Source organism: Brugia malayi, assembly GCF_000002995.4.
Source record: "Brugia malayi strain FR3 genome assembly, contig: Bm_v4_Chr4_scaffold_001, whole genome shotgun sequence".
NCBI lineage: Eukaryota > Metazoa > Nematoda > Chromadorea > Rhabditida > Onchocercidae > Brugia > Brugia malayi.
Genome location: NW_025062478.1, coordinates 9,989,577 through 10,105,830, shown reverse-complemented (window position 1 = coordinate 10,105,830; position 116,254 = coordinate 9,989,577). Strand labels below are relative to the sequence as shown.

At 22.2% G+C, this 116,254-nt stretch overlaps 14 protein-coding genes across 15 annotated transcripts; 10 read left to right on the top strand and 4 right to left on the bottom strand.

The window, feature by feature from the left end:
- Nucleotides 1–3,926: 3,926 nt before the first annotated feature.
- Bm7810 (Uncharacterized protein) lies at nucleotides 3,927–5,952 on the top strand (the record flags this gene model as incomplete). The annotated part of the gene is made up of 4 exons (XM_043082311.1): nucleotides 3,927–3,963; nucleotides 4,262–4,372; nucleotides 4,680–5,438; nucleotides 5,825–5,952. 4 exons carry the CDS (start codon nucleotides 3,927–3,929, stop codon nucleotides 5,950–5,952), a joined length of 1,035 nt encoding a protein of 344 aa, XP_042938245.1.
- Nucleotides 5,953–9,103: 3,151 nt separating this feature from the next.
- On the bottom strand, nucleotides 9,104–13,450 carry Bma-acr-15 (Uncharacterized protein; the record flags this gene model as incomplete). The annotated part of the gene is made up of 10 exons (XM_043082310.1): nucleotides 9,104–9,268; nucleotides 9,738–9,896; nucleotides 10,277–10,417; nucleotides 10,576–10,688; nucleotides 10,993–11,180; nucleotides 11,860–11,953; nucleotides 12,129–12,225; nucleotides 12,511–12,661; nucleotides 12,933–13,087; nucleotides 13,280–13,450. The coding sequence occupies 10 exons, from the start codon at nucleotides 13,448–13,450 to the stop codon at nucleotides 9,104–9,106; spliced, it is 1,434 nt and encodes a 477-aa protein (XP_042938244.1).
- Nucleotides 13,451–23,505: 10,055 nt separating this feature from the next.
- Bma-cka-1.1 (Uncharacterized protein) lies at nucleotides 23,506–26,251 on the top strand (the record flags this gene model as incomplete). Its single annotated transcript, XM_043082309.1, has 5 exons — nucleotides 23,506–23,657; nucleotides 24,673–24,771; nucleotides 25,004–25,184; nucleotides 25,734–25,841; nucleotides 26,201–26,251. 5 exons carry the CDS (start codon nucleotides 23,506–23,508, stop codon nucleotides 26,249–26,251), a joined length of 591 nt encoding a protein of 196 aa, XP_042938243.1.
- A 14,253-nt stretch (nucleotides 26,252–40,504) lies between these two features.
- Nucleotides 40,505–42,900, top strand: Bm17797 (Uncharacterized protein; the record flags this gene model as incomplete). The annotated part of the gene is made up of 2 exons (XM_043082308.1): nucleotides 40,505–40,719; nucleotides 42,780–42,900. The coding sequence occupies 2 exons, from the start codon at nucleotides 40,505–40,507 to the stop codon at nucleotides 42,898–42,900; spliced, it is 336 nt and encodes a 111-aa protein (XP_042938242.1).
- A 6,042-nt stretch (nucleotides 42,901–48,942) lies between these two features.
- Nucleotides 48,943–51,965, top strand: Bm1552 (Uncharacterized protein; the record flags this gene model as incomplete). Its single annotated transcript, XM_043082307.1, has 6 exons — nucleotides 48,943–49,035; nucleotides 49,595–49,837; nucleotides 50,299–50,484; nucleotides 50,549–50,639; nucleotides 51,154–51,329; nucleotides 51,789–51,965. The coding sequence occupies 6 exons, from the start codon at nucleotides 48,943–48,945 to the stop codon at nucleotides 51,963–51,965; spliced, it is 966 nt and encodes a 321-aa protein (XP_042938241.1).
- Nucleotides 51,966–52,432: 467 nt separating this feature from the next.
- Nucleotides 52,433–55,349, top strand: Bm842 (Uncharacterized protein; the record flags this gene model as incomplete). Its single annotated transcript, XM_043082306.1, has 5 exons — nucleotides 52,433–52,571; nucleotides 52,962–53,056; nucleotides 53,424–53,631; nucleotides 54,877–54,950; nucleotides 55,143–55,349. The coding sequence occupies 5 exons, from the start codon at nucleotides 52,433–52,435 to the stop codon at nucleotides 55,347–55,349; spliced, it is 723 nt and encodes a 240-aa protein (XP_042938240.1).
- Nucleotides 55,350–57,362: 2,013 nt separating this feature from the next.
- Bm1147 (Uncharacterized protein) lies at nucleotides 57,363–61,148 on the top strand (the record flags this gene model as incomplete). The annotated part of the gene is made up of 4 exons (XM_043082305.1): nucleotides 57,363–57,497; nucleotides 59,788–59,887; nucleotides 60,223–60,291; nucleotides 60,964–61,148. 4 exons carry the CDS (start codon nucleotides 57,363–57,365, stop codon nucleotides 61,146–61,148), a joined length of 489 nt encoding a protein of 162 aa, XP_042938239.1.
- A 390-nt stretch (nucleotides 61,149–61,538) lies between these two features.
- Nucleotides 61,539–63,892, top strand: Bm3219 (UBASH3A protein homolog, putative; the record flags this gene model as incomplete). The annotated part of the gene is made up of 7 exons (XM_043082304.1): nucleotides 61,539–61,551; nucleotides 61,660–61,711; nucleotides 62,033–62,171; nucleotides 62,294–62,420; nucleotides 62,828–63,051; nucleotides 63,346–63,459; nucleotides 63,647–63,892. 7 exons carry the CDS (start codon nucleotides 61,539–61,541, stop codon nucleotides 63,890–63,892), a joined length of 915 nt encoding a protein of 304 aa, XP_042938238.1.
- A 376-nt stretch (nucleotides 63,893–64,268) lies between these two features.
- Bma-rpl-2 (60S ribosomal protein L8, putative) lies at nucleotides 64,269–65,584 on the bottom strand (the record flags this gene model as incomplete). Of its 2 annotated transcripts, none has more annotated exons than XM_001893251.2 (4): nucleotides 64,269–64,552; nucleotides 64,756–64,863; nucleotides 65,020–65,130; nucleotides 65,305–65,584. In XM_001893251.2, 4 exons carry the CDS (start codon nucleotides 65,582–65,584, stop codon nucleotides 64,269–64,271), a joined length of 783 nt encoding a protein of 260 aa, XP_001893286.1. The 2 variants fall into 2 exon arrangements, with proteins under 2 accessions (XP_001893286.1, XP_042938237.1); XM_043082303.1 differs by having other exon boundaries at nucleotides 65,305–65,359.
- A 2,094-nt stretch (nucleotides 65,585–67,678) lies between these two features.
- Nucleotides 67,679–69,191, top strand: Bma-calf-1 (Uncharacterized protein; the record flags this gene model as incomplete). Its single annotated transcript, XM_043082302.1, has 2 exons — nucleotides 67,679–67,946; nucleotides 68,986–69,191. 2 exons carry the CDS (start codon nucleotides 67,679–67,681, stop codon nucleotides 69,189–69,191), a joined length of 474 nt encoding a protein of 157 aa, XP_042938236.1.
- A 428-nt stretch (nucleotides 69,192–69,619) lies between these two features.
- Bma-dhcr-7 (Uncharacterized protein) lies at nucleotides 69,620–76,264 on the bottom strand (the record flags this gene model as incomplete). The annotated part of the gene is made up of 9 exons (XM_043082301.1): nucleotides 69,620–69,698; nucleotides 70,077–70,239; nucleotides 70,836–71,114; nucleotides 72,983–73,087; nucleotides 73,463–73,624; nucleotides 74,074–74,277; nucleotides 74,473–74,632; nucleotides 74,744–74,854; nucleotides 76,151–76,264. The coding sequence occupies 9 exons, from the start codon at nucleotides 76,262–76,264 to the stop codon at nucleotides 69,620–69,622; spliced, it is 1,377 nt and encodes a 458-aa protein (XP_042938235.1).
- A 1,240-nt stretch (nucleotides 76,265–77,504) lies between these two features.
- Nucleotides 77,505–81,462, top strand: Bma-rpoa-49 (Uncharacterized protein; the record flags this gene model as incomplete). Its single annotated transcript, XM_043082300.1, has 11 exons — nucleotides 77,505–77,594; nucleotides 78,028–78,147; nucleotides 78,475–78,653; nucleotides 78,747–78,891; nucleotides 79,001–79,096; nucleotides 79,295–79,451; nucleotides 79,938–80,038; nucleotides 80,154–80,247; nucleotides 80,654–80,764; nucleotides 81,138–81,231; nucleotides 81,336–81,462. 11 exons carry the CDS (start codon nucleotides 77,505–77,507, stop codon nucleotides 81,460–81,462), a joined length of 1,314 nt encoding a protein of 437 aa, XP_042938234.1.
- Nucleotides 81,463–87,604: 6,142 nt separating this feature from the next.
- On the top strand, nucleotides 87,605–103,256 carry Bma-ape-1 (Uncharacterized protein; the record flags this gene model as incomplete). The annotated part of the gene is made up of 14 exons (XM_043082299.1): nucleotides 87,605–87,760; nucleotides 96,081–96,163; nucleotides 96,752–96,902; nucleotides 97,457–97,633; nucleotides 97,956–98,048; nucleotides 98,420–98,674; nucleotides 99,104–99,210; nucleotides 99,575–99,916; nucleotides 100,260–100,398; nucleotides 100,817–101,080; nucleotides 101,403–101,525; nucleotides 101,840–101,959; nucleotides 102,342–102,560; nucleotides 102,867–103,256. 14 exons carry the CDS (start codon nucleotides 87,605–87,607, stop codon nucleotides 103,254–103,256), a joined length of 2,619 nt encoding a protein of 872 aa, XP_042938233.1.
- Nucleotides 103,257–105,205: 1,949 nt separating this feature from the next.
- Bm13332 (Uncharacterized protein) lies at nucleotides 105,206–105,331 on the bottom strand (the record flags this gene model as incomplete). Its single annotated transcript, XM_043082298.1, has 1 exon — nucleotides 105,206–105,331. The coding sequence occupies one exon, from the start codon at nucleotides 105,329–105,331 to the stop codon at nucleotides 105,206–105,208; it is 126 nt and encodes a 41-aa protein (XP_042938232.1).
- Between the last annotated feature and the right edge of the window lie 10,923 nt (nucleotides 105,332–116,254).

The following is a 116,254-nucleotide window of genomic DNA, read 5'->3' as shown; positions in this document are numbered from 1 at the left end:
AATAAATGCAATATTTGTAAGTTAAGCTTAAATATGCTGTGCAAATTTTTTTTGTCAAAGTATTCATTCATTTAAACGACAAATTTTGTGTTTAAGTAAAAAAATTTTTTCGCAAGATATAATAGAACTAAATTTGATTCATTTAAGAAATTTTTGTAAATTATCCATGAAAAAAAATGAATATAGAAAAGGGAAACTTTTAAAGATTTTAGGTTTTCTTAAAAATATTTTTACTTATTTACGCGTGGAAGTTAGGATGAAAATGAAAAGAAAATATTTAAGATAAGCTATAAACTATTTATTGCTTAATGTTTAGGTAATCAATAATATTGTCCAGGTAATAAACAATATTCAGGTATATGATTTATTTTTTATCTTTTCAAATGTCAATTTTCTTGGTCATATTTCATTAAAATTATAAATTTTCGATATGCTAATAATTTAAGCATATGAATAAAATTCATTTTAAACTAACTTTTCATTGTTGCACAATATAATTCGTAAAATTTGAATCCTTTTTTGTATTTTGTAAATGTTTTGTAATTAAACAAAAAAAAAAAAAAAAAAAAAGAAAATAGAATTTTGCAAGTAATTATTAAATTATCACATTTGCTGACAGCTGTTGTTTCTGAAATTTTAAATAAATTATGCAAAAATGTTTCATTTTTAATTTAGAAATGAAATAAAATGGAAATGCTTTGCAAGTAATTATTAAATTATCAAATTTGTTACAAAAGTTCAAATTGATTAGATGAAATCAATAAGTTATCATTTTATCACTTGTGAAATGCTACACAACCACAATGAATCATAACTGTTATTTACTTTTTTTTAAGGAAAAAAAAAAAACTTACTTAAAGAAAATGAATTACAGATAATTACTTTACATATTTTGGTGATTAACTTTCAAATGTTTTAATATTCATTATTGTTTATCTCCGTAATTTCTAAATTTTGCCACAAAAAAATAAGAAACGAATATTATAAAAGAAAGTCTTAACTAAATCATCGAAACAAATTCTAAATGATATGAAAAAAGAAAATTTCAAATTGATTTTTCAAGTTGTCTTCAAATTAAAATTTTTAAGTTAAAATCTCAAGTTGTTATAAAAATACACACAATTCAAATGATAAAATGATGATAAAATGATAATACAATTCGAATGATAAAATGACAATTCAATAACATACAATTCAAGTGAAAAAATGATAATTTATTGATTTCATCTAATCAATTAAAACTTTTGCAACAAATATTATCCATCAAATATTATCTTAAATCTTGCAAGCAATATTTTTTTTAGCTTCATAAAAATGCTTACAAGTTTAGGTTTAGGTTTGAGCTTAAGCTTATAGTTCAAGTTTGGCTGATTCTTTACTGACTTTTTTCACAACTTTTAAATTAAAAATTTAAGTTAAACTATATTATATGTAATAAATAACTTTCATTCAAGCATTTTAAAAATGCTTCAAATAATTTTCTTTTTTTTTTAGAATTCAAAAAATAACGCATAGATAGATTTCTTTTTTCGATACTTATAAAATTAATTGTTTTTGTTATTATCACATTTTTTCTCTTTCACTAGAAAGTTTACCTGTTATTGTCTTACCTGTCATAAATAAATTAAACTTTAAAATTTTAAATGATAACGAAAATTTGAAATTGTTTCATTTATATATGCTCTGAAATTATCAGTGCTACATGTAATTAAGCTAAATTTATAAGATTAAGCTATAGCTAACATTTATTTTTTCACATTTATTCGAATTAAATTTGATAGAAATATTTTTTGCTTTATATTTCTGCGCTTTTTTGACAACAATCTTTTTTTGATTTCCAATGATGGTGACAATTTGATTTTGAAAGATCAAAAAAAATTTTTTTTTCTTTTGCTTTTTGATGTCCAAAGACTGAGACACATTTATTTTGTCGTTCAATTTTTAGAATTTATAAATTTAGAGATTGTGTAATTTTACAAATGAAATATCAATTGATTTTCAGATGTGAGATGCAATAGATCATTGATAATATTCGTATGCAATAATCCGTTCTTAATATTATTTCGCTGTTAATAAGGTTGAAAATAGTTGATCGGATTATGTTATCATTTTAGTGATAAGATTTTAAGCTGAAAAAAGCTTGGATTTTAAATGTTTGATTATTTTATTTTATTTTTTTTGTTTTCAAACCCATAATTTGTATGATATTGTCTGCTGATAAAATCCCGAGAATTTCATATGATATTGTCTGCTGATAAAATCCCGAGAATTTCATATGATATTGTCTGCTGATAAAATCCCGAGAATTTCATATGATATTGTCTGCTGATAAAATCCCGAGAATTTCATATGATATTGTCTGCTGATAAAATCCCGAGAATTTCATATGATATTGTCTGCTGATAAAATCCCGAGAATTTCCATCATTCATTGCTTCGTACTTTCAACTTTTAAAAAGTTTATTCCGACTATCACTTCATGAATCTCAAACTAACTTTTCAAATAATTTTTACACAAATTTATACTCACTCAAAATTAGCAGAATTATAATTCAACAATATTTTATTATTGCCAAAATAAGTTTCGCTTTTTCATCAATTATTTATCTCATTAAATGTTAATTACATTGATAAATAGAAAAGATAATTGATAATGATAAGATTTTCCTAACATTTATAGTTTCAACTTTCCGTTTTGCAATTTATTCAACTTAACTTGATAAGCAAATCTTTCATTGGTTCAAAAAACAGTTTATTTATTTATTTTTTTAGCACAGTTTAATGATTGTATTAAGGAATTATCCTTATAAACTGTTAAAAGCTTTGCTCTCGAATGCATCTATGACCTGAAATTACCAGAAATTACAGTAACTTTTATCAGTCAGAAGGGTAAATCAGTAATAATCGTTCATGAAATAAAAAATATTTTCCTCTTTTTCAAATGCTTACAGTGAAATTTGTCAAATTTAGGCTAAAATTAATTCATCGAAAAATTTGTCTAATAAAGAATTTTGACTTCTACATGAAAGAAAGAAGTCTAAGTTTTCTTTAAAGTAATAAAAATTACTTTAATTAAATAAATTGGATATTATCATTTCTTATGCTAAAATCTCAAAGCATTTAGCAATAAATTATTAAATACTGAAATTTTTATAAAGTACTCATAAATTTGTGCGGAAAATTTCAATGTCCCATTATGTCACAACAACAAAAAAAAAAAAAAAAAAGGTCACAGCTGAATAGTAAATATTCCATAATTTTAGGGTTAATTTTTATATTTAAATTATAAAACTAAAAATAAACAAATAAAAGATAAAACATCAAATAAGGAATAAAATATGCGGAAAAGATAATATTTTGTCAAAAAATTATCAAGAATGTTCAACAATATAGTAATTATTTTGGGAATTCTTTTTCCCATTTTTTTTGTGATAAGAAAATATTTTACAAAAAATAAAAACAAACAATTTTGATTTAAATTATAGCAAACATTTTTACAACTCTTTTTTTTCTTTTTGTTATCAATGGTTTTTATTTTTTGACAAAGCAAAATTAATGCATAGGAAAGCATTTTTTTTTATTTAATCACAGCTTATCACTGTTCAAAATGACAAATGAAAAAAAAAAAAAAAGAAAAAAGCGAAAGATATTAAATTGCTATCACAATTTAAACCATTCAAAAAGTTTGCTAAATTCTGGATGCAACACTCTTTGTTGACTCTTTGATTTTTTTTTTTTTTTTTTTGTCTTATCAGTAAAAGCTTAGAATTTAAAATTTTTTGGAAGTAAAAGACGATGAAATAGAAAGTTAAGCACCTCCTTCTTATCATTCTTCTTCTAATCACTATTTTCAAATGTGAAAGAAAAACTGATATCATTGCTTCATAATCAGATCATCTCTGTGGTTATCAATTTAGTCTTTTCAAAATGTCATCGTATCTTCGTCATATCATATTGCTTGCAGGTATTCATTTTAATTTCTCAAATTAATTGCTATTTGATGTTTTTTATTTTTATTTTTATTTTTTTTTTTTTTAATAAATAAATTAGATCAAATAGATTTATTAACCATTATTGTTAAAGCTAAACTAATAGACAGGAAAAGTTAAGTATATTAATTATTTTAAGTATTTTCAAGCTTTTTACTTTTATTAATTGATTAAATTTAAAATTATTCCAATAGCAATAATGTGAAAATAAAAGTTAAAATAAATATACACGCAATTATTGACGTATTTCTTACGCTTATATTGTTATTTCAGTTTTTATATTTGTTAATAGCATTGCCATACGTAACAATGAAATAACAATGAATAGCAATCAACGTGCCGTGATACGTGCTAATCGACACGGCAAAACAGCAATAAAAAATGGTTAAAAATGACGCCTTTTTTTTTAAAATTTAATTTAATTATTTAAAATTAATTAATCTATTCGATGTAAAAAATCTTTTGATACAATTGAAGGAAAGACAGCAATAATAGTTAATTAAATGAATGACAAGTGAATATGTCACATTAATTAATAGAAATTTTAATTGTAAACCATTTTATTACAGTATAATTCTTAAATTATTTGAAGAAAACAAAATAAAAAAATTTTTGACGACAATGCCAGAGGGAATAATGACTGTGTCACCATTAATAGAAGAAACGGTGCGACTATTAACAGTGTCTTCAGAAATAGATGAAACAACGATGTCACCAACATACCAAACAACGGTACCTTCGGTAACACAGGGAACAGAGGAAACAACAGTGACACCAGTAACAGAAGAAACAGACGAAACAACGGTGTTTCCGATATCACATGGAATAACGGTATCGCCAGTAATAGAGGTAACATTAGTGTCACCAACAGCAGACGAAACAACGGTGTCTGCAACGTATCAAACAGTGATACCTCCGGTAACACAGGGAATGGAGGAAACGACAGTGTCATCAATAACAGAGGAAACAACGCTGTCACCAAAATACCAAGCTATGATACTTCTGGTAGCACAAGAAACAACGGTATCTCCAGTAACAGAGGAAACAACCGTGTCACCAACATACCAAACGACGATATCTCCGGTAACACAGGGAATAGAGGAAACGACTGTGTCACCAAGAACAGACGAAACAACGCTGTCACCAACATACCAAACAATGATGCCTTCAGTGTCACAGGAAGCAACAGTAATATCATTAACAGACGAAACAACAGTGTCACCAAAATACCAAACGACGATGGCTTCAGTGTCACAAGAAACAACGATGTCACCAGTAACAGAGGTAACAATAGTGTCACCAATAACAGACGAAACAATAATGTCACCAACATACCAAATAACAATACCTACGGTAACAGAGGAAACAGAGGAATTGCCAGCAACAAAGGAAACGACTGTGTCACCAACAACTGAAAAAATTCCAACCACCAATGAGATAACAACAGAAGGTAATAACTTTGCTTAATTTTTGAGTTTTTTTTTTTTCAAAATTAAAAAAGAACTTTTTTTTTTCACTTTAAATTAAGAAAGCATTTGGTTTTCATTTCTAATCAATTTTCATTGCTATTTTAGAAGTTTTCTACATTTTTCAACAATTTTTGTAAACAATAATTGTAATTCTCTATGAATTCTTTTGTTAAATTTTAATTGAAAATAACAAAAATAATATTAGACTTATTAGCTGCTAATTTGAAATAAAAAAGAAAGTAAATTTTACAGTAATTTTAATGTTTACTTTCATCAAACAAATAATATATATACATTAAAATAAATTCTTATCATTTCCATTTCCATTTTCTTTTTTTCTAATTTAGTCTTTTTAATATCATTTTAGTACCAACAGCGATAATCATCACTCAAAGTACTTCCGATTTCTACCACAATAATTCATTGACAACAACGGTACCATATTTGGTAACAAAAATGAGCGCTTTATTTTCTCTTTTATTATATCAGTATTAAATAAATTAATAATATAAAAAATGCATTATTTGTGTTAATTATGCATAAAATTTAATTAATTCTTCTTTTTAAATTTTTAGAAATTAATAAATACTGGAAAAAAAAAAAGAAAAAATATAATAATTAAACATTATAATTCTAAAAATAAAACATAACCTAAAGATAAATTGATGAATAATTTTACTAAATGTTTTTTCTTTTTTCATTAAAACGTTAAATTTATCTAAAAAAAAAAAAAAAAATTAAATTTAATTAAAATTATCAACAAATAGAATATAACATTAATTTGTAATAAAGTAAATCTAATTAATTTGTGAAATACAGAGAAAACGAAAATAAATACAACGTACTAATTATTTGAATTATAGTTGATGTAGAACATAATTTAAATATTTTCTAAATAAATTAATTTCAAAATTAATTTTAATGTGGAAAATTTGAGAGAAAAAAAAAAGGAAAACAAGGTAATTTCTGGAAATTTTAGCTAAATTAAATGAATTTAAGAAAAAAATTAAGAAAGATTTAGTCTTTTTTTTTCACTGATAAATTAAATATTATTAATATTAATTATTATTATTTTTTTTTAAAAGAAAAAAAAACTTTACAAACATTTGATAGTATTTCTTGGATATTTTTAGTATTTTTTACTATTATTCTTATGTTTTACATTATTAGCGATTATTTTATGTTAATTTTAATTTTAATGCTATGTGCATATTTTATTCAAATTTTTCATTTAAATAATTTAAATTCAATAATTCTATTTCAATTTAGCATAAAAAATTTTTGTATGTAACACAATTTATTTATTATTTGCAATAAAAAATTGCTTCAATTTATTCTTTTTAATTTATTAAACCCAAATATGATTAATTATTTAGATTTAATTATTTTTATTATTTTAATAACATTCAACAAGTAGCACATCATCATAAAATAAATAATTAATTTGCAACACTTGTAGTCATAATTTTAATTTCTTTAATTTTAATTTTTTAATTTCAAATTTAATTTCTAATCATATCATTCTAATCATATCACTAACAAATAATGAATTGAGGAACAGAAAATTTTTTTTTTTTTTGAATGATTAATCATTTTACTTTGTCAAAAATTTTATGTTCAAAAGAATGTGCTCAAATTATTTTTGTGACATTTGGTGACATTTTAATACTAACAGAATATATACTTTTTTTTTAAAAAATTTCCATCTTATGCAATCAAATATTGAAAAAGTTTTTTTTTTTTCTTACTATAAAAATTTTTAATATTTAATTTCTTAGTATAAAAATTCTTTGTTAAATTCTTTGTCACATTGATTCATACAGCAAATGTCATATTATTATTATTCAATAGCTATCAAACATTAAGTAAACAGCTATTAAATTATTTACAGTATACGACCACGTATCATACGTATTACACGTATCACACGTGCAATCTTTTTCAAAAATTATTCCACTAAATGCAATAAATAATTAATATTTCAATAGCTGATCAACAAATTGTTGACTTTCTTCTCTCTTTTTTTTGGTAACTTTTTAGCTCAGCGATATTTTTTTTTAAAGTTTTATTTTATCCAAACATTGAATAAAGTTACTATCAAATATGATTAATGCAATCATATAAGTTAGTAACAAATTAAAAAACAAAATAAAAATTGAATTTATTGATTGATTGAATAGAATTTATTTACACCTATTTTGGTGTAAATAATTTTTTTTTTAATTGAATTAAATAATTCTTTCAAATTTTATTGATTATATTCAGGTATAGATCTTTTTGTCAACGAAACTTTAACTTTTTACATTTGAATAAATTTTTAATTTAAAATTAATTCCAAGTTAAATCCAAGTAATTAAATCTAAATTATAATTAATAGATAATAAATCATTAAACTTTTTTTTCTCCTAACTTCTAGTAATCATATTTTATAGTTAAATTTTTGTATTGAAATATAATATTAATGAAATATTTGTTCTAAAATTCGTTTTCAAATTTGAACAATTAATTTGCATTTCGTTTGTTTAATGAAATGAAATGTTTATTTAGTAAATTTCATTTCTATGATTTAAATTTGCAATTTAACTCAAATTTTATCAATGATAATATAATTTCATTTCTTCTAACCAAAAATAGTGAAGAAAAAAAAAATTTGTGACAATTAATATTTATTCTACATTTGATGCAAAATTTTACAAAATTCTTTTAAAGCAATTTATAATAATCGAGCAAAAATTAAGTAAAAATTTAAATGAATGCAAAATTTTTAGCTAATATTTCATAAAATTCATAATTGATTTATAATTTTTTTCAAATATATTTAATTTATAATTTTTTCAAATTATAAAAAACGAAAAATGGTAAAAAAAATTTGAAAAAGTGATTGTATCCATAGATATTCATAATATAAATACGAACTGCAATTAATTAATTAATTAATTGCAATTAACCAATTTATTAACTTATTAACTGATAGAAATAGAAAGTAAATATAATTAAACAATAAATTTGATACAATTATACAATTATTTTGTTAAGAAAAAATATAGTACAGAATTGGTTTCCTATTTTCCTACCCGATATTCGCTATAATACCCAGAAGGGTAAATTTTATAAACAAGTACAGATACCTTTAATTTTTGAGATTTCATCAAAACAAAAATGATCACAAAATTATCATAAATGTGAGAAAACAGAAAAATATCAATGATTCAGGTAAAATTATAACAGTGTGATGACTAAATGCGCTGACAATTGCGCCACCTTTGATGGCAATATTTCTTACAAACTTTTTTGCTCTTTTTTGAACTCTTGTGACTGAATTCATTACTTATCATTGTTTGTTATCAATGTAATTTCTAGTTTATACCCGTTTTTTCTTTGTGATATGATAATAATAACAACAATACAATTATTATCAATAACTTATCAATAATAAATAAATTGTACGATCATTGATAATTTTTTTTTTTGTTTTGCAAGATCAAATTAATTATTTTTACATCTCGCAAATACAATATTCTAATTAATTATTATTAAATTAACTACGACAATAAAATTACAAATAATTTTGTTAGCATTGCAATGATATAAAAAAAAGAAGGAAAGAAAGCATATATAAGTGATAAATGATAAATTAGATTAGCAATTAAGCGACAAGATAAGGTGCTCGAATAGCAATCGTTAACGAAGTGATAGCAATTACAATTGTAAATAAAATTAAACCAATTCGATCGACGACAATTGCTGCAAATCGCCATTCATTGGCAATTCGTTTCTCTTCGATCATATCATCTGTTTTCTCACGAATATCCTTAAATTTATCTAATTTTGATAATAAATTAATTTTCTTAAAAATTTGTTTAATTTTTTTTTTTGTTTATTTAATATAAAAATAAAACAATGAAGTGGCGCAAAAAAGGATAAAAGAAAAGAAAAGTAATTTTAATCATTGAAGAATTGTCATCTATTTTCTCATGAATATCTTTAAATTAATTTATTTTTAACATAAATTAATAGGAATAAATTAATTTTATTTTAAAATAAAATTTTGTTTTATTTTTATTTAATGGAAGAAATAAAACAATGAATTAATGTATAAAGTATATAAAAGAAAAAAAAATTAATTTTAATCACTGAAATAGTTTAATGAATTTAATTAAGTAATTTTAGTTATTAGAGAAAAAATATAAAATAATTTCAAATATATTAAAAAAAAAAGGAGGGAGAGAGAGAAAGAGGAAGAGAGAGAGGTTTGGGGAAAAAAAAAAATTTATGCAAACCTTAACATGTTTATAAATACGATCAAGTATTTTTAAGCGTTGTAATAAATTTTGATCATGTTTTTCATATTGAGTTACTTTCAATTGAAAAATTAAACTTTGGAAATTTTCTCGCAATACATCACCAATTTTTTCAATTACTAACATATGTCCATCATTCTGAAAATGCAATATTTTATGATTAATTTTAAAATATAAACGAAATTAAAGCAAAAACAAAAATTCAAAACAAAACAATGCAAAAAATTCAATAAATATTATTATTACAAATATTATTTTAAAAAAAATTTTTTTTTTCATATGAATTTAAAAAATAACACAAATTATTTAATAACGAAAAATTTCCTACAAAATTTAAATTTTTTAATATATGTTAAAAAAAAAAATTCAGAAAAAATATAATACTAAAAGATTAAAAATAATTAATTACTGAATCTATAGTTAAATAATTACTATGTTATGCTTTTCAATGATTATTTATAAAAATATTTAAAAGTTTTTTTTTTTTTTTTTTAAAAAAAATAAACAAACAAACAAACATAAGTAAAGGCAGTTCGATCATCATCATTTCTATTCTTTCGATTTTTCCAGCCTTGTTTAATTGTTTCCAACGTATTTTCACGTTTTGGTTGTTTGATACGTAAAATAAACGGTGCCCATTCCAATAATATATATCGCATCTTTTTGTTATTAAAAAAAGAAAAAATGTAAAATTATTAAATTTTAAATTTAAATAAGATTTTACATTAAAATTATAGCATTTAATTTAAATTAATTTGATAGTATAACAATTTATAGAATGAAAAATTTTGAAAATTTAAATATATTAAATTAGTACCCAAAAATTCATTCTCATTTGTGTATCCGGATTCCGGAAATGAACAGCTTGCACATAAACGGTAAAAGATGTAGCTGCTACCGATATAACCATACAACTTAGAAAAAATATTCCTAAGGAAAAAAAGAAACATATAATTGAAATAATTTTTGTCATATTTTTTCTCATTTTTTTCCGTTCTTTGCACTAATATAAATAAACCTTCTACCATAATTAATTTAAAAATTTAATTTTAATTATTTATTTCTTCTAAATTATATATGTCTACATATTTATTGATCATTACTACCTTTTTAGTAACTAATTAATTAATTAATTTTGATCAAAAAGTGATGAAAAAGGAAAAAGGAAAGAAAAAAGAAAGGATAAAAACAAAAATTAAATTTAAATAAAAAATTATATTTAATAAATATTAACCTAGTAATGGTACTGCTTCAGAGGTAAGTGGTGTCATTTCATTCATCAATGTTAGAAATATGCAAATGGCAAGTGATACCGAAATTTGTAAGCCAACTTTTTCACAGGTATCAGGACTGAGTGTAAAACCAAGGACAATTAATATTAGTGTCATCATACATGGCATTATTAAATTGAATGCATAGTAACTGAAAATTAATTAGAAATAAAATATTGAACAAAATTATAGCGATGATAGAACGAGAATATTGTTAAAAAATATTTTCAAACATAAAAAAAATGATATTTAAATTTAATATCAATTTCTTAATAGAATTTATTCGTATAAACTGTCGGTTATCAAAATTAAATTAAATTTATTTAAATGCATAACAATCAAAAATTAATTACAAATAAAATATTGAACAAAATTATATCGATGACAGAACGAAGATATTGTTAAATAATATTTGTAAACATAAAAAAAAAGTTACTTAAATTTAATATATCAATTTCTTAATAGAACTTGTTTGTTAAACAGTAAAATTAAATAAACTTCTTACAACATAAACTAATAAGATAATTAAAAGTATTAAAAATAAAATAAAAAATTCTACAGTATTTCTGTTAATTTAGTTAGCTATTGAATAATTTGCAAATTCAAAATGAAATTTTTTAATTGAAATAAATAGAAAAAAGTGTTAAAGAAAAGCATTATTAATTGATTTTTAATAGAAAAAAGAAATGAAATAATAGGAAAAATCGAATGATAATTACGTAATTTATTTTAAAAAAAGTAGTAAAAATGAATTTAATAATGTAAAAAAAAATTTCATTTTTTTTTCTTTTTGAATTTAATAATATAAAAAAAGGATTATTTAAACATACAGTGTTCTTCTCTTAAGATGAATGAAAAAACGTACATCCGGATATGGTTCCGGACAACATTCATAAAATTTTTCATTTCTTTGTTCCCAAGTTTCTAAAAATTGAAATCATTTTGATGATGAAAATAAATAATTCATGTTTGTATCTTTTTTTTTGTTATAAATATTGCTGAATTCCGGTTGCAATTTTATTTCGGATAAATTGTTAATTCAAATTAACAATTCTTAGTATAAAAGTTTAAGAAAGGAAAAATCAATACTAATACTAACTGATAATAATCCATTCTCCGTTTTCAATAAAATCGGACATATCAAAATCACCCGGTTGAAGATCAATTTCACGACCACTAAATGACCAGGAACCAAACTATAGACAAATAATTTCTTGTTTTTTAAATTTCAATTTTAAATTAATTTTTACAAAAAGAAAATGTATGCTTCGATTGACATATCTCAAATTAATAATTGAAATAGAAGGAATAATTCAATGTTAACTAATTAATTATAATAAGTAAATGAGTATGAAGTAAATAAGTAAGTATTTTAATTGAAGAATATAAAAAAACCTTTGATATCAAGTAATGAATGAAAAGAAAAAATCCTCGCCTAATTAGTGAATTAAAAGTAATTAAATAATAATTTAAATAAAAACCTTTAAAAAGCAAATTTGTTCATCGAATGGAAACCAATAAATATCAATTTTGCATGAAATTTTAAAAATTCCAGGTGGTATCCATGTTATTGAACCATCGTTACTACTAATTGCATTCACTTTAAATGTACTATCAAAAGCTGAATCAACACTAAAACATTTCAAATATTATTGAAATCAACAAATAGAAATTGAAAAAAAATTGAAAAAATTGAAATAAAAAATTTTTTTTTGAATACAAAATTTAAGAGTATTACATTGAAAAATTGTATTCAAAAAACTATCATAAAAAAAAAAAAAAAAACCAATTTCAATAAGGTTTAATTGTAAAAGTTACAAGTAAAACAAAGTTCACTTCAAATAAAAAATTTACATTTAATAAATAAAAATTACAGAGTAATTAGTACAATAGGATAATTTACCTGTTATAGAGTAAAATATCAGGTTGCCAGATGGTACCAGCCGGATGTCTTAAATCGGTTACATTTTCATATTCTAATGGATCCCAACGTAATTTCATATCTATCCAATTATATTTTAACCATGCATTTACCTCTAATTTCTCTTGTCGTTCATTCTATAAATTTCAAACAAATATTTTTGATAAATTCTAAAATTTACTAAAATTATTTCATTCTTATTCTTTTATTGAAATAATACAAGTTATTAATTGAATGGAAAAGATCAAAAATAAATAATGTATGTATGTGAAATGTTTGATAATAATTAAGTTTAAAATGAAATTAAAATTAAAAAATTGAAATTATACCAAATCAATAATTTGCTGAAAAACAACACCAAGTGTCACAACAACCGGATCCTCACTTCTTTCAACCGGTCGTTCCAGTGGATTATAATCATGCATTAAATCATTTCGTAGTCTTAGTTCAGGTGGTGATGACATAACAGATGTCAAATATATTAATAACAACAATAGCATGTTTATAAATTTAAATTTTCATCAAAATTAGAGCTAAGAGTTTTGTTTGTTTACAAATAATTTCTTATCATCAACCATTATTCTGAAATGAATGACATTTATTGTTAATCACTTTATAATATCAGTAAACTTACCTTTTAGCTTCTCTTGTATAGGATTCTTTTATTTTTTATTTTCTTGAGCAGCCGAATAATTCCTAATATTTGCAATGAAATTTAGTAATTAAAGTATAATCTGCCATATCATCAATTTATTCGTTAAAATTTTTTTTCAAATAATATTATAAAACAACAAAAAAACTTATATTTAAAAAGAATGACAAAAAAAAAAAAAAACACTATTATTTTTTAAATTAATTATGAATTTAGGGTGAATTAGCAAAGAGAGCTATTGATTTGATTAAATTTGATTCGATTTAATAAATGAAAATATTTCAAGTTTTCTGTCAATGAAGTGACAATAACAGCTGACAGAAGCATTTGTTCATTCAATTTATACTCAGATTTTTTACACATTAATTTTGCAGATGAAACAAAATTTTACAAACTGAGAAAAGCATTTAAATGCTTTTCAAAAATTTCATCATTTCTTCATATATTCCTTCACTTTTTTAAAGATGAAAAATTTTGTCGGACCGAGTAAAAAAGAAATGAATGACAGGAAATGACGAGTAAAATGAAATGGTATTGATGAAAATAGTGAAGGAATATGTGAAGAAATGATGAAAATAGTGAAGGAATGATGAAAATAGTGAAGGAATATGTGAAGGAATGATGAAAATAGTGAAGGAATATGTGAAGAAATGATGAAAATAGTGAAGGAATATGTGAAGGAATGATGAAAATAGTGAAGGAATATGTGAAGAAATGATGAAAAAAAGTGAAGGAATATGTGAAGGAATGATGAAAATAGTGAAGGAATATGTGAAGAAATGATGAAAAAAAGTGAAGGAATATGTGAAGAAATGATGAAAATAGTGAAGGAATATGTGAAGAAATGATGAAAAAAAGTGAAGGAATATGTGAAGAAATGATGAAAATAGTGAAGGAATATGTGAAGGAATGATGAAAATAGTGAAGGAATATGTGAAGAAATGATGAAAATAGTGAAGGAATGATGAAAAATGAAGAAATGATGAAAATAGTGAAGGAATATGTGAAGAAATGATGAAAATAGTGAAGGAATATGTGAAGAAATGATGAAAATAGTGAAGGAATATGTGAAGAAATGATGAAAATAGTGAAGGAATATGTGAAGGAATGATGAAAAATAGTGAAGGAATATGTGAAGAAATGATGAAAATAGTGAAGGAATATGTGAAGGAAATGATGAAAATAGTGAAGGAATATGTGAAGAAATGATGAAAATAGTGAAGGAATATGTGAAGAAATGATGAAAATAGTGAAGGAATATGTGAAGGAATGATGAAAATAGTGAAGGAATATGTGAAGAAATGATGAAAATAGTGAAGGAATATGTGAAGAAATGATGAAAAAAAGTGAAGGAATATGTGAAGAAATGATGAAAATAGTGAAGGAATATGTGAAGGAATGATGAAAAATAGTGAAGGAATATGTGAAGAAATGATGAAAATAGTGAAGGAATATGTGAAGAAATGATGAAAATAGTGAAGGAATATGTGAAGAAATGATGAAAATAGTGAAGGAATATGTGAAGAAATGATGAAAATAGTGAAGGAATATGTGAAGAAATGATGAAAAAAGTGAAGGAATATGTGAAGAAATGATGAAAAAAAGTGAAGGAATATGTGAAGGAAATGATGAAAATAGTGAAGGAATATGTGAAGGAATGATGAAAAATAGTGAAGGAATATGTGAAGAAATGATGAAAATAGTGAAGGAATATGTGAAGAAATGATGAAAAAAGTGAAGGAATATGTGAAGAAATGATGAGAAAAAAAGTGAAGGAATATGTGAAGGAATGATGAAAATAGTGAAGGAATATGTGAAGAAATGATGAAAAAAAGTGAAGGAATATGTGAAGAAATGATGAAAAAAAGTGAAGGAATATGTGAAGAAATGATGAAAATAGTGAAGGAATATGTGAAGAAATGATGAAAATAGTGAAGGAATATGTGAAGAAATGATGAAAAAAAGTGAAGGAATATGTGAAGGAATGATGAAAATAGTGAAGGAATATGTGAAGAAATGATGAAAATAGTGAAGGAATATGTGAAGAAATGATGAAAAAAAGTGAAGGAATATGTGAAGAAATGATGAAAAAAAGTGAAGGAATATGTGAAGGAATGATGAAAAAAAGTGAAGGAATATGTGAAGAAATGATGAAAAAAAGTGAAGGAATATGTGAAGAAATGATGAAAAAAAGTGAAGGAATATGTGAAGGAATGATGAAAAAAAGTGAAGGAATATGTGAAGAAATGATGAAAAAAAGTGAAGGAATATGTGAAGGAAATGATGAAAAAAAGTGAAGGAATATGTGAAGAAATGATGAAAATAGTGAAGGAATATGTGAAGAAATGATGAAAAAAAGTGAAGGAATATGTGAAGAAATGATGAAAAAAGTGAAGGAATATGTGAAGAAATGATGAAAAAAAGTGAAGGAATATGTGAAGGAATGATGAAAATAGTGAAGGAATATGTGAAGAAATGATGAAAAAAAGTGAAGGAATATGTGAAGGAAATGATGAAAATAGTGAAGGAATATGTGAAGAAATGATGAAAAAAGTGAAGGAATATGTGAAGAAATGATGAAAATAGTGAAGGAATGAAGAAATGATGAAAAAAAGTGAAGGAATATGTGAAGGAATGATGAAAATAGTGAAGGAATATGTGAAGAAATGATGAAAAAAAGTGAAGGAATATGTGAAGGAATGATGAAAATAGTGAAGGAATATGTGAAGAAATGATGAAAATAGTGAAGGAATGATGAAAATAGTGAAGGAATATGTGAATGATGAAAATAGTGAAGGAATATGTGAAGGAATGATGAAAATAGTGAAGGAATATGTGAAGAAATGATGAAAAAAAGTGAAGGAATATGTGAAGGAATGATGAAAAAAAGTGAAGGAATATGTGAAGGAATGATGAAAAAAAGTGAAGGAATATGTGAAGAAATGATGAAAATAGTGAAGGAATATGTGAAGAAATGATGAAAAAAAGTGAAGGAATATGTGAAGAAATGATGAAAATAGTGAAGGAATATGTGAAGAAATGATGAAAAAAAGTGAAGGAATATGTGAAGAAATGATGAAAAAAAGAATATGTGAAGGAATGATGAAAAGTGAAGGAATGATGAAAATGAAAATAGTGAAGGAATATGTGAAGAAATGATGAAAAAAAGTGAAGGAATATGTGAAGAAATGATGAAAATAGTGAAGGAATATGTGAAGGAATGATGAAAATAGTGAAGGAATATGTGAAGAAATGATGAAAATAGTGAAGGAATATGTGAAGGAATGATGAAAATAGTGAAGGAATATGTGAAGAAATGATGAAAATAGTGAAGGAATGATGAAAATAGTGAAGGAATATGTGAAGAAATGATGAAAATAGTGAAGGAATATGTGAAGGAATGATGAAAATAGTGAAGGAATATGTGAAGAAATGATGAAAAAAGTGAAGGAATATGTGAAGGAATGATGAAAAAAAGTGAAGGAATATGTGAAGAAATGATGAAAAAAAGTGAAGGAATATGTGAAGGAATGATGAAAATAGTGAAGGAATATGTGAAGAAATGATGAAAATAGTGAAGGAATATGTGAAGAAATGATGAAAAAAAGTGAAGGAATATGTGAAGAATGATGAAAAAAAGTGAAGGAATATGTGAAGAAATGATGAAAGATGAAAATAGTGAAGGAATATGTGAAGAAATGATGAAAAATAGTGGAAGGAATATGTGAAGAAATGATGAAAATAGTGAAGGAATGTGAAGGAATATGTGAAGGAATGATGAAAAAAAGTGAAGGAATATGTGAAGAAATGATGAAAATAGTGAAGGAATATGTGAAGGAATGATGAAAATAGTGAAGGAATATGTGAAGAAATGATGAAAAAAAGTGAAGGAATATGTGAAGAAATGATGAAAATAGTGAAGGAATATGTGAAGGAAATGATGAAAAAAGTGAAGGAATATGTGAAGAAGAAATGATGAAAAAAAGTGAAGGAATATGTGAAGAAATGATGAAAATAGTGAAGGAATATGTGAAGGAATGATGAAAATAGTGAAGGAATATGTGAAGGAATGATGAAAAAAAGTGAAGGAATATGTGAAGAAATGATGAAAATAGTGAAGGAATATGTGAAGAAATGATGAAAGAAAGTGAAGGAATATGTGAAGAATGATGAAAAAAAGTGAAGGAATATGTGAAGAAATGATGAAAAAAAGTGAAGGAATATGTGAAGAAATGATGAAAAAAGTGAAGGAATATGTGAAGGAATAAGTGAAGGAATATGTGAAGGAATATGTGAAGAAATGATGAAAAAAAGTGAAGGAATATGTGAAGAAATGATGAAAAAAAGTGAAGGAATATGTGAAGAAATGATGAAAAAAAGTGAAGGAATATGTGAAGGAATGATGAAAATAGTGAAGGAATATGTGAAGAAATGATGAAAAAAAGTGAAGGAATATGTGAAGGAATGATGAAAATAGTGAAGGAATATGTGAAGGAATGATGAAAATAGTGAAGGAATATGTGAGGATGATGAAAATAGTGAAGGAATATGTGAAGAAATGATGAAAAAAGTGAAGGAATATGTGAAGGAATGATGAAAATAGTGAAGGAATATGTGAAGAAATGATGAAAAAAATGAAGGAATATGTGAAGGAATGATGAAAATAGTGAAGGAATATGTGAAGAAATGATGAAAAAAGTGAAGGAATATGTGAAGGAATGATGAAAATAGTGAAGGAATATGTGAAGAAATGATGAAAAAAAGTGAAGGAATATGTGAAGAATGATAAAATAGTGAAGGAATATGTGAAGGAAATGAAAAAAAGTGAAGGAATATGTGAAGGAATGATGAAAAAAGTGAAGGAATATGTGAAGAAATGATGAAAATAGTGAAGGAATATGTGAAGAAATGATGAAAAAAAGTGAAGGAATATGTGAAGAAATGATGAAAAAAGTGAAGGAATATGTGAAGGAATGATGAAAATAGTGAAGAATATGTGAAGAAATGATGAAAAAAAGTGAAGGAATATGTGAAGGAATGATGAAAATAAGTGAAGGAATATGTGAAGAAATGATGAAAAAAGTGAAGGAATATGTGAAGAATGATGAAAAAAGTGAAGGAATATGTGAAGAGAATGATGAAAAAGTGAAGGAATATGTGAAGAAATGATGAAAATAGTGAAGGAATATGTGAAGAAATGATGAAAAAAGTGAAGGAATATGTGAAGAAATGATGAAAATAGTGAAGGAATATGTGAAGGAAGAATGATGAAAGAAAATAGTGAAGGAATATGTGAAGGAATGATGAAAAAAAGTGAAGGAATATGTGAAGAGAATGATGAAAATAGTGAAGGAATATGTGAAGGAATGATGAAAAAAAGTGAAGGAATATGTGAAGAAATGGAAGAAAAAAGTGAAGGAATATGTGAAGAAATGATGAAAAAAAGTGAAGGAATATGTGAAGAAATGATGAAAAAAAGTGAAGGAATATGTGAAGGAATGATGAAAAAAGTGAAGGAATATGTGAAGAAATGATGAAAAAAAGTGAAGGAAGGAAAATGATGAAAATAGTGAAGGAATATGTGAAGAAATGATGAAAATAGTGAAGGATATGTGAAGAAATGATGAAAAAGTGAAGGAATATGTGAAGAAATGATGAAAAAAAGTGAAGGAATATGTGAAGAAATGATGAAAAAAGTGAAGGAATATGTGAAGGAATGATGAAAATAGTGAAGGAATATGTGAAGAAATGATGAAAAAAAGTGAAGGAATATGTGAAGAATGATGAAAATAGTGAAGGAATATGTGAAGAAATGATGAAAAAAGTGAAGGAATATGTGAAGAAATGATGAAAATAGTGAAGGAATATGTGAAGAAATGATGAAAAAAAGTGAAGAATATGTGAAGAAATGATGAAAATAGTGAAGGAATATGTGAAGAAATGATGAAAAAAGTGAAGGAATATGGAACAAATGATGAAAATAGTGAAGGAATATGGGAATATGTGAAGAAATGATGAAAATGTGAAGAAATGATGAAAAAAGTGAAAGAAATAATGTGAATGAAATGATGAAAAAAAGTGAAGGAATATGTGAAGAAATGATGAAAAAAAGTGAAGGAATATGTGAAGGAATAATGAAAAATAGTGAAGAAAAAGGTGAAGAAATGATGAAAAAAGTGAAGGAATATGTGAAGGAATGATGAAAAATAGTGAAGGAATATGTGAAGAAATGATGAAAAAAGTGAAGGAATATGTGAAGGAATGATGAAAAAAAGTGAAGGAATATGTGAAGAAATGATGAAAAAAGTGAAGGATATAGTGAAGAAATGATGAAAAAAGTGAAGGAATATGTGAAGAAAATGATGAAAAAAAGTGAAGGAATATGTGAAGAAATGATGAAAAAAGTGAAGGAATATGTGTAAGAAATGATGAAAAAAGTGAAGGAATATGTGAAGAAATGATGAAAAAAGTGAAGGAATATGTGAAGAAATGATGAAAATAGTGAAGGAATATGTGAAGAAATGATGAAAAAAGTGAAAGAATATGTGAAGAAATGATGAAAAAAAGTGAAGGAATATGTGAAGGAATGATGAAAAAAAGGAAGGAATATGTGAAGAAATGATGAAAAAAAGTGAAGAATATGTGAAGGAATGATGAAAAAAGTGAAGGAATATGTGAAGAAATGATGAAAAAAAGTGAAAGAATATGTGAAGGAATGATGAAAATAGTGAAGGAATATGTGAAGAAATGATGGAAAAAAAGTGAAGGAATATGTGAAGGAATGATGAAAATAGTGAAGGAATATGTGAAGAAAGGAAAAAAGTGAAGGAATATGTGAAGAAATGATGAAAATAGTGAAGGAATATGTGAAGGAAATGATGAAAAAAGTGAAGGAATATGTGAAGAATGATGAAAATAAGTGAAGGAATATGTGAAGAAATGATGAAAAATAGTGAAGGAATATGTGAAGAAATGATGAAAAAAGTGAAGGAATATGTGAAGAAATGATGAAAAAAAGTGAAGGAATATGTGAAGGAATGATGAAAATAGTGAAGGAATATGTGAAGAAATGATGAAAAAAGGTGAAGGAATATGTGAAGAATGATGAAAAAAAGTGAAGGAATATGTGAAGAAATGATGAAAAAAGTGAAGGAATATGTGGAAGGAATGATGAAAAAAGAAGTGAAGGAATATGTGAAGGAATGATGAAAATAAGTGAAGGAATATGTGAAGGAAATGATGAAATAGTGAAGGAATATGTGAAGAAATGATGAAAAAAGTGAAGGAATATGTGAAGGAATGATGAAAAAAGTGAAGGAATATGTGAAGGAATGATGAAAAAAGTGAAGGATATGTGAAGAATGATGAAAAAGTGAAGGAATATGTGAAGAATGATGAAAATAGTGAAGGAATATGTGAAGAAATGATGAAAAAAAGTGAAGGAATATGTGAGGAATGATGAAAATAGTGAAGGAATATGTGAAGAAATGATGAAAATAGTGAAGGAATATGTGAAGAAATGATGAAAAAAAGTGAAGGAATATGTGAGGAAATGATGAAAAAAGTGAAGAATATGTGAAGGAATGATGAAAATAGTGAAGGAATATGTGAAGAAATTGATGAAAATAGTGAAGGAATATGTGAAGAAAGATGAAAAAAGTGAAGGAATATGTGAAGGAATGATGAAAAAGTGAAGGAATATGTGAAGAAATGATGAAAATAGTGAAGGAATATGTGAAAAATGATGAATATGTGAAGAATATGTGAAGAAATGATGAAAATAGTGAAGGAATATGTGAAGAATGATGAAAAAAAAAGTGAAGGAATATGTGAAGAAATGATGAAAAAAAGTGAAGGAATATGTGAAAATGATGAAAATAGTGAAGGAATATGTGAAGAAATGATGAAAAAAAGTGAAGAATGAAGGAATATGTGAAGAAATGATGAAAATAGTGAAGGAATATGTGAAGGATGATGAAAATAGTGAAGGAATATGTGAAGAAATGATGAAAAAAAGTGAAGGAATATGTGAAGGGAAAAAAAGTGAAGGAATATGTGAAGAAATGATGAAAAAAGTGAAGGAATATGTGAAGGAATTGATGAAAAAAAGTGAAGGAATATGGATGAAAGAAAGTGAAGGAATATGTGAAGAAATGATGAAAAAAAGTGAAGGAATGTGAAGAAATGATGAAAAAAAGTGAAGGAGAAGGAATGATGAAAAAAAGTGAAGGAATATGTGAAGAAATGATGAAAATAGTGAAGAATATGTGAAGAAATGATGAAAAAAAGTGAAGGAAATATGTGAAGGAATGATGAAAAAAAGTGAAGGAATATGTGAAGGAATGATGAAAATAGTGAAGGAATATGTGAAGAAATGATGAAAAAAATGTGAAGAAATATGTGAAGAAATGATGAAAAAAAGTGAAGGAATATGTGAAGAATGATGAAAATAGTGAAGGAATATGTGAAGAAATGATGAAAGAAAGTGAAGGAATATGTGAAGAAATGATTGAAAATAGTGAAGGATATGTGAAGAAATGATGAAAAAAAGTGAAGGAATATGTGAAGAAATGATGAAAAAAGTGAAGGAATATGTGAAGGAATGATGAAAATAGTGAAGGAATATGTGAAGAAATGATGAAAAAAGTGAAGGAATATGTGAAGGAATGATGAAAATAGTGAAGGAATATGTGAAGGAATTATGAAAATAGTGAAGGAATATGTGAAAGATTTATAAAAATGAAAGATTGAAAAGAATTTGGAGGATTTTTGTGATAATTTGAATGAAATTTCAAAAAATAACTTTTAAGGATTACTTAAGTAAGCTATTGGATTAAGAAATAAAAAAAGGAAAAAAGTTTAAAAAAGTGAAAAAATGAAGAGGAAAGGATTTATTTTGGACAGAGAAGTTGCTAGATAAAAAGAGAAGAGAGAAAGAGAAAAAGTGAAATGAAGGTGGAAGGAATGAAGTGGGAAGTGTAGTTTAATTGAGGAATAAAATGATATGCACAAATCGATGAGACTTAGAGACGGAGTGAGAGAGGGACAGAGAGATGAAATGATAAAGGAATGAAAGGAAGAGAAGAAGCAGTTGAACTTTATGTCAAATAATAAAGCTATTTAGATATTTGCATTTATTAAGCCTAAAAATTGAAAAAAAAAATAACTTTTTTTAAAGGGAATAATGAGTTTTTATTGATTAGTTTGCTAATTAATTAATTAATATTATTAATATTATAAGATTAATTTATTTAATAGCATTATTTATAATTAAATACCAAGATTCATTGCTGTCATTCATTTCTTCTTTTTATTTTCTTATTTATATCTCTATTAATTTTTCAACAAATAAATCATATGGAACCAATTAGCATAACAATTGTTTATTTTATTAAATAATATTAAGTTTATCGAACAAATAAAAAAATTCACATAAAGTAAATAATAATTTTATATCACAGAATATTTTATTGTGTTCATAAATTTCAAAAAAAAGAAAAAAAGTTTTTTTTGTTTTTGTTTTTTTGTTGTTGTTGTCATTGCTATTGTTATTGTTAATAAATGAAAATTATTTGTAAATCATAGGGAAAATATTTGTCACAATTTTAAGTTTTATTATGACAAGACGGATAAGTCCAAAGATTACAGTGTCATTTTAGAGTTCTTCCCAATGACTAATAGTCGCCGTCAGTGTCATTCCACTGTTATTATTTGCACATATTTGTTTGATTATCGATTTTTAATTTTACATTTTGGCATGGGAATTGTTATTTGTTATCAATTGTAATAATAAAATATATATTTTTAATAGTAATAATTTTTAGTTTGAAAAGTTCTAATTTTAATAGCTTTAATAGTTAAAAATTATATATTTTAATGCGTTAATTAAATTCTAATAGCAAAATGACTGATGAACGAAATACTTTAAAATGTATATTTGGTCGATCATTTGATGATTTACAACTTCGAAATAAGCTCAGTCAATTATGCGCAACATATCTTGGCGGTATTTGGACAACAGTACCATCTGAGCAAATTCGCATTGCAACACAAAGGTTAATTTTATTTTGTTTATCTTATTTTTTCATAAATAAATGAAATTTTTTCAATAATAAAAATATTTTTCACTTTATTATTTATTAGCTATAAATTTATGTTTAAAAAAAATTTTTTTTTTTTTTTATTTAATTCATTTATAATAATTATTTGCAAATTTTTTGCACTTTTTTTTTTTTAAATGAATGATTATTTTTTGCAACGAATTTCATTAAAATATAAAAAATGTTTAATTTGTTTGATATGTTAAAGTTAAATTTTCATTTGTAGTTTAAATTGAAATTATTGTTTGAATTTTTCAAATTTTAAAAAATTTGAAATTATTATTTGAAAATTTGATTTAGTTAATGAGTGAAAAGTCTTTCATTTATCTTTTTCATTAAAAAATATCATCAAAAAAAAAAAAAGGAAATTATTTTCTAAAATAATTTTTTAGAATTTAAAGCATTCAAATGTTTGAGTAAAAATTGGATTTTAGTTACTCTCACTTAAATTAATTTCTTACTTTTGTTGTAAAGTTAATTAAAATTGTAAATTTTTCATTAAATATAACTGGAAAAGCATATAGAGGTGGATCAAATAATAAAATTTTTAATGGTGGAATTACCAGATGAAATGAAATTTGAATATAACAAATCATTGCATAAAGTAATTCTTCGTATCTATGAAAATCCTCAATGAAAATAACGAATTACCTGAAGGTATTATCACGGCGGTATTATCAGAAAGGTTTTTCATTTTGTTTATTATTTATTACACAAACTTATTTATTACTTATATTTTGCAGTAAGTAACTTAAGTATTTTGTAAAATCATAAGTCAGTTTTTTTTTTTTTTTTTTTTTTTTTTTTAAATAAGTTAGCTTTTTTTCTCAATTATATTGCATATTATATTAGTAATTTTGCATCAAATAATCCAAAATAAATTCTAAAATTTTTTTATGTTAAAAATGATAATTAATTTAATGATAATTTGATAATTGATATATTCCTCTGCTAATTTACTTTTTTATAGACGTTTGAGTCCACGTTTATTGGGAATATTTCCTGGTGGACGTTTTGAAGAATATATTCCATCACGTCCGCTTACCAATGATGAATATTGCAAAGCATGGTTAAATATTTTGTATTTTGCTAATTTAATTTTTTTTTTTTTTTTTGAAAGCGTATTTCACGTAGAAATATTTTTCTTTCCTTTTTGGGAAAGCGTATTTCACGTTAGTCCTCGAGAAATACTCATATATTTTTAATAATAATTAGATTAAAGAATCTAATAATATTTATTTTAATTGTAATGTTTTTTTTTTTTTTCAATTTTAATTATTTAGTTAAAATATTTATTTTAGTGTTGCACAAGAAGTTGGTCGAATTCTTGCAAGAATACATTCATTAGATATGCCAATTAGCAAAGAATGTCGTTTGGCGCAATTTGTTGATGATATGATCGAAAGGTTGAGAAGTTCAGATCGATGGAAAACACAAAATTATCCGATGCATACTACTTTAGCAAAAGTTGATAAAGCACTCGTAAGTTATACTATCATCTAATCTCTATTTCTTGTTCTCTTTTATTATCATTATTATCATAATTAGCGCAAAAGTTGATAAAGTACTCGTAAGTTATACTATCATCTAATCTCTATTTCTTGTTCTCTTTTATTATCATTATTATCATAATTAGCGCAAAAGTTGATAAAGTACTCGTAAGTTATACTATCATCTAATCTCTATTTCTTGTTCTCTTTATTATCATTATTATCATAATTTAGCGCAAAAGTTGATAAAGTACTCGTAAGTTATACTATCATCTAATCTCTATTTCTTGTTCTCTTTTATTATCATTATTATCATAATTAGCGCAAAAGTTGATAAAGTACTCGTAAGTTATACTATCATCTAATCTCTATTTCTTGTCTCTTTTATTATCATTATTATCATAATTAGCGCAAAAGTTGATAAAGTACTCGTAAGTTATACTATCATCTAATCTCTATTTCTTGTTCTCTTTTATTATCATTATTATCATAATTAGCTTTCTCCTAATTTTTCATTTCATTTATATTTTTTTCATTACAGTATCCTGATCTTATCACTATTGATCTATTAGCAGAGGAATTGGAGATATGCAAGAAATGCTTGGCGCAAAGTGGTAGTCCACTTGTTTTTAGTAACAATGATTTACATGTGTGTTTATTCATTTTTTTGAACTTCAATTTGTAAAAATTAAAATATTTCAAATTTTAATTAAATTAAAATATTTCAAATTTTGATCTTTTTGAATACTATCAATTTTTATTTTTATTTTTTTAAACAATGAAAATATTCGAAACAATTTAAACATATTTTAATATCTTATAATGATATTACCTTCTTTTTGTTAAATTAAAAAAGAAGTTCAAACGTTTTTTTCATTTTTTGTTTTCTTAGATTAATTTGAACAAATGAAAAATTTAACTTTTAATTATTTGTAAGACAATTTTTTTTTTCTTTCTTTTTTTTTAAGTATTAAACTTTAAATATTTATGTGATAAGTAATTTTGCAGGAAGGAAATTTACTTTACGTGATGGTATCAAAATTACTGATCAGGGTTTGATCGGTCGAAAAGATGATGAAGATCCGATTATTCTGATTGATTATGAATATGGCTGTTATTATTATCGGTTTTTTATTCATCTTTTTTTTTTCCTTTTTCTTTCAAATAATTTTTAATTTAATTAAAATTAAGGTAATAAGTAAGGTATATAAATGTATTAAGATTATTTGACATTTAATTAATTATTCTTTCACTTTTTTTTCAAAAATTTTCAATTTTTTAGATATTTTAGATAAAAAAATCTTTTGTGTATAATTTTGATAAGATAAAATAGGAAAGTGAAATTAAAATTTGAAATAACATAACTTTTGTATGGTTAGTAAATATATCTAAAAGTAGAAAGCAAATTGAATCAAAATAATATTTAGCAATGTTTGAAATTAAAATTAAATTTTTTTTGCTAAACTAAAATGAAATGAAGTAAATAATTCTAAACGTATTTTTTTCTTTAAATACAACTTTGCATTAATTCATAAAAGTTTTGGAAGGAAATTTTTACCTATTAGTTTATTTTTACAAAATTATTCATAAATAGTAATTAAATAAAAAGAAAACACTATTTTTTTAAAAGGATAATTTTAATAGTTAACAATAAAAATACATAATTATTTACCTTTAAAATAATTAATAAATAATAATTAACAAACTTTTTACCTATTAATAATTAACGTTTATTTTTTGAAAGAATCAACAGTTAATTTTACCTATTTTAAAAGTTTTTTTTTTAAATAATTTATAAATAATCAAAAATATTTTTTTTTTTTTTTTTTTTAGTGGTTTGATTTATGTCATTACTGTGTCGAATGTTGTTTACATAACGAAGTAACATATGGCCTTACTATGAAGTGAAACAAAATCAATGGCCAAATGAAGCAATTCAACGTTTATATATTAGTGCCTATATTGATGAGGCAATGAAAGTTAGTTGTCATTTAATTGTCACCAAAAATATTTACTGTTTAATTTTAAGTATAATATTATTTTCAATAAAAATAATACAATCATCAAAAATAGATTTAAAATGTTAAATAAAAGAAAACGTTTACAAATTATCGTAATAAATTGTGGTACTAAAATTTAAATTAATAATATTAGAAATGAATGAGAATTTTATTAATAAATATCAATTTAAATGATTAATAAATTTAAACGATTAATAAATTTAGATGGTTAATAATTTAAATGATTAATAAATTTAAATGACTAATAAATATAGATAGTTAATAAATTAAATGTTTATAATAACCAATTGGAATGTATCAATATGATTTGTAAAGGATAAATATGCAAAAAATTATTTTTATAAGTATTTGTTATTTTTAAATGATATAATTAATTATGTATACATTAAGACAATTAAAAAAAAAATTTTTTTTTTAAATTTTAATTTAATAAAATTTCATTTGTTAAATATTTTAGATTTGCGTTGATAATAATGGAAAGAGAATTCAATGCATCCGTGATTTATCGATTGATCGTGAAATTTCAATCAATCATTTATTAATGAAATACGTCAATTTGCAGCATTTCCTCATTTATTTTGGGCAATTTGGTCATTTGAACATGCTGAAATTACTCAAACAAATTTTGATCATTTTGATATGCATTTGATCGCTTAGCATTGTATTATTATTGGAAATCAGAAATGTAAAGTATTTGAATTAGTAAAAAAGTAAAAAAAAAAGGAACGAATTGCAATTTAAAACAATTTCAATTCATTTTTATGCATTTTAAAATAATTTCAATTCATTTTTATGCATTTTAAAATAATTTCAATTCATTTTTATGCAATTTAAAATAATTTCAATTCATTGTTATGCATTTTAAAATAATTTTAATGCATTTTTATGCAATTTAAAATAATTTCAATTCATTGTTATCTTCATTTATTTTTAAGAAAATATAAATGTAGCCTACTGCCTTATAGCTATTATTAATGTATTATTTATAAAATAGAGGACAAAATAAATTTATTAAAAAATAAAATAAAGCAACCTTTTTTCAACTTTTTTTTGAAAATTTTCAAAAAAATAAAACTGTGGAATTAATCAAATTAAGGATTAATTTAAGCTTAATCCTATATTTTTAGCTAATGATTAAAATTATTTGTAATTTAATATTCAAATATAATTTATGCCATTTGCAAACGATGCACTTTTTTTCACTTACTCACTTACTTACTTACTTACATTTACTTTTTTCCTCCACGAAAGATTTTTTTCTATTTTATTCATAAATAGTAAATTATATCTGTCACATTTCTATTTTTATTACAAATGAATGCATAACAAATGCAAACATTTTTAAAAAAAAAACTTTTACAATGAAAAGTAAAAGAAATGAAGCCTAGAAAGTCTAGGCTAATTATTAACCTTTTCTTCACTTATTGATTATTTACTTTTACTTATAAATTCTGTCCATTTATTCTTTTCTTTTTTGGTAAAAAGATATCTTTTATACATTATTAATTTGCATTTTTTTAGTAAATAACTTTTACTGAATTGTTTTTTTGTTTCGACTCGATTGGATCAATAGTATAAACTAATTAGTTTTAATAAACAATTCAAAATTAAATGAAAACAAATATTAATCTGTTGATTACTGATCAATTGATTATTTTATTATCACTACTATTGCTATTAATTATTGTTATTACCTATTATTATTTATTACATTTGTCACATTATTTTATTATTGTTGTTATTATTAATTATTATCATTATTTATTATTATTATTATTATTATTATTATTATTATTATTATTATTATTATTGAATGATACCAATTACCACGAAAAAACAAATTAACTTTTTATCAGTTTTATAATTATTATTGTTAGTTTTTCAGTATGGCAGAATTTTTTATTCCACTGTTTCAAATTCAAATTTATTTAATCGATTCGAAGGTAAGAAATAAAATGATATAATGAGTGGGAAAAAACAATTGATAAGTGTTTTAAAAAGTATAAAATTGAATGAATTATATAAAAAGTTAATATTCATAATTTAATTCGAGAATAAACAATTCAATAAAAAATTTATAATAATCAATTCAATTAGCACAAAATTACATTAATTTGTAGCAAAAACGATGAATTAAAATTGGAAAATTTAAATGAAAGAAATAATTTCTATCAATGATTAATGAATTCGAACAATTCATTCGTCATAAAATTGCATTCATTCAACTATTTAAATGTAAAAAAGTAATTATTTTCGTCTCATTTTATCATTTACAAACAATTTGAAAACTTTTCTCTTTTTTATTTTCAATTTATTTCATTTACCAAAATAATAATTCAAAATTAGGCAGTAATTTAATTCATTTAATTCTTATATAAATCATAAATAGAAGAAAAAAAATTTCATTCATTTAATTTCTATATAATTCATTTATTCAAAAAATAAAATAAAATAAAGTTTTACAAAAAAAAAATGAAATATTTAAGCTTGCAAAGGAAAAAAAAAGAAAATAAAAAATTTGCATAATTTTTGTTTATTGCATTTTACAATTTCATTGTGTTTTTTGAATAATATACTAATTAAAATATTTTTTCTTTAAAAAAAAGTAAAAAATTACGATGATAATATGATTTGAACGCTTTACTTTATTTATTTATTTTTCACTTTTATTTATATTTTAATAATTATTTACTGAAATTTTTTATTATTTGGAATAAAAATAATATAAAGTTAACAAATATAATAATTTTACAAATTTTAAATTTATTTTCATTATATTATTAATAACTAAATCATTTCAAAAAATTTTGATTTAATAAATAAACAGAAAAAGATTTTTTACCAAAATTTATTGTCCATTTCAATCAAATTAAAATGATAGAATAAACAATAATATATTATCAAATACTTTCTCTCTCTCTTTTTTCTCTCTCCCTCTCTCTCTCTTTTGAATGATTGAAATTTTTTAATTTTATTAAATTCTTAATTAAACCTAGACGCAAAAATTCAATAATTTTTCATTCCGAAACATTAAATTTCTTTTTTTTTTTTTTAGATATTAAAAAAAAGAATTAAAGAAGAGAAGAAGAAATGGCTTATAATCATTATTTTCTCCTTTTTTTTCTCTCATTTTTTTATTTAATTGAAATTTGACAAAGTTATAAAAATAAAATAAAAAAAATCTTTTCTTTTCTTTCTTTCTCTCTCTCTCTCTCTCTCTCTCTCTTTCTCTCTTTTTTTGAGTATTTAACAATTTGTTAGATATGATTTTAGTTGAATGTAAAAGCGAAGAATGAATTGAATGAAAGAAAGAAATACGGGAAAGAAAAGAAGCCCGAAGAGCGGGTAAAATTGAGGAATGAAAAATAGATTTTAAGCTGTCATCGAATTATCATCACAAACCATTTTTACATTCTTTTTTTTTTATAGCTTTCATTTAAAAAAAAAATCTCACCGAATTTTCATTTCATTTTCTGCAAATGGTTTATAATTGTATGAAATGGAATCATTTCTAATTTTTTTTTTTTGGTTTTATTTAAAATTTAAAAATTAATTTAAAAAAAAAATTGGGAGGAAAAAAATTTTTTTTTTTTGCATAATTTCATATTGTATTTGAATGAAAAAAAAAAAAAAAAATTGTACAATTTTAAAAAATAATTTAAAATGAAATATAATTTTTGCATTATGTCAATTTATTAAATTAATTTTTAAATATAATTTTTAAATTTGTTTTTTTTTTGTTTTTTATTTTTAAATATTTTATTATTATAGGATTTATTTAAATTAATATTTAATTTATAAAAAAAAAAAAAAAAAAAAAAAAAATTTAATTTTATAAATATAAACAAATACATAAACATTTCGTATTATTGTGAGAAAAAAAATATTTTTTTTTTTTTCATTCTTTGGAATAATCATCGATAGAGAAGAAATTTTGGAATAAAATTTGAATTAAATATATTTCTTAACATTCAATTTTTCTCACCATCTAAAAACAGAAAAAAAAATTTTTTTTTTTTCAATCATACTAAAATGAATTATTTAATTTTGAATAAGCAAAAAGCAATAAATTTTATCAAAAACATTTCCCTTATTTTATTTATTCAATTTTCTTCCTTCTTTTAAAATAAAATTGGCAAATTTAAATGAATTTTTAACACATATATTTAATAAACAAATTTGTCAAATTAATATAAAATCAATTAAACAATTTTTAATTAATTTATAATTTTTTAAATAAATTAAGCATTTTTTTTTTTAAATAAATTTAAACACACAAATAAAAGTGAAAAAAGAATAAAAAAATAATATTATTACAAATTATTTTATTCAAAAAATTTATTTATCTTAAAATTTGAAAGTATTTGGTGAGAATTATTTTTGTAAAAGATAATTTATTGAGTTTTGGTAATTAATGAAAATAATTAATAATTAGTCGGTGAATAATAGTATTACCTAGTATATTTAATTATTATAAAGAATATCAGTATTGAAATTTTATATCTATCCATATTTTATTATTTCTGATACATTTATTTTATTTAAATTTACAGTTTATTTTATTTACAATTTCAAAATAACTTTTTAAAATAATTTTAATTAAATTTTGCTGCTGAATAATTATTAAAATTATCTCAGCGTTATGTATTATTAATTAACTAATTTTATTAATTAATTAATTAATTTAGTCTTTCAATGTATGAAAATTATTACATAACAAATATTTCAATCACATCATTTTTTTCATTATTTGCACTTCAAAAAAAAAAAAAAAAACGAAATAAAATTTAAATTTTGTTTCTAATTTTTGATTGTGTTTCAATTTTTTAAATTTCCAAATGTTTAATACGAAAAATAAACAAATTATAATGTCAAATACATATGAAAATCTATCAAATATATGAATCAAAATTTAAAAAAAAAATTGTTCACAAATCATTTTTGTAACCTTTTTATATTTACATTTTTTTTTTTTTTTGAAAATTTTTATTGCAATTGAAAAATTTTTCATGCAAACATACTAATCGGAGCTGAGAAAAAAAAAAAATTTTTTTTTTTTTTGTAAAATAAATAATTTATAGGAAAATACGATGACATTTTCTTTTTTTTTTTTTGAAAATTATAATGCATTTGATGAATGAGAATGAATGCTTTTAGTAAAAAAATTTACTAAAAATAGAAAAAAAAAAAAAAAAAAATCGGAAATAACACTTACATATTGCGCCTAGTGCGCATATTGCGCATATTGTAAGAGAATGACATTACGAGATGAAATAAATCTGATAATTATTTATGATTCATCAAAAAAAAAAAATTCAATCTGATAATTATTTGTGATATAGCAAAAATTTAAATTTATAGTTAAATTCCTTTTTTTTTTTTTTTTTTGTAAAGAATGAAAAATTATTTTGCTAATTTAAATTATTATTTTTTCGCTCAATTTAATTTAATTTCAACTATTTCTTTTGCTAAATCAAATTATCATTTTTATTCAATTTTGCTTTTAATTATAGATTAAAAATTTTGATATTAAAATTATTTCTTTAATTTTTTCTCGTTTTTTTTTTTTTTTTTTGCAACTTAATTATTTTTTCGTTGCCTTTTTGTTCCTTCTTGGATTTCATTTCCATCTCTGAAAAGAATGGAAGCAAACACAAAGAAAGTGAAGAGTACTGGCAAATTTCAAGCTAAGCTAAGCCAAGCCAAGCCAAACTAGGCTAAGCCAAGCTAAGCTAAGCCAATCCAATTCAATTCCACAAACATTTTTGCTTATAATCAATAAAAACTAATAGCAGATTAGATGGAAGTAATTTATCTTTGATGCTCTTATATAGGCTTTATCGAACGCCACAATATATTTAATTCGTTTTTTTTTTTTTCATTTCATTTTTAAGGATTTAAAAATTTTTTCTTCCATTTTTGCTTTTAGCGAATTTTGGAAAAAAAAAAATTAAAAGAGAATTTTATATTTCATCAATCATTCATTTCTCACTATAAATAAGACAAAAAATATGTGAAAAATTTTCAATTTTTTCCATTTTGCTTTTTTTTTTTTTGTTATCAAATAATAATTAATTAAAATTAATAAAAAAAAGTAATAAATTTATTTAAATTTTGATAATAATTTATTATCTTAACACTGTGTTCAAAATTAATTTTTTCAATTAATTTTTTAAAATTGATAAATGATTAAAAACTCCAAAGATAACTTTTTTTTTATCAGAAAACTTACTTTGTATAACTTTTCTCCATTGACTTAGTCCACTTCTCCATTTTGTTTTTTTTTTAAATTTTTTTTTTCATTTCTTTTTCTTGAGAAGTACGTAATCAATTTTTTGAAATTGACATAAAAAAATTTTTTTAATTAAACTTTAAACTACGAAAAAAATTTTTTATTATTGAAATTAATACTATAAAATATGTTTGGTAAAAATTTCATTATTGAAATTAAAATTATAAAATTATGCTTAATTTTGAGAGAAAAAATTGAAAAATGTTTGAAATGTAAAATTTTTCGAAATTTAAAAGCAAAAAAAAGTAAATAAATGGCAATTTTAAAATGTTACAATTTTAATTAAATTTATTCAATTAGAGCATAATTCGAACAAAAAAAATTTTCCTAACCTTAATTTGCATAATTAGCAAACCTTAAAGGAAATTTTGGAAAATTTAATAAGTTTGTTTTACAAAAATTTAAAAATTAACTTTATCAAATTTCCATATTTTTTATAATAATCATAAAATGAATAAATGCTAAATGATACTATCGTTTATTTAAAATAAATAAATAAATAAATAAATAAATAATATTATTTACAAATAACTTACAATTTTCTAATTGTTTAATTTTTTCATAACTTTTTGCCTTCTTTTTTCTAAACTTTGAATTATTTTAAAAATTAAAATGGAAATATTTTTGAAAAAAAAAAAAAAAAAATGTTTTTTTTGTTTTTTTAAGTCAAATAAAAGTTTCATTAGCATAAATTTAATGATGACTTTTTTTTTTGCTTATTTCAATTTGAACATTTGAAATTGGTACTAATTTTAGCAATAAAATTTTGCTATGTGAAAAAAAAAAATGAATTCATCAAATTTTTGTAAGTTTATCAATATGTTTAACTTTTATTTTCCATTTAATTTAATTACTCCAATTCCAATTATTTAATTTCTGTACAAACATCTAATTAACATTTTCAAACTATTTGCAAATTTTTTTATTTTTTTTAAGAACGAAAAAACTTATTGTAAAATAATTCATTTTAATTATAAAAATGTAATAAAAATAGAAAGAAAAAATTTATGAAGCATTTTTACAATTAAATTTAAACTTTTATTTAAATATTTTTATAACAAAAATGTCTAATTTAATAATTATTTTACACTACTAATTACTGTATCATTTGAATCATTTCATTACTAAAATTGATTTTATTGATAAAATTTTAATTTTTGTATTTCAATTTGAGTTTATTAATAATTAAAATTCATCAGTAATTTTTTTAAATTTTTTACTATTACTTTTCTTTCTTACTTTCATTGCTATTATTATCAAATCTTTTCAATTTTCACTTGCAGTTGATAATTTTTATTCATTTATATTTGAGTAACTCATTTCTATTATATCATATTTTAATTAAGTTAAATTTATCAATTTTTTACTGATAATAACTGTTATTAATGCTTATCAAATAATTATCTTCGCACTTTATTAATTCTATTATTCATCTTAATTATTTGCTAATGACTCGATTACTAAAAAAAAAATACATTTTTTTTTTTTGTTGAAATTAATTGAAATTTGTTATAGCAAAAAAAAACAGAGAGAAGAAGAAAGGAATTTATTTTTATTTTTGGATAATTGAAACAAAGTACTTTTAACTTATCACAAATGAATTTCGAACAGCTGTCATTGCGGTATATTCGTTCAGTAACTCATTGATAACAACTTGTCATTTCCTTTCCATTTTCCCGGTTCTTTCCATTCTATTCTATTCTATCCGTTAAATTCATTCCGATTCTGACAACACTGATATCATCCTGTCATGTTATATTCAACTCTGGAACCGGATCTGATCCGGTCTTGTTGCATTCGCATCGGATCTGACATTGTTTTGTTGCATTCTCAGTGGATCTAACACCGTTTTGTTGCATTTTTACCGAATCTTATTCTCACCGGATTAATATCATCTTGTTTCATTCTCATCGGGTATGACATCGTTTTGTTGCATTCTCACCGGATCTGGCACCTTTCTCACCCACCTGATTCTCACCGGATCTAATACCATCCTGTTACATTCTCACGGAATTTGATCCTATCTTATCGCATTCTCACCGGATTTTATACCATCCTGTTGCATTCTCACCGAACCTCACACCGTCTTGTTGCATTCTTTCCGGATCTGATAACTGATAACGATGATTATCTTATCATGCTAACGTATTTCCTGAATGTGATAACATTCTGTTATATTTTCCCAAAATCTAATATCTGAGATATCAATACAATTCATCATATAGTTTTGTTTTCATTTTTTAATTTACAATTCAATTATAAATTATCTGTTAGTTAATCTATCATTTTCTTATCAATGATCTGCTTTTTTTTTTTGGAATTTATTATTTAACAAACTTTTTATATTAAATTAATTCAATCTGATTTGAAATTCTTTCATAGTAATAAAAATGAATTTTAGTTTTTAAAACAAAATATTTTCTTTTATTTTTGTTTTGTTTCTTTTCTTTTTTTTTTGTTGAAATTCACTAAAAATTTCAATGCATATGTAAAATATTTTTCTTTTCCATTTGTGAAATCAATCATTTTTTCTCTTTTTTTTTTCTTTTTGAAAGATTATTTAAAATTTAGTTATACAAACAAAAAAAAGAGAAAAGAAAAGAAAAAAAAAAAGAGAAAATTCAATATTTATCTTTTATAAATATATATATATACAAACCCATATTTAGTTAATATATTACTTTTCCTACAAATTTTTTAATGAAATTTATAAAGTTTAAGTATATTTTGCTAATTTATTATTTTTCCTACAAATTCTCTTTTTTTTTTAAAAAAAAAAAAAAAAACTTTTTTATGAATTTAAAAAGTAACTTAAGAAAAAGTAAAACAAAAAGTAAATTAAAAGGTAAATTTAAGTAAATTAATAATTTACTTAAGGCAACTAAATAAGTAGTAATTAATAATTACTCTCATTTATAATATTCTATCAAAATTTAATTGAATGAGTGGAATTTGTCTCATTTGCTCGATATTTTTATTTAATATCAAATTTTGAACATTTGATTTAAGCATATGCATTTCTAATATTTGATTATTTTTAAAACAAAAATTTTTATTTTTTTTTCCTTAGTTTTATTGTATCAATGAGTAATTTAAATTATTTAAGTATGGTCTAAATTATTTACAACTAATTTGAATTTAAATTAAATTGACAGTTTTTGAAATTAAAATTTTTGAATGTTTTCTATATTTGATTGCTATCTATTCTGATTCTTTTTATTTTCATTTGTAAAATTGTCACAATTCTCTTAATTTTCAATTTTAGTTTTCTATTTGTCATTTAAAAAAGAAAGAAAATGAGAAGTTCAATTTTTTCGAACTTGTTTTTGAAAGATTTCATTTTATTTTTTTTTTTTTTTTTGCTGCTAATTTTCATATTTTTTCTCTTATATAAGAAAATTTTTTTTTTTGCCTTTTGATTTTTTCCAAATCAAAAATTTTTATTGTTTATTTTTTTCTTAGTTTTATTGTATCATTTATTAATTTAAATTAAATTATTTAAGTAAGTAAGGTCTGATGGGGTATTTTTTATCAAAGATTGCTTAAAGAATTAATTAATGATTAATTATCATTATCATTAAAATCATAATTTCATTGCAATCCATTAGATTTAATCTTATCAAATTCCTTTGATTTGGAATATTTTCTTAAATTTAAGGTAATTAGACGACAAATAAATCATTCGAAATTTAAATTATTGATAAAAATTTAGAAAATTAAATTTATTTGAATAATTTTTTTTTGTTTGATAGTTTCATAGATGCATTTCAAGTAATTTATCATTATCATTTATTATCTGATAAGCTATATTAATGAAATTCAGGATACCAATAGATTGTACTGTAAACAAAGGTCAGAGGTTACCACAGGTTAGCAAAGTAACAAAGGTCAGAGGTTAGCAGGTGAAATGGTTAAAAGTTATTCATTTAAAAGGTGGACATATTAGCATCCAATAAAATATACATTATGTTTTGGTTGACTTAAGTTTTTAACTTTTTTTTACTAACTTTTAATCGATCATTTCTATAATTTTTAATTAATTATTTTTTAATTGATGACTAATCTAACTTTTTTCTAACCTTGAATCGATCATTTCTATACATTTATTAATTGATTATTTTAATTAATGACTAATTTAACTGATAGCTTTTAAGAAGTAAAAGTTAAGGTTCACTTAGATAAAGATTATAAAGGTTAAAGTTCAGTTTGATCATTCAAGCATATTTGATTTATGCTATTGCTATAAGCACCAAAAGAGCTTTTATCTTAATTAAATCTTAATTAAAGTTATACATAAAAATTTATTCTTTAGTATTTCAATATTTTTGGAATTTTTTTTCACAAATTTTGTCAAAATTTGAGAAATTTTTCATCATTTTTTCTTTATTAATTTTTGCCTTTTTATTAAAACAAAAATAATTCTTAGCTTTAAAATATATAAATTTCTTTTTTAAATTCTGCTCATTAAACTCATAAATTTCATTTTTGCAATTGCAAAGTTTTATTATTTTTTATTTTTATTTTTTTTTTCTGAGGAATAAATTTATTTGTTGGAAAACTTTGTCATTTTAATTTATAAATCTTTTTTTTTTTATTTTTCTTTTAATTTTCTTATTTTTTTTTAAACAAGAAGCAAAGAATTAAAAAGACCACACACTTGCATTAACCGTTTTTTTTTTTTTATTCTGTCCTGTTCTATTAACCGGAATAATAGATAGTTTTAGACCGGATTATTTTAGTGAATTTTTCTTTCGTTTTTTTTTAGAACAAACAAACTTTGCATAGCAATTCTTTCCTTCCATTTCATTTATTTCATTTTATTATTATTATTTTCTAAAATAACATATATGTTTTTTATTTTAGCTGAAACTAAAACCACAAATTCAATGAATGATTCAGATTAATTGTTATTTAATTTTAAACATCAAATAAATCAAAGAATAAAAAAACAAAAAAGGAAAAACAATAAGATAAAAAATTTGAAATAAATGAAAAGAATCATTTCAATTTGATCATATGAAAATTTTAATTTCAGGAACAAAAAAAAAAAAAAAAATGAATAGAAAATAAAATTTGTTTATTTTCAGCTTTTTTCTTTCTTTCTTCTCTCTCTTTCTCTCTCTCTCTCTATTAATTTAATTACTATTTTATATTAAAATTCTTATATTATTATTATAAATTTGAATTATTATATGTATATATATTCTTTGAACAATTTGATAAAATTGAATATTTGATAAATTAGAAAACATTTATCAAATATACAATTATTAATTTGAATACGATTAATTGATTTTTAACAATTAACAAAAAATGAATGACTCATTCATTTTTTGTTAAAATTTCAATTTTTTCAAATTTCTCAATTCATTCAAAGAATAAAAATAAAAATATTATTTAAACAATCATATTTCTTCCTACATTTTAGCAAATAATTGTTAATATAACGCCAAATTCTCTCTCTCTCTCTCTCTCTCTCTTTCACTCACCTTCTTCTCTTTCTATCTCTTTCTCCCTCTCTCTTTCTCTCTTTGTGTTGATTACAAATTATTTATAATTAATCAATATAATTTAGAGGTGGGAAGTATTAAATTACTCAGCGAAAAGAGTTAGTCATTTCATCGTTTCCTCTAATCATCTTTCGATCACTCATTCTATCGATCCATCGATTTCTACCATCTGTCAACCGATCAATCAGTCCCTTCAATTCAATCGATCTACTCATTTCATTTTATTTATTTATTTATTTATTCATTCATTCATTCATTCAATTCATTTAATCAATTAATTCATTAATTCATCCAATTCATTCAGTTCATTTAATTAATTAATTAATTAATTAAATTCATTCAATTCATTCAGTTCATTTAATTAATTATTTAATTAAATTCATTCAATTCATTGAGTTCATTTAATTATTTAATTAAATTCATTCAATTCTTTCAGTTCATTTAATTAATTAATTAATTAAATTCATTCATTCGTTCAATTCATTCAGTTTATTTAATTATATTAATTAAATTCATTCATTCATTCATTCGCTCATTTATTCACGAATTCCTCCAACCATCTTCAGATCATCATTTCACTCCATCGATCCATCGATTTCTTCCATCCATCAATCCTTGATCGATCAATCTTCCAATTCAATCAAATAATTTTTCCTTTTCTTTATTTAAAAAAAAAGAAAATATTCAGAGTTTTTCCTTCATTCTTTTTTTCATTAAAAATTCATTCAAAAAATTTTTATTTAATTTACAAATGAAAAAAAGTTGACATTTTCTTTAAAAAACAATTAACTTACACTTTTGAATCCATTTTTTTTCTTAAATTTGACTAATTATTTGAGCAAAATTTTTCAAAATTTTCTATTAATTTTTGTATTAATTAAATTATTGTTAAACAATTTTATTAAATATATTATTGTCAAATAATTATATGATAATAATAATAATAATAATAATAATAATAATAATAATAATAATGATAAATGAGATAAAATTTGAGATAAAATTTTTGAAATTCAATTATTTCTAATAGATCAATTCCATAATTTCATTTATAAATTCAAAATTAATTCATTACTAAGGAGTGAAACTTTTTTTTTGTAACTAATATTTCAGCGAGGAATTTGAAAATTTTAAAACTTTGCCAATTATTACTTTGCAAACAACAAAATTTTAATTTAAACTCTTTTTTTTTTTAAAAAAAAAATTTATTTTTATTTCTCTTCGATTGCTATAAAATTTTTTCACGTTGTTATTTTTCTCATTTATATGCAACTTGCAATTCATTTTTTCTTTTTTCATTATTTAAATTTTATAAATTTCACATCTGTGTTTCATTAGCACTCAATATTAGCTTACATTTTTAATTTCAAAAAAAAAAAAAAAAGAAAACGAAAAATTAAATTGATAAAAAAATTTTTAAAAAGAAAACTTGAAAAATAGATAAAATAAATTTTTTGTTTATTGTTTATTTGTTTTTGTTTTCAGTGTAATGCAAGGAGATACAATAAACAAATATTTGCTAATATTTACATTTACTGTTGCTTTAATAGCTCTCATAATTTTACTTTTCATATTTCTGAAAGATAAATTTTGTCAGCGGAAAAATCATTATCCCAAACATTCATACAATCAGACAATACCGCTACAACAACAGAATGAATTCAGTGAAATTTTACACGATACACCGAATAAAATTTTATTAAGGTCAGATTTTCATTTTTTTTGTTTTTACTTTTCATAATTAAAATTTTTCTCTTCATTTATTTATTATGTTTTTTTTTTTTATTTTTTTATTTTGTAAAAGATTAAAATTGAAATATTTTTGAATGTTTTATTATAAATTTACACTGTGTAAAATATATGTATAAGAATTTGCATAAAAATAGTTTTTCAAATTTTAATTGAATTAATAATTAATATCAAAAATAATAACAATTATTTGTTGATAATAAATGATGCAGAAAATTTTATCAATATGAAATTATATGATATAATCAAAAATTTTATTGTAAAAGCGAAGAAATTTGTAAATTTCAATTATTTTTCCTTTTTTTTTATCTTTATTAATAATTGTTTTTTTTTATTTATATATTTTTTATATTATATATTTTTACTTTTATATTATATATTTTTTACTTTTATATTATATATTTTTTACTTTTATATTATATATTTTTTTTTCTTACTTTTATATTATATATATTAATAATGTTTTTCTTACTTTTATTATTTAATATTATATATTTTTTAGTAGTATTTTGTTAAATTTTCAATTTTTTTTTGACTAATTATATTTATTAATTAAAATTATTATTTATTATTGTTAAAATTATGATTTGTTTTTATTAGTTTTATTTTTTGTTGAATGATTGCTTTTTTTGCTAATGAAATTAATTTAAAAAATGGTTATAATTTTAAAATTTAAAAAGTAAAGGGAAAAGATTTTTTTTTTCACAAATTATTAATTCCAGTAATTAAATTTATCATTTTTTGATGTAATTTAAGATTCATTTTATTATTATTTTAGTTATGTCTTTTGTTTTGTTGTTTTTTTTCCGCAATTTATTGTAAAATTTTAAATTCATTTGTTTGTTGTTTTTTTTTTTTTTTTTTTTTTTTAATTAAATTTTCGAATGTTTAAAAGTTAATAGATTTACATCAATTCTTCTAAAATTCACAATTTTTTATAATTTTATCATTTCTCTCTCTCTCTTTTTCTCTCCCCCTCTCTCCCTTCCCCCTCTCTCCCTCTCTCTCTCCTAAGCATTTCACTATTTCGCTTATTTGTTATTTACCCTTTTTATCCTTTTGAGAAAATAATTGCTTTTTCCTTTAGCTTTTTTCCAAAATGCATTTTAATATGCTTTTGAGTTAAATTTGTTGAACGATTGCTAAAATTAATGATAGTTTTACATGTTAGTTTGTTAAAACAAAAAAAAAAAAAAAAAAAACAAAATAATAAACTTTTATTTTTTTTTGATTTTCTAAAGAGGAAAAAAAATAGTTTTAAAATATTTTAGAAATTTCAATAATTTATTATTTTAAGGTATATTTAGAGAAAGTGAGAAAGAAGTGAAATTTTATTTTTGAAATAATTAAAATATATTACAAATAAAATTATTTTTTAATTAAAAATGATAATATTAGTATTAATGAAATTATATTTGTAAGCTAAATTATAAAGTATGAATTACTTTATAAAGTATAAATTACTATTATTTTAATTTGTATTATTACAAAAGGAAAATGATGTTTATATCAAATTCAGCACAATATCAATTGATAAAATGAATAATAACAGGAATAACAATAATAATAATAATAATAATGATAATAATAATAATAATAATAATAATATAATAATAATAATAATAATAACAATAACAATAATATTAATATTAGTAATAATAATAATAATAGTAATATACAATAGCTATTTAAAAATTTACTTATGTTTTTTCTTTTTTTTTTTGGAACTAATTTCAATGTAAACAGTAATATTAATTGATAAATTTTACGGGAAATAAAAAAAAATTCAATTGATAATTGATTACTATTTATTGAAGATATCATAATAACATAATAATCACTTAATTAGTTTATTAATAATTAAATATCACAAATTAATGATAACTTAAAGCATTTGTTTTAGTGATATATTATTAATTAAATATTATAAGTTTAGTGATAATTAAAAGCATTTATTTTAGTGATATATTATTAATTAAATATTATAAATTTAGTGATAATTTAAAATATTTTAGATCCGATGGTGCAATACCAATCGATTTGCCAGATTTGGATTACATCGATGAACGTAGCATTCATTTGGTGTCACCAACAATTGTCATTCATTCATTAAAAAATTCACCTGTATCATTATGATAATTGATAATATGTTGCAGAAAAAGAAAAAAAGAAAGAAATAAGTAATTTATTATTGGAATTTATTAATATTCATATTAATTAATTAATTAATTAAATCATTCAATACTTGAATTTATCATTCTTGTGCATATCACTTATCATTTTGACTCTTTTTTTACTTTTTTACTTCTCTCATTTAAAGAAAAAAAAAAAAAGAAGAAATGATTTTAAAATAAAAAAAAAATTTAATAAAATTTTAGAATTATTTGCTATAAGATAATATAATTGCATATTAATTAATTGAAATTGTATACTATTAAAAACCAAAAAAAAAAAAAAAGAAAGTTCTCGATAATATATCATTTCGAATTTTTCATTTCCAAAAAAAAATAAAAAACAAAAAACTAATTAGTTAAATTTTAAGAAAATTTGATTAAAAATAATTTTTCTTCTTGCATTTCTTTTTTTCAGTTTTAAATTTAAACAATTTGAAATGAAATTTATCAAAAATTGTTATTATTTGCATTAATTTTTCAATTTTATTTTTTTTTTTTTTTTTTGATTTGGAAAAATCTTTCAAAATTATTATTTCTTAGTTTTAAAAAGAAAAAAAAAACATTTTTTTTTCTTTTCTGCAAATTTTAAAATTAGTTTAAATTGTAGTTTGTTTACATTTACAAAGTACAATTGCATTGCTTAGTTTCCGATCTCATTTTTAAACGCCAAATATTAGTAATTATTGTGTCGGAAAGTCCTAAAAAAAAAAAAATTTTTTTTATTAATTATATGAAAGATTATTTGGCGGTGTTTTTCTTATTTTTTTACGGGTAATTTATCTATCTATCTGTTTAGTGAAAATTGAAAGAATTATTCTAGTAATTTGCTCTGTTAAATGGATTTTATGGCATTCAATTTTATGCTACGCTGTTTTAGTCCAGAAAATATGGCGTATTTTTTTTTATTTTTTTACACGTTATTACGTCACGTTACGCTTCTTTCAGTGATTATATGTGGTTAATATTGATAAGATTAAATTATTTCTCTTAGGAAATCATTAATGCCATTATACGACATTTGCGCCATGTAAAAATATTCTGTAATTTAATTATCAAAATTTTGTGTTTCTTTTTCTTTTGTTAATTGTATTAATTTGCAATTATGAAGCAATGATTACGTTTGTTTTATTATGATTGTTTACAAAAAAAAAAAAAAAAAAAAGAAAAATTCGAGAAAAAAATTGAAAAGAAAATTTAATTACTTCAAAAATTATGTGAAAAGATTTAATAATTTTCATTTTTTTTTTCAAATAAATCAGTTCAAAGTTATATAATTAATGAATTGATTTTGTGAACATAAATTTTTGTGAAATTTTTTGAAAAAAAAAAGCAAAAAAGAAAATGAAAAATTTTTATTTAATGCATTCAATCTTTTTCATTTATTGATAAATAATTAATTAATTATATATATATTATATGTGTGTGTATATAATCATTGATATAAGTTATCAGATTATACTATCACTAGCTGATTAACTGCCTGATTTTGTGAAAAAAAAAAAAAAAATTGAAAAACTAAATTATGAATTTATCAATTCTAATTTGTGAATTAAATTATGCAAACAAATAAATTATGAATCACACAAAAACTTGTAATGTTATTAAATTAAAATTCAAGAAATTAAATTTCATTTAATTGCATTAATTTGCTCAATATTAATTACATTTTATATTTGTGTCGTTTTGTCGTTGATATCTTTTTCTTTTTTTTTTTTGATAAAATTTTATTTTGTCCTATAGTTGCTGATTTTGATAATGATAACATGACAATGACAATATCATGATGATAATGATAACATGGCAATGACAATATCATGATGATAATGATAACATGGCAATGACAATAATATCACGATGATAATGATAACATGGCAATGACAATATCATGATGATAATGATAACATGGCAATGACAATATCATGATGATAATGATAACATGGCAATGACAATAATATCACGATGATAATGATAACATGATAATGACAATATCATGATGATAATGATAACATGGCAATGACAATAATATCACGATGATAATGATAACATGGCAATGACAATATCATGATGATAATGATAACATGGCAATGACAATATCATGATGATAATGATAACATGGCAATGACAATATCATGATGATAATGATAACATGGCAATGACAATATCATGATGATAATGATAACATGGCAATGACAATAATATCACGATGATAATGATAACATGATAATGACAATATCATGATGATAATGATAACATGGCAATGACAATAATATCACGATGATAATGATAACATGACAATGACAATATCATGATGATAATGATAACATGGCAATGACAATATCATGATGATAATGATAACATGGCAATGACAATATCATGATGATAATGATAACATGGCAATGACAATAATATCACGATGATAATGATAACATGGCAATGACAATATCATGATGATAATGATAACATGGCAATGACAATAATATCACGATGATAATGATAACATGGCAATGACAATATCATGATGATAATGATAACATGGCAATGACAATATCATGATGATAATGATAACATGGCAATGACAATAATATCACGATGATAATGATAACATGATAATGACAATATCATGATGATAATGATAACATGGCAATGTCACGATGATAATGATAACATGACAATGACAATATCATGATGATAATGATAACATGGCAATGACAATATCATGATGATAATGATAACATGGCAATGACAAATATCATGATGATAATGATAACATGGCAATGACAATAATATCACGATGATAATGATAACATGGCAATGACAATATCATGATGATAATGATAACATGGCAATGACAATAATATCACGATGATAATGATAACATGATAATGACAATATCATGATGATAATGATAACATGGCAATGTCACGATGATAATGATAACATGACAATGACAATATCATGATGATAATGATAACATGGCAATGACAATATCATGATGATAATGATAACATGGCAATGACAATAATCATGATGATAATGATAACATGGCAATGACAATAATATCACGATGATAATGATAACATGGCAATGACAATATCATGATGATAATGATAACATGGCAATGACAATATCATGATGATAATGATAACATGGCAATGACAATATCATGATGATAATGATAACATGACAATGACAATATCATGATGATAATGATAACATGACAATGACAATATCATGATGATAATGATAACATGACAATGACAATATCATGATGATAATGATAACATGGCAATGACAATATCATGATGATAATGATAACATGACAATGACAATATCATGATGATAATGATAACATGACAATGACAATATCATGATGATAATGATAACATGGCAATGACAATATCATGATGATAATGATAACATGGCAATGACAATATCATGATGATAATGATAACATGATATTGTCATGATAACATGACAATGACAATATCATGATGATAATGATAACATGACAATGACAATATCATGATGATAATGATAACATGCAATGACAATATCATGATGATAATGATAACATGGCAATGACAATATCATGATGATAATGATAACATGGCAATGACAATATCATGATGATAATGATAACATGACAATGACAATATCATGATGATAATGATAACATGACAATGACAATATCATGATGATAATGATAACATGGCAATGACAATAATATCACGATGATAATGATAGCATGACAATGACAATAATATCACGATGATAATGATAACATGATAATGACAATATCATGATGATAATGATAACATGACAATGACAATAATATCACGATGATAATGATAACATGGCAATGACAATAATATCACGATGATAATGATAACATGATAATAATAATAATAATATGATAATGATAATAAATGAATCGATCTTTTTGTTTCGAAGTTGATCTTTCTTTTCTGGCGGAGTAATTAAATTAACTTAATTAACTAAGTTTTTCAAATTATATCAAAAAAAAACATTTATAATATTTCAATGAATGCAAATGCTATGATTGTTATTAATATTAATATTAAAATTTGATTTGTTATGATATTGCCAAATAAATTAAATTCAAATTTTCAGAATTCAAATTCAACTTTTCAAGTTTAAATTTATTTCAAACTGAAATGAAATAGCTGAATAACATATAGAAAGAGAAAGAGAGAGAGAGGGGGAGAGAGAGGGAGGTTTAAATTTTATATATTTAAATTTTTTATATATATATATATAAATTAAAGAAAAATTGTATTTAAGAATATATTTAATTTTAAGAATTTTTGTTTTAAGAACTTTTCTTTGAGAATTTTGTTTAAAAATTTAATTTTTGATCTTTTATTTTCTTTTCGAGAAATTTATAAGTTTTTTTAGATAAATTTTTACCTAAAATGCTATCATTTCGTCAGTTCAATTAATACTCATTGCTCGGAGTGGTCGGTCACACAAGGCGACACTCTCAGCTAATTAATCATTATTAATTATATTATGCATTTATTATTGCTAATGAAATTATTCGTTATCACTCCTAGTGTATAATTTCTTATCATTAATCATTTCTGATATTATTTTTATCAGTATTTAATTATTTTTGTTTTCTGTTATTTTATTATTATTATTATTATCATTATCATTATTATTATTGTTGTTATACTATTATCATTATTGTTATTATTGCTAATCAAATTATTCGTTACCACTCGTTTTACATAATTTTCTATCATTATTCATCACTATTTATCAGTGTTTAATTATTTTTGTTTTTTTAATTATTCATTTATTATATTCTTGTTATTAATATTATCACTATACTACCACTATTATTAATTTGTTTATTGTTATTATTATCATTATTTATATGTTTACTGCTGTCGTTTCTTCATTTCGATTAATTCATTAATTAAAAAAGAAAAATTTGATTAATTGCTATTAATTATTATTTTTTCATCTTTGTATTTATTACTATTTTATATTTTTAACACAGTGAAATTTATTAAATTCTTTTCTTTTTATGAGTTATATTTGAATTAATTGAATTAAATTTTTAACACTTTTTTAATTTATTAAATGTAGCAAAAATAATTGAAATTAAAATTGAAAAAGCTATTGAATATGTTTTAATGATTGATTGTTAAATGTGATAACAGAATGATTTAATTTGTTATCAGTAATTTTTATTTATTTTATTGTTTTTTTTTTCTTTTCTTTTTTCTTTTTAATTTTTTGAAATATTACAAAAAAAATAATTATTGCATTTTACTAATTTATAGTTATGGAAGATAGCAAAAGCTGAACAAACGATAAAATGTTTTAATCCGGAAGAAAACAATTATTATACGTATGAAATTACTATTATACGTAGAAAATCTTTAAAAAAAACACGTGGCATGACGTGTTTTACGCAAAATATGACTTTAACCATTAAGAGTTTCACGTTTAACTTTTTATGCACCTAGTTTTATATAATTTAATCGAGAATAATTCATGTTTTTCCAGTATTCTATTAGCAATGTGACACAACAAAATGAATTTTATACAATTCATAATTAGAGGGAGAAGGGGTTGAGAGAGAGAGGGGAAGAGAGACAAAGAGAGAGAGAGAGAGAGAAATGGAAATCATTGTAATTACTAGGAATGATGATAGTCAAGTAAAACACATAATGATTAATTTACAAATTTATAACATTCAACTTAAAATGATTAAATTTAATTTTTAAAAAAAAAAGTAGCAGATAGATAATTTAAAAATTTAAAATGTAATTAATTTGATTAAATAAGAAAAACAACGAAAAAAAATTTTTTTGAAATTTAAAACAATAATTAATTACCAACAAAAAATTTCAGTCCTAAGTCAAATTTTTGCATATATGGAATTAATTACAAACTGAGCAATGATGGATTTACTTTTGATGAAAAGTTATACTTTAATTACAATCAATTAATCATTGATAGCGATATAACAATGAATGAATTTGAACGAGCAGCAAAGCCATTATGTGATAAAATTGAAAGTAATACAACAAATATAACATATTACTATGGTGCATGGGTTAAGGTAAGCTTTTAATTAAATTAAATTAAATAATTTTTTAAAAAAAGATTAATTTTTATTAGTTTATATATAATTTTTATTGTATTTCTTTTTATTACATAGAATTTTTTTATATAATTTTTATTTAATGCAATAAATTATTGATATTTTACCGAAAAAAAAAAACGAAAAAAATTACTATAATAAATTAATTTTATAAAAAATTATAACTTTTATAATAATAATAATTGATTTCTCTTTTTTTTTTTCACTTTTTATTATTAATTAAAATTCTAATAATTAAATTTTTTTTTAATTTTTTTTTTTTTTTAACATTACATTTTATTGAATAAACTTTTAGCAAGAACTAATTAAATCGTTTTTTATTTTTAAATTTAATATCATTTTATAAAAAATATAGATGTAAGTGTAAATGTTATATAAACTTTTAGCAATAACTAATATGTCTATGTCCATAGCTAAATTTTTTTTTTTTTTTTTAAATTTTATATTTCAAATTATTAATATTGTTTATAAAAAAATTGAAAATGAAAAAAAGAAAAAAAAAAAAAACATATTTTAGACAAAAAATAATACATACAAAGATATGTTTATGGGATGTTGTAAATTATGTCAAATGCTAAATGCTATTAATTGGATTATTAAATTAAAAATTCAAATTGTAATTTTATCAAAATTTGCACTTCAACGAAATGATATATTATTATTTCGAAAAAAATTAAATTCATTTATTGATACGCAATATTTAGCGACAAAACAAAATTTTGGTATAATTCCGGCATGTGAATCATCAACGTATCATCTCGTACGTATCATTTTTTACGTGTTAACACGTTTTAATTTAATATTACTTTTTTTTTTTCTGTATTTATTCCACTTTCTTTTAGAAATGTTTACATTATTATTTTAATTAATTTAAATGAATGAAAGTTGAGAAACAATATTATTAAGATTAATTATTGAAATATGTAAAAATATTAAATAGAATGTTTGAATGATTAATGGAAGATGTTAATTTTATAATTTTTATCATAAAAAGTTTAACTGATTTAATGATATTTTACTAAAAAACTTTGTTTTGTTTTTCTTTAAAATTTATAAAATTTAATCAAACAATAATTCAAAAGATAAATGACAATGATTTGACACAAATACAATGTTGCAAATTTAAAGAATAAATTTAAAAATTGAAATTTTAATTTAAAAATTTGGTTATAGAATTAATGATTTCATTTTTTTTTTACTCATTTAGATTTACTATTTCAGATTCCTGTATTACTTGGAAATCGTGTTGGTTTTGTGGGTGCATTTGATAGATTAAATTGGGAAGGTTTATTGCTACGTGCTCTTGCACCACCACGTCAAAAAGACGTTACGTATATGGGACGGTATACGTCAGCTATAGCTAACAAATACAACAAGAATCATTGTCTAAATACATATGCAACAACAGTTAGTTTTAAAAAGTATTTGAAAGAATTTTGCATATGTAATATTCACGTATTTTACGTTTCAGTCTTACAGTGTATGCGTTGTATACGTGTTATTAACGAAACATTACGGTTATGAATGTTGTTGCTACGGTGATAAAATTCCACGTTGTCAAGGTTATTAAATTGTTTTCAAATTAATACTTTGCAATTAATTACGTTAGTATAAATGATTGCAAAGAGATTTAAAAGAAAGTGTATTCTGAAAATTTTACTATCAAATATTCATAATTTGACGTAATTATCACGTGATACACGTACAATATGTTTCGATTGAATTGATGTTTTGTAATTAATTACATTAATATAAGCAATTAAAAGAGGTTTTTTAGTATAAATGATTAGAAAGAGGTCTAGAAGGAAGTGTACTGCAAAAATTTTACTATTAAATATTTATAATTTGACGTAATTATCACGTAATACACGTGTAGTATGTTTTAATTGAATCGATGCTTTGCAGTTAATTACATTAGTATAAGTGATTAAAAAGGGTTTAGGAGAAGGTTTATTGCAAAAATTTTACTATGAAATTTCTATAATTTGACGTAATCATCACGTAATACACGTGTAATACGCTTTATTTAAATGTTTTGCTCTTTTCAACGTTTATTAATGAAATATTACATTGCAGAACGAATAAGAAATGCAATAAGAACTGGTCCGACTGTTGATGAATTGTACAGGAATAAAATGACGTGCGTCATTGATGGCAGTAGTATGAGTCATAGTTCAAAGGTCAATCATGGCAGTGATGGAATAGAATTTAAAGGCAATGTGGACGATCTAATGAATGAAATGCAAAAAACTGTAATTTGATTAAATATTTTAGGAATGAAAAAAGCAGAAAAAAAAACACATTGCTTATTGTTTATTGTTCTATCATTTCTTGTTAATGTTTTTGAAAAAAAAAAAAAAACAACAAATAAAATAATTCAAATTTTTCACTAATTCAAAATTTCAAAATATAGAAACCAATAAAAAAAGAAAGCTAACAACAAAAATATTGTTTACTAAAATTTTGTTAAAATTCATCTAAAATTTATTACAAATAATTTTTACTGAATTGTTTTAATTAAAATTTAATTAAATTCATTTTAAATTTGTTTTTTTGCAAAGAAATTTGTTACTTTTTTTTCAAATTTTAATTTCATATTTATTGATTTATTTATTTTAATTCTATATTTGTTTATTTATATTTATTTTATTTATATATTTATTTATGTGACTAATATTATTATTTGATAATATAATGTAATTTATTTGCAGTTTTGTGAACTTCATCTAAAATTTAATGGTAATAAAGAAATAAATGTATATTTCAACAGTTATTTTATAACAAAACAACTGATCTTATCATATCAGGAAGTAGCAAAAGCTACTGAACAGATAACTATTTCGGATATCAATGAATTATCAGAAAAACAACAAACAACTTTGGTATAATTTGCAATGATATTATTTCTAAAAACTATCAATTTCTTTTCACTTTTTTTTAAGTTATCAAGTGGATTAATTAATTAATTAATTAATTAATTTTAATATTTAAACAATAAAAAAAATGAAATGGAAAAGAACTAAAACATTAAAAATAGAAATATTTCATTTATTCAATTATTTATTTTACCTATATTTTATCTACATTCACTTATTTATATTCATTTTAAATTAATTGAAAATAATTTTTTATCTGATTAAAATTGTTGTTACACAAAGAAAAAGAAAAATTATATTTATATAAACATATTTAGTAATTCAAATTTAAATTCACTGAAATTATTAGATAATTTCATTTTGCTTAATTTTTTTGCAATTAATAATTTGCTTTTTCTTCTCGAAATTAATTCAATTTTTTATTTTTATCAATTTTTTTTTTGCTTAATTTTTAGCCGAATTTATCGATTTTAAATAAAATGGAACAAATTAATTATTATAAGAAATTAATTGAACAACGTGTAAATATCATTACAAATTCATTTCAATGTATTAATTTAAGTAATTGGGATAGTCGAGCAAGTGACATTTTACGATTTCATTGTGCACAACTTTTACGTTTGTTATTACTTTCGAATTATTTTAAATTTTTGAATAATTTTGAATCTTTCGAATTATTTGAATTTAAATAATTAATTCTCCGTTTTTTTTTTTGAAAATAATTCTGAAATTATTAAATGATCTTACTGCATAATTTAACCACTTTACGCTTATTTAATATTTAAAAATAAAAAAAAAAAAACAACAACAAATTATTATTTTAAAAATTATTATTATAGACTAAATTTTTCAAAATATTTGAATTTTTCAATGTTTTTTTTTTTTTCCATTTTCTCTTTGTAATTGAAATGATCAGTTTGTTTGCTTTCTTTTTGAATTGATAGCTTTTTGTTTTGTGAAAATTTTGAAAAATTTTTCATTCAAAATTAAATTAGTCAATAATTTTAGCGCTCGATGCGCAATGTCCATTCACTACTAGCAGGACATTTGCGCATTATCATATTATGTGTTGTTGTAATGATCGATCATTTTGTAACTATAATGTTTGTTTAAATTTTTACTAATTTTATTATCTTTAAATTTTTTTTTAATCAAATCATTCTAATTTTGCAAGCAGTAAAAGATAAAAATTAAAATCAAAATTTGCACATTTTTTTTTCTTAATTTGTAAAATTTAAAATAATATTTATATGGATTTCTAACTCAAAAAAAAAAAAAAAAAAATAATATCTTTAATTTGAAATAAAAGCAGAAAAAAATTTATTTACTTTAATTTAATTTCAATTTTTTTAAAGTGAATATCCAATGATATAACATTTTGATTTTTGATAAAATTGATAATTTAAAAATAATTTTATTTTCCTCACTTTTTTTAAAGTTTTTTTTTTTCCGTTTTTGTTCTTCTTTCAGGTTGATATTATAAAACGTACAGCAACAAAATCAATTCCTAATTTATGCAAATTTAATAATGAATATCAATACTTTCTACATGATTATTTTTATCCCACTGAACCGGATGCTAACCATTCATGCTTATTACATTTCATTTCCGGAAATGCTCTCTACGATATGAATTATAATTTTAAAAGAAAAAATTCTGTTATTTTCTTTTTGCCCGGTATTTTACACTAACATTTAGCATAGCATTGCTAAATTTATAAAAAAAAAACATTTAGCATTGTTAAATTTTATAAGAAAAAAAGTTTTTTTTAATTGACTTATCAGCTTGGCATTTTGTTTTAACATTTAGTATTGTTAAATTTATTCACTTATTGTTTTATTGACTTATCAGCTTGGCATTTTATTTTAACATTTAGTATTGTTAAATTTATTTGCCTATTGTTTTACCGACTTATTAACTTGGCATTTTTTTTACAACATTTAGTATTGCTAAATTTATTCACTTATTGTTTTACTGACTTATAGGCTTGACATTTTGTTTTAACATTTAGTATTGCTAAATTTATTCACTTATTGTTTTACTGACTTATAGGCTTGACATTTTGTTTTAACATTTAGTATTGCTAAATTTATTCACTTATTGTTTTACTGACTTATAGGCTTGACATTTTGTTTTAACATTTAGTATTGCTAAATTTATTCACTTATTGTTTTACTGACTTATAGGCTTGACATTTTGTTTTAACATTTAGTATTGCTAAAATTATTTACTTATTGTTTTACTGACTTATAGGCTTGACATTTTGTTTTAACATTTAGTATTGCTAAATTTATTCACTTATTGTTTTACTGACTTATAGGCTTGACATTTTGTTTTAACATTTAGTATTGCTAAATTTATTCACTTATTGTTTTACTGACTTATAGGCTTGACATTTTGTTTTAACATTTAGTATTGCTAAATTTATTCACTTATTGTTTTATTGACTTATCAGCTTGGCATTTTATTTTAACATTTAGTATTGTTAAATTTATTTGCCTATTGTTTTACCGACTTATTAACTTGGCATTTTTTTTATAACATTTAGTATTGCTCGATTTTTTCACTTATTGTTTTACTGACTTATAGGCTTGACACTTTGTTTTAACATTTAGTATTGCTAAATTTATTCACCCGTTGTTTTACTGACTTATTAACTTGGCATTTTTTATATAACATCTAGTATTGCTAAATTCACTTATTGCTTTACTGGCTTATTAGCTTGGTATTTTATTATAACATTTAGCATTATTGAATTTGTTCACTTATAGTTTTACCCCATTATTAGTCCAATACTTAAATTTAACATTTATTCACTTATTACTTTAATTGATCATTAACAATTAACAACTATTGATTGGTGTGACATTAACAATTAACCTTAGAGAATCATTTATCATTTCTATTTTGTTTTCGTTTTAGGTTCTGCAATTCAACCAATTGATTTTTCATATGCATTATTAGAACCAAATGAATGTGATTACCTTGATGTTGATGTAACTTTTAACACTTATTCTTATCAGTTACATAAAATTAAACAAGCAAAAATTTATCAGTGATTATCAGTGACATATAACTAACTTCATTATTTATAATATTTATCTTCGTCTATCACAAATTCAAAACAATAACTTTAAATGATTTATGTGAGTAAGTAAATTTGCGCTTTTATGTTTTTTTGTTTACAGTTGAAATATGATTATCTTCAAACTCGTTATTGTTATAAATCAACAAAATTATTGAAATATTTGGAGACAACATATATGCCACTGAGATTATTTGCATGTCGATGTCAAACAGCGCCCGGTGAAATACCTTGTGATAGTATTTTAATGGAAAATATTGCTGAAAAAGCTCAAAATTCCGTAAAATATTTCTTCTTTTTTTTCCTTTAAATTTAAAAAATAAAAAAAGCGCTTAATTCTTTTATTTTCTTTTCAGTTATTTCAAAAAGAAAAAAAAAAAGGAAAAAAATTTGAATTTGAACAAAAGAAATTAAATTTGGTAATAAATAAATGTAATATTTCAATATTTTATAAGTAATAAAAAGAAATTATAAACTATTTAAAAAGTATACTTAAGCTACTTACCTGTGAAATATTCCAGTATTTTATAAATATTAAAAAAAAATTATAAACTATTTTAAAAAATATTTAAACTACTTATATATGCAATATTTTATAAGTATTAATACATTATATAAATATTGAAACACTTTATAAATATTAAAAAAAAATTGCAAACTATTTAAAAAATATATTTAAACAATTTACCTATGCAATATTTCAACATTTTATAAATACTAAAATTTTTGCATTTGAATAAATTAACTAATTATTTATCAATTTTCGAAATTTCAATAATTCCTTATGAATTGGTTGCAAAAATTTTATTTCAGAATAGAAAATATTATTGTGCAAAATATAAAGGTAAACAATCATTGCTATTCAATCATAGAATAAAAATTAAAGTAAACGATTTGTCACCATATTGTGCGACAATATTGGATTTTAAAGCAATTGGCAATAGTTTGTTTTTTTGTTTATTTTTCTAAATTTTTCAATTTGCATTGATAAATATAATTTCTAAACAAATTATTTTTGTCTTTTCAAACTATTTGAAATTTTTGTTTTTATAATTTCTCAACGAAAAAACATTTAATATTTTATGAAAATTTAAATTTAATCAATAAACCAATACTAAAATATAATATCCTTTATCATTTGAAATTTACAAACAAAACAAAAATATATGATAATGTTGATAATAGCAGTGATAAAGATGATAAAAGAAAATGATAAGAATATTCATTGTTTACTAACATAAATTTCAATGATAAAAGGTTGTCTCAAACTGTTTTACAATTAAAAAATTGAGTTTTGCATTTTAAAATTGCCAATAATGTAATTTTGAATTAATATATTATTAATCGTAATTTAGAATTAATATATTATTAATCGCAATATAATCTTTCACATTGATTTTGAATTTTTCTTAAATTTAAATCAATTTTTTTTTTTTTAAATAAACAATGAAAAATATTTTCAAATATTTTTTTTAGATTTATATTACGAATTTAGTGGAAATGCTGTTCGTCGAACGTTTATTAATCAAGCAAAATTTAAATTAGCAATGATTCCATTTACAATGTATGCATTGTAAGTTTAAATTTTCGTCTATCATAAATTTCCTTCTTTTCTTTTTTTAAAAAAAAAGAAAAAAATAATTTCAATTATTTAAATATATTGGCAATTTGATAATTTCAATTGCTTTTTCCTTTTATCATAATCACTTAATCATTCATTGACAATTCAATTCTCATTGAATTACATACTATATATTCAAAAATTTATTTTTATTTTTTTCAAAAATGTTAAAACTTTAATTAGCAGCAATTGTATGAGATAAATAATTTCGAAAGTTTATTTTGTTAATTATAAATAAAACTTAATTTGAAGTAATAATCTTAATTAATTTCTTTTTTAGAACTGAATTCAATTAATTAATAAATGAATTATTATAATAACTTCAAACTCATTTCATTTCAAATTTTTATTTTTTGTTTTTTTTTTTGAATAAATTAGAACTAAAATGTAGTTTGAAAAAATTTGCTTTGCTGGTTATAAATAAAACTAAATCATATAAAATCAAATTAAATTAATAATCTATAATTATTTTAAATATTTTACTAAAATATAGTTTGGAAAGTTTATTTTGCTAATTATAAATAAAATGAAATTATATAAAATCAAATTGAAGTAAGACATAATTAATCATTTCTTGAATTGATTTCACTTAATAAATGAATAAATCGCTATATGAATTGTATTTCATTTCAATTTTTGATTATTTAATTAAATTAAAATTAAATTAAAATTTGTAGATCAGGTGAGAGTACACAATTATGTATGAATTTGATAGAAAATGAAATGATAATGTGTATTTGTCGTAATGAATATAACAATCGTAAGCCATGCAATTTAAATTCTTATGAAAAAGGCAAAGCTTTACAATTTGCCATTCATCAAATTAATTTATCAAAAGTAAATTTTTTAATGCTTTTTTTTTTCAAATTTATAATAAATTATTTTAATAAATATTTATTATAATAAATGATTCTATCAATTAGAAATATTACAGAAATTAAAAAAAAATTTTTAATGATTTTATATATTAGTATTGAATTATTTCTGATAATATTATCATTAATTAAAATTTTCATTACTATTAACAATTAATTATTTCTCGGCACTTTTAAACTGTTCGTGGCATTCACGTACAAATATGCATGCACTCGTAGTATTCACGTACAAATATGCATGCACTCTAGTATTTACGTACAAATATGCATGCACTCGTAGTATTCACGTACAAATACGCATGCACTCGTAGTATTCACGTACAAATACGCATGCACTCGTAGTATTCACGTACAAATATGCATGCACTCGTAGTATTTACGTACAAATATGCATGCACTCGTAGTATTTACGTACAAATATGCATGCACTCGTAGTGTTTACGTACAAATATGCATGCACTCGTAGTATTCACGTACAAATATGCATGCACTCGTAGTATTCACGTACAAATACGCATGCACTCGTAGTATTCACGTACAAATATGCATGCACTCGTAGTATTCACGTACAAATATGCATGCACTCGTAGTATTCACGTACAAATATGCATGCACTCGTAGTATTCACGTACGTACAAATATGCATGCACTCGTAGTATTTACGTACAAATATGCATGCACTCGTAGTGTTTACGTACAAATATGCATGCATTCACGTACAAATATGCATGCACTCGTAGTAGTATTCACGTACAAATATGCATGCACTCGTAGTATTCACGTACAAATATGCATGCACTCGTAGTGTTTACGTACAAATATGCATGCACTCGTAGTATTCACGTACAAATATGCATGCACTCGTAGTATTCACGTACAAATATGCATGCACTCGTAGTATTCACGTACAAATATGCATGCACTCGTAGTATTCACGTACAAATATGCATGCACTCGTAGTATTCACGTACAAATATGCATGCACTCGTAGTATTCACGTACAAATATGCATGCACTCGTAGTATTCACGTACAAATATGCATGCACTCGTAGTATTCACGTACAAATATGCATGCACTCGTAGTATTCACGTACAAATATGCATGCACTCGTAGTATTCACGTACAAATATGCATGCACTCGTAGTATTCACGTACAAATATGCATGCACTCGTAGTATTCACGTACAAATATGCATGCACTCGTAGTATTCACGTACAAATATGCATGCACTCGTAGTATTCACGTACAAATATGCATGCACTCGTAGTATTCACGTACAAATATGCATGCACTCGTAGTATTCACGTACAAATATGCATGCACTCGTAGTATTCACGTACAAATATGCATGCACTCGTAGTATTCACGTACAAATATGCATGCACTCGTAGTATTCACGTACAAATATGCATGCACTCGTAGTATTCACGTACAAATATGCATGCACTCGTAGTATTCACGTACAAAATATGCATGCACTCGTAGTATTCACGTACAAATATGCATGCACTCGTAGTATTCACGTACAAATATGCATGCACTCGTAGTATTCACGTACAAATATGCATGCACTCGTAGTATTCACGTACAAATATGCATGCACTCGTAGTATTCACGTACAAATATGCATGCACTCGTAGTATTCACGTACAAATATGCATGCACTCGTAGTATTCACGTACAAATATGCATGCACTCGTAGTGTTTACGTACAAATATGCATGCACTCGTAGTGTTTACGTACAAATATGCATGCACTCGTAGTATTCACGTACAAATATGCATGCACTCGTAGTATTCACGTACAAATATGCATGCACTCGTAGTATTCACGTACAAATATGCATGCACTCGTAGTATTCACGTACAAATATGCATGCACTCGTAGTATTCACGTACAAATATGCATGCACTCGTAGTATTCACGTACAAATATGCATGCACTCGTAGTGTTTACGTACAAATATGCATGCACTCGTAGTGTTTACGTATAAATATGCATTTGTAGTATTCACGTAAAAATATACATTTGTAGAAATCACGTATAAGTACTCTAAACCACGCGTACACTTCAATTTTTGTATATTTATACGTGTTTTTCTATATATTTTTATTTATTTAATTAATTTGTATATTTGAAATATGTGCGTTATTAACTCTAAATGACGCACGTTTATACGTGATTTAGAACTAACAACAATAATTAATCATTTTTATTCGTTAATAATATTTTTTATTTATTTTCAAAGACTAGAAGAATGTTTCCAAATGAATTACTAACGTATTCAACGTCAAACGAACACGCATATTGTCATAGTGAAAGCATTTTTAGTACTATCATTGTTAATTGTTAGTTATCAAATTTTATCAGAAAAAACTTTGATAAAATATTATTGGAAAAAAAAAAGCTTCAAACTTTGATGAATTTTTTCTCAAATATTTTAAAAAATCTATTAAGAGAACATTCCTATTAATTTTTGCTAATGATTAATTTAATTAAAATAATATTTACCATTTTTGATGTCTTAAAATTTACAAATTAGCAAATATTCTTTTATGAAAAAAAAAAAAATAAATAAGTAACAAATATTGTTTATTATAGCATTTATGTTATTTCCTTTTATTAATTAATTAAATTTAAAGTTTAAAGTTTTATCAGATTTTTGGAAATCTGCAATTTTTAGGTGAAAAAAAGGAAGCTAAAATAACAAGCGCATGCGTAAAAAAAATACCGAAATTTGATGAGGAAGAAAGTAAATATTAAATTATTATTTAAATTCTTTTTTTTTTCTACAAAAGAATAATTTAATTATAATATTTCAAAAATTTAATTTTAACCATCCATTTTTTATAATTAATATTTCATTACAACAAAATCTTTTGCAGTATAATTTTTAAAATAATTGCTAAATTTAATTAAAATGTCTTTGATAAATTTTACTTTTTTTTCAAATAAAACAAAAAAAAAAAATATTTCATTGAAAAATATTTGTTTGAATTATAATTTCTTTATGAGAAGCAAAATTTTGAGAAACAAAATAAATGATTTGATTAATTTAAATTATTATTTGATCAATTTAAATTATTAATATAATAAAAACTAATTGTTTATTTTAATTTTAATTTTCTCAAAACTAATCATTTGTTCCTAATTTTGACTTCTGCAAATATTCATTAAAAAAATTAAATAATTCAAATAATTGATGAATTAACATTTGTGTGTGATTTATTTTATTTCTCTATCAAATTTGATTAGATTTTTTATATTTAAAATTTAATGGGAAGAAAATAAAACAAATAATAATTTAAAAAAAATTAAATTAAAAATTTTATTATTGCTATTTAGTTTAAACTATTTCTTAGTGTAACTTTTATGAAATAATTCTTCTCTTTTCATTTTCTACAAAAATTTAATTTAATTCTAGATGATGATCTAGTTTGCGCCGAAAAATTATTCTATGAAGAATGCGGCATTGTATCAGAGTTAAGCGCAACAGGCGATAGTGATAAGGAAAGGATTGTTTGTTGTTGTATTGATAATTGTGATTCGATTGGTTTAGCATTGCATGAATTTAAAGCTGAAATGCATTTTTTAATGGAAAATAATTGAAGATTGATAAATTCTACGCAATGATTTATTAATTAAACCATTTATCACTGATAATATCACTGATAATAATTTCTTTTTTTCCCTTTTTTGTTAATTAGTCAAAAAGAAAAAAAAAAATTGAATAAAAATTTTGCAAAAATTTGATATTATTTTTCAATTATTTTTATTATTATTGCATAAAATATGGAATAGAAAAGGCGAAAAAATTAAAATAATTTTGAATATAAGTTTAAGTCCACGTAAAAAAATTTAAGTACACGTGAACTTTTAGCATAATAGTAATTATAATAATATTTTTATTTATTCTTATAAATGATTTCTTTGATATGAAAATTATTGTCAATACAAAATTCCCTTCTGATTGGTTTATTTGATAATTTACTTATTGAAATGATAAGTGAAGGTATTTGTTAAATTTCATTTTAAATCATTAAAAAATTTTTTGCTTCTTATTTTATTTTTTTTTTTTTTTTTTTAATTACTCATCAATTTCTAAGGGAAAATTATTTAGAGAGAAATCAAAATAGTGCAAAATCTGATGCAAATAATAACATTAAAAAGAGGTAAAAATTTTTTCAAAAATTTTTTAAATTTATGTTTAAAAGAAAAATCAAAACTTTTAATTTTAACAGTTATATTTATTAAAGTAATTAATTTTTAAATATTATTGAAATGAAATTGTTAGAATTAATGAAAATGATAAGAGGAATGAAGATATAATATTCCGGAAGAAGGGAGAAAAATACGAAAAGTTATTAAATATGAAAATGCTTTTTTCCGGACCAAAAAACAAACTTGGATATCCGGAAAAATGCCTTTTTTTTAAATTGTACTAATTTTTTGAATTGATTTATCAGTTTTCCTTTTTTTTTTTTTAATTAAAGCGCAAATAGTAATGCAAGACAAATGTTGCCATGCCGTTTAGTAGTTATGCGACACGGTGAACGAATTGATGATTTATTTCCGGATTGGATCCGTAAATCTACATCAACCGGATTATATCAGGCCTTTGATTTAAATATGGTATAAATTAGCTATGTCAAATCAGTTTTCCTTAATAATAATGCAGTTTTTATTGTTCATTCCTGATTTATTAATAATTAATTTGTTAAAATATTTGTTTGCTATTATTTTTCTCTCTTAAGCCATTCAGTCTTCCGGAATTGAAACGACCGTTCAAGCATTACGAAGATGATACGATAATTTCGGAAATGGGTTTTGTACTTGCAGAAATGGTTGGAAGAGGTCTTCTTATTAATAAATCTACACCAGGTTTGTTATTAATGATAAAGGTCAAAAGAAATGTTAAAAATTTTCTAATCTTAGTTTTAATTTTTAATTTACTTCAAAATTATAAACAAATAAATTGTTTCTCTCATAAATATTACAATGTATAGCTTTATCAATTTAAATTTAAATGATTAAATAAGCTGCTAAATGAATTATCAAACTAACAAATTCAGGTAATTAATTAATTAGCATTTAAAACAATCTAAATTGTAATCTTTCTTGCATACAATTTGATAAATTAAATTCAGTTTAATCTTTCTTGTAAACAATCTGATAATTGAAATTTAATTTAATCTTTCTTGTAAACAATCTGATAGTTGGAATTTAATTTAATTTTAAACTTTTATAAATTGTTAAAAAAAAAAAAAAAAAAAATTTTTTTTTTCCAGACATCATTTATGCATCACCAGCATTACGATGCATACAAACAGCACAATCAGTTTTAAAAGGAATGGGAAAAGAAAGTGAAATTAAAATTCGCATTGAACCAACACTTTTTGAATTTACTGATCTTCATCCAAATGGACAACCAAAATTTGCAACACCTGAAGAACTTTACAATGCTAAATTTAACATTGATATTAATTATGTACCATTTGAAACAATGGAAAATGTAAGTGATTATTGATTTTTTGATAATAATTTGAAGAAATTAATATAAAAATTTCCATAAATTTTAAGTTTGTTTGTTATTTGTTTTTTCTTTTTTGAAAAATAATTTTACAATCATAAATATTACTAATTAATGTATAAAAATATGCTAATAAAGCAAAATTATCCAACTTTTACTGTTACATATAATAATAAATAATCAATATATGTTAATCATGGGAATGATAAGAGAAATTATCAATATTGAGTTGATGAAATAAATAGTAAGTTTGTTGATTAAATTTGAAATTTGTAGATTTGGCAAATGAATGAAACAGTTGAAATGTATAGTAAACGTGTACAAAATTTGTTACAAAAATTAGCTAAAACAAATGAATGGAGTGAACGAACTGATGGTGCTTTAATTTTGGTAAATTTTATTGAAATTATTAAAATTGAAAATACAAAATTGGAAAAAAATTTTTTTTAGATGAAGGAAATAAATTTTGGAAATTAATAGATAATTATATTTCTTAATTGCTAGATTATAATTTACTAGTAATATGATAATATCGTCTAGAGATTAATCCCTTTTTTCTGAACCATTTAAATTATAGATTGTTGGACATGCATCAACGGTAGATTTAGCAATTGGTGCATTTCGAGAACCATCACGAACAGTCCTTGCTCGAGAATTGATCAACCATGGCGCAAAATTCCCTTATTGCTGTACGGCAATTATCGATCGAATGGATGATGGTCGATGGTCGTATAATGAAACTGCTTTACCACCAATTACTTATATGAATTTTAGCTCAAAAATTAATCGAGATTTTGCTATGCGTGAACGCATTGTAATATGAAAATTTCAGAAAACTTAAATGAATGCTGAAACTTAGTCTGTGTTTCTTTCAAAAATGTAATAAAATAAAAATTCATACAATCATATCATTATTTACTGACATTGGAAAATGAATCGCAATATCAATTGGAGTATATTCTGATGAACAGGAAAGTTGAGAGAAGTTGCTAAAAGCTGTAAAATAATACTATGCTTTACTTCACGTAAAGCACCCATTCTCATAGTAATGCTCTGATATTTAAAAGATGCATAATGAACTCACGAATAGTGTTAACAGAAAATTTATTTTGATATTTATAAAACAATAAAATACACTCCAAGGAGTGTTAACCAATAATAATGACATGAAAAAAAAGGAAAGTGAGCCATTTTCAGTTTTAAACTGTTTCTTCCTTTCCGTGTTTTTCTGGCTTGCCACCACGAATTCTGCCGGTTCTGCGTGCCGCAATAAGACCTACTTTACGTCCAGCACTTGTTCCACGCTTCACGGTTGACGGATGACCAATGTGTTGGTGGTTACCACCACCATGAGGATGTTCTACAGGATTCATTGCAACACCACGTACTGTTGGCCAACAGTTGCGCTTAGCCTTGTATTTGTGATATGCATTTCCTGCTTTCAACAGTGGTTTGTCTGTTCTACCACCACCTGCGACAATACCTAAACATATTAAAAAGTAAATTTTAGTATCAAATAAGGGACAAAAACAATACATTCACATTACATTTCACATCTGAATCAAATCTGATTGAAATTAATATGCCAAAGATTTTCACAAATTTGGCCCAGACATGCGTGAACGAAATACAACTGACAAGTATTCCGACAAAATACACGAGTAATTTCATAAAATTAAAACATACCGATCATTGCTCTGTTTGAAGAATCCAAGACTTTCTTTGCGCCAGAAGGCAAACGAACACGAGTTTTCTTAGTTTCTGGATTGTGTGCAACAACAGTGGCATAATTGCCTACAAAAGTGTATATAGGCTAATAAAACTGTATAAATGGTTTAAAAACAAAGTGCTACAATTCTGGATCACATCTGGATCTGTATCTAATCGTCTTTGTTTCCCGGTCTTCCTGAGATCATACACATCTTTTCAGAAAAGATGCATTTCACTCACCTGAGGTACGTGCAAGACGGCCACGATCACCAGTCTTTTCTTCTAAATTGCAGACAGTAGTTCCTTCAGGTAATTCGGAAAGTGGAAGTATGTTACCAACTTGAACTTGAGCTGAAACGAAACGAATTTCCTGTTACAACTATAACAGCAGTATTTTACATTTCATATGATGCATAAAGTCCAATTTCCCATGAGTTATTAAACTCAACGATCGTCGGCACAAGTAACGCTCACTACAGTAACATATTTATATATTCTTGCCCAAGAAAAGGTAGGAAATGATACCTTTTCGTCCACAATAAATAAATTGTCCAGTATGCATCCCCTCGGCGGCAATCATTGTACTCTTCAAAATTTTATACCGATAAGGATCACGAAATTCGACAAGTGCAAGTGGAGCTCCACGTCCTGGATCATGCATAATGGTTTTCACCACCCCCTTAATGTAACCATGTCGCTCCGCATAATCGACTGGTCGTAACTTAGCTGCTCCCTTCCGGTGTTTGTTATGGGCTTTAAAAATACCACCCGGTCCTTTACGCTGTACACGTATCCTACGTCCCATTTGAACCTGAAAATAAAATTCCGATCTTGATTCACTTCATATATATTCAATCTGTCAAACACTGAAAATCAATTTTCACTTCACACATGTTCAATCTATGAAACTGAAACAATAGCTCTCCTTTCAGAGGGAAATCAAAAAATCTGCAACATTATCACTGAGAAATGATATGTCACTATATGGCCAAGCTCAGGCATATACAACATGAGTGCACTATTACACCTAAATTACACATTTCTACAACCTCTACGATTAATCTTAACTCAGTCTAATAAAGTGAAACCATCATGATCTATCTAAAGTGCATGTAAAAGTTAACTAAATGGTAAATGAATGATATATGAAAAACATATGAATGTGTGCTACCATCACATTGGGTGATCCTAAGTGTATAATATTCACTGAGATCTTTAGACCAATGTGAAAAATCATACATTGCTAACAAATACGTTATCGAATAAACACACAACCCCAACAACCAACCTACCAAATGGTAATGGTGCCAGTCCCTGCAACCTTAAATGAAACCTGAACCTTCCCTACCACAACTCAATCGTTTAGGAAACCATTCATGAAATTGCGGTGCCAGCTGAAATGAGAGACTCGATATGCAACTAAACATTCCCACCCATAATAGTTTTTAGATGTGATACATTTCCAAATATAAAATTTGTTATAATTCAAGAAATGCAGCGCATAGCATCAACAACCAAATTAAGTAAGTGTTGTCACATTTTTGCAACCATAAGTAAGTAAGTTAGTTTAATTTTATTACGTAAATTAAGTAATTTAAAAAAAAAAGTTTATTTAAATAATTATGAATTAATTTACAATGTTATCACCTCCTATCATATCTATTTATGATTTAAAATATATATCATTTCCCATCTCATTGCTAAAAAAGAAAACAAACTTTTTTTTTGTCACAATATTATCATCTGTTGTGTTACCATTCCATTTGATTTTTAATATTATCTATTATTGTTAAATTTTAATTTTTCTGAAGAAAAATTAAAATTTATTACAAAAAAAAAAAAAAACTAAAAAAAAAATAAAAAATTTACTTTCTGAAAAAAATTAATTCAAATTTTTTCAAATATTGATTAAATTGTTATCTTATTTGAGATACATATATATTAGAATGTAAGAATGTTTGACAGCCATGCAAATATCGACTCAATTCTGTCCTAGGCCAAATGCAATTGACAGCGAAGTATGTATGTGTATGTCTGTGTGTGTGTGTGTCTAAATCTATATAAATTTTCAATAAGGATTGAATGTAGTTTATATTTGGCTTTCGATTCTTTTCTTTTTTTTTACTGGCCTAGTAGGCTAGCTCTAGAGTTGACCTAGTAGCCTAGGCCCTAGAGTTAGCCAAGTAGTGAGAGAGTTATATAAAGTTATAATTTAGTTTTACATTTTCAACATAACCATCTTCTAGTAGCATTTATTGTTTATTATTGATGCATTAAATAGGCAAAAGTTAGGAATTTGTAAATAAACAATGAAAAAAGAAATTTTAAATCTGAGAGAAAAAAAATTTTTTTTTTAAAATTCATTGATTTAATTCATGTATCTATTTATATATTTTTGATTTAATTATATGAATGTAAAAATTAGATTAAATCTTTTTTTTTTTTAAAAAAAAAAATTTCATTTATTTCAATGAAATATTTATTTTGAAATCAATAATAAATTGATTTATTTTTCCAAATAAAAAACTTTTTCAATTATAGTGTCATTTTTTTTTTTACTCTATCTGAATAATAATTATATATTTTTTTTTTATAATTATAATAATTCCGGTTCTTTATGTCTTTCAGGAAATTTCCCAAATGTAAATAATAAACAAAATATAGAAAAAAAAAATGATTTAATGGCTGATAAAATACAATAAATTTTAAAAAATTATAAACTGTGATATCTTTTTTTTTTTGAACTCCATCTGATTTATAATAATTCCGATTCCGTTTTTTGTTTTCTTTTTCAGGAATTTTCTCAGATGTAAACATTGAACAAAATACGGAAAATTAAAAATGATTTAATGGCTAATAAAATAAGAAAAATTTAAAAAAAAAAAAATTATAAACTGTGATGAGCATTAGCAGTGGAATAATTAATCAAACGATGCATCATCGTATTCAAATGCCTAAAGCATACTATGTGCCTTCAACTGATGTTGTGACAACAATTGTTCTACCAACAATTTTATTTTGTATTGCTATGGTAATTGCAATGATTATTGGAATAAATAAATGTAAACAATGGGAATTAGATAAAATTGTTGAAATGAGACGTACGCGACGTGTGGTACAACGGATAACAGCACGTTTACGTGAAAAAAATTTTCGAACTATACAAAGTTAGTCTTTTTTTTTTTGCTATTAGTATTAAAAATTTAATGATTTTTACAAGTGAAAAAGAAAAAGAGAGAGAGAGAGAGAGGGAGAGGCAGAGAGAAAAAGATAGAAATGTTTCATTAAGTTATATTTACTTTAAAAACGAAAAATTACTATTTTATAAGTTTCATTTAAATGAAATATGTTGAAAAAATCGTTCATTCTCAATCAATAATTATATATGATTTTTTAGCAAAAAAAAAAATTTTTAAATTTTAATAGCTTCCTTTTTTTTTCTCTCTCTCTCTCTCTCTTTCTTCCGTTTTTCTTTCTTATAATTTTCCCAATAGATTTTAGTTATTTGAAAAATTGTTTGATCATAAAACTAATGGACTCAATTGTTTTTCTTTCTCTGTTTTTTTGTTTGTTTGTTTATTTGTTTTGCTCTTTTTTTTCTTGCCACATCAGTTGTGGGAATTGTTTAAAGCGATTTGGTGAAAATTTAAACTTTTGTTGTTTGAACTAAAATTTTCAACAAATATTACACTTACTTTTAGATGCAATGATATCTTCATAGCAATAAAATGAATAATCTTATGATACATACTATCGAATGTTGAATTTAAAACTTTTAATTACTTCTTAGATTTAATAATATTAAACTTTTATAAATTTGAATTACATTTTGATTAAAATTTAAACTTTCGTTTCTTTTTTTTAATTTATAAAGATATCATTTGATGATAGACGGTCCTCATCTGTCAAGAAAGAATAAATTCTCGAAAATTCTGGCATGTAATCAGTTTGAGAAAGAAGAAAAAAAAAAGAGTTAAATGCTTCACTCATTCTCGGACATCGAGAATAGACGAAGTAAATTAATTTAAAGTGTTCAAAAATATAATTTGAAGTTTTATTGATGTTATCATAGTTTAATACGACAGTATTACTTTAAATGAGATAAGTGCGAACAGTTCTTCATATCATGCATGATTTTTCACACATGCAAATATGATCGAATTATTAAACTGTTAACCTTTGAACCCGTTTATTAGTTACTTCTAGAAGCTCGTAGTATGCGACAACGAAAGAGAGAGTTGTTCAAAGCTAAATCAAGCAATCAGATGAATGAATTAATGATAACCAATGGTACATCACCGCCAACATACTCGATAAATCCGCCAACTCAATATGGTACTTCACCGCCACCTAGTTATGAGGATGCGCTTTTGGATGAATTTTTCAATGAATGTCGACCAGTACGATATTAATGAATGAATGTGAATTAATTTCTGAAAGTTATTGAAACAACATTGCTAAATGATGCTTATTTTCTAAGGGTTTTTGAATTTTAAATTTTATGTAAATTTCATGATATAATAATAAAATTTTATTTTAAGTAAACACAACTGTTTATTCCATTCATTAAAACAAGTGATAATTTGTAAAATTATTCGTAAATACACGAGCTATAATTATTTTTCACTCAATGCATTTTAGTAAAATTGAGTAATGCAATTCAATCGATTAAAATTTAATTTTTTCCTTCGAAAAGAAAAAGAAGTAAATCAATGTGCTCAGATGCATTTAAAAATAAGCAATTAAATTCAAATAAAATTTTTCTTTCTTATTCATTTCAATGATGTCGTTTTTTCTTTCTTTTTTTTTTAAAAAAAATTGCATAAAATTTATCTTCAATTTAAAATAGTGAAGGAATAAGCAGACATTTCACTCGATTTCGATACTGCAACCAATATGGTCCATATTTTGCCAGACATCTAAAAAAAAAGAAATTTTTTTTTTAAAAACTTCAGAAATTATTGATTTCTTTTTTTTCTAATCTTTCATCATAAACTTCTAACACATTAATTTAAAGCTTTGCCTTCTTTAAATCTCAATTTTTTAATGAAATTTCGATTTCTCTTTTTTTGAGAATAAAACAAATATAAGTTTTGATTTATTTTCCATTTAGCTTAGTAATAGTCATTTTTTACATAAATAGAAAAAAAAAAAGTTATATCTTGGCATTACTTTAGAAAAGTACTACCATACTATAATAAATTGAAATGTATATAATAAAGTTATTTTTATTAACATTTAAATTTAAACATTTCAAGAAAAAAATTGAATTTTTTTTTTAAATTTCAAAAATTTACCTCAATTCATCATGTTTTAATCGTAAATACAAATGACATGTTAGAAATAAAAGTGGAAAACAGGTAAAGAATGCATTTGTCCCTTGTAAAATTGTCCAACATGCAAATGTAAGCCATTCACAGAAATAATTTGGATGTCGACATAATCCCCACCAACCACTTCCTAAATAAAGTTTTGAATAAAAAAATTATTAATGTTAAATTATTTACAAACTTTTCATCTTTCCATTTCCTTTGTTTTTCTTTTTCACTCATAAAATTCAGGAAAAGTCGAATTGCTTTTACAAAAAGAAAATTTTGTAAAGAAAAAAAAATTAAATTGTTTATAAAAAGTAAATAAAAGCATGTTTAAAATATGTTCAACTGATAAAAAACACAAATTAATAAAATTATACAATATTCAATATCAGATATTCAATTTGTCTTTTTGTTTTTTTGTCTTGACTAATTTAGATTCCTTGCTCAGCTAAAAATATTTCGAATTTTTCATCTTTCCTTTCCTTTGTTTTTCAAAAAAAAAAAAAAAAAAAAAAAAAGTTGAATTACTTTTACAAAAAACAAAATCTTGTAAGAAAAAAAGGAATAAAAAAATTAAAATGTTTGTACAAAGTAACACAAATATGTTTAATTGATAAAAAAAAAAAAAAAAAACATATAAATTAATAAAATTATATAATACTGACTGAATAATCAGATATTTAATTTAATTTTTTTTTTTTTTTTTTTTTTTTTGTTGACTAATTTAAATTCTTTACTTACCTAAAAGTAAATTTGAAGCAATTTCACCATTGTTACGTCGATATTTGGCAGTAATAAAAAATGGATCTTCACCCCATATTTTCATATTTCCATTAGCAAGTCTAAATTGTGTACGTTGCCAGTCACTGTCAACCGTAATATACATCGAGATGACACCAATAAAAAATACTGTCACACTAACTGGTAAAGGTAATATAATCTTTCCCTGTGCAAGCACTGTTATTGGTGTCGCATAGAATGCTGGATAAAGCACAAGTGTTCGCCAAATGTAAAAAAATCCTTAAAAAAATTTTTCTTAAATAAAAAAAAAAAAAAAATTATGATAATGATAAGCCGTTTATATCATTTTACCATAATCTTATCAGCTACTAGAAAAATGAAACGAATTTAATTCAAAAATTTTTTTTCAATTACAAATTATTGACTAAATTGCTTTCATTACATTTGTAATAAATAATTATTTGAAAAATTGATTTATCAAAAAAAAAAAAACTGATAAAAAACAACTATACAAAAGAAAAATGCCAAACAATGAATCAATCAAAAATTTAAAACAAAAAAAAAGAAAAAAAAAGAAAAAAAAAAGAAAGAAAAGAAAAACTTAGCAATTGGTCATATTTAAGTAGCTTATAAAATTTCAAAAGTTTTTTTTTTTTTGTTTTCTTAAATTTCCAAAATGTAAAATTGGGAACATTTGAAAGCAAATGATTCAAAATTAACTTTCGTATTTCATCTTGCACCTGTTTCCTTTTTTTTTATCGTTTTTTTTTAGCTACAAAGAGGCCACCGCCTAGTAAAAATTTCCTCATTTCAACCCACATTTTATACCTTTGTTTTTTTTCTTTTTTCAAAATTTAAATTTCTATCTCTAAATGTCCTATCTATTGGTCAGGTGAAAAAAACACCAAAACTATCGTAGCATATTGAAATAGAAATTAAAATTTAACATTTGCAATAGTTTAAATTATCTATTATAATAGTTTAAATAGAAAAAATGAAAAATGAAAAAGAAAATTTTTATAGAATAGCCATCCATTGAGTTCTTGTTTCTATTTTTTTAAATTATTAAATAATTAAATTAAAGTTTTCTAAAAATTTAGCACAATATCAATCAAATCTTTAATAGACATTCAAATCTTTAAATCCTTAAAATCAAATCTTTAATAACAAATCTAACAAACCGTTATAACAATTTCTTTATTATTTTCAAATATACTTAGAATTGAGTTTCTTAAAATTAAGAAAAAAAAAGATTTAAGAATTTTTGATAAAGATAATAAAAATGGAAGATAAAAATACTATATGATATGATAACTTTATGGTTAAATATCACAAATTACAGACAACTGAAAATGAAATAAACTAATTATTGTAATGCACGAGAATCTTAAAAAGACTAAAGTTATTTTATGTTTTTTTTTTTTGCTAATTTGAGAATATAGCAAATATTGCTTATAAAATGAATTGAAAAAAATAAAACTTAGTTCTTCAAAGTGAAACTTTAAAATTTGATTATTTCTTTTAAATGATTAAAAAAGTATTTTTATTTTCCTCCTCAGTGCTCCTTTTTTTTCTCTCAGTTTTGATTTATTTTAGTGGAGCATCAAAATAACAATGAACTTTTGATGAGTTTAGGAGAATTCAACAAATGGTATTGATAAATGTTTACGAATTGATGTTTTTATCACCCATTCTCGTATTTAAAGATTTTTTTTTAAAGTCAAACTGCTTTGATTATGTGAATTATTTCTTCGTTTTTTTTTTTTTTTTTTTTCAAGTATTGAAATAAATAATTTTGCATTTTATACAATATTTTTATAATATCTTCACATATAATTAATTAATTAAATGATTAATTAATTAGCTATTCAATATTTTTATCAGAAAAATCTTATCATTTTATCATTTTATTTTCTCATTATTCAAATTTCTGCTGTTTACTTCTTTAGTTTTTCTTTGTAAAAAAAAGGAAAGAAAAACTTTTTCCTAGTTATTTCATTATTTTTAGAAATTTGTTTATGTAAAAGAAAAAGATTAAACAAAAAGTGATCAAAATTCAGTACATATATTAACATTATATTATTCATCATGAATTTTTTTTTTAATATTATTTATTGTCCGGAAAACCGGAAAACATTTTAACAAACCTGCTTTCTTATTTTGAGCATCCAGTTGAGTGTATTGTAAATGCTCATACCAATGTGTTTTACCAATATAAATAAGCTGCAAAATTGCGCACGAGAGTAAATTATCTGCAAAAACAAAAAGGATTCATTAAAAATTGCTAAAATGAAAAAATGAAATTAAAAAAAATGGATATAAATTTTTGAATTAAATCTAATGTGAATAAATTAATTAGAAATATGAATTGCAAATTAATTTATTAAATTATTTAGTTAATTTAAATGCAGCATATGCTGTAAGTTGCAAATTGCAATTGTGCAATTTTCATAGAACAAAGATTAGTAATTAGTTACTTAAATAAAAATTAATATTTTATTTAGCACTGATTCAAATTGCAATAAAATCATTAGTAATTATGTTTAATATTCAAATATTAATATTTGCAAATTTTTAATAAATGGAAATAAAAATTTGAAATTGAAATAATAATCTAAAATATTTACTATTGATTCGTCCATAAAATGAATAATTGTAGTAAATGGATGAAATGATATATAATGGCCATAAAGTTCGAGAAATTCTATATGTGATAAAGTGTTTGAGATCAATTGAATAAATCATTGGTGTTAAATCAGTGCCAAAAAACAAACCATTGATAATATTAGCTAAAACATGATTAATTTCAAATAATTTTTATTACTATTTATTTTTAAACTTCATTTCTTGTCTGAAAACTCAACAAATATTATTTAAAAAACCATAATTATGAATTATATTCTAAATATATTTGAATGGAAAAGTAAGACTAAAGGGATAAGACTAAATATAAGACTAAAAATTGAAAAGATTAAATTTAAAACTTCCTATATTAGTTTCATTTTTATTTTTTGATAATATTTGAACTGAAAAGTAGAAATTTTTGAAAAGACTAAATTTGAAGTTTCATTTTTTTTTTTTAAGTTAATTAGCACCTTGTTTACATTTTCATAACTTATTAAATCTTTATGTGAACTGAAATGAGCACCTTAAATCATTTCAATCAGTGATTTTTGATTATTTCATTAAAATCTGTTCTATTTGCTCATATCTTCAAAACTTTATATACATATCTTACAAGTAGTAAAATCATCATTTCGTTGTCGCATATATAAAAACAGAACCATAATTATGGATATTAAATTTAACAATGATAAAGTTTGAGTCCAATTTATATAAATGATTGAAGCTTTATAAAAGCCTAGCGATGAGCCAAAGATGAATAATAGCACAATTAGAAGACATGAATGAAACGAATTTACCGGATGACATTCTCGTTCTCCTGAAATTAGAACTAAAAAACTTTTGATTAAAGTAAATAAAATTTAGAATTAACATTTTTCTTGCATAGGCAAAAATAACTCAAATAGTTTTTATATAATTCTTTTTACTTTTTTTAAAAAAAAAAAGATCAAAATAAATAGCTAACATTTTATCTACATACAAACATTGATAAACTGATAAGCAAAATTTTTACCCATGCTATTGACAACTGTAACAAAATCTTTGGGTAAAACAAGATGAAAGATAAGTTGTAAAAGAGTAATAAAAACAAGAATTTTCCAAGGCACCGATGAAAATGGTGATGGAAAAATTTGATAAAGTACACCATTTTCTGACCATAACATTTGAAGAAACTGAAAAAAAAAAAGAACATTTATGTATTAAATAAAAATTCTTAAAATTTAAGAAAAGAATTTATTTTTTTTTAAAACAATTTTAATATCGAATGTTTGTATAAAATTTACCTGAAGAAATGATGCATCACAATTAGTTATCGCATAAATGTGCAAATAAAGAAGAAATGGTCCACCACAAAGTATCGATATTAATAATTGTGGTGAAAAATTTCGTTTTTTCTAAATTAAAAATTATTATTAAATAATAACATTAATATTTTATGAATAATTTAAAGTAATTTTTTTACTTTTTCTTTTTTTTAAAAAAAAAGAAAAGTGAAAGAAAGGAGAGAAAAAATTTTTAATTTTTTTTCAGTTTATTGTAAACTATAAAAATATCTGAAAATAAATGTAAATTTTCTCTCTTCATAAACAATTTTATTTAATTTATCGTTTTATTAAACATATGCTACAGTGTGTCACGTTGTTTTGAAATGTGAAATATTAATATTTAAATAAATAAATAATATAAAATACACAGATTGAAATTACAGCAAAAAAAAAGACAACATCAAAATGATAGAATGAATATCTTAAATGCATTATTTAAGAAAAATATGTGTTAAGAAATGATTTAAAACATTTTAAAATTGTTTTTTTTTTTTTTCTTATTTCAATATTTTTAGCATGCTACTCCTCCTTTTTTTAAAAAAAAAAAGTTAAAAATAGCTAGAAATAGGTAATAATACTATAAATTGCTAATATTTCTTTTAGTATAAGATGGAATGAATATTTTATGAAGTTGAAAATTATTTAATTATGAATTTTACAAACTGAATAAAAAGGAAAAAGATACAAAAATTATTCCTTCTATTATTGTATACAAAAGATTTTGCATTTTCTTTCTTTTTTTTTTTTTTTTTTAATTGAGATTAAATTTCAAATTTTAGATGATCTATACTTAATACTTTTATTCAATAAAAAAAAAAAATAGTGCAATATTATTTGATAGGAAGAAGATAAGTATATCTTTACAAATAGAAGTATTCTTGAAAAACATTTCAGCATTACTTCTAATATCAATCATACTTCAATATTAGAAGTTACAAAAAAAAAAAAAAAAAATCTAGTTTTTGATATGAAAAAAAAAAAAAAAAAGATTTATTTATATTCAAAAATATCAATTTACTTTCATTGCATAAACAAGAAAACAATAAAAATTTTACTATGATTTTTATCCCTAAAATTATCACAAATATGTAAACAGTAAATTTTAAAATTTTAACATAAAAGTTTTGTTTACTTTTTTTTGTTTTCTTTGTATTGTTTTTGTAAATTATAATTTTCATGACGATTAACTGATTATTTTATTATTTCATTTTATAAATTTCAATCATTTGTTTCTTTCAATTTTATTTTCATTCATTTAAATTACTTTTTAATTTATTTAATTTATATTCTATTAATTCAATTTTAATTTCAAATTTCTCACTTATTATTTCTCATCTTTCTAACAAATATCAAATAAAATATTACCTGTGCTTCAGCAATTTGAATTCGTTCACCATCCTTTAAATTACACGATGATCGCCTGGATGGTATGGAATGTTGTGAGCCAACAAGTGATGAACGCCGATTATTGCGAAGCATTATTGCTTATTGTTGTCGCTGTTGTTATTGTTATTGTTGTTGTTGTTGTTAGTGCTACTGTTGTCGTCGTAATCGTAATCGTAGTCGTAGTTTTTGTTGCTGTTTATTGTATCATTATTATTAATATTATTATTGTTATTATTATCATTATTATTATTATTATTATTATTATTATTATTATTATTATTATTATTATATGCCAATAATTTTTCAAATAATAACATTATTCCCTTTTATCGATATAAAATAATCAAAATTTGGCCCGAATAAAGTTATCATTATTATCAATAAATTATCACCAATTAAATTTATCCCAATTATTATTGTTATTATCATTGATGCAAGAAATAACTACTAATGGTAGCAATGATGATAATATTGACGATAACACTGCTATCAATGCACAAATGAAGAGGAAAAAGTTCAATTTTCATTAGATTTTCTTTCTCTTACCCATCACATTTTATCTCTTCCTACCTCTCTTAATATTATTACACAAAATAGCGCTTTTTAACGATTACTTTTGCGCCATCCTATCTTCAACATATTCTTTTCATTTTTGTTTAGCTACTCTTTCACTACTACTAAACATGCAATAGAGCTTAGACGAAATTTTCATCATTCTTTTCTTTTGAAATAATTGTAAAGTTATCAAAATATTTACATAAGAGAATACATATACGTACACGTACATACGTAAATACATACGTACGTACGTATACTAATCATTACAATGCATTCGTTTTATTTTACAAACTGAAATAAGACAAAATGAAATAAGAGACAGAAATAGGAAAAAAAATGAAATCATATCATTTTGCAATAATTACTACAAATGACAGTTGTCTATTCTACCTTACAATGATAATAATTGACAGGTATGATGGATAGTCTAAAATTTAAACCATCAATGGTTATACTAACAATGCTAGAAATTATAGTGTAAAATGATTTCATTTTTTTTTCCTTTAAGCTAATTTTAAAATACATTTGAAAAATTTTTACTTTTTAGAGAAATTTAAATAACTAAAAATTAAGGCTAACTTAGCTTCTGGCATTAAAATAACTTTCAATCATTGATTCCATTGCAATCTTATATCTCACTACGCCTTTTTTACGGGCCGTGTTTTATTTGTTAATTTTCAGAGATTTATCGGTGATTTTTGAGGTATAAAAGGGATATTATTAGGATAAATTAATTTCCTGCTATTTCTTCAGGATATTTCAGTTCAGCTGTGATATGTCAAATGTAATAAAAGAAATAAAAATGGATTGTACTGTGAAATCAGAAATGAAGGATACTACACGAGAAACATCGCTCATCACTAAGGTATTTTCTCATGGAATCATTTTTTACTTAGTTAAAATTTTTAATTTGATTGAAATAACCATCATATATTGGAAGAAAATAAATGAAATCGTTTACTAAGATGTAAAAAGTAATTTAAAAAACTTTAGGCAACGTTCGAAATTAAATGCTGAGAAGAAAATAAATGAAATCTTTTTTTTTTTTTTTTTTGGAATAATTTTATTACATGTTCTTCTATACTTTTCATATCTTCTAGCTAGTAATAGATGAGAAAGAGTTATGAGAATTATCTGCTTATAAACGAATACGAAAATTTATGATATCAAAACTATTAAAGTAAGAAATGTCGGATTTTTTAATATAGCTTTAACATGTAATTTTTATTTAATCATTCAGGAGTTTTATGAAAATTATGAAAAAAAAAAAAAAAAAAAACTTGTAATAAAAATTTCAGACAGCAGGCGTTGTTGCTCGATTAACAAGTAATATGGCAGCAGATGTTCAATCATTAATATTTCAACGTCACAAATTAGCAAATGGCACAGCCGGATATGTCTACACTGCTAAGAATTCAGTAGTTGGCTTCGAATTTCTTCTCATTTTCAGTTATTCATTGAAATTGTTAATCTGAACTATTTAGCCATTCATCTGGTTTCTAGTAAAATAGTTCATCGATTTTTTAAAAGGGATAGATCTTATGTTATAGCTATTGCAAGGTCCGAAATAGCACTGCTTAATGTGCGTTAATATTTCAGTAATACGTAAACAGTACATTGAAAATGTAGTAATATTAATCAAGTTGGAAAATATACAAATATATTTTTATTTTCAATCGTTTATGCAATGTAAAAAATAATTTAAATAAAGAAATGTTGTTTGAAAGAATAATAACCGTTTTCAGGGTCCAGCATCAGAAAAAGTTGTTCGTTTGGGACGTGAAGAATGCTCGGAAAATGAAGGATGTGATTATGCGATTGCAGTAGTTAATAGACAAACGGGAAAGACAGATTATTTTCCTACTAAACTGATTTGTTTCGAAAATGTTTCAGTATCGGATTTCCAAACCTTATTAGATTCTAGGTCTGTTTTCATTATTGCTCAGCTTTTGAAAGTTACAAATATTTGATTATTTTCTTTAAAATAATTCGAAGTTTGTAACTGGAACAATTTCAGTTACAAAAGGAAAATCGATTATTCCATCGATAATAGTATTAGCAGAGAATCATGGGCTGACAAACGGCGTGCATTAACAGATGATTTTGGATCAGTGAAAAGGATTAAAATGCAAGATGCTGCAAAACGCCGACAAATCAATGATGTATTATATATATATAATATATATATGGATTCAAAATTGCTAATCCTTTTTTTGCAGAAACAAACATTTCATTTCTCTTAAACTTTCAAAACATTAATAAATTTTTAAGGAGACGCTGTCAGTTATGCTTAGTTCGGCATTTTCGTCTGCGAATATGAAAAAGGAAGATGAAACAAATAAACATGAAATTTCTTTGCTGAAGACGGTGAAAATTTTTTATTGCATAGAAGAGATATTCAGATCTTTGTTTCATTTTATAAATGTGAGATTGAATATGAAAGAACGAAATTTTTTGCATCATTTGAAAATATTACAAGCTGATATTTAATGAAGAGTTGCATATGTTGTGTATTGTACGTCATTTCAACTTTGGTAAATCATTTAATTTTTAAATTTTGTACAGGCTGAGAGTTCGGTGTTACCGAAAGCAAATATGGATGGAAAATCGCCACGAGAAATATATTTGTTTTCAAATTTTTTGTCGGATGCGGAAATTATTACATTCAAATCTGAAGCATTTGATCGTCTGAATGACTCAAGGAAAAATCTAATCGCAAGTGGTTAGAAGTTTTTTTTTTTTTTACTTGTATCTACTTATCATCTTTGCGGTCTTTGCAAAATTTATTTTACTGCCTTATAAAATCTGAATCTTTCGATGCTGCTATTCAATATCTACTGCAAAAACTCATATTCCATTTTATGCTGCAAAAAATTTTATTTTTCTTTACGCAACATTGAAAAAATCTCCATAATCTCCATATTTTTCTGTTTTTGTTTTCTTTAATGCTTTTTTTTTTTTTTTTTTTGTTTTCTTTTAATAGCTCGTATCATTTCATTTATAATCAGCGAAAAAATGAGATAAATAGCGTTTTTGGTAGCATTGTCTGCTGAAACAATTTTATTGTGTTCTTTTTGTTTGTTTATTGTTTGTGATACTGCAATTTATCCATAAAAAAAGATAATACGTATCCATCTGGAACTGCGCATCTTTTTTTTAGTTGCAAATAATGCTATAAATCAAATTATTCCATTATATTGTGTTTTAGGGTTGTCGCCTCTCGTATGTAATCTTATTGGCAACATTAGTATAAATACTGAACGAACATGTTTTTTATTGCTCTTGGATGCTATGATACATTGTTACAAGGTAAATATTTACATATATGTATTTTTTCTTTTATTTTGTGCTTTAAATTTTTGGTTTTTTTTCTTTTTTCTTTTTGTTTCTTATTTTTTGAAGTTTGAAAATTGTTATTTTGTAGATTTTGGCAAAACGTCGTTTTTTATTGCAAACAGAGTGGATACAATTGCAGTACCCAATGATAGTACTTTCTAAAATTCGTGAACTTTTTCTCCGTATGTTTTATCCTTTCAGCTCTGCTTCTGATGAAATGACAATTAGTTGTTTTGTTTTGTATGAAATGTAAAGTAAATCTATATTGTGTAGGAAAGGAAAACGAACTAGAAGTTTAAAAAAAGAGAAATTGAGTGATGTTTCTTTAAAAAAAAGAAAGTAAAGTTTAAGAAAAAGTTAAAAAAATATAAAACTTAAAGAAGTAAGGATAAAAATTTTCATTAGGATGATATTTTTATAAAAAACGTAAGTTTGTGTTCCATTAATTTGTTTCTTTAGTTTACAGAAAATTTAATCTTCAAAGATATGGATCAAAATTTTATTCTGGATGTGTTTTTTTTTTTTTTAAATGATATCTTCTTGCTTTCATTTTCGAACTTGTTCAATTTTAATTTTAATTCATTACAGCTGGTGAATTTGTTTGCGAAAATAGCAGAAGTAAACGAAAGTTACCAATTAATTTAATGGTAAAAGATAGATTATTGGCGCATATTTTATGCCTGGCGATTATATTAGACTGTAAGTTAACTCTTGATCTTTATATTGATCATTTTTAGTGATGCATGTGATCGTAGTTCCATATCCAATAGAGATTTTTGTTCTTACCGTTAAACATTTATTATTATTGGGTTTTATGGCTATAAAAAAGGATCATTAATATTAATATTAAAAAAGAGATTATTAGCAAATCGTTTTTAATAGAATTATACAAAATCGAGTATAATTTGCAATTGCTTTCTTTTTTAAGCACCCAAAAAATTCGTTTGATCTAATATCCAAACAATACACTTTGTCAGTGTTTTTTCTTTTCTTTTTTTTTTTTTTTAAAATTGATAAGCAAACGTTTTCTACTTTTCTTTCACCATTGAATAAATATCTAAGATATTTATAGATGAAAATATAAGTTTACCAATCACTCCGTGGGCTAAAGAGCTTGGAACTGCTGAACCTAAGATTATCAAAATGGCAACTGCACTTGGTTGCAAGTAAGTCTTACTGTTAGTTTGTGAAAAAGTAGTAATGATTAATGATAAATGTAATTTTAAAATTTGTCAAATCAGAATCAATTACGTGATATTTCTTATTTTAGCGTAAGCACGGCAACGGCAGCCGAAGGTGTTCGTTTGGGAACCTTAAAAATAGCGCGATTAGTTGGACCACCACAAAAATCCAAAAAACGATTTTCTGGACGAGGTAGTGCTGGAAGAGGTCGCTAAATTTTAAAGAATTGAAGCATCTCTTCTTGTTTCATTTGTTTTTGCACCAGTCTGTTCATTCTTGTTGATTTTTTTTTATTGTTATTGCTTTTTCATGCAAATATTTAAGAAAACGGGTCTTAAATATAATTATTAGTAACATTTAGTATTTCATTAGAAGTATATAGTCCATCGATGATATATTACTTTTAAGAGAGTAGCGTAAATTTAAACTAAAAATATATTGCTTCCTGAAAGGAACGCGACACGTTAGTGCTCTAACTATTCCCTTAGTCTGCTCACTAATTAGATTTTTAGTTTTTTTTTTTTTTTTTTTTTTTTATTACTAAGAATTTTAATTAATTATACGGGTCATAAAACAACGTAGTTTTTAAGTATTACTGTATCTTCTACTTTTTTTTTCAAAATTTGCCTCCTACCTCTCTCTCGTTGACCAGTGAATATAGCATAATGTAGGGTGCTAATGAATTTGAAGATTTGATATCCATTGAAGACTCTAAGTTCTTAAATGAATTATTGTTTGTTAGTATTTTGTTTATCTTATGATTTAAGAAAAAAAATGCCAGGATAAATTTTTAGTTTCTGGGTTTATATTTCTGCATGAAAAAAAAAGTTGTTGTAAATAACCAATCTAAAATATACAGAAATGAAAATTTCTAAGTTAAATTTTAATGTTTACCAAAATTATTTGAAGAGATTGGAAGTTGTGTTATTTACTTGTACCATTTTTATTTCTTGGAAAAGGGCTATTTCGTTTATCGTAATAGAAATCAAACAATTGTAAAGCATACATTAGTTCAGATTAGTTAAAGATAAAAGTATAAATACAACTACCAGTTGAATTTTATAGAAGGGAGAGAGAGAGAGAGAGGAGTGGTATATTTGACAATTTTTAGAGAAATACTTTTAGTTGACCGAATTGTGTAATGTTAAACATTAGTGTATGCATTTTGTATTCTCAAAATTTGCTAATTATATTTCAAATGAGTAAAATGTTTTAATTTATAAGTTTATTGATTAATGCTAAATTGTTGAAAGATAATTTTGATAAAATCAAGAAGAATCCATTGAACTATCATAAACATACATTCTTAATTAATTGAAAAAAAAAGAAGACATTTTCATAAGGAAATGAAATAAATAATCGATGAAATAATATCAACTAACAAAAAAAAAAAAAGAGTAAAAAACATTCCTAATTATAAAAATATTAGGAATAAAATTACAAACCATTATAGAATGAATAATCAATTAAATTAAAGTTGCGGGAAAAAAAAAATAAAGTCTAATAAAATTTGCAATATATATCGATTTAAAAATTAATCAATTAAAAAACGAAGAAATTTTTCGGAGAAAGAAAAAGAAACGTTTATTTTCAATTAAAATTTCATTGTTAAAATTTGAAATGAGCAAAAAAGCAAAAAGAATGAATTCATTGATACTACTAAAATGTATGTTGTAAATTTATCATCAATTGGTGCCATCATCCATCAATTTTCTTTTTGTTAAACATATTTTGTTGGTATATTTTCTTCTCTGTTCCTTTCCTTCACTTTCCTTTTCTTTTCTTTTTTTTTTTTTTGCTTTTTTTAGTTTTTTTATTACTTTTTTTTTTCTTTTTTTGGCGCCGATATGAATTATTCATTCAGATTTAGCTTAAATTAGTCCAAATGGACAGTTGTTTATTGCTAGTTGTGGTCATTTCTTTAGCTTTACTTACTTTTTTTTTTTTTTTTTTTTTACTTCAAAGTTAAGGAATAAATTGATTAATTCATTTTCTTTCTATATTTAAATTATATTATTTACTTATTTGTAAAGTTATAATATCATTTTAATAATTAATTTTCATTATTAATGCAAAAAAAGAGAGGTATAATTCATTTTCTTTCTATATTTAAATTATATTTATTTATTTCTAAAGTTATCATTTTAATAATTAATTTTCATTATTAATGCAAAAAAAGAGAAGTATAATTCATTTTCTTTCTATATTTTTTTTTTTTTTCGATTATTTATTGTTAAAAAAATAAGTAAATAAAATTATATTTATTTATTTATTTCTAAAGTTATCATTTTAATAATTAATTTATTAATTTACGTTATGAATGGAGAAAAAAAGATTACTTATTTATGCAGAAAATAAAAAAATATCTTAGTAAATTGTGAAATTGTCAATGATAGCAAATACTTCTATTGATTTTGTCCCTCTCTCTCTCTCTCTCTCTCTCCCTTGCTCTCTTCCCCTCTCTCTCTCTCTCTCTCTTTCTCTTTTTATGCTAAAAAGCATCCATTTCATTATGATTTTTTTTATTTTGATTTTGCTTTTTTGCTTCTTTTTTTGCTTTTCTTTTCTTTTCTCTTCCTTTCTTTGTTCCTAATTTTATTTAATTTGAAAAATTAATGTGAAGAAAAAGAAATTTTTTTTTTTCGATTATTTATTGTTAAAAAAAGTAAGTAAATAAAATTATTAAAAATTAAAGTAAAAATAAATAAGCATTTTAATTTATTTAATTATTTTTAATTTTATGCAAAAAAAAAAAAAAAAAAAAAGAAATTTGATGATTTTATTTATTAGAAAGATTTAATAGCAAAGAAAAAACATTTGTTTTATTTATTAAGAAAATAACTTTTTTTTTGAATAATTTTTGTTATCTTTTAAAGACGATCAAAGAGAGAGAGAGAGAGAGAGAGAGGGAGAGAGAGAGAGAAAGGGAAAGACATCTTTAGCATTCATTGATTAGCACTAAATAATATTCCGTTCATTCAACGATAAAATGTCAACAACAAATCGGTATGATCGTTACGTATCCGTCAAATAATATTATTTCATTCTTTTCTTCAAATTTTCTTTTTTTCTCTATCAATTTATAAAATAAACAAATAAACAAATAAATAAACAAGTAAATAAATAAATGAATGGAATGAATGTCTTTTAGTGTAACGAAACATTTTCATTTTCAAATTTGTTCTTTTTTCATTTTTTTTTCACTTCCCCTTCATTTTATCTTTCTTACATTCCTTCGTCCCTTCCCTCTCTCTCTCCCTCCTTCTCTCTCTCTCTCTCTCACCCTGTCTCTTAAACCAGAATATTAATATCCATAAAATTAAGCAATATTTTCAAATGATTTTAATATTTCATTCAAATATACCATTTAAATAGTCTTATAATATGTTAATTATTAAATTAATAAAATAATAAAATATTTAAATATAATAAATTAATGAAATAATAATATATTAATTAATAAAATAATAAAATATTTAAATATATTAAATTAATAAAATAGTATGTAACTCATTTTTAATTTACAATTAATAAAATATTTAAATGTACTAAATTAATAAAATGAAATATATTCATTTGACCAATTCGTACTTTTATTAATGTTTTTTTCCTCCCTCCCTCTCTCTCTGTCTTTCCTTCTCTCCCTCTCTCTCTCTCATACTCTCTCTGTAACAAATAGATGAAAATGATAGAAAATTTTAGCATTAATTTATTATTTATCATCTAGAAAATATCATTATTCACCACTATTATCATTCATAATTATAATTAACAAATAAATTAAACAAATATAAATAATTTAATTAATTTTTATTAATTAGGAAACTTTTATATAACAGATTCATTCTGAAAATAATAATTATCACAAAGTTTTTTTTTGCCTTTTCAAAATTTTACTATTATCTATTAATGCTTCATTTAATAATTTAAATTACATTGAAATAAAATGTATTTGTTGTCAATTTAAAATAAAATTTCAAAATGATAAGAATGATTAATTTATCATAAATGTATGCAAGCCTATGGTTTATTTATTTATTTAATAGAGTAGCCTGAAATATAGCCTGAAATAATAGAGTGGCCTGAAATACAATAGCATGTAACCTGATTTTGTTACACTTAAGAAAATGTGCAATTCTTTAATTTTAATTTAAATGATACTAAATTTTGAGCAAATATATTATTATATTTATGAAATATGAGAATAATTCTAATTTGTTACAGTGATAAATTGATCATCTTATCAGATCATATCAATATTTGAATGTTATATTAAAGAATTATCATATTTTCCTTTGATCTTAATTTGATACTATAATACTATTAATACTGATAAAGTTGAACTGATAAAATCAACAATCATTGATTGATAATATTGATCAAATGAATTTTGTTTGTTCATTTAATACTTTTTTTCGATTTGCTAAATTTCATCAAAATTTATTACTTTTATTATGTAAACAGTAATTAAATACACATTAAGAATGCATTGATTAAAATTGCAATAATATTATTTAATTATTTTATTAATTGTAAATACGTTTTTACGATTTATTTTTATTTAAATGAAAAATTTTCAAGTTTTATCAAAATTAAATTTTATTTTATGTCGTTTATTTGTTTAACTACTAGTTGTTGTTCAACAAGCAAAATTGCATTTGTTTACCTTACCTTACATACTTAATCTAAAGTATTTATATTTGTAACAAGAGAAAGAGAGAGAGAGAGGGAGAAAGGGAGGGAGAGAAAGAGAGACAGAGAGAGTGAAGCAGTTTGAAAATAACAGTTAATTTTGATATTGTTGTTATTGATAAGAGCAGTTGAAGTGATTTGCTGATAACAAATTATTATTTATGATTGATATCATATCAGTAAGCAAAGTATGTATATGTACAATGTCTAATATAGTATTTATTATAATAAACTTTTGTACTCAATTTTTATTGTTTTATTTATTTATTATAAGTTTTTATTTACTATAATGGTTTTTTATTTATTTATTACATTTATTATAAGTTTTGTTTATTTTGTACTCAATTTTTAGCTATTGTTTATTTTTTTTTTAAATTACTGTTTGTTAATTACTAGTACAAAATTTTAATTATATCCGAAAGTTTTATTTATTTCTTTTTTTGATTTTAATTTCATATGCGTTTGAATGTTTAAATTAGCATCCTTTTTTGAGTTATTTGCGTGGTTCATTGGATTAAAATTATTTAATAAGCAAAGCAAACAAAAAAAAGATTATAAATAAATTTCCAATTCACAATTTTGTTATATTTATCATTTTCAGTTTTGTTTATTTATCAAATTCTTTGTTGATAACATTTAGATAATATTATTACACTGAAAGTTACGAAAAATTATTTTTAGCAATGGAATTATCATCGATGAAATTGTAAATTTATTTTGGTTTATACTATATAATTGCATTTTCAAAATATTTTCTATTTTCCAAAATAACTTTTTTTTTTTTCCTCAAATTTCTGTTACTCAAATAATATCAAAAAATCGATAATAAAATTTATCAAATTTTTATTTTTTAGTAAGTATGATTAACAGTCTTATCACAAGAAATGTTATCATATTAATTAGGTTAATAATTTCGATGTATCTGGAAGGGATGACATTTGACATCTTTATAAAATTATCATTTAGTATTTTTTAATTTAAATACTTAATTTGAATATTTCTTTTGAATATTATCTTATGAATATTTTGATTTTTTACTTTTTGTCAATTATAGACATAATTAAATTACTCATTAGCTAAGGAATTGATTAATTATTTCCTTAAATAATTTTTCTTAGAAATAATTATTTATCTTTACTGAAATATTATTATATCAATCAGTTAATATTTTAAACAGTAATAATAATAATGTAATGTAAAATTGATAAGTAATAAAATAATTAATATTCTTATGAAATAATTGATAAGTAATGAAATAATTAATATTCTTATGAAATAATTGATAAGTAATGAAATAATTAATATTCTTATGAAATAATTGATAAGTAATGAAATAATTAATATTTTTATGAAATAATTGATAAGTAATGAAATAATTAATATTCTTATGAAATAATTGATAAGTAATGAAATAATTAATATTTTAAGTAATAATAGTAATAATTCCATAGAATTAAACATATTTCTTTTGTATAAATTTATCAATTTTATCAGTTCTTTTATTACACAAATATTTCGTGCATTATTGTTTGCATTAAAATTTTCATTCAAATTTTTTTTCGCAACTTTTTTTTCAAATATTTATTATTAACTTATATATTTAATTAATTTTTTGCAGCACTCAATTTTCAATTCTTATCATCAAATATTGAATAGTTGTGATAAATGTATGGATGTGATCGTATCGAAAGTGCTAGTAGTGGTAGTAGTAGTAGTAGCAGTAATAATGATAACACTGATAACACTGATAACGTACAATTGATACAAGCAACTGATTCATTGCAACGAATTCGATCAAATCATGGTTTCCTGCCATCAAAGGTTACCGCTTGAAATTATTTAATTAATTGAAATGATATAATCGTTGATCATTTACGCAAAACTAATCGAATTAATTAATTAAATTTATTTGTTCTTAATTTACAACATTTAACAATTTAATTTACAATAAATTTTACACAATTTAATTTACAATAAATTTTTCAAAAAAAAAAAAAAAAAAAAGGAAAATTTTTAAAAAAAAAATTAAAATTCTTTTAAAAAATGAAATGAAAATTTTCTTTTTTTCCAACAACATTGAAAAATTGTTAAAATTTGTTAAATTAATTTAAAATGCAATTGTCTCATCGTTACTACCTATTATTTTTTTTTCCTACCTTTTATGTTTCTCATACGAAACACTTTAAAAAAGTGAAAAATATTTTAAAATTGAAATTAAATTCAAATGCGGAAGAATTTTTTCTCTTTTTTTTTTTTTTTTTGAAAAAAACTTTTATTCCTATAATTTAATATAATGATTCTTTATCAAAAATTTTCCTTTTGATTATTATTACCTTTGCTTAAATTTATTTTTTCCATAATTATATTTCATTTTCATTTTTATTTTCATAAAAAGATGACTGACCAATTTTGATCAAATGAAAAGTAAGAAGTAAATTTGAAATGACCTTTAAAATTTCTCAACTATATTTCTAAAATGACATTCAATTTTTCTTTTTTCCCTTATTTTTTTTTTCCAAATAATCGTATATGAATTTTTTTTTTATCATTTTCAAATTATCATTTATTTAAATATCATATATGTAATCAAATTTTTATTTCTTTTTTTTTTTTTTTTTTTTTGATGCAAAAATTTTTTTTTGATAAAATAATAATGAAATATGGAATATTATCAAAGAAGAATGAAAGATTAAATCAAACATAAAAATAGTTCAAAATTTCTTCTTAAGCATTTCTTAATCATTGGTTTTTAATTTTAATCTTTCAACAAATTGAAATAAATTTAATTTTTATATATTATTAATGAATATTGTTTATTTAAATATTGTAATTGTGCTATTGTAATTAGAAATTTAAAAAAATTTTTCAATATCTTTTAAATAAATTTATTTATGTGTTTTATATATTTCAGAAATTATCGGAAGTGATTTATTTAAATATTCGAATTCTGCTATCTCTAAATTAACTTAAAAAATTAACTTATTAATCTGATTTATTTATATTAATAACTTATTTTTTTTTTCTGATACAAGATTTATTTATTTTGTAAATAAATAAACAATTAAATGAATTTAATTATGCAACTTTAACTGGCAGTAATTAAAAATTTTTATTAAAATAAGAAATGAAAAAAAAAACGAAATAATAATGTGAATTGAGTTATGCAATTCAAATTATTTAATACTAATTGTCCATTTACAATTTATAGAATAAGTAAATCAGTTTAAATCACTTTTTAAAGTTTAATTTATTCAAAAAGCCTTTCGTCATTCATTACAAAATGACAACTTCATTATTCCATTTTCAATTTATAATTTCAATAATTCCATTAGCGAACTATTTCAATTTGCTATCTGTGCTACTTTGTCATTTGTCATTTTAGCATTTTAAATTTTACGATAATTTTATTCTTATCCATTGAATAAATCTATTCATTATTCAACATTTTTCCCTTTTAATTTCATCTTTTCTTTTCTTTTCTCTTTTTTTTTTTTATTTCGATTTCATATTTGTAATATTTAAGAAAAAAAAAACTTTTTTTTTTTTGCAATTTTTTTCAATTATTTAATAACTATTATTCATTAATTAATACTTTAATTATTTATATTTTTTAAATATTTGAAATTAAGTTTTTTTTTTTCGGCAATTTTTTTATTTAATAAAATTTTATTTAAGCATTTTTCTCTGTTAATTTCTTCTTTTCTTTTTTTTTGATTTCAATTTCATATTTATTTTTAATATTTGAAAAAAAAAAACTTTTTTAAACAGTTTTTAAAATTAATTATAACTATTATTCATTAATTAATACTTTAATTATTTATATTTAATTACTTCCTTTCTTTTTTTTTCTTGCTTTTTTCATTCTTTATTTTGAATTCATATTTATTTTCAATTTTTGACAAAAAAAAAAATAATTATAGCTAATTAAATATTTGAAATTCGAATTTTTTTTCTTAGTAAATTTTTTATTTAATAAATTGGCAATAAAATATGTTTTGAATACATATTTAGAGATTAATTCAAAAAAAAAAAAAGGAGGTAAGGAAGCATTGAAAGGAATTAATCGTCATTAATTAACGGATTAAGGTAACACTTTGTATGATTGATTAATTTGTCACCTTTAAATGAATATGGTCATTTGCGCTTCATTACTTAAAATGTCTAATATTCTTCTTCTCATTCATCCAAATATTAATGATAATTTTCAAACTCATTTTTGAAATTATCAAGAATTGAAATTATCATTTGTGAATTAATTGAAAAATATTTACATCACTAATTTTTGATTTTCTAATATTTCATTCATAATTATCAATCACTTCAACTAATAAATAAATTTTAAATTTTAAACAAATAAATTTTGATCATTTAGTAGCGCTTAAAATTGTTTTACTTTTAGCACAAATAATTCTCAAATTAAAATTGTTCAAGAAATAGAAAAAATGAAAAAACATAACTCTAATTTAATGGTTTTACTGAATAATTACACTTTTCAATTTATTCATTTCAACTAAAATATATCATTCATAACTTTTAGAATTGTTTATCATAATTTTTATAAAATAAATTTTTCAATTATTTAAGAAAATTAATCCAATTGTCGAATTATTTTAAACTGTCCAATTTTTCCGTTTCTCTCAATACCGAATTAATTATATATAAATAGTTAATTCTTTTTAATTCTCTTAGTCCAACTCTTAATCCAATAAAATTCACATTTTATTCTTTCCAAAAGTTTCAAAAATATTATCTTTTAAATAGTTTTAAAAATCAAATCAAAAATTTCAATAAATTTTATCAATTCATCCATTTTTTCCTTTTTATTCTTCATTTACTATAATAAAATTTTTATTTTCAAAATTATCAAAAAAAAAAATATAATTTAGATTTGAAAATATTTAATTAAAATGCTACAAGAATATTTGCTAATGTTTTTTTTTTCTTTAATAACTATTTGCATATATATAACCATTTGCCATGAAATTAATTATAATTATTAATAACTTCTTTTTTATATATATATATTTGATTTTTTTTTTATATTTATAAACAAAAATTTTTTTATATTTTAAGTGATAATTCGTTCCTAATTTTATTAATTTGTTCAAATTAACAATTTCAATAACTTTTTTTTTCTCTCTCTCTTCCACTCCCTCTCTCTCTCTCTCTCTCTTAAAGTTTTAATAATTATTTTCGTAATATTACAACTTTTTGTTATAAATTGTTTGTAAACAAAATAATATATATTTGAAATAAATTCGCTTTGTCTAAATATTTTGCCGACATTTTGCTCATATCATCATAGCATCGTTTCATCTTTCTTCGAATATTATTATTGAATGATGACGAAAATGTGATAATTAAAGATAACTGATAACTATCTTTCATTTTGAATGTTAGAAACTGATAAATATCTTTTATTTAACAGAGAATTGAACTAAATCTAATTGTAAAATTTAAAAAAAAAAATCCTAAATTTTTACAAAAATTTTAACTTAATTAAAGTGCAAAATTAAAAGATTGTTGTTTATTAATAGTATAATATTAATAAATTTCAGTAATTTAAACAATTTTTAAAAAATGAAAAAAGAAAAAATAAAAAATAAAAAAAAGCGAAGAAAGACGGAAATGAATTTCTCTTTCTCATTCATAACAACAAAAAGAAAAAGAAGAAAAATGGGAAAAAGTTTTTTTTTTTTTTTCTTTGTCCATTAAAATCAATTTTATTATAAGTATTAGCATGAAAAAAAAAAAAAAATTAAATTTGATGATATCATTGATTAAAAAATTTGAAACGATAATTTTAAAAGTTTTAAATTTATGTCACAAAATTTCATTCCTCATTTTATTTCCATAAATGTATGATTGAGAGAGAGAGAGAGAGAGAGAGAGAGAGAACAAAATCATAAATTTCTGCTTGAATAACTTTTAGTAAAATTAACATAGTTCAAAAGTTAGTTAAAATTTATTTAATGGTAGCATATTAGTAATATTGAATGATTTAGAAATTTTTATTAATACTTTCCTTTTCTTTTTTTCTTTTTTCTTTTTATTTAAATATTTTTTTAGATATATTTCATTTTGGATAAATCATCGATAAATTTAATATTAAATTTGTCGTAAATTCATCATTCGTTTAAAATTTAAAACAATAAAAGTTTATTTTTCTATGCTTTTTTTTTTTTTTTTTTTTGAAAGAAATATTTAGTGAACAAATAGAATTATTTAACAAAAAAGAAAAAGTTATCAAATGAAAAATAAAAATTATTAAATTGAAAAATAGAATGAAAATTCTCAAATTTTTCATTTAAATAAAATATGTGTGTTGTTAATTAATCAAAAACTAATCATAACATTATCAACCTTCTCAGTGATTTCTTTGATATCATTTCTCTTATCATTTCTACAATATTGCATTGAGCTTGAAGTTGTATTAGTTATTGTTATTGTTGTTTGTTGTTGTTATTGTTGTTTCTGTTACTTTTGTTTGCTGCTGTTATTGTTATTATTGTTGCTATTATTCTTGTTGTTGTTTTTGTTATTATTGTTTGTTGTTGTTGTTGTTATTGTTATTTTTGTTGCTCTTGTTTGCTATTGTTGTTGTTATTATTGCTATAGCTGTTGTTATTGTTGTTTATTGTTGTTGCTATTGTCATCGTTGCTTTTGTTGTGGCAGTAGTTGTTATTTATTGTTTTTTTTTTTGTTCTTTTTATTGTGTTAGTTGTTGTTTTTTATTGTTCTGTCTTTTTGTTGTTGCTTTTTGTAATTGTTTCTATGTTCTTTCAGTATTATCTTAAATATATTTTCTCAGTTATTATCTTAAGTTATTTAAGAATTTAATTTATACAATAAAAAAATGATCAATAAATTATAAAATTTTTTGATTTTTTTTTTTTAAAAAAAATTCAATAAATATTCTTTTTGAAATAATTTTGAATATACTTAATTTAATATCGATAGTTGAAAATAAAATAAAAAAAATAAAATGAATCATTAGTGGATATCTTGGTTGTGAACATTTCTTGTTTCCTTTTCTCTCCCTCCCTCTTTCTTTCTCTCTCTCCCTCTCTCTTTGTCTCTTTCGATGTCAATAATGAAAAAGACAAGTATTGGAATTGAAGGTGACACATCGATTCGAATCAATAAAGTGTGGTCAGCAAATGACCAGTAGAAATTGTTAGTTTAGGTTAGGGAAATCAAAAGATGATGTATCATTAAGAGGGCAGGTAGGTAGGTAGATAGGTAGGCAGGTGGGTAGGTAAGCACGTTGATCAAATGTACGTTCTTTCCTCTACAGGTTTCTTCACCTGTAATAATTAATCGTTTAGATGCTGGTTGGCGACAGTAAAATTGTCATCATCTGTCCTTTCCTTCTCTCCTTATTGTCACCTCATTTTTATCTTCTTTCTTTGCCATTCTATTTGATCCATTTTAACCTCCCTGCTTTGACCTTTATTTTTGCATCTTTCCCTATTTCATTTCTAATTTAATTCTTCTTCTTACTCTCTTTTTCTATCATTTTCACATTTATTCTTTTACAAATTTCTACATCGATTATCTTTTATCACAATTGCAAATATTTTAAATATTTATATTTAATCATTTTGAAAAAAGAAAAGGAAAAAAAAAAGGGTAAAAATTGAGGTACAATTTTTGCCTTAACAAAAATAATTTCAAAAAGAGAATCTCTCTCCCTCTCTCTCTCTCTCTGTCCCTCTCTCTCTTTCTTTATTGATCATTCATTTGTTTCACCTTTGTTTTATTTTTGTGAAAATGTTAATTTATCATTTCTTTGCTATTTTTTTTATTATCTTTTTAAATTCTTCTTCTTTTCATTTCCGTATAAATAACAATAATAATTCTTTTCACTATTCTTTATATTATCAATTAGTTTTATTCCTTTTTTTTTTCTTAATTTTTCATTCAACTTTTTGTCTTTTAATTTAAATTTAATTAAAATTTTACACAATTATTAATTTTATTTCTTTTATTCATTTCATATTATTTTCTTCTTTTATATAAATATTTCAATTAATAATTGATCAAAGCTATTATAATCATTGCATAGTATTAATAAGCATAATTTAATAATTTATCTCTTTTCATAACATTTATTATCTTAATTTTATCATTTTATCATAGTATTTGATAATTATTCTTATTTGATTCATAACAGAAACCCGCGGGTAACTTTTCTATTTGCTACCTTTCCCACAGAATAGGTATATTTATCAAATGATATTATTAAAGCTTTTTTTCATTTGTAATAATGGATAATGTTCAAAGATTATTGTGCAAAAATTGATATAATTATTACTCATCAATTATATCAAATTACAAATTACCCTCTTCCCTTCCCTGTTTTCCCTGCTTTATCCCGATCTATCCAGTTCTACCTTACCCTTACCCTACCCTACCCTATCCTACCCTACCCTACCCTATTCGATCATACCTTTTCACCTGTTTCATTATTAGAGTAACTATACATCATTAATTAAAATTATAACAATTTTGAAATTTTCTTACTTCTCCAAAGCTTTATTAAAAATTAAATAACAATCAAAAAAAAAAAAAAAGTTTTACTCAAATTTCTAAAATTCCATCCAATTTTATTCTATTTTATAATTTCTTTTTTTTTTTTTTTTAAAAAAAATTTTTTACAAATTTTAATACAAATTTGAAATTATTAAATTGCAATTCAAATTTTTTCAATTTAAATTTTGAAATTATTCAATTGCAAATTCACAAAATTTTCAAATTTTCAACAATCATTTTCAACATGATATCATTTTTACAATTTTTTAAAATGAAATTGTCAAAATTTTGAAATTTTTATTTCTTATTTTAGAGAAGAAACTATTTTCAATAAATCTTTTTTTTCTTTTTTTCTAAAAAAAAAAAAAAAAACATTATACTTTAATTCGAATTCTTTCCCTTCTTTCTTTCTTTTCTCAATTGATTTATTATCATTTATTTCGTCCTCTCTTCATCACTGTCAACTGTCCATCGTGTCACCTTTAAATTATGCAAATAATATATTTGTATGAATGAATTCATCGTTGATGTCTTCTACTTTCTTCTTTTTTTCCTTCATTTCTAACACTTTTTTTTTATTTCTCCACACTCTTGACCATTTGATGATACTTGTGGGCAATTTGTCCCATCAATTGATGGGATTTTTGCGCACTTTGTTATACCAAATTGATGACATATCTTTTGGACAATTTTGCTATCAGTTGTTGTTCACTGTTTTTAAATAATTTTTCTCTCAATTGTTGATGTTTTTTAAATAAATTATTTATCAATTAATAATATTTTTAATTTATTCATCAATTGATAATATTTTTAAAATAATTTATTCATAACTTGATAATGTATTTGAATAATTTATTCATCAATTGATAATACTTTTAAATAATTTTTATTTAATTATTTGATAATTTATTCATCAATTGATAATATTTTTAAATAATTTATTCATCAATTGATAATATTTTTAAATAATTTATTCATTAATTGGTAATGTATTTAAATAATTTATTCATCAATTGATAATACTTTTAAATAATTTATTCATTAATTGGTAATGTATTTAAATAATTTATTCATCAATTGATAATATTTTTAAAATAATTTATTCATAACTTGATAATGTATTTAAATAACTTATTATATTAAAAAAAGTTTTTATTTTTTACTGTCAGAGATGATTGTGATTCTCTTTAAAATACTCGAAAATTTTTTTATCCATAAATGGAACGAACATTTTGTGATTGAATTAATTAATTTCATAATTTTCAAAAACATTCATTCAGTTAAAGATGACACATTTTACAATTTTAATATTTTCATTTTTGGAATTTTTTTTTTTTTTTTTTTTGTGATTATTTACTAATTATAATAACGGAAATTTTCCAAAAAATAATCAAATATATCTAAATTAATAATAAATTCATCAATATTCGTGTATTTATTTAAACTTTTTTATTGAGTTGACAAATATAAGTAAAATCAAATTCTAATCAGCTATTTTAAAATTTGAATAAATTTATTTGAAATTTGCAATGAATTTCTTTTTTGTGTTTAAAACAAAAAAATTTCCTTTTTGTTTTACTGAAATCAATTTTAATTCATTCTCAGATGTCACATCAACCAATTCGTGTTGTTCAACCACCGATACAACCATCTTCTGTGCATTCAAGAAGTTCAAGAAACTATCAGAGGTGAATCTTTTAAATTAATTAAAAAGTTATGAGAAAATTTTAATTAAAAAATAAAAATTAATTAATTAATTAATTTCATCATTTTTCGTAAAAAGTGAATTTTTATTAACTAAAGTTTTTAAAATTAACAAGTTTATTCTTAATGAATTTTTAATTTTTAAAATGTCATAATTAATTGTTAAGTTTTTAGAAAAATAATATATTCCGATAATATATTTAAAAAAAAAAAAAATAATATATAAAAAATATATTTCTAGCAAAAAGAATATATAATATGGAAAAATAATAAATAATAAAAAAAAGTAAAGAAGAAACAAATAGTAATATATATTTTAGACATAAATACTTCTTCTTTTATATATTTCTAAAGTACTATATAAATCTGATATGATATGATATATATGATATTCATTATAAGAATACCGGAATAATTGTAGGTATTATCTGAACAGGAAAATTATATCAGGAAAAGTGAAACCGGCAGAAATTAATTTCGATAAATAGACCGAAATGATAACTTTACTGAAATATTTTTAATTTAAAAGTTATAAATTAAAATTTAAAAATTATGAGTCAAATTTCATTCAGTACTAACCCCGCCAGATATGATGACTTGGTGCAAATTGCTGAACAACAACGACGTCTGATTGACGCCAATCGACAAATGATTCATGAACGTGAAACACGTGGAAATCATATCGACAATGCGCCCATACGTTTAGCTGTACTCAGGAATGAGGTTTTCATTATCATTGTTCTTTTTTTTTTTCAATAATTATTAAAATAAGTGATAACATGATAAGTTGTTTTAATGATTACTTTTAATTAATAAATATTTATTAAAGTTAATAAAGATTAGACTATCATGATAATTAAGAAATTAAGAAATAGATTATTAATAATATCACAATTTAAATTTCTTTACTTTAATTATAAAATAAAATACTAAAAAAAAGACAAAAAAAAAAAAAAAAAAAAAAAAAAAAAAAAAAAAAAAAAAAAAAAAAAAAAAAAAAAAAAAAAAAAAAAAAAAATATAAAAAAAAGAGAAAAAAAAACAGTTGTAGAATAATTTTTAATTAGAAATGGCATTTTAATTTTTTTTTATTAATCTTAATTTATTAAAAATAAAAAAATTTTCATTTGTTAATCAAAAATGACCTTAATTTGATGAAACTTTTGAATTAGTTTTTGATAAATTATGAGATTCTCTCTATTCCACTTCAATTAAATTATAAAAGATTTATTTTTTTTCTCTCACTTTATTTTATCCTTTTTTCATTCTATTTTATAGATACTATTTGAAGAACGTGAAATGACACGTTTAAAAATGATAGAACGTGAAACACAGCAAACAATAAATCGTCGAATGATAGCTGAAAGACAATTAAATGATTTGAAAATTAATTATACATCACAAGAGCAACATTTAAGAAATGTCATTTCAAAAATTACTTCCTTACAGACGCAAGTATGATTATCTTATTACTTTCTTTTTTTTAAATTAAAAATTAATTGTATAATTTAATTGTAAATTAATTCTAATTGTTTATCTTTTTTGTTTAAAAATTATTTTTATCAAAATATAAAATCATTTCTTAACTGTAAAAATGAATATAATTTTTTCCAAAAATTTAAATAAACATGAAAAAATTTACATTTAAAATGTAAATAAAATAATAAAATGTGAAAAAAAAAAAGATTATAATTAAATTAAATTGAATCGAGTTATGTTTGTTTATAATCATTAATAGCTTATTTAAACTGGAAACTTTTTTTTTTCTTAATTTAAGTTAGATAAATTACGTCATCGTCGATTAATAGCATTAAATGCGGCCCGAGAACAACAACAAAAATTAATGAATTCACCAATTAGGCCTAAATATGTTAGTTTAATTCAATTTTTTTTTATCAAATATTTTGAATCTTATCAAAAATTAATTTTATAGTGTAATAATAGAAACGAACTGGAATTATTCTTGGTTCAATTTATCGATTCATTAAATTTCACAAAAAAATTTTCTTCCCTTTCTCAATTTATTATATTTATTTATTTCAATTAATGATATTAATATTAAATAAATAAAAGTTAATAGATGTATATACTATAATAAAGCAAAAATAATCAAACTTTTTTTTTTCAAATTTTAAATTATAAAGTGTAACTTTCAACTTTTACAATTAATTTTTATTTAATTTGCTATTTACAATTATTTTGCTTCATAATCAGTTTTTTTTTTTTTTGTTTTATTTTCAGACTGATTCTATGCAAAAATTATCCGTAATGCCAACATTAGCTACAACATCAACTGATAATATCATTTCACGAAATGATATCGATGGATCAAAATCATCAACACTGATTACTACTGAACAATCAGTATCACATAGTAATCATAACAGTGATAATGAAATGTTACGACAAATACCATTAATATCAGATTCCGGAAGGTCAAGAAATTCTTCTTTTGATTTACCTTATCGTCCACGAGCATCCGTTGAACCATTTCAGGTAATTTCAGGTTTCTTTTTTTTTTTTGAAATTAATTTTTGAGCATAAAATTAACTTTAATTACAAATTTAGATATGTACCGTCAGAAATTTATTAATCATTACTGTAAATTATTAAGTCTTCTGTATTATGTTTTTATTCAGAAATTCTTTGTCAATATTATTTTTGCTTCTTCATATTCCTACTTATGATATTTGATTGAAATAATTTACAGTTTAACAATGAATTTTAAATTCTTAAATAATAACTTGAGAGTTAGCAATTTATGATTGAATAATGAAATGTCTAAATATTGCTATAATTTAAGATAAATTACTAATAAATCAGGATTAATTAATTTAATAATTAAGGATATTAATGATAATTTAAGGCAAAAAAATTAATAATTCAATAATTAATTCACGAAATAAAATTAGCAGCTATTTTTAGGTTAATCGGTCAAAGTCTTTCATAGATGCTAGAAGTGAATTATCTTCAAGCTGTCCTCCTCAGCTACTAAATAAGCCATTTAATGTTTCTACATTTGGAAAAGATAGGTACGGTATCTTACTGTATATCATTTGATTTACCGTATAATTTGAATGCCATACTGTATATTACCGTATTAAACCATGGTAATCTATTGTAATCAATTTTTCGGCTATTGAAATGCTAAATTTAAATTGATTTATAGTTTAATTGGAAAAGATTTAAAATTTTTGAGAAAATTTTTTAACTTTTTTATAAATATTTCATTTTATAAAATCATTTTTGAAGCAATAAATATTTCTCCGTTTTAGTTTATATTTATATTTTTCTGTTCTTTTTATTGAAATAATTTTTATTTTAAAATTAAAATTTCCAAAAAATTTAGAATAATTTTTAAATTATAACTTAATTTATAAATTGAAAATTATTTAGAGCAAATTTCACATTCATCGATCGTAACAGTTCACCATCACCGCCAAAAGATCCATATCCAACAGTTGAGAATACATTTGATAATAAAATAGCAAAATTGGACGAAAGAAGAACATTTGATACATTGGATCATTGCTTAAATAAAAAATTATCATCGTCGACAATTGAAGTAATGGAAAAACAACAACAACAGCAAAATAATAATACAACTAATAGTAGTAGTAATAGTACTGCAATAGTGCAAGATGAACAATTAGCATTAAATTTGGTTGATAATACAAAGCTAACAAGAGCTGATCAAATTTCTATACGACCTGATACATTACGAGCTGCAAAGAGAAGGTTAGCAATTATTTAATTTTTACAAAAAAAAATTTTTTTTTTTTTTTTCTAAATTTATAATATTTACTTTAGCATTATCATTTAAACAAACATTTTTTTTATCTTTAATACAATGAGGGATGTAATAAATTCATTTCAAAATTCTTTAAACATTTCAAACTTTTTTTTTTTACTCTTACTTTACTTTGTTTTATTTATTTATTTTTTTACTGTTTAAGTATTTTTCTCTAATATATACTCTAGCATTATCATTTAAAGAAACTATCATTTTTCTTTAACATACAATGAACGATTTAATAAACTCATTTGAAGATTATTTAAACATTTCTCTTTTTTTTTAAAGATCATGGGCTATTCAAGAGAATACATCATGCAATGAAACCGAATATATTCGAAAAATTTTACTTGATGAGCAGAAGAAAGGTCGTACTCATTTATTAGTTGGATGTAATATTGGCAATCTTTTTACCGTTATAAATAAGGTATATGTTATAATTATTATTTTATAAATTTGATATTAAGTTTAATTAAATATTAAATAGGAAATTTTTTTGTTTTTTAAATAAAATTTTAACTAATCATTTATTATTTTTGATTCAATCTTAAATATTCTAATTATTATTATTATTGTCATTATTATTACTATTTTTTATGCTATTAAAATAAGCAAATCATATCGATCTGTTTAATTCAAACCGATACATTCTAAAATTTTATGAAATATGTTAATTAGATTAATCAATTGTGTTACTAATTAATGATCAATTTAATTACTCATTAATTTAACATACACATTATGAGATAATATTGTTTAAATATATTATTATTTAGAATTTACATTCAAAATTTGTGAATGAGAGAATTTTTTGATAAATAAATTCAATCATTTCCGCATTTGAGAATGCTACTACAATATGCAAACCGGAAATAATTCATGAAGAGGAAAAGGAAGCAACAGATGATGATACTACGACAACAGCTCCGGAATATGTATGTGAACTTCTTATGAAGGATATTCAACTTGATGAATTACCGGTTGAAATTGAGCAAATGGAAGAATGTAAGCAAATGAAAGTATTAACTGAGAAGGAATTTACGGATGAAATAGAAATGCAAAAGGAAACATCAAATATCACAAATCTTATTAAGACATCACCTGAAAAGGTATTTTAATTATCTTTCATTTCTTATCATTCACATCATATTTCATTCATTTATCCATCTCTCTCTCTCTCTCCCTCTCTCTCTCAATATGATCATAAGATCAATATTTCACAAATATCTGGAGTTGATTAATTAACCTTAGACCAAGTAATTGTATCATTATATTAATTAAAATAGTTTATATATGTTATGCAATACCAATTATTTATCTTCCTAGTAGATTTTTTCTTCCTTTCTATATTTGAAATTTTATTTTTTTTTTTAAATTGTTAAATTAAATTTTAAAAAAGATGAAATTTGATAGCACAAATATTTCTTTTAGGGTATTCTATGTCATAATAAAGTGAAAAAAGCAGCAAGAAAAGTAGTTTTTGATCCGTTAGCATTATTATTGGATGCAGCACTGGAAGGTGAAATGGATTTGGTAAAATCAAGTGCTGCTAAGGTTGTTTTGCTTTTTTTTTTTTTAAATTTTTTGATTTTCAATCATAATTTCAAATTAAAAAGAAATTTTTACTTTAGCATAAAATGAGAATTTTTCAAAATATTCATTTGCTATATTCTAAAAATTTCATCTTTTGCCAGAAATAATTATAATAATTTCGATATATATATCATAATTTTTGTATCTTTTGTTTTACTTACAAAATTACACAGTAATTACAGATTGAATTATCGATTAGTTTACTTAAATTAAATATTTACTTAATTTAAGGAACAAAAATATATTTATAAATTCATATTTCTTTCCTTCTTTAGCTGCCAAATATATCAGCGTGTAATGACGAAGGTATCACTGCGCTTCATAATGCAATTTGCGCTGGTCATTATGAGATTGTACGTTATTTGGTGGATTCATTTGCTGATGTAAATGCGCAAGTATGTTAATTTAATATTTCAATTGAATTTATAATTTAGTAAAATGTTAAAATTTTTCTCTAAAATTAATATTAATTAAAAAATTTTTTAAATTTACAATAAAATATTGTCATAATTTTATCTTAATTTTTTGATTTTTTCTCTTTGTACGTTTTTTTTTTTTTTTTTTTTTTTAACTTTTAATTATTAGAATTTAAACTTTTTACATTATAAATTAATTTTAAAATTCTTAGCAAAGAAGTTTTTTTTTAATTTTTATTATTTTTACATTTACATTATTCTTTTATTTTATTGCATTTCAAAATTAAAAATATTATTTTCTATTTGTTACACTGTGAAATTCAAAAAAAAAAAAAAAATATATTTGCATTAATATATTTAGGATTCAGATGGTTGGACACCGCTACATTGTGCTGCATCATGCAATAATTTACCAATGGTAAAATTATTAGTTGAAAATGGCGCTTGCATTTTTGCGCAAACATTATCAGATTTAGAAACACCAGCTGAAAAATGTGAAGAGGATGAAGATGGCTATGAAGGTTGTCAACTCTATCTGAAAGCAGCTAATCAAGAAGCTGGAATTATCAATAATGGATTTGTAATTTTTCATTTTCTCTTTTTTTTTTTCAAAAAAAAAAAAAAATTTTTCATTTTTTCTTTTTTTTTTTAAATTTATCATTTTACTGTAATATATTTGTTATGCTTTTTTCATGGAAATTTTTTTAGCTAAAACAAAACTTTTGAACTATTTTATCTTTACTTTTTTTTTTTTTTAAATAAATTATTGATTTGTTTGTTTGTTTGTTTTCTTTTATATTTTTATTTATTTAAATTTTAATTTTGTTAAAAATTTGACTAATTAATAAAATAAATTAATTTTTTTTTTTCTTTTTTTGTTTTTCAGATGTATGCAGCATATGATTATGATAAAGTGCAAGATGATGAATTAAGTTTTTCAATTGGTTCATGTTTACGTGTCCTAGAAAAAGATACCAATGATCATGCATGGTGGTTTTGTGAAATTACAACAACCGAAATTTGTGATAATGAAAGTGAAATATCAAAACGAGGCTTGGTACCACGAAATTATCTATCACTTTATCCAAGCTTATCAAAACGAAGTGCTAATTTTCAAATGTTTGATTTATCACAATTACCAAGAATTCATGATTCAAAAAATGATAATATAGATGTGAAAGAATGGCGAACGAGTAATTCAGTAATTGAAAAAATTACTGAAAAAAATGATGATGAAGCAATTGTTGAACAAACATTACCAATTACTGTTTCATAGAATAATTCTTTCTTTTTTTTTTTTTGTATGTGTGTAAATTTTCTATGCGGTATTGTCGCATATATGAAAAAATTTATTTTGTCTAAGGATATATTATAATAAATTCATAATTTATTGAAAGTATTAAAATTATTGAAATGATAATGAAATTTTTATCAATTAAAAAAAGAATTTGGTAAGATTAGTTATTTAAATATAAATTTATACTTAGTATATTTAGTTAGTATATAAGTTTTATATATTTTTTTTGCCTTTATGCTAATAACTGTCTTTTTTTTGGCTAATTTTAAATGCAAATTAGCAATTTTGATTTTTTTTTTTTTTTTTTTGCAAGCATTCAACAAATACTTTCACAGAAAAGTCTTTTTTTTTTCATCTCTTTTAAAATATTTTGTATTTAATTCTATACTTTCCTATCGCTTTAATATTCATAAAGTTAGCATTTATTAATCGATTCATTTAGATTTTTTCGTAAACAATAGAATTAGCGTTAAAATTTTGATTAAATTTTTAATTTTAAACTTATCATTTGAACTTATCACTATGATATCATTGATATACTTTGAAAATATTCAAATTCTGGTTTTATTGAATCAAAAATTATTATATTATGGAAGTTTTTTTCAAGTTTTTTTCTTTTCCTCTTTTTTGTTTTTTAATTCCTACCTATCTCGGTGATTATCAGTTTTATCCCACTCTTTGTGTACTGTTTTTCATTTCTTATCAATACTTATCATTTCATATATTCACTGATTCACTGATAATTATTCCTTCTCCTTAATAAATATACTTCTTAAACGTTGTATATATATTTATGTTTTTTTTTTTTTTTTTGCTTATTTAAATTTCAGTTATTTCTTTCTGCTTTTCAATAATTTGTGCATTTTTAAACTATTAGTTAAATTATTTGAAATTTTTGCTCATTTTAAATTTTAATACAGTTTGAATGATGTGAAAATTTTTTTTATCAATTTTTATTTATTTCATTCTTCTAAGTGCTAAAAAAAAAATGAAGAAAATAAATTTCGAAAATTTTAAAAGAAAAAAAAAATTATTCTCATTGTTTGTATATAAGAAAGTACTCTTTTTAAATTTTTGTTTCATTTATTCTTCCTCACAATAAACATTTTCAGTAACATAAAATTTGAATATAACTTTGCAAAAGTAAAAAGAAATGAAGATAGATCATGCAGCTAATTAATTTATTAATTAATTACTCAAGGTATTTCCAGTAATTTCCAGATAATTTGGTGATAATAATTAATTCATACGTGAAGTTTATTTATTGCAAAAAATGCTTCAAATAATTTTAGTATTCCGGAAGTTTCATTATATTAAATTTATGTTTGATGTAATAGCTAGCTATCCTATGATAGTAATCAAACGAAACACTTTGCACAGATTAATTAAATTAGCAACGAAAAACTTTGATAAGTACGCAAGCTTTAAATTTCAATACTATTTGCAATTATATTTGACAGCAAACTGATATATAAGTGAATTTAATTAAAGTTAGAAAAATCATTGTATATAATAAAAATTTATCAAATAATATATTGAAATAGTAAGTTAATATATCTATTTGTATTTTTATAAATAATATATTAAAATATATATTTTAAGTAATAAGCTAATATATATTTTAAATAGTAAGCTAATATATATATTAAATAGTAAGCTAATATATATATTTGTATTTTTTTTTTTTTTGTTTTATTTATTTCACTTTAAAATAATTTTATTGTTACTGACAGAAATAAAAGCAAATATTGCCTGCAGCAATTTTTCTGTCCGATTAACTTTACTCTTGTCTTGGCTCATTTAAGCCATTCCGTTTTGAGGCAAAAGTAAAAGTAAAACATAGAAGTAGCAGCTTTAAATCTAAAACTAAATTAAATTTGATTTCATCTATCTAATAGATGGTGAAATGAAAGAGGAGGAGGGATTCATCATTTTTCCAACCAACCAACCAATCTATCTATTCCGTCCCTCTCTCTCTCCCTCTCTCTCTCTCCCTCTCCCTCTCTCTCTCTCTCTCTCTCTCTCTCTCTTTCTTCTTTCTGAATTATTTTCATCAACAAAATCTACTCATGCAACTCCTATCCATTTTCCTTCCGTACATTTCATTAATTCTTCCATCATTAAATCCTGCACATCCTTAACGCTTCCCTTTGATATATTTCCTTCCTTCCGTCCGTCCGTCCTTCCGTCCATCCATCCGTCCGGAAAACCTAACTTCATCCATCCTTTAAATTATTAACATTGTATTGAATTGAAAATTTATTGTTTATTGTTTTATTATTACACTCATTAAATTAGTAATAATGTTTGATTCATTTTCAACATTTTTAAACAATTTCATTGCTCCATTTTTTTTTTTCACTTTTTTTTTTGAAATTTCATTAAGTTTTCTTCCAATAATTTTTTTTTTTTTTTAAAAAAAGAAAGATATGTTATTATTTTAATAAATAAATATTCCATCAAATTTTTCAACACAAATAATTCATTTTCATTTCAAAAATTTTTCATCTTTTTCAGATCAATTTAAATTTTTCGTTAGCAATCAGGTCGGTCTGATTAGCATCATTCCCATCTGATCATCGATTGATTTGATCGATCAGTCTTATCGATAAATAAAATTCTCACTATCTTATTATCACTATTAACTCATATATTCCATATAGAAGAAAAATATACTAAGAATGTATATTTAAAAAAAAAAAGATTGAAAAAAAAATACGGAAATGAAGGAAAGACTTGAAATTTACGAAAGAGTCTGCCTGATTATATTAGCATTTTTCCGGAATTTTAAAATATTGAATACAATTTCCAATATTGATTTTATTCTGTGAAAAAAGAATTTTTTCGTGAAATTATCAAAAAAAAAAAAAAAAAAACTGAGCAGAAATATGAATTTAAAAATCTTTTTTTTTACAAATTATTGGACAGAAATAATATCACTTTTGCTATGATAAAATGTTAATGAAAATTTTGAAAAAAATCAATAAAATAAATTCAAAATTTAATCATTTCTTTCTATCAGATTATTATTATAAACAATTTGAAAGAGGGACAGAGAGAGAGAGAGAGAGAGAGAGAGAAGAGAGAAAGAAAAAGACGGAAATTTTATTTTCTGAAACAAATCTCAATCAAATAGTGCTTGCAGGTGATCTTGTAAAAAAAACTTCACGATATTTTTTTTTTTTTTGAAAAAAAAAAAATTAAAATTGAAAAGCTAAATTGAGAGCATTTGCATTTGTATCGTTTGTAAATGACTAGAAGAAGCATAAACACAACAAAGTTTAAAATTGAAAATTATTAGAATTTGTAAACGAACGAATAGGAAAAGATGAAAAGAAATTAGATGGAGAAATTGAAATGAATTTTTCGCTTTCCTTTTTCTTCTTTTTTCTTTATTTCTATTCTCTCTGGTTGAGTGGCATTGAAATGAAATGGAATGAAATGAAATGAAATGAAATGGAATGGAATGAAATGAAATGAAATGAAATGGAAGAGCAGAAGATATAATTGAAATATTTAAAGCTTAAATAGGATTACATACCGTTTTAGTTGCCGTTTTCATCAAGCAATGATGCATTTAATTTCATCGAGAAAGAACGAAAGAAAAGAAAAAACTTAAATTTCTCTTTGTTTTAGATTATAAAAAAAAAAAATTGTTGACAAGGTGACATGTGACAACTATTCGAGAGAAATAATATCAAAGTAATAATTCATTTGTGATTTTTATACTTTGCTTTTAAAATTATAGGGTGAAAAAATTTTCAAATTTCACATTTTTATTATTTTATTATCCTCTTTTTGCTTTTTTTTTTCTTGGAAAAATTTAAATTCTTTATTGAGTTACTTTGCTCTTTTTTTCTCGTTATTTGTAATTTGGAATACTAACAAATATTGGAAAGTGATTAAACAATAAACATTTCCATATTATCAATTATTATATTTAAATGTTTTATTTTTTGAGTTATTTCATTCCTTTCTTTTTTTCTTATTCTTTTTTTTTTTTTTGTTAATATATTTAACTTACAGTGTTGAATGAAAGTTAAATAATTCATCATTATTTAACTAGTAATTAACTCAGTGATAAGTGATAGCAGATGATAAAATTGATCACATCGAATTGAGTTAATCAAGATAAATCAACTTTTCGTTTTTTTGTTGATATATTTAACTTAAAGTGTTAAAATGAGTTAATGGTAATAGTGATAAGAAAGATAAAATTGATCATATCAGATTCAATTAATCACGATAAATAAACTTCGTTTTTTGTTGATATAATCGACTTAAAGTACTGAATAAAAGTTAACTAATGATAATAATAGTTAAATTAGTGATAAGAAATGACAAAATTGATCATATCAATCTCAGTTAATCATGATAATCATGATAATTAAAAACTAGTAATGCTAGTTATAATGTAATGGCGGGCGGTAATAATAATTAATGGTGGCGGTGTTGCCATAGGTACCTAAATGATATTGTCCTGCTTGATCAAATGCTACAACTCATTTAATGAAATTGAAATTGCTATAGTCATTTATGTGATTTCATCGAGAGTTAAATTATTCAAATGAAATGACTGCTTGTTAATTAAATGATCGAATGGTAATCTCATAAAGAGCGAAAAGGATTGAAAATTGCTTATTGAAATGGAATAATTATCAACTCATCTACCTTTAAATATTACCTTTATCTACCTTTTTAGTTAATATAGCATTTACCTTCCTTATTGTTGCTTATAGATATTTCTCGCAGAATGCTATTCGTTTTCCTTTCTTATTGTATGTTGTAATTTTGCTTAGCAAATAAGATTTATGTTGTTGAATAAGAAATGATTGTTATTTTCTAATCATTCGTTTATTTAAGCAAAGAAAAAAAAATTCAAAAAACATTTAAATGAAAAGAGTAACATGTTTAAAATGAATATGTCATCAATGTTTTTGTAAAAGAAAGAGTTTAATTAAAATTAGTAAAATTTAATGATATAATTAAAATCAGCAAATTAAGTTAGTACTATCGTAGTAATCGTAATTATAACAATTATAATGCTATAAGTATTACTTTATAATACAATTATAAAATAAGGTATAAATTATTTGAATATTGTTAATGTGATAGTAAATAACAAATACGTCATATTATCAGTTTAAATGATTAATTTTACAACTGATAACACATAACATTTACATATTTATTACGTCATTCATTAATTAAATCAGAAATGAAAAATGAAATCGAAAAGTTTGCAATAAACAAAGATAGGAAATTGAATGTTCAAATTTATAGTTAATATTAATGTTAAAAGATGAAAGAGACCGAAGAAATTTTTCAATTAATTTTTGAACAATTTTTTTTTTCTTGAATTAATAAATTCACTCATTTTTTTCCTGAATTCATAAAATTACTAATTCTTTTCTTGAATTAATAAATTTAATACATTCACTCGTTTTTTCCTCGAATTCATAAATTTACTACTTTTTTTTTTTTTTTTGATTTAATAAATTTACTGGGTTTTTTGCTGAATTAATAAATTTACTACTGTCGTAAAAATAAATCAAATTTACGCGTCTTACGTGTATGTGATTGTATGTGTCTGTGTGTGTATGTGTATGTATGTGTCGGTGTAAATATATATTATAAATAAGTTATGCGTGTTATGCTGTAAATAGCTATTACTGTAATTCAATAACAAATAAATATATTTAAAGTTAGTAAATATTAAATTCACAAATGAATCGACTTTTTTTTCCATATTTTCTTAACTTTTTCCTTAAATTTTTTTTTTTTTTGTTATTTCATCATTTTAATTGAAATTTTATCTTTTAAATGGATATTTCATTTTATTTTACTTTTTTTTTTAAAAAAAATGATTAAAATGGAAAAAAGAAAAAAAAAACAGAATTATTTCTCAAATCAAGCAATGAATAAAATAATGAAAAAGAAGAGAAAATGAAACTTTAAAAAAAAAAAGTGTGAAAAATAATAGAAAAATCATTTGCAAATCCCCCGGGATAATTCAGAAATATTACAAATATCAAAGAAAAAAAAAAAAAAAAACTTACTCAAATACTCAAAGTACTATTATTTATAGGTAAAAAAAATTTAATTATTAATTTTGTAATGAATAAAAACAAAAAAAAAAGACTAAAACCAATTTTCAATTATTTAAATATTTCAAAAAAAAGAAATGATTAAATAAGTTATTCAATTCTAAATCATTTTAAAAATTTTAAACAAATATAAATTTATTGAATTGCATTTCAAATGATAAATGAGCAATGAGAACCAAAAAAGCTATCATTTTGTTGTTTTTTAATTTAATTTAATGTTTGCATTCTATTAAAGTAATTATTTTATGGAACAAAAAACAAAAACTTTTGTTTTTCTTTATTTCCTAAATTTTGGGAAAAGAGAAATTTCAAAAAAGAATTTTTTTTTAAAAAAAAAAAAGCAAATAACATCAATTATAAATCTTATAAAAATATTTCAATTATTCATTGCAATGTAAATTTTTTTTTCTTTTTTAAATTTAAAAAGAAAAATATATAAAATTGTTTTTTTTTTCTTATTTTCGTTGTTTAATTAGTTTTGATTAATTTTTTATGATTTTATTTTATTTATTTATTTATTTTTTCTGTTATAAATTGCTTAAAATAATACTAAAAAGGCATACTTTTTGAATTTATCCGATAATTTTTGCAGAATGATTTTTATTCTCAGTGAGTAATTTGCATAAATTTATTTGCATTTTTAATACATAGCACTAATGTTCTTACTACTTGTTAATTTGATCGAAGCATTTACTAATTTTAATATATTTTCATTTCATTTCATTTCATTTCATTTCATTTCATTTCATTTCATTTTCATTTCATTTCATTTCATTTCATTTCATTTCATTTTATTTTATTTCATTTCATTTCATTTCATTTCATTTCATTTCATTTCATTTCATTTCATTTTCATTTCATTTTCATTTCATTTCATTTCATTTCATTTCATTTCATTTCATTTCATTTCATTTTCATTTCATTTCATTTCATTTCATTTCATTTTCATTTCATTTCATTTCATTTCATTTCATTTCATTTCATTTCATTTCATTTCATTTCATTTCATTTTCATTTCATTTCATTTTCATTTCATTTCATTTCATTTCATTTCATTTTCATTTCATTTCATTTCATTTCATTTCATTTCATTTTCATTTCATTTCATTTCATTTCATTTTCATTTCATTTTATTTTATTTCATTTCATTTCATTTCATTTCATTTCATTTTCATTTTATTTCATTTTATTCATTTCATTCCATTTCATTTCATTCAACCAAAATAAAAGTAATATGACATTTGCATTAGCAAAGTTAAAGTTAGAATAATTAAGATTATTTCCTGATGAATAAATTCTTATAAGTAAATTTTCCATTCATTCCTAACTACACTTTTCTACCCATCCAATATGACTTTGCATTTCTTTCTTTTTTCTTTTTATTTTTACTAAAATGTAAAAAAAAAAAATTTTTATTCTTTTTAAAAAATTAATTTATTTTTATCAAATGTTTTTATTATTTTTATCAAATGATTCTGATTTAATTCAATTTTTTCATTCTTTTCATTTTACATTCCATATAACATTTTTGTATGTGAAATAAAAATTTAAAAGTACGAAAAGCAAAAAAAAAAAAAATAATAAAATAAAACTTTGATTTTTGATAAATTAAATTATTCATTAAATTAATACACAAATATATTTGGAAATTGTCAATTCATAATATGTCAAAATTTTTTTTTGCATAATAAATTAAGTCGAAATTATTTCTTAGAAATGGAATATGCTCAAATAATCAATTAAGTTAAAAAAAAAAAAACTTTTAATAAGTAAAAAAGAAAAAAAAAGAGTAATTAAACAAACTATTACTGATTATTAAAGTAAATATTATTTTCCGAAATTTCCCTCTTTTTTTCTCTTCCCCTCCTCCTCTCTCTCTCCTTCTTTTTATCATCCATTTTTAATAAAATATATTTATCATTTAATAAATTAACACATTAATAATAAATTAATTTTTATAATAAATAAATATTATAAACAAAAATAACTTTTTTCTTTTTCAAAAAAAAAAAAATATATATAAAATTATCATTAACATCCGTCTTTTCCTTTTTTTTTAACGGTTGAATACATATGATGATATTAGCATTGAAAACAAAATCATTTAGTTTAACTTAAAAAGAAAGGGAAAGAGAGAGAGAGAGAGGGAGGGAGAGAGAAAGAAAGAAAGAAAAAAGTAAAAAATAAAAATGAAAATTCAAATTTGTCCTTTTTATTTTTTTTTTTTTTTCTTACTAAAATACATTAACTAAATGATGGTGAATTTATTTTTCTGTCACCAATATATGATGTCTTTTCCTTCTTTTTTTTTTTCATTTTTTGAAAAAAAAAATGGATTAAGATAAAATTTTGCAGTTATTTTAAAATTTCAATTATAATAAATTTTGAAATGTAAAAAGAATAAAAGAAAAGAAAAATGAAATCTTAAAATGTGGTTGTTAAAATCGTTGCTATGCATTTACGATTTTGTTTTTGGCATCGTTTTTAAAAATTTATTTTCATTTTTTCTCTTTTTTTTTTTTTTTTTTTTTTTTGTTTCATACAACAATCAATGATATAAAATATTTGAAATATAATATAACTACTGTAACTAATAATAATAATAATAATAATAAAATTATGAGAAAATTTTAGTTAAAATCGAAAAAAAAGGAAATTTTTCTTTTTTATTTTAAATGCAAATATCAAATTGAATTAAATTAAATTTGAAGAAAAAAAAAATTTTAATTCATAATTTTTTAAATATTTTTATTATAATTTTTAACTTTTCTATAAATCATTTAAATTTTATAATTATTTTAAAAATTTTAATAACTATCAAAATATTCGTATGTTATTTTTGATATTATTTTTAAAACAAAAAAAACAAAAAGAAAAACGAAGGAATGAATTAAAATATTATACTAAAATCGTTTTTATAGCTTTAAAAAAAAATTTTCTTTGGTTAACTGATTCATTTGATAAAAAATAATTAATATTTATAAAACATTTGCCTAAAATTGATAAACAATTTAATCGAGTAGTGATTTTTTAGGAAAAAAAAAACTATTTGGATACAAACTCTTAAAATATTTTTAAATTTTTATTTTAAAAATTGAAAATGACCAATATTTAATTAAGTTTTGTAGTTATTATAGCCAATTAAATCATTAAATAATTAATTTTAAGTTTTAATTTTTTGTTTTAAATTATGGAGAATAAAAATAGAAATTTGCTTACATTCATTTCTAAAAATTATCAATTAATTTTTAATAAAAAAAAACAAAGAAAAGAAATCGATGCAATAAAAAAATTAAAATTTATTCAAAATATATTTAATACAAACAATTTTTGTTCTCTTTCTTTCTTTGTTTTGCATTTTATTTTTAAAAATTACCAATTTAAAAAAAAAAAATGTTATTACATTTATATTACATCAATGTTAATAATTTTTTTTTTTTTTTTTTTTTTAATTTTTAGATTATAAAATGTTTTAGCATTTAAAGAAAGTTTATTTTTAATTAACTACTTTTCTCTCTCTCCCTCTCTCTCTCTCTCTTTCTGTCTTTCTTTTTCTCTCTTCATTCCTCTCTAAATTGATTATTTTAATTTCCGGTTTCACACATCGTGCCAACACACAGTTTTCCGGATTTTCAAATTAAAGCAATCAGCCAAAATTTGATCACAACAATCAGAAATGGAAATGGAATGCATTCATCATTGCTACAATTGGTTAGCTGCAGCAGTTCAAGTGAAATATTTGAAATGTTGAAATTAGCTTTATTGTTTATTAGCTGTTTACAACAAAGTTATCAGTCAAATAAACATTACTGGCGAACATGGCGAGATGAGCATCCACAATATCGTCAGCTATTTTCTGGTATGTACATTTTGTCATTTTGAATTTATTTCATAAAAATTTCACCTTTTTATTCCCTTCTTTTTTTTGTTGTTAGACGGAGGTAAAAAAGTTTAAATTAATTAATTTTTCAATTTTAAATTCATTTAATAAAAATTTTACTTTTTATTCTTTTCTTTTTTTTGTTGTTAGACGGAGGTAAAAAAAGTTTAAATTAATTAATTTTGCAATTTTAAATTTATTTAATAAAAATTTTACCTTTTATTCTCTTCTTTTTTTTGTTGTTAGACGAAGGTAAAAAGGTTTAAATTAATTAATTTTGCAATTTTAAATTTATTTAATAACAATTTCACCTTTTCATTCTCTTCGTTTTTTTTGTTGTTAGAGGAGATAAAGGAGTTTAAATAAGTTAATTTTGGGTTTTTGAAATTATTTAATAAAAATTTCGCATTTTATTTTTTTTCGTTTTTTGTTGTTAGAGGAGATAGAGTAGTTTAAATGAGTTAATTTTGAGTTTTTGAAATTATTTAATAGAAATTTCAAATTTTATTTTCGTCGTTTTTTGTTGTTAGAAGAATAAAAAGATTTTGTTTATCTTTTAAAGATAAAAAAGTTTAAATTAGTTAACTTTGTAATCACTAAAATATTTGATAAAAAATTCAAATTTTATTCTCCTCTTTTTTTTAATTGAAAAAAAAAAAGACTTTTATATTTTAGAGATAAAAAATTTGGAATAATTTTAAGTTATCAATAAAATTTCATATTTTGCTGTCTCTTTTTTTGTTGGAGATAAAAAAACTTAAATTAATGATATATATTTCTACAATAAAAAATAAAATAAATAAATTTAAACTTTCACATTTTGTTTTCCTTTTTTTTGTTAGAAAAGAAAAAGATTTTAAAAAAGTTTTTTTATTTTTCTTTTAAAAGTAAAAAGCTTAAATTAATTATATATTTCTATAATGAAAAAAAAAGCAGATAAATACGTTAAAATAAATATTAAAAAAATGTGTTTTTTTTTTCAAAAAATATAAAAATATAAAAAACATAAAAAATAAATATTAAAAAAAATACGTTGAAAAAGTGATTAAATAAATTTAAACTTACACATTTTATTCGTTTTTTTTTTTAAAAAAAATGCTTCCTTTTTCTTTGAGAGGTAAAAAGCTTAAATTAATTAAATTATTTCTACGACGAAAAATAGAAAACAAATAAATGAATAAATTTTATAAGATTAAAATTATAAATATTTGAAATTTTTTTTTATTAAAATTTAACAATTTATTGAAAATACAATTGCATTAATTATATTATTTGTGCGTTTCTAAAATAATACAACTTAATTTCAACTTTAAAAAAAAAAAAAAAAAAAAATGTTTTAATACTTTAATAAGACTGATAATTTATTGTAATTATAATATCTAATATATAAAATAGGAATTTATATACTTAATTTAAATTAGTAAAACTTAGTTGAAATGGTGAAAATGTAGTTTAAATTATGGTTGGCTAATGATTTTAAGCTTAAATTAATAAATTTTCTATTTCATTTAAAATAAAATTTATTTTTTTTTAGACAAAATACTTTGAATGAATTTAGTTATGCATGAAATAAATATATTTTCAAAAAAAAACAAAAACAAAAAAAAAAAAAAAAGAAAACATAAACAATAGATTTATATGTATGAATGAGTCATCATAATGTCACCTAAAGGAATGCTAAGATGTCATTTTGGACGATATTATTTCCTTTTATTTAATTTCATTCCGTTTCCTTTTTTTTTTTTTCTCAGCCAAATATTTTATTTTATGTTTTTTCTTTTCTTTTTTATAGAAAAAATTAGATTAAAATAATTAAATTGAAAAACATTAATTTTCAAAAAAAAAAAAAAAAAGAAACCATAAAAATTTGTATAAAACATTATAAAATGTTATTAAAAATTTTTTGTTCAAATAAAAGAAACAAAAAAAAAAAAAAAATATTTTATTAAAGAAAAGAATAAATTGAATTTTTTTCTTTTTTTTATTAATATTTTTTTTTTTTTGATTTCTTATTTTTGTTAACTTTTTCTCTTTTTTTTTTAAGACAAACTATAACTAAAACATTTTTTGATAGTACTAAATTTGTGAAATTTATGAGAAGCATTAAAGAATTTAAAGTGAAATGAAATTTTGGAATAAATTTAATTTAATCGGACTAAAACTAATTTGAAGTGATTACTGCTTTGAATTTTGAATTAAAATTAAATCACATCCGATTGAATATAAGGCTAATTCAAAATTGACTCATTCAAGTTGAACAAAAAAAAAAAAATTCTTTTATTTCTGTTTTTTTTTTTTTCTTTTATAAAATTCTTTTTTATTTAGTTTTAAAAAAAGAAAAAAAAATTTGTGAAAGTTTTATTATTTATAGGAATAAAAAATTTAATATTTTAAAGTTTAAATTATTAATAATAAGAAACCAAAAAAAAAAAATTAGTATTACTTTACGTCATTTTCATGACGTTTTCTCGATGTACTTTGTTGTTAATTTTTTAAAAGTTCAATTATTTATGATATAAAAATTAAGCATTTTAGAAATTGAATTATTAATAATAAGAAACCAAAAAAAGAGGAAAATTTATTCCTTTTATATACGTCAAAAATACGTCATTAAACTGTCGTTGAATTGACGTACGCAAATTAATACATTTATATGCAAAAATAAAAGGAATTATAGTGTAAATGTATTATTTTACGTACGTCATTTTAGTGATTGCTATTTATTGACGTAATTTTGACGTACTTTTTCATAAATCATTCATTCTTCTTTATTATATATATATTTTTTTTTTGTTTAATTTCAAAAAAAAACGTAATAATTTGCAAAAACTTTTATTTAGTGAAATAAAAATTTTAAGTTTTCTTTTTTTTTTTTTTTTTTAAGAAACATTAACTTTAATAATTGTAGTTAAATTTTATCATTTAAGAAATTATCATAAAATATTCTAATATTCAATCAAAGTATTATTATAATAAAAATTTGATGAAAT